Source organism: Schistocerca serialis, chromosome 8, assembly GCF_023864345.2.
Source record: "Schistocerca serialis cubense isolate TAMUIC-IGC-003099 chromosome 8, iqSchSeri2.2, whole genome shotgun sequence".
In the NCBI taxonomy this organism is placed as follows: Eukaryota; Metazoa; Arthropoda; class Insecta; order Orthoptera; family Acrididae; genus Schistocerca; species Schistocerca serialis.
This window is the reverse complement of record NC_064645.1, coordinates 281,771,077-281,915,255: the sequence shown is the minus strand read 5'-3', so window position 1 is coordinate 281,915,255 and position 144,179 is coordinate 281,771,077. Positions and strand designations below refer to the sequence as shown.

The window sequence follows — 144,179 nt, the reverse complement described above, 5'->3', positions numbered from 1 at the left end:
ACTTGTTGTCCAACAAATCATGATTCAGTTTTCATCTCATCATATCCCATATGTTCTTGATTGAAGATTAGTCCAAGAGACTGTGCTGGCCACGGTAGTTGTTGCATGACTTGCAGAGAAAGTGGAGCCTCATCAGCAGTGTGTTGGTGAGCATTATCCTGTTGGAACAACACATCACCTTCCTGTTGCAAAAATCGGTTGAACAACATTCTGCACATACCGAGTGCTTTTTAACATCCCCTCCAGAAACACCAAAAGTGAACGAGAGTTGTAGCTTATCGCACCCCAGATCATAAGGCCTGGATTGCAGCCAGTGTGTCTTGGATGAATGCACTCTATGAGACAGTGCTCACCAGGTCTACATTGTATGTGCAAATGACCATCACTTGCATGAAGGTAGAATTCACTTGCATCACTGAAGACCACAGCAATTCATTCCATCTTTCAAGTGATCCTCTGATGGCACCAATTGACCGATGTACATTGATGCTGTGGCACGAGTGGAAGACAGGCTAGAGGTGCGCGTGCCCATAGTCTCACTGCTAATAAATGGTTCTCAACAGTTCATGTTGACATATTTGGTGTCACAAGCCCTCTTATCTGTGCTGTGGTAGCTGCATGATCAGCCACTGCTGCCCTTACAATATGATGATCCTGGTGATCTGTGCTGTGTGGACATCCAGAACCTTGTCTACAGGTGTGATAATGTTCAATGACCACTGATACCAACATCATTGCACAACTGACACAGCATGTCCAACTTCTGTGATAATTCTCTGAAAGGACAATCCAGCCACCCAGAAGACAACAGTCTGAGTCCTTTCAAACTTGCTCACTTGGCTGTATTAAGCATGGGCACCTTGATGTCATGGCTGCCTGCTTGCTTTATACATTTGCATCCACACAGCCTTCTTACTGTAGGCATTCCCTATTAAATTGTAGACAGATGGCGCTCTTGTGGCTGTGCCACTATGCTATCTATTGGTGGACAATGTTAAAACCATTATCAGTGCATCTACTATCCCCCATGTGGCATATGTGTCATCAAATCAAAATCGACATCTTCTTTCCAGATGTACTATTTTTTTTTCTCCCCCAACAGTATATTTGTTGTTCCAATCTTCTTCTCTCTGGCAATTGACTGATTTGACTCTCTTCTTATACCATTACTTATACTTACCCAAATTTTACTTTTTAAGCAATGGAGAGAAAAATCATAGCCCCTCTGTCCAGTTGTCCCCTGTTGCTCCTTAGCCGTTCTCCATCTTTTAACTTTTCTGCCTCTTCTCAGTGCTGTTAAGCATATCTTGGATGACACAGACTGATCTATATATACCTTTGACCGAGCACTGACATCCTATCATAAGTAGCGAATAGTGTATTTTGTAGCATAGTAATTTCTCAGATATTATGTGATTTAACTCTTTCAGACCCCCTGGCTGTAATTGTGTATATTAAATTTTATTGTTTTTTAGCTGTAACAGAAATATTTTTTGCAGTGAAAATCTCATATACACATTTGTGAATGTTCCATAATTTAATTGTGGACAACTGCTGCCAACTGTTGGGTTTCTCAATAGAAATATTAACAAGTCAGTGTAGCAGAGCGCAGCAGCTTGTGGCTGCCAGAATACATATAAGTGGTCAGTTAGCTATATTCCACTGTATAGATCAACATTATTTTAATTGTTATATTTATGGTGGTTATTGAATGATCAGTTTATTTATTACAACAGTGAATATTTCAAAATTAGTTATCGTAGTCCATAAAAAAGAAGCCAAGTGTACAAAGTATATTTTGAAAACAGGTACACTCTTTGTATAAATCTTGCATCTAAACTGATTAAAAAATCACATAAGAGCAATGCAGCATAAAGAAAAGTTTTCTTCATCCAGAAAAAAATTCAAGTCTGAGCGGGTTAAGCCTAACACTTTATCACTCAGGCTTTTGAGGGTCACTGCAGGAGTATAATGGATTTTCACTTAGTAACATGTACTCAGACATGTACTTCATTTATCGTGTTATCTGATCTCAGTTATAGACACTGTCACAATTTCTGAGCAAGCACTTGTTTACCCGGTCAACTTTGACCATACACACATGATTAATTGAAAGTATAAGGCAAGTGTGTCCTCCACTCATGCAGGTAGAAAATTTGTAATGTCATAAATTAAAAGCTGTGTCAATGCCTATAAAGTTGCATTTCTCACACTGTGAGAATTAGTGTGCTTGTTCCACAATACTTACGTCAACTTAGACTTTCTCTTCCCACTGCAAAGTTAATTGTTCTCTAGGTAGTGGGGAGCAGGTGTGGTAATTACAATGATAAATGATCACTCACACCCCCATTAGTAAATATGAATACTTTTATTCTCAAAGTGTATACACAATGTGTCTAGCATAGAGCACATACTACAGGGAATTGATCTGGCAATGATACAGTTGCTCTTGCTGCGGTAGGGCAGTGATATTACTGGGCGGTAGAGCCAGTGGCTCTACATCCCCACAGTTCTATTGTGACACATTTATATGAAAAAGTCACAGTTCACTTAGCCCTGTCCAATAGTAATTTATTAAAAAGAATCACACTTCAGTAGTTCATGTAATTCAGTCCATAATGAGCATCACTACATCCAACAATCACTAGTTCCAATGACAATAACAGTACATATTCTTGCTAATGAAAACCTAGTTCATTTAAAATGTTTCTTAGTTTGAAGTACTGTAATCACTCAAAAGTCTTGAAAAATTAATGTTAATGAGTGTCTTACTTATAGGTGCAAGTACTTTCAGGTTCAAAATGTGCATGACGTGATATGAGCCAACTCCGAGATTTCACACAACATAAATCTTACAGGCTGTCTACCCCTGAACTGTCAGTTTCGGGTGGTGTCTAGATGCTTGTAGATGGGCTTAAGAATGAACTGTTATGTTGTAAACTATATTATGCCATGAAAATTGGCTAGGCTGGATTTCTCTATTTTGAATGAATTGCATGAACTAATGTGATATAGCTTGTAGAAAATGTTTCGGGTTAAGAATTTAGATAAATAAATGGACACTATTATTGTTATGTGACAGCTCCTTGTTTACTTGTATAACTACAATATTGCAAATTATAGTAAATCAGAGGGAACTATGAATTTGTTGGTTAATTAATTAGTGCTGTACATCACTCTGTACAGGAAAAATTAAAGTAAAGTATATAAACAAAAGTCATACTCTCATAGTGGCTCTGATGAAATCTGCAGTCGTAAATAGGACTGCTTATGAAGTTGAATACTAATTACCTCTTCATTTAATTAGTTTCTGAGAATTCAACAGTGTGGTGATTCTTCTGGAAAACCTGGAATTCTCAGGTAGTTACATCTCATCTCAGGCAATTTCAGGAATTTCATGGAATATGCAGAAATTCTGCATTTTTAATTTAAAATACATAATATTTCAAACTGTGTTTATTATATTAACATTATTACATGTAAATTATCAGTGTTTAAAAACTGCACTTAAACTACAGCTTATGGCTTGTATATAGCTCACCTGAGAGGAAAGAAAAGTCATTATTGTCATATGCCCCCTGTCCCACCCACACTCACCAGTAATTTAGCAGGGGCTTCTTGACACAATATTCATCCTTGCATCTGGAATTTTCAGAGATTTTTTTTTTCTCCAAGTTTGAATAGCACCCCTGTTTAAAGTATTTTACTGGAGAGTGGGACTGTAGAGCTTCTGTTGGTGTGGGTCACTCTTCTCAAATATATTGATTAGCTAATAGCATTTTGCATTTACAAACTGTAATTGTATTTTCTTAATTATAAGAGCCCTAATGAAAACTAATTACACCAGTGTAAACAGAACAACCAAAATAATAATCTGAACAATAAATTCGAGTGAAATCAAGTCTAAATAAAATCTTGAGATTTTTATGTAAGTGTCACCTGCCAATAGATAAATGCATTGAAAATAATATAAAAATTAGCAGAGAAAATTTGGTTAATTTTTGGAGCAGAAAAAATATAACAGATGGGAAGGTTCAACCATGCGGTGTCACAAGGTGTTGAAATATTATCGGTACAGTTTGCAACTCAAAGTGTATCTGGTGACACTGACAATGTATGCTTGGTACAGTAACCACAGTTTATATATGATCCCCATGTTCTATCTCCAACTGTTGTCAGTAGCTCTACATATTCACAGCGATGTGGTAATGACATTGTTTCATACTGCCTAGAGTCTAGACCTTGCCGGTGGTGAGGAGGCTTGCGTGCCTCAGCGATACAGATAGCCGTACCGCAGGTGCAACCACAACAGAGGGGTATCTGTTGAGAGGCCAGAAAAACGTGTGGTTCCTGAAGAGGGGCAGCAGCCTTTTCAGTAGTTGCGGGGGCAACAGTCTGGATGATTGACTGATCTGGCCTTGTAACATTAACCAAAACAGCCTTGCTGAGCTGGTACTGCGAACGGCTGAAAGCAAGGGGAAACTACGGCCGTAATTTTTCCCGAGGGCATGCAGCTTTACTGTATGGATAAATGATGATGGCGTCCTCTTGGGTAAAATATTCCGGAGGTAAAATAGTCCCCCATTCGGATCTCCGGGCGGGGACTACTCAGGAGGATGTCGTTATCAGGAGAAAGAAAACTGGCGTTCTATAGATTGGAGCGTGGAATGTCAGATCCCTTAATCGGGCAGGTAGATTAGAAAATTTAAAAAAGGAAATGGACAGGTTAAAGTTAGATATAGTGGGAATTAGTGAAGTTCGATGGCAGGAGGAACAAGACTTTTGGTCAGGTGAATACAGGGTTATAAATACAAAATCAAATAGGGGTAATGCAGGAGTAGGTTTAATAATGAATAAAAGAATAGGAGTTTGGATAAGCTACTACAAACAACATAGTGCATGTATTATTGTGGCCAAGATACACATGAAGCCCACACCTACCACAGTAGTACAAGTCTATATGCCAACTAGCTCTGCAGATGACGAAGATATTGAAGAAATGTATGATGAGATAAAAGAAATTATTCAGATAGTGAAGGGAGACAAAAATTTAATAGTCATGGGTGACTGGAATTCGATAGCAGGAAAAGGGAGAGAAGGAAACGTAGTAGGTGAATATGGATTGGGGGTAAGAAATGAAAGAGGAAGCCACCTGGTAGAATTTTGCACAGAGCATAACTTAATCATAGCTAACACTTAGTTCAAGAATCATAAAAGAAGGTTGTATACATGAAAGAAGCCTGGAGATACTGACAGGTTTCAGATAGATTATATAATGGTAAGACAGAGATTTAGGAACCAGGTTTTAAATTATAGGACACTTCCAGGGGCAGATGTGGACTCTGACCACAATCTGTTGGTTACAAACTGTAGATTAAAACTAAAGAAACTGCAAAAAGGTAGTAATTTAAGGAAATGGGACCTGGATAAACTGACTAAACCAGAGGTTATACAGGTTTCAGGGGGAGCATAAGGGAACAATTGACAGAAATGGGGGAAGGAAATACAGTGGAGAAGAATGGGTAGCTTTGAGGGATGAAATAGTGATGGCAGCAGAGGATCAAATAAGTAAAAAGACGAGGGATAGTAGAAATCCTTAGGTAACAGAAGAAATATTGAATTTAATTGATGAAAGAAGAAAATACAAAAATGGAGTAAATGAAGCAGGCAAAAAGGAATACAAATGTCTCAAAAATGAGATTGACAGGAAGTGCAAAATGGCTAAGCAGGCATGGCTAGAGGACAAATGTAAGGATGTAGAGGCTTATCTCACTAGGGGTAAGATAGATACTGCCTACAGGAAAATTAAAGAGACCTTTGTAGAAAAGAGAACCACTTGTATGAATATCAAGAGCTCAGATGGAAACCCAGTTCTAAGCAAAGAAGGGAAAACAGAAAGGTGGAAGGCGTATATAGAGGGACTATACAAGGGCGATGTACTTGAGGGCAATGTTATAGAAAGGGAAGAGAATGTAGATGAAGATGAAATGGGAGAATATGATAGTGCATGAAGAGTTTGACAGAGCACTGAAAGACCTGAGTCGAAACAAGGCCCCAGGAGTAGACAACATTCCATTAGAACTACTGACGGCCTTGGGAGAGCCAGTCCTAACAAAACTCTACCATCTGGTGAGCAAAATGTATGAGACAGGTGAAATACCCTCAGACTTCAAGAAGAATATAATAATTCCAATCCCAAAGAAAGCAGGTGTTGACAGGTGTGAAAATTACCAAACTATCAGTTTAATAAGTCACGGCTGCAAAATACTAACGTGAATTCTTTACAGATGAATGGAAAAACTGGTAGAAGCTGACCTCGGGGACGATCAGTTTGGATTCCGTAGAAATATGGGAACACGTGAGGCAATACTGACCCTACGACTTATCATAGAAGCTAGACTAAGAAAAGGCAAACCTACGTTTCTAGCATTTGTAGACTTGGAGAAAGCATTTGACAATGTTGACTGGAATACTCTCTTTCAAATTCTGAAGGTGGCAGGGGTGAAACACAGGGAGCGAATTTCTATTTACAATTTGTACAGAAATCAGATGGCAGTTATAAGAGTGGTTGGGAAGGGAGTGAGACAGGGTTGTAGCCTCTCCCCGATGTTATTCAATCTGTATATTGAGCAAGCAGTAAAGGAAACAAAAGAAAAATTCGGAGTAGGTATTAAAATCCATGGAGAAGAAATAAAAACTTTAAGGTTCGCCGATGACATTGTAATTCTGTCAGAGACACCAAAGGACTTGGAAGAGCAGTTGAATGGAATGGACAGTGTCTTGAAGGGAGGATATAAGATGAACATCAACAAAAGCAAAATGAGGATAATGGAATGTAGTCAAATTAAGTCGGGTGATGCTTAGGGAATTATTAGATTAGGAAATGAGACACTTAAAGTAGTAAAGGAGTTTTGCTATTTGGGGAGCAAAGTTACTGATGATGGTCAAAGTAGAGAGGATATAAAATGTAGACTGGCAATGGCAAGGAAAGCATTTCTGAAGAAGAGAAATTTGTTAACATAGAGTATAGATTTAAGTGTCAGGAAGTCATTTCTGAAAGTATTCGTATGGAGTGTAGCCATGTATGGAAGTGAAACATGGACAATAAACAGTTTGGACAAGAAGAGAATAGAAGCTTTTGAAATGTGGTGCTACAGAAGAATGCTGAAGATTAGATGGGTAGATCACGTAACTAATGAGGAGGTATTGAATAGGATAGGGGAGAAGAGGAGTTTGTGGTACAACTTGACTAGAAGTAGGGATCAGTTGGTAGGACACGTTCTGTGGCATCAAGGGATCCTCAATTTAGTATTGGAGGGCAGCATGCTGGGTAAAAATCGTAGAGGGAGACCAAGAGATGAATACACTAAGCAGTTCAGAAGGATGCAGGCTGCAGTATGTACTGGGAGATGAAGAAGCTTGCACAGGATAGAGTATCATGTAGAGCTGCATCAAACCAGTCTCAGGACTGAAGACCACAACAACAACAGACATTGACACCCTGCAACGGTTCTGGAGCACAGAGTCCTATTGGTAATGTGGTGTTGTGTAATAGGCATAACAGGTTACGTACTGTTGGAATTGAATAGGTCCTTATCCTCCTTCAACAACCTTGTCATCTCCTGTCCCCATAATTGCTAAAAGCGATAGTTTTCTCACAATGCAGTAGTGTCAGAAGTTTTCCCATTGTGGGGGCTCTAGTCCCCTCAGAGGCAGATTCTATTTTATCAGAGACAGGGACACCTGTCAAAGCAGTCATGTTATATGCCTTCTCTGCTGTAATTTCTACATACCATTCTCAGTGGGCACGATCACAAGTCAGCTGTCAAACAAAAGGAACAGCCACCACCAACCTGTTGCCAAGAGCAGAGTTGCCCACCCAATGGCATAACACACTGCTGAGCACTACATGCTTGATTTCAATGGCTGATTCACAATCCATTCCATCTGGATACTTCCTACCAGCTGCAGTTCCTCTAAATTACATGGATGGGGGTTGTTCATGCAACACATCCTTTGTTCCCCTTAGTCCACATGGCTACAATCTCAACTAGCCGCTACCTAGATTCAACTCCACCTATGCCCAATGGCCCTAACCTCACTCACCCTGCAATTATAACCTTCTTTCCACAGTCTCTGTCTTCCTCTGTTCTATCTCCGCCTTTCAACCCACCCCTCTACATCATTATGTGCTGCACTCAGTTCACACCTGCCTATGGCTGGACAAAGCTTACATTGCCTCACAACTGTCCTATGCATCTGATGCCTCTCCCACCCAGCCATTAGCTATCCTTTCGCAACCCTCTCTTTTGCTCCCCATCTCCTTTCTCCCCTCACCCCCTGTACTCAACACAAGCCCTCACCCCCAGCTGAGCTGCAGTGCCAGTACAACATAGTCAATTCAGACAGTGTAGCTTTACAGCTATATATGAGTGTTTATGTACTCTGTAGCTCTGAAGGAAATTCATCTGAAAGTTATCAAAGTGTTTTGTTTTGTTTGGATGACAACCAACCATTTGGCAAGTTGTTACCCTTGTTCCTGAAACTGCTTATAATGCCAGCACAGATATTTAATACTGTAGTAGTTGCATTAGGATGTCACAATTACATACCAGTATGTGGTGTGCAATAGTAGAACACAGCCATTATCACCATTAATACTGAAGAAATAAAGTCCTTTGTCTATACATATCATTGTGTGTGAGGGCATGCTAGGACGTAATACCTCTGGATTTCTTACATGAAAACTCTTGAAGCATTTTAAATAAAACAAATGTTATTAACATTCTACATCTCTTTTCTTCATGTCTACATATTTATTTCTCAACATAGTGATCATGGCAGTGAACACATTTCTCTCAACTAGAGACCATTTTGTTGAAACCATCACTGTAGAATGTTTGTTGACAGAGCCACAACCTCACATCTCCTTGCACTGCTTCATCACTATCAAAGTGTCATTCTTGAAGGAGTTCTTTAAGTTTTGGAACGGACGAGAATTGAATGGGGCCATGTCAGGACTGTATGGTGGATGATCGATGACAGTGAACCCAAGGCATCGGATTGTTGAAGATGTTGCAATGCTCATGTGCAGTCTGGCATTGTCATGCTGAAGAAGAGGGTGCTCTCCATGTGTGGATGAACTCTTCGAATTCGAAACTCGATTATAGAGTGCTGCCTCTCATGCAGTGCCTTGTTACACGCTACTACTCAGTCTCCTCTAATAGCAGGGGTGGCAAAAATGTAGACATGAAGAATAAAGATGAGAAATGTCAATAATGTTTGTTTCATTTAAAAAGTTTTAAGAGTTTCACATAAAAAATTAAGATGCCTTATTATTCAACATGCGCTCATAATTTTTTTTTTTTTTTTTTTTTTTTTTTTTTTTTTTTTTTTTTAGGAAACTTTTTTCTTAGATATTTTTTATGTGGCTATTCACTGGCAAGGCATTTACAACCACAGCTTAGCTGTCAGACTTGCATTCTCCATCAGCCCATATGCACATACTTATGAGTATGCACACCCACATACATATATGTATTCATTCTGTCTCTCTCTCTCTCTCTCTCTCTCTCTCTCTCTCTCTCTCTCTCTCTTCTCTTCCTCCCTCCCTCCCTCCCCCCATTCAGTTACTTTTCTTTTTTTCTTCCCTGCCACTATTTGTTTGTTCTACCTATTTTCACTGTTTCATTTAAAATATGTATCTGTAATGTCTCCTGAGCTTTGTCAGTTATATTTTTACTTGTGTGGCAGAGAAATTTTCAGTTTTGTTTTTCTGATTTGTAAGTGAAGTCAGTTTGAACAATGACTACTCATCAAATGCTTCATGTTATGTGCAGTAACAACAAAAAACATCATTTTTGTTTTTGTTCTCATTACAAAGAATGTGTTGTGAGATTATATTTAGTGTACAGGTAGTAGAGCTGGCTGAAATTTGTGACTTTTATTGAAGTTGTTGACAATAGCTGATTAAACAGTATATCCAACTGAAACTGAGCAAAGTTTATACCATGTCATGTTATTTTACTCGTCCGCCACACTGCAGAATTATGTAGTCATTGTTGAAATGTTGGTCAGTCTTCATATTTTACCTTCTCCATTAACAGATATAATGGGAAATGAATATTGCACCACACTAATTTGATGGTTACTCTATCTGTTTGGCACATAAGATTACCCTTCAATCATTTTGTTAACTCTATGTACACTCTATGACTCCCACAAATAAACTAATTGTCATAAAGTCTAATAATACTGTGAATTTACATGAGTGACAGGGTCTGTTTGGATCCCTAGAGAAAAACAGGCCTGGAAAAGCTGCTTTAATCCACTAAGAGCAAAATTTTATAGGAAAAATTTTGCATGCTTTGTGCACACAGTATCAGTTGTTTTGATTAAAGTTGTGTGTGAGAAGCCTGCAATTTCTGTATCACTGCATGGAAAACAAAATCAATAATTACAGACTAATATCAAGTGAAATTTTTGCTAGAAGCTAGAGTCCTGTGTCCTGCTACCACAACATGTTATTGACAAATCATTTTGCCATACTCAGCTATTCTGCTGAGCTAAAAAGCTAGCTTAAGTACAGCAACACTAAGGGCAGTGGTCCCTCTGTGCAATAATCATGCTGCCATACTCAGCTATTCTGCTGAGATAAAAAGCTAGTTTAAGTATGTCAGCACTGAGGGCAGTGTCCCTGGACTGCAGGGTAAATTGGTATTTGTCAGCAAAACTCAACTCATACACATCCCCCTGTGTTGTGATGCCAGAAGACTCAATAATTATTTAGCTTTGTAGAGACAAAAATTAATTACTAGTATCAGCATTTCGTAAAATGAATCTACTTGGGGAAAAATGATGTATTTTGGTAATATTTCATACTACTGAACCAGTATTAATTTTAGAGTTTACAGAATCACTCACCACCATAAAAATGAAGCCATATCGTAAACTGTAACTTCTTTTTCCCATTAAGATGATGCAGATGGTGAAGGTTCAGCATCAGTATCTTCACTGGTGACCTTTGACAGGGAGCAAGAAAAAGAATATCGTATTCCAGTTCTGATCACTGATTCTGGACAGCCTTCTTTAACAGGAACAGGAACTGTTGTTGTTGTCATTGGTGATGTCAATGATAATAAAATGAAACCAGGAATGAAAAATATTCTTGTATATAGTTACCAGGTAAGTTCTGTGTATTTCCTGCTTAGAGAATGCTAAATGGTTACAAATTACAAAATAATCCCTCTGCACACCTGTTTCTTCAAACACAAATTGAGTTTACATTCTTTTTATGTGGTTTAAAAATTGGAACTTTTCCATCTTCTAACAACTTCTTCATGACTCATGCCATAAGCATGCCCCTTGTCCTCTTCACCCAAAACCAGATCTTCTAAACTGGAATGTCTGTCCAATATGTTCTTTATCCCTTAAAACCACCTGACCTAACTTATTTAGTTTTTGTCTTCTTAACAGTGGCCTCTTTCCATTGGCTTGTCACTAAACCTCAGCCTTCCTCTTTTATTCATGTTGTATTTATTCCTCTTGTTATGCATATACAGTAAGGTATTACAATTTACTTTTTAGAAGTGTAATTCTTTCGCCTATGTATGATGAAAGCATTATCTGTATATTAAGTTTTACTAACTTTTCTCTAGTGATTTTGTTCTACTAGCACATCTAATGCCCCTTTATAGCTTTATTAGTACAGCACACAACTTGGATAACGTCAGAAATTTGTGCTTGGTTCTCTCCATCCACCTGGCTTCAACTTACACTAACCATTCCTCCAGTTGTCTATAACTTTTCTTTTACTTCACCATCTCCCTTCATCTCATCCTGAATAGCCATCAGGGAACACTGAATTTTAAACTAGAAAATTAAAAACAATATTATGTATATTGCAGTACTGTCAGACAGAATCACATGACTAGTTTTAAAACTAAACAAATAGTATTCCATGAGAATCATCATAGCTATATATAAATGTAGTCACACTCTGACAAGGAGAGGATGCCTTTGAAGATATCCCACAACAAGATAATTATTAAGAAAAGTTAATGAAAAAGTAGGACAAAAACTAAGCAACAGTTCTTCAGGGGAGACCTTTTAATATGATACAAGAAATGACAAATTTCTTACATTTATAATAATGAATTTTGACATCTTACATTGGTAGAATTTGATGATAAGTCCAATTGGTCTGTGCTTATGATGTTCTTCCAGAAGAAAAGAAATAGTATATGGAGTTGACAATAGTCAAATGGAACTAAAAGTGAAACAATGTACATTTTACCAAACAAGAAAGTAATTTTTAGAATATAGTGGTCCTAAATCATTTTTGAAGTGCATGTTATAACAGGCTTATAAGATGCAGAGCAAACAAAAAAGATACAAAGCTAGAAAGAGAGGAACTCGTCAAACAGAAAGTCATGAATGTGGAGAACAAGAATTTATTAAAAGTAGGGAGGTGTTCCAGATTCAGCTAAGCAACAAGTTCAGCATCTTGGTAAATGAAGGTTATTCAGACATTTATGAAAGGGGATATTATTTTATAATGCTATGGTGAACATCCAAAAACAGAAAAAAAAAGTTACAGATATGAAAGAAACAAAGGAAAAGAAAATTTCAAATGGAATGACACAGTTACTAAGGAGGAAGCAAAGTCTTCAAACAAACAGTAATAGGAATATGATAGCGTAATTTGAAAATAAAGTAACTATTGGTAAATGTCTCTGAGAGGAGGCAAGAAGATCCAGTGAAATCTGATATGGGAAACATTTGATAGCAATAATAATATGAAGAAAACAAAACTGAAACAGATGTTGGATATACACTATATTTCATCACTTAAAGTGGCAGAGCTAACAGTAGAGAGAAAAGTGTCCAAGCATTTTAAGATTTCTTTACATGTTTGTATAGTTCAAAGAATGAATCAGAAATAAATAGTTAATGACAAAAATAATGGCATTCAAGAAGTAATGCACAATGAGGTGGATAAAGCCATTCCAGATATGGATAACTCAATAGGGTTTTTAAAGCAGCTTCAGGTTTTTCTGAAAAGGAAAGTTTACAGTATGTGTGTTCCCTATAGATCTGAGACATTGACTTTTGTTTCAAAAACTATTAAAAACCTGATGATTGTTCAGTGAGTGATGGAAATGAATGGATATTGGGAATAGCCAGGAGAGTCAGTTAAACAATCTAGTGGATCTGCTAAAGTACGAAGAATGATTATAAAACATAATTGTGTGAAACCACCTAGAAAGGCATGGCTTGCTAAAGGGATAAAAATATCTTGTAAGCAGAAAATGAAAATGTAACTTATAGCTAAAAGGAGTAATGATCCAGAGACAGTCAAACATTACAAAAACTACTGGACTGTTAGGAAATGTTATTAGAAAGTCCAGCAGTGTCTACATTGTGTCTGAGATTAGCACTTCTGATAATAGAATTAAAACAATTTGTAATATTATCAAAAGGGAAACAGGGCAACCAAGAGCACAAGAAGACTGTATTTCTATCAAACTCAATGAAAAATTTGCTAACAAAATGTTAGAGGTAAAAAATAGTTTAATAATCATTTTTAAGTGTTGTAGAGAAAATAGGATCCAGCTATTCATTAGAAAATGCAAGGCTGAATATGGAAGAGGCAATACCTATACAATTTGATAAAACTGAAATTCGACCCATCTCTCCTACTGAAATTAGGAAAATAATGAAGTCACTCAATCAAAAGTAAAAGCTTCCATGTAATTGATGGGATTGCCACCAGAGTACTAAAAGCTTTTTCCCATCAGACAAGTAGCATTCTCAGCCACATACATAATACACACATCAAAAAAAGGTTTTGTGTCACCCCGGTTCCCACAACTCCTGAAGGTATACTTTGACTGTGGACATTGTTTCACAGACACAGTCCCTTTGACCATTCAGAGATGTCACTGAACCCACCCAAAGATGTAGACAACCATGCATGAGCAGCACCTATTAGACGGAGGGGGTCTGACAGCCGATCAGTTCGAGTCATTCCACCAGGAAGGAGGTACACGGCTCATGTTGTCAGTAGTTCAACCATGCCTAGACCGTCAATACCATGGTTCAATCACGTCCACATTGTTACTTTGTGCCAGGAAGGGCTCTCAACAAGCAAAGTGTCCAGGGGTCTCAGAGTGAACCAGAGCTATGACGTTCGGCCATGGAGGAGATACAGGGAGGCAGGAACTGTAGATGACATGCCTCACTCAGGCCACCCAAAGGCTACTACTGTAGTGAATGACCACTACCTATAGATTATGGCTCAGAGGAACCCTGACAGCAACACCACCATGTTGAATAATGCTTTTCATGCAGTCACAGGATGTTGTGTTACGACTCGAACTGTGCGCAGTAGGCTGCATGACGCAAAATTTCCCTCCCGACGACCATGGCGAAGTTCATCTTGGCAACCACGATGCCTTGCAGCACAATACAGATGGGCCCAACAACATGCCGAAAGGACCGCTCAGAACTGGCATCATGTTCTCTTCAATGATGAGTGTTGCATATGCCTTCACCCAGACAATCGTCGGAGATGTGTTTGGAGGCAACCCAGTCAGGCTCAATGCCATAGACACACTGTTCAGTGACTGCAGCAAGGTGGAGGTTCCCTGCTGTTTTTGTGTGGCATTATGTAGGGCTGACGTACGCTGCTGGTGGTCATGGAAGGCACCATAACAGCTGTACAATACGTGAATGCCATCCTCCCACTAATAGTGCAACCATATCAGCATCATATTGGTGAGGTATTCGTCTTATTTTGGGCCCCCATCATGCACATCTAGCCAATGACTTCCTTCAGGATAATGACATTGCTCGACAAGAGTGGCCAGCAAGTTCTCCTGACATGAACCCTATTGGCCATGCCTGGGATGGATTGAAAAGGGCTGTTTATGGATGACGTGACCCACCACCACACGAGGGATCTATGCCGAATCACCATTGAGGAGTGGGACAATCTCGACCAAAAGTGCCTTGATAAACTTGTGGATAGTATGACACGATGAATACAAGCAAGCATCAATGCAAGAAGACATGCTGCTGCGTATTAGAGGTACCGGTGTGTACAGCAATCTGGACCACCACCTCTGAAGATCTCGCTGTATGGTGGTACAACATCAGCATGTGGTTTTCATGAGCAATAAAAAGGGCAGAAATGGTGTTTATGTTGATCTCTATTCCAATTTTCTGTACAGGTTCCGGAACTCTCAGAACCGAGTTGATGCAAAACATTTTTTGATGTGTGTAGTTAACTGAAACAGGGCATTTTTTCAGATAGACTGAAATATGCAATTGTTAAACCATTGTATAAAAATGGGGATAGGTCTGATGCTGTCAGCTACTGCCCAAATCTCACTTCTGACACATTTATCCAAAATTCTTGAAAAAGTAATTTATACAAGAGTAGCTTCACATATTTGTAAAAATGAAGTACTATAAAAATGTCAGTTTAATTTTCAGAAAGGCTTTTCAGCAGAAAATGCTATATTTGATTCCACTGATCAAATATTAAATGCTCTGAAGAACTGAACATCACCCATTGGGATATTTTGTGATTTCTCAAAGGTTTTTGGCTGCATAAATTATGAAATTCTTCTGTATAAGCTTAATTATTGTGTTATGAGTGAGACAGTGCACAAATGGTTTAATTCATATTTAATGGATAGAATGCAGAAGGTTGAAATTAACAGTACAAATAGTCAGCAAAAATCAGCAGAGTCCTCTAACAGGAAAGGTATCAAGAATGGTGCCCCACAGGATTCAGTCTTGAGTCCCTTATTGTTATTAATATACACTGAAGAGCCAAAGAAACTAGTACATCTGCCTAATATCATGTAGGACCCCTGTAAGCATGCAGAAGTGCTGCAACACGACATGGCATGGACTTGACTACTGTCTAAAGTAGTGCTGGATGGAACTGACATCATGAATCATGTAGGGCTGTCCATAAATCCATAAGTGTACGGGGGGATGGAGATCTCTTCTGAACACCACGTTGCAAGGCATCCCAGATATGCTTGATACTGTTTGTGACTGGGGAGTTTGATATCCAGTGGAAGTGTTTAAACTCAGAAGAGTGGTCCTGGAGCCACTCTGTAGCAATTCTGGACATGTGGGAGTGTCACATTGTCTTGCTGGAATTCCCCAAGTCCATCAGAATGCACAATGGACATGAATGGATGCAGGTGATCAGACAGGATGTTTACATATGTGTCACCTGTCAGAGTCATATCTAGATGCATCAAGGGTCCCGTATCACTCTAACTGCACACACTCAACACCATTACAGGGCATCCACCAGCTTGAACAGTCCCCTGCTGACATGCAGGCTCCATGGATTCATGAGGTTGTCTCCATACCCATACATGTCCATCCACTCTATACAGTTTGAAACGAGACTCGTCCAACCAGGCAGCATGTTTCCAGTCATCAACAGTCCAATGCCTGTGTTGACAGGCCCAGGCAAGGCTCAAAGCTTTGTGTTGTGCAGTCATCAAGGGTGCCAACAGCCTTGCAGCAGTGGTACCACTGGTTCCCATCAGATCACCAAAGTTAAGCACTTGGATGGGTGACCATCAGGTCTGCCGAGCACTGTTGGCAAGCGGGGTGCACTCAGCCCTTGTGAGGCAAACTGAAGAGCTACTTGATTGAGAAGTAGCAGCCCTGGTCTTGTAAACTGACATACAGCTGGGAGAGCGGTGTACTGACCACATGCCCCTCCACATCTGCATCCAGTGATGGCTGTGAGCTGAGGATGACATGATGGCCGGCCAGTACTATTGGGCCTTGCAAGGCCTGTTCGGATGGAGTTTAGTTTTTAGTTTTAGTCATTAATGATGTTTCGTTAAATGGTTCACACTCTGACACTTGTTGATGGCCCATCACTGAAATCTGCAGCAATTTGTGGGAGGGTTGCACTTCTGTTGTCATTAGTCCCATTTGTACAGGATCTTTTTCTGGCCACAACAATGTCTGAGATTTGATGTTGTATTGAATTCCTGATATTCACAGTACACTAATCAAATTGTCATATGGGAAAATCCCTACCTCATTGCTATCACTGTACCCATTACTGATGCACTGACTATAACACCACATTCAAACTCACTTAAATCTTGATAACCTGCCATTATAGCTGCAGTAACTGATATAACAACTGTGCCAGACAGTCGCTGTCTTATATGGCATTGCCAACAGCAATGCCGTATTCTGCCTGTTTACATATATCTGTATTTAAATACCCATACCTATTCCTGTTTCTTTGGCACTTCCATTAGGTTTAGTGACTTATCTCACTATATTCATGAAGATGCATAGCTAAGTCTTCTTGCTGATGATGGAAGTATAGTAATCACACCCAACAAACAAGAATTAGCTGAGGAACTTGTAAATAAAGTCTTTCAGAAAATTATTAACTGGTCCTCTGCAAATGGAAAACACAGTATATACTGTTCTATACAGCAAATGGCATAACACCATTTATAAATATAGACTGTGGACAGAAGTCTGTTGCTAAGGCACAATATACAAAATTTCTGGGTGTATGCATCGGTGATAAATGGAATTGGAAGAAACACATTGATGATCACCAAGATGGCGCCACCGCATATAGACATATTAATCAATAGATCCGTGGATAATTATGAGTTTTTAAATCCTGTGTGTGTAAAATGTAGTATGAAGGTGAGAAATGGTGTTAAATTATGCCCATGGTTGCAAAAATGGATCCATCAACAACGTTTAAATACTTTAGAAGAAAGAAACATGACTTGTGACTGTGGAAATGTGCACTGTAGTTATCGTGATATATTGTGTTTACAAAAGGAATATTGAGAAGACTGTGTGACTGCTTCATTAAAATACGATCTTATGTTAGCCATACTGTATGTACAGAAACTTGAAAAGTGATAGAAGTCAATTCAGAGTGTAGTGAAACTGTTGTAAATGAGCAAAACAATAACTGCATATGACCTAAAAAGTTCCATCGTGTTAACCGTAATGAGAACAACTCCAGTCTCCCAGTAAAAAAATAATTTTGAACTTTTAACCTGTGATGAGTCTAAAAGATGTGAAAATAGTGAAAGAAATGAAGTACTTTCACCAACTGCAGAGATTAAAAACCAGTCAAGTATGAAGTCTTGTAATAACAAGCAAGGAAATTACGGTACTATAATATGCAGGGAACATTCAAATCATGAGAACATGACAACCACAAGTAAAATGAACAAAGAAGATATTTATGTTCTCTCAGACAGTCATGGAAAGGGCTTAGCTGGTATCATGTGAAACATGTAAACTATGTTTAAGGTTAGTGGAATAACAAAACCAGGCAACTGTGAACATTTTTTGGAGCCTGGAAGAAACTGTTTAATAATCGGGGGTGCTAATGACATTTATAGGAATGAGGGTAAACTCCCCACAGGAGTGCTAAGAAGCACACTACAGAAAATTACAAATGTGAACTTCTATATTGCAAGTATACCACATAGACATGATCTGATGGAAAAATCTTGTGTCAACAAAGAAATCGCTGTTACTAATAGAAAATTTGAAAAAATATGCCGAAGCGTCCCAAATGCTACATATGTGAATGTACCATCTTCAGAAAGAAGTCATTTTGCCAGGCATGGGCTACACAGAAATAAACTTGGAAAAGCATTCATTAGTCAAGAAATACTTAATGCAGTGTTAGCAGTTGAAGACAAGAATTGCTATACCATACCACTTCCACCACCCATCACAGCAACTGAAATTCTCCAACATAAAAATGAAACTGATTAACTGGCAACAGATCCAGCAGTAGAATCTTCACTTGCCACAAAAGTAGCTGAAGCCTCCACAACAGCTTCAACAGTATCAGAAGCAGCTACAGACTATACAGCAGCATCATTAGCAAGAAATGTGCTTATGGGCAGTGAATCATCAAATACAATAGGAATTCCAGCATCAAAAGTTGTAGCACATCCAGAGGAAATAAAGGCAAGATGCAGGAAACCTATGCCCCTAAAGGATTTTTGGTACCCAGCCTCAACACGAAGAAACTGTTGACACCAGACAATATAAGTAAGAGTTCCTCTCAACCGAGTTGCAACAGCTTAAAATTACTTAGCCTTAATCTGCAGTGTCTCAAAAATAAAATTCTAGTCTTGAGATTGAGGCCAGTGAATATTGTGTTGATTGTATTTGTATTCAAGAACATTGGTGCAAAAATTATGAATTAGAAAACATTAATATTTCCCCATATACCTTAATTGGTCATTTTTATAGAAAGGAAGCCAAGAATGGGGGTATCTGCATTTATGTAAAATCAGATATTAAAGTGAAAAACAGGCCTGAAGCTGAACTCCTGAGCATAGAAAAACATCTTGAGGCAAGAACAGTGCAAATGAATGTAAAAAAAAAAAAAAAAAATAGAAAATGACAGTCATGTCAGTGTATAGATCACCATGTGGTGACTCAGAATTTTTTTAAAAATGAGATTGAAGAACGGCTGAGCATCTTACATGATGAGAAGTTGTCAACAATTGTAAATGGGAACTTTAATGTCAATATGTTGGTAGATGGTTTATTTAAAATTAAATTCCTCAATATTCTACACAGTTTCAACCTATATTCTAATATAAACAGTCCTACAAGGGTAACAAACACTTCAAAAAGTCTTATAGATAATATATTTTCAAATATAGAAAGCCCAGATACAGAAGCTTTGAATATTGACCTAGGAATATCTGATCATAATGTACTTATTATTAATGTACTTATTATTAATACATATTATTAATACTTATTATTAATACTTATTATTACTTATTACTTATTACTTACTTATTACTTATTACTTACTTATTATTAATACTTATTATTAATACATACAAAAACAGTGCATCATATGTGTAAGAAAATTTTCTGTCCCAAAAACTGCAACCAGTTTGGTATCACACTGACTAACCAATATTGGGCAGAAGTATTGTCACAAACTGATACAGATGCTGCATACAATGTTTTCTACTCTCTTTTAATGACAAATTTTGAAATGTGCTTTCCAAAAAGGTTAGTTAAAATCAATTCATCTAGCCATAGACACACAAATTCTTGGATCACATCTGGCATTAAAAACTCTTCCAAGACTATGGAAAGACTAGACTCTGAGATGAAAATTAATACTGACCCTAATTTTTAAAACAATATGTTAGGAACTACAAAAAGGTATATAGAAGGGTAATTAATCTAGCAAAAGTACTAATTAATGATAGGCAAATAAGGAAGTCGGACAATAAATCAAGGACCACATGGGAAATTGTTAAAAGAGAAATAGGAAAAAGCTCTGAAGACCAGGATATTGTACTTAAATCTAGTGATAACACTGAAATAAAGAAGGAAGTCTTGCCCAATTACATTAACAACTACTTTCTAAGTGTACCTGATAAATTAGGCAAGAGCTTTACCAAAGAAGAGAAAGCAACAGCACCAAAAGTAGCCAATAGCATGATAATAAGTCCCACTAATAAATAAGAAATATTGAAAGTAATTAACAGTATGAAACCCAAAATGTCTGCAGGACTGGATGAAGTGCCAGTGACAATAATAAAAAGTCGCCTCACAAATCTTCGAACCACTGGTACATATTTCCAATTTATCATGTGGTGTGTTCCTCCAAAGGCTGAAAATTTCTAAGGTTAAACCATTATTCAAAAATGGGGATATACATAAGGTAGAAAACTATGGACCTATATCCCTCTTATATCTTTATCAAAAATTTTTGAAAAACTGATGGAAATTAGACTCATAAGCTACCTTGACACCTTCAATCTTATTATTCCTAATCTATATCAATGACATTGAAAGGCCCAACATATCATCAAAAATTATGTTCTTTGCTGATAATACAAGCATAATTATAAGTGATGACAGCAAATCCTTATTCACTACAGCTGAAAAAGTTCTGAAGAGTGTGCAACAGTGGTTTTATGCTAATAAGTGAAATGAAACAAATTACATACAGTACGGTAAATTAAATGAGAAGGATGATCACCATTTATCATTGAGTGACCATGAAATAGAGAAAGCCTGGTCTACAAAATTTTTGGCCATATACATTGATCAGCACTTGAGCTTGAAAGACCATGCCACATACATATCCAAAAAACTCAATTCAGCATGTTTTGCACTGAGAATAATTTCTAGAGTTTGCAGTGCAGAGTGTACAAGATTAGTGTATATGGCTTATTTCGATTCTATTATATCCTATGGAATAACATTCTGGGGTGCAACTAAATGTCGCTTGTGAGAGGTTTATAGATTGCAGAAAAGGGCCATTAGAATTATTACACACAGCTCTCCAGAAACACACAGCAAGCCCTTGCTCCTGCAGCTAAACATACTTACAGTACCATCTTTGTACATATTAAAAAAGCATACTGCACACAGGAACACACTTGAGTAGTTCGTGTGTAAATTCAGATCTCCATGACTACAATACAAGTATCTGTAAGAATCTGCATGTAGAAAGAACAAGAAAAACAAAAAGCTAAAAATGTGTGTGTCACTATGGAATAAAGCTTTATAATGCTCTGCCATTCTGCATCAGGGGAACAGAAGATGAAGGAAAATTTAAGTCATAATTAAAAAATTATCTGATAAATAAATGTTCTTATAGCATAGAGGAATATTTTGAATCCTTAAATCACTAACTGATAGCTGTATTGTCAACATCATGTTGTTCTTATTGTCAGTTCCATGTCTCGTTTATACTCTTTTAACACTAAATTATGTGTAATATGTGTTTTCCAAATATACTAAAGACATATAAATTCATCACAAATGGTACATGTTAAAAGAACAACCCATTAATTTAATGTTTTAATTTTCAATAGATTATATAATGTTAATTTTATATGTTTGATAGAAATTTGTAATATTTTGCCCTGTGCATATTCTGGACAGTATTATGACAATTCCTATATCATGTTAATGATGCAAAGGATAATGATAAATGAAATGAAATGATCTGTGGAAACAGTTAGGTTCAGCCACTTATGCTATTCGGGTTATTGCAAATTTTGGTGATAAACATATCTGTAAATTAGCCTATTATGTCTATTTTTCATTCAGTGCTTTCATATATCATCATACTTTGAGATAGTTCACCATTAACAGAAAAAGTATTAATTGCACTAAAGCATGTAATCAGAATAATAGCTGGAGCCCATCAAAGATCACCTTGCAGACATTTATTTAAGGAACTCAGGATATTCACAGTGCCTTCGCAATACATATATTTACTTATGAAATTTGTTATTAATAATCCATCCCAGTTCAAAAATAATAACAAAGTGCATAGTTACAACACTAGTAAAAAGGGTGATCTTCGCTATTCTGGATTAAATTTGACTTTGGCGCCACAAAAATCTTTGGCCATGTGCCAAATTGCATTAAAAGTCTGATAATGTCCTATTCGTGATCTGTGGAGCAAGTATTAATGTAATGTAATGAGAATGAAATGGAGGTGAGTGAGACGAGCACCCAGGTGATGGATGCTGTGTGGACCAAGAAAGTCCTTTACCAGAATTCAAGAGATAAGTAAAGAATCAGGTGATGATCTTATGGATGGTGGATAGATAATGACAGAATATGCAGGAGAAATATGGATGTGTGTTAGTGAAGACCATAATGTATGGAAATGTCTAATGGAAGCATTTTCTCAGCTGTGGTTACTGAATAAATGACAACAATGGTGGCAAAATCAGTGATTCCCTCACCAGCAGTTCAAAAGTCTTCTGAGTGCAGTAGATGAGCTCTTGCTGTCTTCAGAGAATTCACATCTTAAATTCAACTAACTTTGCATCATGTTTAGTTGATGTTTACTACAGTACTGGTTAAATAAATCCCCATTTCAAACCTACACACTTTTCAGTTGTAAAAGGTATTTGGGATATTTGGTGTTCAAAATAGACTTTCGTGGACCAATGTAAGAGCAGTGCCACAGGTGTGAGGCTAACCATAAAGAAAAATGTGGACATGCTTAAATAGCTTTATACAATAATCTCAAATCTTCTTCCAGGCCCATTGATTGATTGATTGATTGATTTTGGCAGGGAAGCTAAAACAGCTTTGGTCTAATCCACCACTGCCCTCACTGAAACCGAGTTTATTGTGGAACATCGCTCCCTGTATATCTAGTACAGTCAACCAATGCCCTTAAATAGTGCAAGGAGTCCTTTTACAGGTTTTTTATTAGACACAATTTCTAAAGGTCTAGTTGTCCCGAAAATTCTGTATCTCCGAAGATTAGGTGTGATGCAGTTACTTCACTCTTATAACAGATCCTACATTTAGGATCTTCTTCCATTATAGTCACTGTATGTAGGTGTTTTTTGAAATTCCCAGGGTTGGTAATCAGTCCAGTCATGAGTTTAATCTCTTTCCTGTTCAATCCCAGGATTACAAAACTTCCTTTAAAACATGGCTTAGGCATCATTACCTTACCATGTTTTTCTTTATAAACCTTGGTCCAGAATTTTATGTGCTGTTTTCTAAGCCATTTACATAGTTCAGTTTGATCATAGCCTTGGTGATTGTCAGGACAGGTTCCGGTCCAATGAATGGAGTTTTTGCCCCCATCCTGGACAGTCTGTCTGCTTGTTAATTGCTACTGATCCCTGAGTGGCCGGGGACCCACATTAGGTTTACCCTATTGCTTCCTCCTAGCTCCACCAGAGACCTGTGTCATTCTGTCATTCTGCAACAATCTTAGATTGTGTTGCAGGAGCTGCTAATGATTTCAGGGCTGCCTGGCTGTAGATGCTACGGTCCTTGTAGCACCTATGCATATTCTCCTCCACATATGCCCTGATTGCAGTAATTTCAGCTTGGAATACCAAGGCCAGTTTTCCTAGAGAGATGATGCCCTCCAGTGTTTGCTGAATCCCGTACACCCTGGCCCCAGCACCTTGGTCTAATTTCGACCCATCAGTGAGCCAGACAATGTCCCCCATACAGAGTCGAACTGTTTTTTTCCCACTGCTCCCTGCTTCCAATTATTATATTGTAAGGCTTGTTGAAGCAGTTGAGAGTTATTATATAGTCAGTTGGCATTTCCCCAGCCATTCCTTATTTACCTCACTCACTGTTTTTTTGTGTGTCTGTATGCACCAGCTGCTGCCTCCATCTTGACCCAAAGGTGTGTGGTGGCATGTCCAGCATGGCTTCCATCCCATGGTTGGTGTGCTGCTAATTCTGCCTGTTATGGCTAAGCAGGCCAGTCTCTGCATCTTAGCAAGTTCCTTAGCTGCAACCTGCTGTTCTACATTCTTCCACCACACTATGGCCCCATAGGAAATCCTAGGTCTAACCACCATGGTGTATATCCAGTACATACCTCTGGGGCTTAGGCCCCAGTTTTTGCCACAAGCCCTTCTGGTACTCACTAGAGTACCTTTCGCCTTGGAGCAGATGCTCTTAATGTGAGGGGCCCATGTTAGTTTCTCATCCAAGGTTACTCCTAGATATTTCGCTATCCCCTTAACAGGTAGAATTTCATTGAAGAGCTTTAGATTCCAACTTGAGTGGTGGATATGCTTCTTTGTAAATGGTGCCACAATAGTCTTCTTAGGATTAACTCATAGATCCTGTTTAATGCACCAGTCTTGAACAATGTCCAATGCACCTTGTGCCATATTTCTAACGTAGTAAATTTGCCTAGTATTACTATGACAAGGTCATCTGCGTATCCTTGGCAAAAGCATTGTCTGGAATTTAGTTTCTCAATGGGTTCATTCACCCCTAGATTCCGCAATAAAGGGGACAAAACTCCTCCTTGTGGACAACCACTTGTGGTGTTAATTACCATCTTTTTATACATCATGGTTGCCTCTACCTTTATCCACTAAGCATAGCCCTAGTCCACTTACATATAGTGGTCCATAGGTCATGCACCTCTGCTGCTCTAACCATGGAATTGAAGGTTGTGTTACTAAAGCCCCCCCTCGATGTCCAGGAAGATGCAGAGGGATATTTCTTGAAACTGAAGTGCTTTTTCCACCCTCCCAATGAGTTGATGGAGAGCTGTCTCATGTGATTTACCTGGTTAATATGCATGTTGGTTTGAATGTAGGTGGGGCCCTAGTTAGCCTCCTCTCCCCAACATATACATTAACCAGTTTTACCAATGTTTTAAGAATGGAGGAGCACAGACTGGTTGGTCTCATATCCTTGGCCATGGTATGATCAATTCTCCCTGGCTCTGGAATGGAAACAACCTTCACTGCCCTCCACGCATTGGGTATGGTTCCTGCTGCTATGCTAGCCCTGAATAACCTGCATAGGACTCTTATGAGATTTTCTCCTGCAACAGGCAGGAGAGCTGAAAAGATTTCATCTGGGCCAGGTGACTTGAACGGTTGGGATGTTCCCACCACCCATTGGATTTTATTGAAGTCGACACACTCCTTAGCCGATTCCCAGTCCTCTCTTTGAGTGCCTGAGAACCATTGCCTCTCAGAGATCACATTCTGGTCCGTGTTATCCGCCAGAGCATATTGAGGAAAATGAGTTTTGAGGGGCAGTTCCAGTGTCTCATGTGCTGTCTTTGTATATTCCCCATCTTCCTTCCTCAACATACCTCCTGGATTAGTTGATACTATAGTGAGGATTCTGTGGCTTGAGCAGCCGTGCTCTCCACTTCCTCACAGAACTCCTTCCAGGATGCCTCCTTTGCTTGTCTAATTGCATGGTTGTAGTTGACGAGGGCCTCATGACATTTTGCCCATTGTCCTTTATGTCTCACAAGGCTAAACAGTCTTTGTACCTGTTTTCATTGCATTTCCAAGTTATTTTTCCACCAAAGCACACTCCTATTTGTGCACTTCTTGGTGATTGTGCAGTTGACCTGGTATGAGGTCACTATGGCAGAGATAACAGCCTCTACTACTTCCTCAAATTCTACTGGATTCCTTATTGAGGTTTTAATTTCCTATATGTGTCTCAGTCTGTTTTTCTGGGATGCCTATAGGTCATGGTCTGTCTGATTTCCATTTCAACCTTGAATTTAATACACATGTGGTATAATGAGGATGGCTCTAATGCCACATACCACTGTTTGACACAGAAGCCCATCATCATGGAACCAAAGGTTATGTCAATTACTTCTTCCATTCTGCTATTCATGAATGTAGATTCATTGCCCCTATTCAGGACCCCCAAGTTGTTAGACAAGAGAAATTCAAGAGGGTACTCACCTCTACTGTTGGTGTCCTTGCTGCCCCACACTAGGTTGTGGGCATTGGGATCACATCCAACCAGCAGTTGGTCACCTTGCCAAAGGCAGGCTTCTGTCTGTCTCCTCACCTCCAAAGGAGGAGGAGAACTGTCTTTGTAAAGAAGGTATGCTGAAGCCAAAACAGTTTCCATTGCGATACCTTCCTCATGTTGCTGCATTCTGATGGTCACTAGGTCTCTGGAGCAAAAATCCATCATTGGCATGAAAGGAATTCCATTTCTCACACAGGTGCATGTTCTGAAGTTTCTTAGATTTCTAGCGTAAATCAGCTTACCTCCAGTGCCACTGAGGCCCGATACACCCCCTTTATACAAGTAGGGTTCTTGTATCAGGGCCACGTCCATTTCTTGTCTCCCCAGGGAATGGCTCCGGGCAGCAGTGGCCCCTTTATTGAGCTGCAGATTAATCTGCAGCACCTCCAGTATCCATCTTGCCGCCATCATTGCCTTTGAGGCCTTTGATTACTCTGACAGTGACCTGCGAGAACCCTAAAAACAATTTCAGGTCTTGCTCTTGCATCGCCTTCAGGGACTTCTCTCCGACTTCCACCACTGGGGCTCATCCTTCCGGTACAGTCTACTGGTTGATTACTTTCCAGTCCTGTGTTGAGACTTTTGTGTCGCCTGTTTTCTCGAACAGAGTCTTTGGTGAGACATCCTTAAGGATCTTTGGTACCCATATTAATACCTTCATGGTCTTCAGAAGTTCAGCTGCAGTCTTGACCAGCAGCTTCAAATCCTCCCACGGGGATATCATGGGCATGATGTCCTTCAGCCATTCCACCATATGAACCTCCTCACAGACAAAAATTAGGGCACCACAATCTAGATATACCCTCCTGAAGTTCGGTCCTGGACCCCTGGACCAGTGTCCTCCCTCCCTCCCCCCCCCCCCCCCCCGCCTCCCCCTCCCCACCCCCAATCTATTAAAAAATGGACATCTGTACGAGTTCCTCCTGCTGCAAGATGATGGCTATCAGTGGATAGCCTTCCTGGATAACTACCATCTTAATATCTGAGACTGCAGTACTATAGGTCTGTTTCCCTATTTCTTGCCTCAGCTTTTTCTGGGCTCACTTATCCTGGGAGGAGGGAGTCTTAGATTCCTCCCTTATCCTCTTGTTACCTGTCTTCAACATTGTGGGGGGCAGGGGGGTCTGCATATCCCCTTCAAGCTGCGACAGTTTTTTCTTGAGGGTCTTGGGCTCAAGACCTTTTAATTCCCTCCACTTATATTTGGGAAGCCATTCTTTTCCTTCCTTTTGTCTCTCTTTCCTGAGAAGTTTCCTCCTCTGGGCCCCAGACAAGGCTTTAATCTTGATCTGGTCCCACTTCTCAGTTACAGTTTCCATTTCTTGCTCAGGTCTAGACACTTATTCTATAGTGGGAGTGCATTCCATCAGTCTTGGCCTCAATTTTTGTGTGTCTGAGGTCTCAGTTTGCCCCTCATTTTGTTTTAATTTATTTCCATTTGTCACATCCATCTTGGTCCCACAAGATCTGGCGATTTACATGGTCCACACGATGATAACCCCGCGTGGTGTAAGGCTGCTTACTCGGGGAGTTCACCCAGTATACCTGAGGCTCCATTTGCAACACATATTCCCATGTGACATGCACCCCTCGGCATGGATCGCATCACACCTTGGGTTGGGAAGGGAATTGGGTAACGATTTGGAGTGGATAAGGAAGACAGGATGTTGTGGGACACTCTTAGTCTGATCCATCAGCTAAGCCCTTCCCAGCAGTAGGTCCTCTACCTTCAGTATAGCCCTCAGCTTCACGTGGATATGCAAGCCTCTCCACCCACACGGACAGTGTTTTGTCAAGGTGGTGTCCCCCGGAGAGGTCCAGGGCCATTAATTGAGGTGCTGTACACTGAGACTGTGATGTACAAGTTGTTCATCAGTGTATATGATACAGCATTATGAAGCCATACCGCACTTTCAACATTATGCTCATGACTGTTTACTGATTTTGTTATGACAATGAACAGGAAGATGAAGTCTTGTTTCTCTGTCAGAATATTAACCTGATCTAAGGTGCACGATTATTTTTTATGGAATAATACAAGACAAACTTGAAAGTAGGGAACAATTCTTTCCAGGGATTATTCTGTCCTGTGTACATGTCTGAATGATACCAAAATCATTAGAAAAATATTACAGAAGCACTGCTAGGATCTCATGCTAACATTGACTCTGGAAGGATAGTGGTTTTATTCTGATTTGGAATAGTTGCTGTAAATTTCAGTATTGTGTTCTATTAGCTTCCCAAAATGTGATGTCATCTCCTCTGCATGTCAGCAACCATTCTACCTTATAACTTGCAAAAGGAGCTTTTCTGGATTGAGTTTCCTTACCAGATTTTGAGACTTTGTTGCTACAACTTCATCCTTTCTGATAACAAAATTTCCTTTATAATGAAACTTGACACCTATTACATCCAGATCATCTTAAATACATCAGTCTTAACATACTGAAAAAGGTTATGTCAGTTCTTCTCCATGTGCATTCTGTAAAAACAAATAGGTTTATTAGTTGGTTGTTAATTATATGTAAAACTAACGACCTGCTCTGGCTTTGCATGGGTAATCTACAGCCATGCAACTTTTCTGGTGCAATGGTAATAAATTACTTATACAAACTTCCCTAATGAAATAGTTTGTCTATTAGTGAAAACTGTTTCATAAACCCTACAGCAGTTCCTAAGATTAAGCCTTCACATGTATACAGAAAATCAGCGATGACCTTTAATTAAGTAATATATATAGATATTCCTCTTTCTTAACTGATGGTAGGCTTGAATGAAGTTTCATGCATGGAGCACTGTCTACCAACTCTTTAGGAAATTACTGTAGTTTTGGCTTGGTTCTGTAGTCATTTGCCAGTTGGTCAGAGCAGATCACAGTGGCTGGAACAGTTGTAGAGTACACCAGTTGTGAAGTGCATCATGTGATTAGATTTTTGCTGGCAAAACGATCTTCAGCTGCTGAAATCCAGCATAAGTTATGCCCACTGTATGGACCTGTAATAATGAGTGACAAGCAAATTTGAAAATGGTGCCAAGAGTTTCAAAAGGGCCACACAATTGTTCACAATGAACAGCAAAATGGCAGGCACAGTATTTGGACCAAGGACATCATTGATCATGTGATCTGAAAACATCAAAGTGATCAGCAGTTGATGATTTTTAGTTCAGCAAATGAATTCCAAAATGTTGCTCAAACCTCAGTTTACAGGATAGTCATCAAACAACTTGGATATCACAAACTGTGTGTGAGATGGGTTCAAAAAACCTCACTGATCAGCAAAAAGAACAAAGAATGTGTAGTGCATGACAGGTTTTGGAATGCTATAGACAAGATGGAGATGATTTGTTTTCCCACATTGTTACTGGTGACAATATGTGGATATCGTACACTGACGCAGAATTGAAACAACAGTCAACGCAGTGGCACCATTCCAGTTCACCCAAACCAAAATAGTTTAAGCAATCTCCAGTCTTTAATCCAGAAATGATGGCTAGCTTTTTTTGGGATGAAAAGGGCATCCTTTTAGTTGATTTCATGGCCCATGGGTCAACAATTACAACTGATGTTTACTGTAAAATGCCAACCTAATTGAGAGATGCTATCAAAAATTGACATCACAAGAGAATGTTGTCCGACATAATATTCCTTCACAATGATCCATGCCCTCATACTGCTCCCAAAACCAAGGAAAAGATTCAAGATTTTTGTTGGGAATTTTTTTGATCACCCTCTGTCCAGTTTCAACCTTGCACCAAGTGACTGTTTCCTCTTCTTGCATTAGAAAAAATGGCTAGGTGAACAACAAGTTCAACATGTCATTGAACTCAAGATAGAAATTACCAACTGATTCAACTCCTAGGTGGCAGACTTCCACACAGTGGGGTGAAAGAAGCTGGTGCAGTGTTACAGAAAGTGTGGGAAGTGAATGGCAATTATGTGGAAACATAAAATAAATATGTTGTAAAACATTACAGTCAATAAAATCCTTTTCTTATGAGCTTATTTTTTTATGGCCAAATAGACCTTAATTTTGGGATACACCTTCTATGTTTCTGCTTTGTAATGCAACCTTAGAATATATTAGATTAGGCTGTTCCAGTGCTGGGGCACTGGGGAATGCCCATCAGTTTGCTCGAGGCAGGTGCAGCTAGTATAGGCTACCCACCAGGCAGCCATATTGCACGCGTTCTGTACATGCACAAACCACTTGGCTATCCCTGCCCATTAGCACAAGGCCAGGGCAGTATGATTGTGTATTATACAGTCTGGCTGCCTGACTGCCCACCAGTCAGCTGTTTGCTTATAGTGGCCTGCAGGCGCATGGCTGCCCTTTAGTGCACACTCAAGCAGGAACAGCCTACATTACATAAATATTAATAAGTTATTGTCATTTCTTTCATACTCATTGTATTTCTGTTCCTTGTTTCTTGATCTATAACTGTCAGTATTTGTTAATTTATATACTTGATATACTGGTGGACTAATGCGTAGTAAATTAAAGAACTGTTGAGCTATTATGAAGAAATCCCTGTAGTATCAAAGTAATATTTATCTATTCTTTTGCATAGCTAACAGTTAATTAAAATGTAGCCTAATAAATTGACAAGGTTTTGGTGCTTAAATACATTGTGAACATTTAATATATAGTTAGTGCAAAACATACATTTTAATTTGACACTGACATTAAGGGTCAAACTCCAGACACAGATATTGGGAGGATATATGTTGAAGATCCAGATGATTGGGATCTGCCTGACAAAACATTTTACTGGGAAGGAAATGTACACCCAGGTTTTATAATCAACGAGAGGACAGGAATGATCAGGATACAACACAGTGCACCAGAAGGAGTGTAAGTATAAAACTGCAACTATAACTTTCACTGATATCTTCATTATTACTTTATTATAAATTTCATATAAAGAAGTGGGCTTTGTCATTAGCACCACAAAGAATTTGATGGCAGATCCATGCTTGCAGATACAATCTGAAGTTCAAAGTATATGACAAAAAACATCTGCAGACTACACCAGCATACGTCACTGTTACTGTGAAGAAAATTTCTCATGATAGTATCATTAATTCTGGGTCAATAAGAATTGCTGATTTATCAGACGAAGAATTCATAAAATGGAACTTCACTGTAAGTATTTAAAATAACTATTCCAGTTAATTTTTCCTCTCAGAACTGCGCACACATTTTTTTATAATGTGAGTGATACTGATTTATTTCCCCAGGGAACAAAGAGAAAGAAAAGTATAGCTGAACTTTTAGTGGCAAAACTAGCAAAGCTATTTAGTGTCAAAGATGAAAATGTAAATATATTCAGCATCAGTCTCCATAAAGAGTATCCACCTACTCTAAATGTCTTTTTCTCTATCCATGACACACAATATTATAAACCAGTTGAAATAAATGGTATTGTGCAAGTTCACAAAGAACAGGTGAGGTTACTTTCTTTATTCTTACTATATTCATATATCTTGTTATATCTTTTATTACTATAATTAGTTTCAAAGTAGTATACCAAGTGTAGATAACAGTGAGCCAATGTGTTTATTATGAAGAAATAAAAATTTTATTGAAATATATTTTCTGTGTTCATTTGCAACATTTCATGCAACACACAATCATGTGATATCTTATTGTTTCAAGATTATTTAATTATGCAGATAGATCCTTAATGAGAGATCAGCTACAATATTTGACTTGATAAAATGGTTGCAGAAAATATGCCTAAATATCCATATGGGTCCTAGAAAATATAATGCATTAAGCAAATGGTTAATAATCAATAATTTGAAGTATGGCTGATGTGTTGGTGCACAAATCTGTTTGGGCTCACATTTTCAAGGTGTTTTGGTAGTAAAAACAACCATATGAAAGTAAAAAGTGTCAGATTATGGAGAGCTATGTGTGAGTGCCTCTTACAGATTTTTCATGAGGTCGTATACTAGTGAATAAATAATAATTGTGACTGACTAATGATGTTCAGTTCATCAGCTCTTGCATGCTTCAGTCATTCCATTACTGTGGATATTATTACTGCCACTGAACCTAGAACTGTGTTTTCCTGCAGCTCAATTGTACATTGTCAAAGGAACCTGAGGATATATGGATGAGTTAGTGAATACTCTTGATGCTGCCACCTTGGCCAGTGGGTGGAACATGCACTTGACATCATATTTCCAAGTATTCTTCCAAATTTTGATGACGTGTTTCTGATGTATGGTACAACTGCCATCAAAATAGGTTTCTCTTCATCCTCAGCAGGCAGTGGCCTAGCTTCTTTGTTCTTATGGCACACTGCAACTGATGGCGGTTGTAACATTTTGTATGGGTGCACAGCCTCTACAGTTCAGTTGCTACACTGTCTTGGTTTGAGATTTTGCATGTTCTGTGCACTAGTGTGCTCAGAACTCAGCTGAAGGCATGTAAGTACAAATCTGTATACATTGGTTTACCGTAGATGCTGTCTCTTAGTGTGCCACCTGGTCTTTGCTTGATGGGCACAGCAAGAAATGGAAGTTAATTATTTTCTTCTATCTCCATTGTGGATTTGATATTTTGGTACAGTGAGTTTAGGTGTTGCTGGAAGTCTTGTAGGTGCCATCATCTAAGGAGCCAGATTCCTGATGCTTTTTGCAATATTTAAATGATAATGTTCATAATCGGGCTGCATGGATGACATCACCTACAGGATTTCATGGAACACCTGAATTTGCTGCACCAAAACATCAAATAAAACATCAAATTTACAATGGAGATGGGAGAAAATAATCAACTTCCATTTGTGGACTGCTCATCAAGCATATTTAGACACAGTGTCTTCTGTAAATCAGTGCATACAAATTTGTATTTGCATGCCTCCAACTGTCATGCCCCTTTATAACAAGAATATATCCTAATCAGACTAGTCCATAGAGCATGTGAAATCTCTGACCATGATAGTCTAGCAGCAGAATTGCAGCATCTACAGGCTGTACGAAGAAGTATAGCAACCAACTTCTACATCTACATCTACATCTACATGATTAATCTACAATTCACATTTAAGTGCTGGGCAGAGGGTTCATCGAATCATAATCATACTATCTCCCTACCTCTCAACTCCTGAACAGCACGCGGGAAAAACGAACACCTAAACCTTTCTGTTCGAGCTCTGATTTCTCTTATTTTATTTTGATGATCATTCCTACCTATGTAGGTTGGGCTCAACAAAATATTTTCGCATTCGGAAGAGAAAGTTGGTGAAATTTTATAAATAGATCTCGCCGCGACAAAAAACGTCTTTGCTTTAATGACTTCCATCCCAACTCGCGTATCATATCTGCCACACTCTCTCCCCTATTATGTGATAATACAAAACAAGCTGCCCTTTTTTGCACCCTTTCGATGTCCTCCATCAATCCCACCTGGTAAGGATCCCACACCGCGCAGCAATATTCTAACAGAGGACGAACGAGTGTAGTGTAAGCTGTGTCTTTAGTGGACTTGTTGCATCTTCTAAGTGTCCTGCCAATGAAATGCAACCTTTGGCTCTCCTTCCCCACAATATTGTCTATGTGGTCTTTCCAACTGAAGTTGTTCGTAATTTTTACACCCAGGTACTTAGTTGAATTGACAGCCTTGAGAATTGTACTATTTATCGAGTAATCGAATTCCAACAGATTTCTTTTGGAACTCATTTGGATCACCTCACACTTTTCATTATTTAGTGTCAACTGCCACCTGCCACACCATACAGCAATCTTTTCTAAATCGCTTTGCAACTGATACTGGTCTTCAGATGACTTTAATAGACGATAAATTACAGCATCATCTGCGAACAACCTGCTCAGATTGTCACCCAGGTCATTTATATAGATCAGGAACAGCAGAGGTCCCAGGATGCTTCCCTGGGGAACACCTGATATCACTTCAGTTTTACTCGATGATTTGCCGTCTATTACTACGAACTGCGACCTTTCTGACAGGAAATCACGAATCGAGTCGCACAACTGAGACGATACCCCATAGGCCCGCAGCTTGATTAGAAGTCGCTTGTGAGGAACGGTGTCAAAAGCATTCCGGAAATCTAGAAATACGGAATAAACTTGAGATCCCCTGTCTATAGCAGCCATTACTTCGTGTGAATAAAGAGCTAGCTGCGTTGCACAAGAACGATGATTTCTGAAACCATGCTGATTACGTATCAATAGATCGTTCCCTTCGAGGTGATTCATAATGTTTGAATACAGTATATGCTCCAAAACCCTACTGCAAACTGACATCAATGATATAGGTCTATAGTTCAATGGATTACTCCTACTACCCTTCTTAAACACTGGTGCGACCTGCGCAATTTTCCAATCTGCAGGTACAGATCTTTCGGTGAGCGAGCGGTTGTATATGATTGCTAAGTAGGAAGCTATTGTATCTGTGTAATCTGAAAGGAACCTAATCAGTATACAATCTGGACCTGAAGACTTGCCCGTATCAAGCGATTTGAGTTGCTTCGCAACCCCTAAGGTATCTACTTCTAAGAAACTCATGGTAGCAGCTGTTCATGTTTCAAATTCTGGAATATTCCATTCATCTTCCCTGGTGAAGAAATTTCAGAAAACTGCGTTCAATAACTCCGCTTTAGCAGCACAGTCATCGGTAACAGTACCATCGGCACTGTGCAGCGAAGGTATTGACTGCGTCTTGCTGCTTGTGTACTTTACATACGACCAGAATTTCTTCAGATTTTCTACCATAAGACTGAAGAAAACAAAGCTACAGCTTGCTGAGGATGAAGAGAAACATGTTGTAACTGTGATTATCCCATTTGTCGGGAACACATCAGTCAAAATTGGAAGAATATTCCAGAAATAATGTCAAGTGTGTGTTCCGCCCACCAGCCAAGATGAAAGCCATATCAGGATCAGTCAAAGATGACCTATGACTCTGGAAGCCAGAAGCCTACTGCATCCCTTGCCAGTGCAAGAAAATGCATGTGGGCCAGGTTATATGTGTTGTAAAGAAGAGATGGACAGGCACTGAATAGCCAACAAAGTTCCCTGTGGCAGGGAACTGCATCTCCTATGCATGTGTCATGAATTGCAATGGCATCACGTTACTGCAACAGTCCAACACCTTCCAGGTTGAAGCCTATTCTAAAAGAGGCTGTAGAGATCTGACTACATGACAATGTGATAAATAAAGACAGAGGTTTTCAGTTACACAAGGCCTGGGACCCATCCTTGAACATAACCAAAGCACAGTGACAGTCGGTGTGGAAATCCACTGCTGTCACAGCAACTTAAGAGGACAAGGACATTTGTTGAAGTGTGGGCAAAATGCACCTGGCACTGGTGGCAGCAGGACTGAGGATATCGGATCATGCCCTGGCAACAAGATCTCGTCATGACTGTGCCAGGTCACACCCAGAGATGGATGGCTGGAGGCCATGGGAGTGGAGGCGGGGGAGGGGGTTGTAAAGGTGCTGCCCAGCACAAGCCAGTCATCAGGAACACTAAAAATGACAATAAGTCAGATTGCCAAAATATCACGCCCCCTGGGTTACACCATCCAGCTGATACCCAAGAAATATTTAAAATCCAAGAAAGTAGTTTGTGTAAATAATGAAAGTAAACTCTGGGAAAAATTTACAGCTTTCTCAAAGATAATTTTGTTTCGCATTTAACAATTTCTAAACTGTGTTAATATGTGACAAATATTGACAGTAGCGACTGCTGTTGAAGTGGAAACTAAATGGACCACAAAACAGTTATAATGTAAACAAAATAAAATAGAATTTGATAATGCAAGGTTTTAAAGTGGAAGAAGGATAAAAACTGAAGAACAATACTTCAGTGCGAAACTTTGATAATTATATTGGAAAAGACTGAGGTCATGCAATATTAGAATTTCCTGGGAAAAACAATTTGTTTGTCATTGATAGATACTTCAGAAGAAAATAAATATGAAATAAAATTGGGAATGATAAAACTGCTCTGAAAATGAAAGTGGCTGCATTTTAAAGTTAAGTGGCAGAGTTGCTGGCAGTGCTTACCTTTAGCAAATGAAATTCTTAATAGTGCTGACAGACCCACATGAAAGAACAAGAAAGCCTCCTTACTAAATAATTTTCTTGGGGAGGGATGAAGAACAGCATGGCAAAGGTTAAAAAGGAAAGGCAGGTCACTCACACCCCAGAGCGAGGGAGACCCATCATCTATTACCAGCAATTCTGTGTCATAGTTTTATAGTTTTCTCAAGTAAACTTACCTTTTAATAAAATGATTACATTTTATAAAATAATAAAGAAAAATTTTCAGGTTACAGCAGTCCAAAATAATTATAGGATTGCATGTGACCATAAACTTGTAAAGAGCTGAGTAAAAGTAGATGGAAAGAAAGAAACAAAGAAACAGACTCACTGGTAGAAGATCAGCATTGTACATTTTTAGAATTTATCTATGAATAGAAGTATTCAACAGAATAACTGAAGCAAAAAGCTCAGTATCATACACAAAGAAGCCATACAAAAACAAACCAAAGTCTCCGTTATTTTACACAAGTACTTACACAAACTGCAAAAGATGTTGTTGATATGAAGAAGGCAAATGTAAAGAAAATATAAAATGGAATAGGCATCTCTTAAAGAAGAAGTGAGAGTTTCAAACAAATATTGATAACAATATTACAGAATATGCTGCCTTCAATAAAACTATTCAAAAAATGTCTTTGAGAAGGTGCAATGAAAATTAAATATGAGACCTATTTGATACCAGTAAGAATATGAGGCTGGCAAGACAGAAACTTGTGTAGACCCAAATTTCATCAGTTGAGATGGAATACGGCACAGTAAATGACAACAGAGAGGAACTTGTGCATGCCCTTAAGGATTTCTTTAAATGTTGTATAGCTCAGGAGATGGATCACAAATACAAATTGTTAATAATGAAGATAGCAACGTTCTAGGAGTGATTCAAGATGAGGTTTGCAAAGCCATTCGAGATATGAAAGCAAGCAGAGGGGTTTCAGTGTGATAGAGTTTCAGTAGAAATGATGATATTTAATGTTAAGAAAATATGTAGGAAAAGACAGATTGCTACTTACCATAAAGAAGACTCATCAAGTTTCAGACAGGCACAGTTAAAAGACATTTACATAAAGCTTTTGGCCACAGCCTTCATCAGTAAAAGAAAGACACATACCATTCACACACACACACAAGCAAGCACCCCTCATGCACTCATGACCACCATCTCCAACATCTTGGGCCCGAGATGCTGGAGTTGTTGGTCGTGTGTGCATTAGGTGTGCTTACTTTGTGTGTGTGTGTGTGTGTGTGTGTGTGTGTGTGTGTGTGTGTTTTTTTTTTTTTTTACTGATGAAGGCTGTGGCCAAAAGCTTTGTGTATGTGTCTTTTAATTGTGCCTGTCTGCAAATAGATGTGTCTTTTTTATGGTAAGTAGCAATCTGTCTTTTCCTACATTGCTGATATTCCTACCTGGAGTTTCCATTGCTTGATTTTTTATATTATTTATGGAATGACTGTGTAGGTCAAACAATTCCCTTGAAACCAGACCAATTCTGTAATTATTCTCCTTTACCAGAAAGGATACAGACAAAACTTAAAAACTATAGATATATCAGCCTCCTCTCCACAATGTAAAAGAAATTAACTCAATTATCACCAGCTATAAAGAAAAAACATTAGCTTTTAATCAGCCAAAGGAACAAGCTGGCCTTAAAGTGGATACAGTACAATGTTCTATTTCAAATGATGATGAAAATTAGAATGGAACAATGCATATGAGGTATGTGACTTGCAGAGATTTTGGGAAAGCTTTAGATTTAGCTTCTCCAAAAATTTGTACTATCTGCTCTTAACAAACATGGCCATGATTCAACATATGTTATTCTGCTGAAGAATGTACCTGAAAGTGTTACAGTTTACATTAGACTTAATGAGGATAGTGAGAAATTCAGAATTGAAAGGGAAATTAGACAAGGAGATGCCATATCACAAAACTATTCTCAGCAGTCCTACAGAAAGTTAAAGTTTGAAAGTACCCCTTACAATCAAAGATATTAAGACTAAACCAATGTACAATGAAAATTGAAAACTGAAAGTACCCCTTCAATCAAAGATATCAAGACTAAACTGATGTACAATGAAAATTGAAAAGAGAATTCTACAAGTCAGCAACATTCAATGTTTTGTAAACACTGATACAGTTTGTGTTAGTGAAAACCATTATATAGTATTGACAATGTGAAAACTATAAAAGTTGCAGATGATGAACTATACCAAAATTTAAGTTTTACTGTAGGTGGCAGACATCTACATGAACAATAGTATGTGCTATTAAGAAAAATAAAGGAAACCTGCCAATATTGTGAATCTTCAGTGAAACACATATGGGTGGAATAAGGAAAAAGTTGTTTTTGCTCAAGGCAGAATCCTTTCAAAAAATATTTAATTATTGAAGCAAATATGGACAAAAAATTGAGCTATAAGCTCATGATGAATATGAAGAAAATCATCAATTTTGATATACAATATTTAAGATTTCTGTGTTCTGCAGTAAAACGATTTATTTTCTGTTGCATCATAATTTGAAGAACGTGGCCTACTTTTCTCCAGCTACATTTACATTTTTACTTTGAAATAACAGATTAATTAATCTCCTTCATCAAAATATGCTGAAACTCACTGATGCTAAACTATTTAAATGTTAACTCACTAGACAATTTTCCCTTAAAAATTTATTAGGAAAAATTAATATAGCTATTCTGTTGAAAACTGACTTTCTGGGTCAGTGGATGTGTACAAGATATAGGTTGATTCTTGCAGAGAAGACGACAGCAACCAACCACTTTTTGTAATGCTATTTATTTATTTAAATAACACCATTACTGGTTTCGAACCAACAGGTTCATTGTCAGATGGCTTGTTCACATTCAGATACATTACTATATCCAAATCTGAAAAAGGCATATGATGAATAATCTGCAAGCTCTAATCTGGTAATGATGTTATTTATGTAAATAAGTAACATTACTAAAAGTGGCTGGCTGCTGTCATCTTCTCTATAAGAGTCAACCTGTAATTAATATTGTCCAAAGCCAGTCTCTCTCCCCCCCCCCCCCTTCTCTCTCTCTCTCTCTCTCTCTCTCTCTCTCTCTCTCTCTCTCTCTCTCTCTCTCCCTCTCCCCCTCCCTCCTTCCCTCTCTCTCTCCCCCTCTCCCTCTCTCCATCTCTCCCTCTCCCTCCTGCCTTCCCTTTCTCTTGTGTGTGTTTTCAAATGTCACTGTTCCTTTGTTCCTTGAAACAGTTTCAAAGTGAGCTGAAAACACGATGCCCATGCAAGTCGGAGTCTTGATTCAAGTCCTATATGGCCTGAAATTTTAGTCTATGCCTAATTTTCAACCCATTATGATGAAGCAAGCTGGGGTAATTTTAATTCCCCTCTTGTTTTGCCATCTGCCTCCTTAAATTCATTTTGTTACTTTTAACTAATTACCATTAATATACGTGAATATAATCTGCATTTCCATAAAAGAGAAAGACTGGCCCTCAATCTTAAAGTAAATAACACCAGATCTAATTTTGTGTTTAGTTTTATGTATGTAATTGATTTTCTAATTTATTTGGACTATTCCCGTTTAGTATCTTTCAGTATAGGGTGAAATCGGTGATTGTTTTATAATTTAAATTCTATTGTTGGTATATAAACAAATATAAATCCTATACTAATTATAAACATTTGGAAAATGAACTAATAGTATTCTTAAAGTATGTATTTGGATCCATTTGAAAACATATTAGCAGAACCAGCCCTTCATTAATTCCAAAGTAATTTACAGTTTTGTCAAAAGTATTGTTTACATAACTGTGTTTGTTAATGTCATGCTTTAAATAAATAATGTGGCATAACCCTCATAGTAGAAGAAACTGCTAAAAAAGAACCAATTTTTTGATATATTCAGTTAATTTAATGAATTAAGTTATAATTGTAATTTCTGTAAATTAAAAAAAGTAGTACCGATTATTGTGATGATTTATAAGGGCCCGATTTTTGGTCATGAGACAGTCAGTCCACAGCCGAGTTTCAGTCAAGAAACCTGTGTTGGTTAGAACAACAACAGTGCTTCAAATTAACTGTGGAACAAGTGTTAAACATTTAGGCCATGTGTAAAAACCAATGACAGTGACTGCTCCATACATACCTGATTATTCTTCAAGAACTGCGGACTTCGTGGTTAGGTTTTACTGCTCATAGATGTTCGACAAGAAACTACTGTAGCGGTATGTTGAGATGCACCTGCTAACTATTAATAAGGCTTATCGCAGGTTAAACAATAGTCCACTAGCCATATAACTGTGTAATATTGGGGGTTGTGCAAAGTGAAAATTAAAGTACTATAAAACGTAACTGTGTATCTTTCGGCTACATCATTTGAAGTAGTCAGTGTCAGAATACACAACTCATTTTTCAGCCAGTGTAGCAATGCAGTATGAAGACAATGAGGACAACAAACAATCAACAAGTAAAGAAAATAAAAAGCAGGCAGAACTGCCACACAATCTAGAACAAGTTAGCCAGAAGAATACTGTCTTTTAAAACAGAGAGTGCAGCCTATTATGAATCTAAAACAGTACATTAGAGGCAAGAGACTTCAATAACTAATTCAAGAATAGGTACTAGACTCATTTTGTCTTTCTCAATGTACTTCTTCTCTTGAGATCGTATAAACCCAATTCCAAATAAACAGACAGCAATATTTTATGTTTGCCATCATCAATATGGTAACATTTGACCAGAAACCATTCCACATTGCGAAAGTATCTTGGCTGGCTGGAGTGGCCATGCGGTTCTAGGTGCTACAGTCTGGAACCGAGTGATCGCTACGGTCGCAGGTTTGAATCCTGCCTTGGGCATGGATGTGTGTGATGTCATTAGGTTAGTTAGGTTCAATTAGTTGTAAGTTCTAGGCAACTGATGACCTCAGAAGTTAAGTCGCATAGTGCTCAGAGCCATTTGAACCATTTGAAAGTATCTTGAGCTGTATTTTAGATGCCCATACAAGTTATTACTGCAGTAAACAGATTATTACTGCCTCATCTCAAGAATTGTATTTTTTGTTCTAAAAACGATATCTTTACCTGAAACTTGTCAATATCATTGCCAATTTGTATAATTTTTAGTTGTTCAGACGTTGTTTAACTCAGTAATAGCTCTTATTTTTCCCTGATTAAATTTTTTCCTGTTTTATGGATACTAATATCTGTCAACGTCATTTTGTACCTTTGTGTCACTGTAGGATTTCTTAAAGATGTTTATCCTCTCATCACACTCACATGCATGAAGGGAAAAATAGAAATTTAACAGAAGCAACAACTAAGAAGTAGACATTTCTTTTTACTCTGTGGTGCAGTTGTCCACTGCAGTGGACAGCTAGTAATGTTGCTTCTTTGGCATTTTTAAACAGTCATGAGGCTGCAAATGCACACAGGGCACAGCAAGAGTAGGGAGTACCCACTGGAGTGTACTGTTTGCATTTGCAGCCTCAGGATTGATTAAAAAGCCAAAGAAGCAGCATTAACAGCTGTCCACTCCAGTGAACAATTGGGGTCTGTGTGCATTTGCAGCTTCAGGACTGATTAAAAAACCAAAAAAGCAGCATTAACAGCTGTTTACTCCAGTGAACAATTGCAACACAGGGTTAAATTAATTAATCATGATATGCTATTGTTCTTTCAATTTTCTAGTTACATATGCATTTACAAATTTGATTACTTGTCTTTGGTTACCACTAATCTAATTTTTTTCTTTATTAACTGTTAAAGTTTTCCATTATATTATTTCATTGTCAGGTATCAAAGGAAGTTGGCATCAACATCATAATGGTTGGAATTGATGACTGTCTTCAGGAGGAATCAGTCTGTCAAGGTCCATGCTCTAGTGCAATGGAGATAGGAAAGCACTCTCTTTTAGTGGATGCAAACATGACATCTTTTGTCAGTGTTTCAGTTACCATGAAAGCTGAATGCACATGCAAGACACAGAAGCACAGAATGCAGAATCCAGTCAGATGTTATAAGGATTATTGCTACAATGGTGGTCACTGTTTGCAGAAGGGTAACGGAATAAGGTAGCTTCTTCATTCAAGCCCACCTTTTTATTAACAGAATACATAATCTGTAGCATGTAACTGACATTATACTGAATTAGTAAATGACAAAGGTCAAAGCAGTTTAAAAAGATGTAGTATAACGTTTAAACGTACAGTGCAGGCTTTCACAGGCAGCGTTTGCATTTTATTTTATGGGTATTATGCTGTGGTCCAATACCTAACATTTTGTCTTCCAAAGCTGGAGACATCATCAGAAGCTATAACAACTCAGAAAGCTGCTACAATCTCAAACAAGCAATTTTTGTCTGGGCAACATGATAAATTAGCAGTGGCAGATCATGCACTGGGAACAGGGAACCATCAAATTCATTTCTCTGATTTTACGGTTTTATTAATATCTAACCATTATTGTGATAGGATTATAGTGAGGCCATAGAAATTCATAAGCACAAAGAACAACTTCAACAAAAAGTAAGAAAGATTGAAATTAGACAAGATGTGGGTCTTAGTGCTAAATAAAACAAGGAGTGGCAACTGTTCCCCACTACAAGCTCTGTAACACATGTCAGAGTGACTCCATTATCCTAGGAAGTGGTCTGATGTCACGAATCAACCATTTGTAGATGTGTATAAAAATTTTGGCTTGCTGAGCTTAATCGAGATTGTGACTCCTTTCTGCTCTAATGATGTCTCCAGCATTGGAAGATGGAACATAAGGCAAAGAAATGTGCCTTGGATAACTACGTAATACCCATAAAATAAAAATCACTAAAACATCAATTCATTTGAAAAGCTTTTTTGCTAATAATTACAACAATATGAAAGTAGATAGTGCTAGTCATCACATAGAAGAGGCACTTTTAAATGTGCCTTTCTGCCACTCAGTGCCTCCTGTGTGGAGAGCAGCAATCTGTCATATTTCATATTGTTGTTATTCCATCTCTGGATTTTCCATTCTTTGATTGTACTAGTATTAGTGTTTCTGTATTGAAGAAGTGATAAGAGCATTTATTGAAGAATTTATAGTACTCAAAGTGTTTAGTATACACCAGAAATTTTTTAGGTATATTTCAAACCAGTGAACTCAGTAGCAACATGGAGGGATGACTCAAATGTTGTGTCTTTGCATAGAAAACAGTGATGGTTTTGGCAGATGTGCCTTACTGGTGAGGGGCATTATTAGTATTGCTTGTGCTTGCAACTTTCAAACAGTTTTTTCATTGAACTGCAAACTAAACCTAGACAGCACAATGTAGCATCAGTAAACAGTAATTTCATTTCCTCTGCCCAGTAGAATGTTTTGATAGTTTGCCCCAACCTGCCTTGGTGGCTGCGACATAATTCATCACATCTTGGATTCATCATAGAGTAGTCTCTCCAGCAAGCTCACCAATGCCATATTCTGCCTCTGTGCACTTATTACCTTTCCCTTATAGCCATCAGCCAACCTTCCCTCAAACCATCCTTCCCCCTCTTGGCTACCTTTGTTGTCTCTCTATTATCAATGTCATTGTCTGAAACAGTTAGCTCAAGACTATAGTATTGAGAAGGGAAAGGTAATAAGTACACAGTGGTAGAATATGTCATTGGTGAGCTTGCTCCAGCTGCTTCATAACCTGTTCTGTCTAGTTTCTCCCTCCCCCTCCAACATCTGCTTCTCTTAATTACATGTAGAGGGGAATTGTCCTAAATCCTTATAAGATACCTGCAGATCCCACAATCCTCCTGGTCTTAATCTCTGTTAGCTCCTACCCCACATTCATCTCCACCCATTTAAATTCAGTCCCCTCTTCACTCCTTCTCCCCTAACACACTCCTCTCCCATTACTTCAGCTCTCTCACATCATCCCAGCTGACTGCTCCTCATCATTCTATAGCATTCCCCAGAGTGAGTTCATTGTTGCCACATTCCTGTACTGTACGCTTGCTACCCCTCCCTTCCAGCTGTATACTACCCTCTCCTTCAATCCTCCCTCATCCTTCCACGCTCCTCTCTCTTTGCACTCTCCACATGAAATAATCTCTTACCCCAGTTGAGCTGCAGTGCCAGTACAATGATGTTGACTAACACAAGCAACCATGCAGGTGTATGTTGGTGTGAATAGGTATTTTATACTAATCATCTCTGAAGAACAACAGCCTTCAAAAGTTTTGCAATGTTTGCAATCTTGTTTGAGTGCTCATTTACTGTTTTTTGCCTAACTATGTGGTGGGTTGTTTACCTTTACTCCTTTCATTATTCATACTCCACAAAAGTTTCCATTCTCATAGTTACAGTATCTATCATGACAGTTTAATGAGAACTTAAAGGGCTTGAGCATCTTCATCAGTCAGCAATATCTTCATTTATAATCTGCATATTGTCTTACAAAACATCCACCACCATTATTTTTAGATCGTCCCTTGTAGTAATAGTGTATTATCAATTATTCTTGTCCCTTTTCACCTTTCCTCACAAATAAATAGGTAAAATCTCACAATGTTGTTATGAAAATACAAGCCTGATTATTTCTGGATGCAAGTGATGTGGATTTAACACTCACTCACTTACAATGCCTGACAAAATTAAAACAGACTGCCCATATTACCAAGCATCCATTTGTGTTGGCAAAGTAGGAAGTAGGAAGTAGGGTGTAACTGCTCAGTGGCAGTGGGCAAGTAGTTTACAGCGCGTGTGCGCGCGCGCGCCCACACACACACACACACACACACACACACACACACACACACACACACACACACAGAGAGAGAGAGAGAGAGAGAGAGAGAGAGAGAGAGAGAGAGAGAGAAGAAAAATAAGACACATGCGGCAATTCCTTCTCCTATTGCGTAGAGCATTTCTCCATGTTGTTTTCTATTCAGCCGTGCAGGAGCTCCACATTTTCTGTCTTCTGTAATAGTGCAAGAATACATCTTCAATAAAAGTGGCATTAAACTGCTCACAAAACATACATACAAAATATTGTTTCCATCCTCATGTCACCCCTGCTCATAACCCCCATGACACACTGGTTGTACCCATGTAGAAGGTTCAAGTATAGAATCCATGTGAAAAAGTCAAGGGTAGGACACATCTCAAATGCTCATGCAACATTTCGTATTACAGTCTTCTCACAGATATCCTATTGCATTAAAGGCAGATCCTCTGTGAAAGCAACTATCACTTTCACTACAACCAATGTTCTGCATGGATCCTATCTGTGTATGACTACTAACCAGCTGTATGCTCATATAAATAGCCACCATAAAACTATAACTAAGGTCCTTATTGACAATTCATTGCAGAGCACACTTCTCAGAACTATTTGGTGTATTTAAATTGCTGCTTCACATCCAGAAATGTGTAGTTCCTTGCTCCCATCCAGAACCAGCTATTCTTAATTGGGTAAGTGGAACTCTGTCAGGTGTACATCCTTCTGGACTCCTATGCTACTGTCCTTAATGTCCACTGAACCCTGCCTTCCACATATTCTTGCTTCCTTGCCCCTTGCTGCCCATGTTCCTACCTGCAGTTCCATCTCCACCTCTCCCTCTCCATCACACATTACAACTTCATACTTCACTCTGCTCCTCACTTTAGTTGTATTTATTAACTTGTATATACATCTAACTGTCCTCCCACACACTGAACTGTCCCCTTAACAGTCACTCTTCACCCTTCTCTCTTATTGTGCAAGGTAACGCAGTGGTTAGCACACTGGACTTGCATTCAGGAGTATGACAGTTTACACCACATCTGGCCATTCAGATTTATGTGTTCCTTGATTTCCCTAAATTGCTGCAGTCAGTGCCAGAGTGATTCATTTGGAAGAGCATTGTCATTTTCCTTCTGCATCGTTGAAACATTCTGAGCTTTGGCCCCATCTCTAATGACTCGATGTTGGTGGATGTTAAACCCTAATATTCCTTCCTTCTGCTCTCCTCTAAAGCCCTCCTCCTTCTCTGTGTGTACAAAACAGATTTGGATGCTTCTCCACACGCATCTGGTGAAAATCTCTCTGCCACACATTTTGTACTAGTCTCCTGAAACTCCCTTTCTTATCACCCATATTCCCCTGCCCCCTTTTTTCCATCTGAGACGAAAACTCATCCCTAATTTGAAAGCCAACCTATAGTGTTTGCTTATGCACCTATGCAGCATTGCTTATGTACTTAAGTTCTAGTCAGTGTTTCTTCTATTTAGTGATTCTTTGCCTCTTCCCATGCCTGAACGTGTAACACATGATACAATCTCTGATCTCTGAATGATCATTTACTGCAGGAGCTCAACTACATACACCCCCTGCTAATGTAAAAACAATGATACCATCCAATATGAAAGTAGAATGAAGTAACCCCAGAAAGAGCCAACTTAGTAGACAAAAGCATATTTGACGAAAGACATTAACAGAAAAATTGATTAGGGTGTGAATTTTGGTTCCCTTTGTTTAGCAAGAGTGAAATGTAACTTTTCCCATACATTTTAAAATAGTTCTGGTCGATGGAGACATAGTAGGGTAGGGAAAAAGTGGCATCAAGACATAAAATTTGACTATCTGGGAAGCTGTAAGTGGCAAAGGATGTGACAGAGGTGGACTGTAATTATAAATGTTTAGGCAGAAGTGCAGAAGTAGGCAAGAAAAAAAACATACAGGTAGTGAAAAGGAAAAAAAAGAAAAAATTAGGAACTGCTAACTGTAAGAGAGACAGAGAGGTAAAAGGATAATAGGTAATTAAATGTGATGGAAGGAGAGAAGATACGGATGACAACTCACATTCAAATGGCAGAAATAAGAAAGTCTGAGATTGGGGAGAAAGGAGGCTGTCACATGGATGTAGAAAAACAAGTATCTCTTTTTTCGTTGAAAACTAAGATGTGGAACCTCTTGCAAAAAGTTGTTTGATCTCTGAATGATCATTTACTGCAGGAGCTCAACTACATACACCCCCTGCTAAATAAAGTAAGTTTGTATACAGATAAACTTTCTGAGTCAGCTAATACACTTAAGTCCTGCTCTTGCTTCTTTTCCCTTTCTTTCCATAGATGAAAGAATCCATGATCTGCAGTCTTTAAACATCCTGTTTACTTTTCTAACAATGGAAAATCTAGGATGGAATGTAACAATATTATGAAAGTGATAGTTACTACTGACCATATAGCAGAGATGCTGAGTCATGCATAGGCACAACAAAAAGACTGTCAGAAAGTGAGCTCTCAGCCAACAAGGCATTCATGACACACACACACACACACTGAAACACTCCATTATTAAACCCACAATTATTGACTAGTGGATCATAGCCTAACAGTTTAGAATAGTTTGACCATGTGCAACTGTTAAAGGCTGATCGGTTAATATTTGCATGACAGTTGTTTCATATCAAATCTGACAAAGCTAATTAGGATGTCAGGTAGCAATAATCAGTACATACTTGTTGTTAATGTTTTTTATCTTTTGTCTAAACAGCATGAATGAGGCAGCTACTCCCTTCATCTGACAAACTGATAATGGTTAACTCATCACAGCTCACCTTTTAATGTCATCACATGCCAATATTCTTCATGTAGCACTGAATGCACAATTTTCACTGCAATCCAAATCATGGCTGCCAGGCGTGGTTGTCATGTAATCACGGTGCACAAATGAACACTTAATCAAATCAACAAATCACTCAATTAATGCCATCTAAGTATTTGCTGGAGATCATGCCCACGGCATTGGGTGACACACACAGATGTTAAACAATTATAAGTGTGTTCGGCAGTCCTGCCGAAATCTGCCCTGCTCACTTAGCAACCAACAACTTATTTGCTTGGAGTCTCAACACTGACTACTCTGGCACATTGGGTACTCGACTATCGAAAGTACCTACTGCGACCTGCATGAAGCAAAGGTATATTGTTCTCAATACATAAGGGGCTGTTGACCCCTTACAACACTCAAATGTAACTCACACGCACGTGACCACAGTTTCTGGCTGCTGAGGTCAGATTGTGAGCAGCAGCACTAGAGGGAAGAAGCAGCCAGGTGGTGGGGGTAAGGAGGAGGCTGGGGCATGGAGAGGAGGAATAGCAAGGTAGGGGGTGGGGGACAGTAAAGTGCTGCTTGTGGAAGCATACGGGAACAAGGTGGAGAGAGGGTAGGGCAACTAGGTGCAGTTGGGAGGTTAGACAGATGGTGTGGTGGGGTGGGGTGGAGGGGGGAGGGGGGGGGGGGAACAGAAAAGGAGAGAAGTAAAAACACTGTGGGTGCGTTGATGGAATAGAGGACTGTGTTGTGCTGGAATGGAAACAGAGAATGGGCTAGATGGGTAAGGAAAATGGTTAACAAGAGCTGAGGCCAGGAGGGTTACAGAAACATAGGATATATTGCAGGAAGAGTTCCCACTTGTGAAATTCAGAAAAGGTGGTGTTGATCAAAAGGATCCAGATAGTACAGACTGTGAAGCAGTCATTGAAATGAAGGTCATGTTGGGCAGTGTGCTCAGCCACAGAGTGGTCTAGCTGTTTTTTGGCCACGGTTTGTTAGTGGCCATTTATGTGGACAGACAGCTTGTTGGTTGTCATGCCCACATAGAATGCAGCACAGTGGTTGCAGCTTAGCTTGTAGACCATGTGACTGGTTTCACAGGTAGCCCTGGCTCTGATGGGATAGGTGATGGTTGTGATTGGACTGAAGTAGGTAATGGTGGGAGGATATATGGGACAGGTCTTGAAAGGCCACAGATTAACTGTGGCCAAGAAACAGCTGGACCACCCATTGTGGAGCACACTGCCCAACACGAGCTTCATTTCAATGACTCCTTTACAGTCTGTTCCATCTGGATCCCTCCCACCAACATCAGCTTTTCTGTACTGTGCAGGTGAGAATGCTCCCTGTAATATATCCAATGGTACCGTAACCCTCCTGGCCTCAACCTTCGTTAATCATTTTCCTTACCCACCTAGCCCCTTCCCTGTTCCCATTCCAGCACTACACAAACCTCTGTTCCACAAACACACTCACAATATTGTTACTTCTTTCCTTTGCTCATCCTCCCCCCCCCCTTACCCCCCTCTGCTCCCCACCCCGAGCACACCATCTAACCTCCTAATTACACATAGCTGCCATACCCTCTCTCCACCTTGTCCCTGAATGCTCCCACAAGCAGCCCTTTACTGTCCGACTCCCCTACCCTGCTACTGCTCTGCCTCCACACCCCAGCCTCCCCCTTACCCCCACCGCTGCTCGCAGTCAGTGCAGTCCTTTTGTTTTGTTGAAGACTATTTCTGATGAATGCCTTGTTGGTTGAGCGCTCACTTTTTGACAGTCCTTTCGTTGTGCCTATCTGTGACTCAGCATCTCCACTATTTGGTGAGTAGTAACTATCCTTTTCATAATACTGTTTATTTTTCTGATAGATATGTTACCTGTATTTTAATCATCATTGTGATTATGGTGGTTTTACTACTTGTGTTCAACACGATGTGATAGAGTAATCTCTGACAATTCAATTTGAATCTCTCTTAAATAGCTGCCTATGTCCATCTGGTTTTGATGGACCCAGATGTCAACAAACAACTTTAGATTTCAATGGTCATGGTTGGGCATGGTTTTCACCATTGCAGTCTTGCAGTGAAAATCATCTTAGTGTCGAATTCATAACAAGGAAAAGAAATGGCATAATTCTCTATAATGGTCCATTGTCAGTACCACAGCAAAACGACATATTTGCATCAGGTATATAGCATATTTTACTCTCTTAAGTATATGTAGAATTAATATGATAATAATATAACCCATAATATATATTATGAAACTGTTAATTACTATCATACTCTATTGCCATTCACAACATTATCTCAACCACAAAGAGAAAAATACAACAATATCTCTCACGATCAAACCATACATAAAAATATGCTGGAGTACAAAACTTACAGCAGGAAAGTATCTTTCTCACTACATGTCACTGCTAAATAACATAGCTTGATGAAACTTAGAACATACATAAAAAGAACTGCTACAGTATAGTGCAGAAGGTTACAAAGAAGTATGCTGTGGAATGAACAGAAATGCCACTTTTATTAAAAGACAATAATTGAACTGGAGTCACCACACATAATGGTCCCATGGACATTAAAAAAGCAGAATGTGATTCTTAATAGGGTGTGTGATTATAACAGATGGCAGTACATGCTCTGTGTTGTGCTCCTATGCTGACCACAAAGTTGGAATGGAGTTCTTGTGGTGTGGTGTTCAATTCTCCACCAGTGCAGTTGACAATTGCTGGATGGTTCGACAATGTCCTGGGTGCATTTCATGTTCCCACTTTTCATCACATGAGGGTACATCCATCATTTCTATTTGGCTCATTGCATATTTCTTTCAGTTACCTTCTGTACTATATTGTAGTGGTTCTTTCTATATATGTTTCTTTGAGTTACTGTATGTTACTTGGTAGTGACACAGCATGCAAAAGTTACTTTGCCCTTAAGTTTTCCACACCAGTATACATTAATATTCATTGTTATGTGTGTTATTTGTAAATACTAGTAAGCTAAATTAGCAATGAGTTAACTGGTAAATGATAAGTAATGCAGGTTATATATATGATGTAATGTATTTTTATATTTTCTCTCAGATTACATTTTATTGGAAGTAATAAATGGGCAACCTCAGTTTACTTTGGATCTTGGTTCTGGGGCAGTAGAATTGAGGCTAAGAATGACTAATAATGTGACTGATGGCCAGTGGCATCATATTGATCTCTTCTGGAATACTAAGGTAACTTGGTAGTTTATTTGCCTCATTATTAACTATGGCTTTACTTTCAATTTATATATGCATCTTTTTTTCATTTTTCAAATAGAATGCTCGTCTTGTGGTAGACTACTGCCAGTCTGCTGTAGTGGCTGAAGCAGAAGATGGAACAACATTCTTCAATGGGACAGCTTGCCAGATAGAAGCAAAATTACCACCATTCAGTGAGCATCTCAATTTAAATACCCCTCTGCAGATTGGTGGTATTTATAAGCATTCAGTTCATTCAAGCCATCACAAATGGCAAGGCAGAGGGAATCCAGAAGGTTTCGATGGCTGTATAAGAAACATTTTTCATAATGGAGAGGTAAGCTCCACACTTCTACAAATCTGTGTAGCACAGGTTGCTTCCCCGCCCACCCCTTCCCTTGAATCAAATGGAACTTTTTTTTTTGGTTGGGTCAGAACTTAACTGCTGCCACATAAATGCCAACATCTGGTATCTTTTTAACCTTATGTTCACTGTCTTTGAGGTATCATGACATTATGTTTCTAAACTCTCCAGGAGCTGTATTATTTAAGGATAGCCACTTTTTTTTTTTTTTTAGGTAAGCGATAGAAGTGTGTAGACTCTGTTGAAAATTATGGTTCTCAGTAATACAGTGAGGAATTTTTCATTTTTATTGGTCTTGTTGTGTGCCAGTTAATGACCCACAATCTTCTTGCATTTTTCTTCTTAACATTCTTGAGCACAAAAGTTGTCAACTGTTCAGAGTGTCTCATCTGTACAACTTATGGACAGCAAAAAAAGTCTTTCATTTACTGGTTGGATGTTTCAAACAAATATGAGAAAATTGCTGTTGACTGCAAATGCTGTGCCTAAAATGGGAGTGCTTCTCTTTACAGTCTTTTGTGTTCTGCTCTTGAAGACACAGTATTGATCTGATTCAAAAGTTTTTTTCCTTGTGAAATGGGGTTCTTGTAACACTATTACAGAGATCTTATTTTCATGAAGAATTTTGATCAGTTGTTTCCTCTTGCTACTTTGTATCAGAGAACTGATGTTGAAAGTTGCCAAAAAGACTTCAATTAGGTTTGCGTTTATGCTTTTTATGTTTGTGTTTATGATTTTCAAGACATTCTGAATCATCTTTAGCACAGGTTGCTTCCCCCCCCCCCCCCCCCCTCCCCCCTAGAATCAAATGGAACATGGAAACATGGATATAGTTTGTCAGTGATGGATTCTTTTAAAAACTTACCTGTTAGGTAATGTTTTGTTCTGTTATGGCATCATTCGTATGAAGTTTGAGTTTGCTGTGAGTAACAGCTCCCTCCAATTACAACATGCAATGGTTTTTATAAATGACTGAAGCAATTTAATATATGCACTATAGCTATATTAAATGACATATTGTCACAAAACTCATCACTCACTTAGAAGAACTCAAAAAGGTTTATATTTTTGCAGCTGCATGTCAGATTTCTGTAATGAGAGTGCAGCAGTGAGCAGTTAGGCAAGTTGACAACAGGGACCAAGAAAGCTTACGTTGCACTTGAAATGCATTTACACCTGTCCGCTGTAAAAGTGCAACAACTTTCCAGAACAAAGTTCAACAAAGCTCCACCAACTGCCAAGTCCGTTCAGCAATGGTATGTGCAGTTTATAACTTAAGGATGCCTCTGCAAGGGAAATTAGTGGGTCAGCCAGCAGTGAGTAAAGAAATGGTTTACCATGAGTGGGTGAGTTTTGTATGTAGCCAACAGAAGTCGACGAACAGAGCAGAGAGGGATCTGAGCATACTACAACTGACCATTTGAGCAATCTTAAGGTTCAAAAGGCTCTGAGCACTATGGGACTTGACGTCTGAGGTGGTCAGTCCCCTAGAACTTAGAACTACTTAAACCTAACTAACCTAAGGACATCACGCACATCCATGCCCGAGGCAGGATTCGTATCTGCGACCGTAGCAGGTGCGGTTCTGGACTGAGGTGCCTAGAACCGCTCGGCCACCATGGCCGCCTGATCTTAAGGAAAACAACTGAAGCTAAAGCCTTACCACCTACAATTGCTACAAGCCCTGACTCCTGGTAACAAAGTCAGATGCTGTGAATTTTCAGAACAGTTGCAGCAGAGTACGGAATGAAATGACCACAATGAAAGAATTTTGGGTGGGTAGAGAATTCCCATGCTATCATGTAGCACAATACAGACTCAACAAAAGTTAATGTGTTCTTAGTAGTATCAAGGTTTAAAGTTTACAGTCTCTTTTTCCTCTGAAAGAAGACCATTACAGGGTATGTGAATATGGAAAACTGACATGTTCCGAGAGTGTGGACATCTACCTTTACCTCTACCTCTACCTCTACATACATAATCCACAAGCCACTGTACGGTGCATGGCAGAGGGTATGTGGTACCAATACTAGTCATTTTCTTTCCTGTTCCACTCACAAATAGAGCAAGGGAAAACTGAATGCCTGTATGCCTCCATATGAGCCCTAACATCTCATATCTTATCTTTGTGGTCCTTATATGAAACGTATGTTGGCAGCAGTAGAATTGTTTTGTAGTCTGCTTCAAATGCCATTTCTCTAAACTTTATCAAGAGCATTCCTTGAAAAAAATGTCGCTTTCTCTTCAGGGAGTCCCTTTTGAGTTCCCAAAAATATCTAGCAGTCTGCCTCTAATTGCTATGGTGTCTTCCGTTAATTCAACCTGGTACATGTTCCAAACACTCAAGCAGTACTCAAGAACAGGTTGCAGTATTGTCCTATATGCAGTCCCATTTACAGATGATCCACACTTTCCCAAAATTCTACCAATAAACCAAAGTCGACTGTTCACCTTTCCTACCATAATCCTCAGATGCTCATTCCATTTCATAACGCTTTGCAACATTGCAAAATTACACCCAGATGTTCAAACAACATGACTGCGTCAAGAAAGACACCACTAATGCTGTATCTGAACATTATACATTTGTTTTTCCTGCTCATCGAGAGTAACTTAAATTATGCTATATTTAGAGCTAAGCACCATTCGGCACACCAACTAGAAATTTTGTCTAAATGAACTTGTATCCTGCTACACTCACTCAACTTTGACACCTTCCTGTTAAACACAGTATCATCACCAAATAACCGCATAATGCCACCCACTCTGTCTTCCAGATTATTTATATATATAGAAAGTAAAAGCAGTTCTACCACACTTCCCAGGGGAACTCCTGATGATACTTTTGTCTCTGATGATCACTCGCCATTGAGGACAACACACTGTGTTCTTTTGCTTATGAAGTCTTCAAGCCACTCAAATATCTGGGAATCTATTCCATATGATTGTATCTTTGTTGCAATGGGGGACTATGACAAATGCTTACCAGAAATCTAGAGATATTGAACCTGCCTGTTGCTTCTCATCCATAGTTCACAGTATATCATGTTAGAAAAGGGCAAATTGAGTTTTGTATGAGCGATGTTTCCTAAAACCATGCTGATTCATGGACATAAGCTTTTTGATCTCAAGAAAATTTATTATATTCAGACTGGCAATGTTCAAGGATTCTGCAGCACACTGATATCAGGGATATTGGTCTGTAATTTTATAAGTCTGTTCTTTTACCTTTCTTATATGCAAGAGTCAGCTACATATTATTCAGTCGCTTGGGACTTTGCACTGGCTGAAAGATTCACAGTAAATCCAAGCTAGGTAAGGGGTCAATGCTGTTGAGTACGCTTTGTAAAACTGAATCAGAATTCCAACTGGACCTGTTGACTTACTTGTTTTTGCCTCTTACAGTTGTTTCTCTACACCAGCGATTCTTATTATTATGTCATCCATATGGGGTCTGTCTAATGGTCAAACAATGGTATGTATGATTATTGTGTGTGAACAATTCCTTAAATGTAAAATTTAAAACTTTGGCTTTCATTTTGCTATCTTCAACTGTCACATCAGACTGATCAATGAGTCAATGGATGGAAGGCTTATATCCTTTTAACAGTTTTACTGAGGACCAGAATTTTCTCAGGTTTTCAGCCAGATCTTTTGCTAAGGTATGATGGTGGTAGATGTGTGCTTTGTGCATAGATATTTTCACAGAAGCACTAATCTCTACTAATCTTTGCCTGTCATCATTTGGTGTTCTCTTTTGAACAAAGAGTGTGACTGGCTTTGCTACCTCAGCATTTTCCCAATTTTGTTGTTAAATCATGATGGGTCTTTTTCGTCTTTAATCCACCTACTACGCAGTTAGGTCACTGGACTATCATTTACCTTCTGTTTAACATTTGCTTATAGTTCCTCCACATCCACCTTAATGGAACTAAGTGATGTCAATTGACTATCTGTGAGATGTCAACAACTGCTTATCTGTTCTTTCTGTCAGAAACACTTTCTTAGCCTTCTTGACTGATTTATTAACTTTTGTAATCATAGGTGCTATAATGACATCATAATCAATAATCTCTGTGTCTACACTAATGTTATCAATCAAGTCCAGCCCATTTGTGGCCACAAGGTCTAAGATATTTCCATTGCATGTGGGCTGCCAAATTAGCTGCTCAAGACTGTTTTCAGAAAAAGGTGTTCAAAAAGAGCTTCACAAGACTGTCTGTCTGTACCTCAGCAATATATGTGGCTAGATAACCTCACTGTCACACTCAATTTCAACGTCATTAGAGACCATATTTTTGTCAATCACAGTGAACACTCCCCCTAATATATAGCGTCTAATCCAACCTTCCGATATACATTCCATGACTCACTAAATATTCTACTAATAATATTCTACTTTGAATTTCAGCCAAAATAATTCGAGTGTGAGGACTTTCCAGAAGGACAGTAAACTCAAAACTTTGTTACAAGTACTTCAACAATTAACTGATAAAATTTTGACAGTCGAATTGTCTTTATTCTGAAAATGGTCTGATTTCCTTTTCTGCATATTGACTGGCAAGTGTAGTACCCCAGACTACTGTCTAGCCTAAAAAAAGCCATTTGCCCTCCACAAATACTGTGCTACCGGAATAGCTGCTTCCATTGTGTAGTGCACCCCTGACCTATCAGGGGGAGTCTCACCTGATAATATAGGTCTAGAAATCTGAAGTAAAGACTGTCACAGAGTCAACAATGCCTTTGGTTGAGTTCCTCCACTCGGCTCCAAACCAAAGGATCCTGATCAACTACAGGAAAAATGCTGCAAATTGCAAACTCTGCTTGTATCCTGGAAATGAGGCCAGCATTCTTCACCAACTCTTGTCAGCTGCCTATATGAACTGAAGCACAGGACAGGCATCATCAGTGCCAACATGAGCCATAACCTGCAGATGACTGCATCCTGCACTCTCGATAGCCACAGACAAGGCTGTCTCCACATCTCGGATGAGGCCAAAGGTGGTGGTGCTGAGCCTCATCCCACCCCACTTCCATGATGATGTTTGTGAATTCTTAAACAGAAAACTGAGAAACTGATGGATTGCTTGAGGTTGTTTGATGATCATTAATTCATATAATGGCCTCCACACTCTCCTAACCTAATTCCATGTGATTTTTGTGTGTGATTTTGAGGTGTTTACACCTCATCTGCCAACAAAAATACCAGGACTGTGAGCTCAGATCAACAGTTCTTTGCAGCAGATTATAGGGACATGCTGCACTGAACATTGAAAGAACTTGATATCTGCAGAGTCAGTAGGAGGGACACATGCAGAACTTACAATATCTCAAAAAAGAACTTCATGTAACAATGTGTCAAATAATGCAGCTACAGTAAATCTGTGAAATCGCTTCAGTCATTCACAATAACCTTGTATTGTTATTCCTGGAGGGCCCTGCCTTTGGCAGTTGGAATTTTACAGTTTCATAGTGCAAGTCCTCTAACTTTATCCATGTGTTGGAAAGCCAACAATACTACCTGTCTACTCAGTTCATGCAGTAGTGCCACAGGCAGAATTAACTGATGTCCATACTTTAAATTTCTTTCCATGTTTGAGTGAATCAAAGAGTTTCTACATTTCTCTCAAGACTTGAAATTGTTTTCCTTCTTTTGTATTTTAAAATAAACTAAAATGTTGTTTTTTTTTTTCAGCAGCTTCTAGATCTATCAGGGTCTAGGATGTCATCAGGAACAGGAGCAGGTTGTGTCAAGATTGAGAACATATGCAGAAATCTGGATTGTGGAAACAGAGGGTCCTGTGTTGCTGATTTGACTGGATCACTGCCCATCTGTTTATGTCAACCAGGATGGAGTGGAATAACATGTGTGAAGCCAACCCATCCATTCACCTTCCTGCCTCATAGCTATGTTAAGTTTGCACTTTCTTTTGAACCTAGTCACTTCAGTACTCTTGTGCAAATGAGATTTAGAACAAAAGAGACAAGTGGGGAGCTCATTCACATAGCTGATCACCATTCACAAGAGTATGCAATACTGGAGGTTTGAACCTTTTTCATATTCTATTTTTTAGTTTTTGTTGTTGTTGTTGTTGTTGTTGTGGTCTTCAGTCCTGAGACTGGTTTGATGCAGCTCTCCATGCTACTCTATCATGTGCAAGCTTCTTCATCTCCCAGTACCTACTGCAACCTACATCCTTCTGAATCTGCTTAGTATATTCATCTCTTGGTCTCCCTCTACGATTTTTACCCTCCACGGTGCCTTCCAATGCTAAATTTGTGATCCCTTGATGCCTCAAAACATGTCCTATCAACCGATCCCTTCTTCTAGTCAAGTTGTGCCACAAACTTCTCTCCTCCCCAATCCTATTCAATACCTCCTCATTAGTTACGTGATCTACCCACCTTATCTTCAGCATTCTTCTGTAGCACCACATTTCGAAAGCTTCTATTCTCTTCTTGTCCAAACTATTTATCATCCATGTTTCACTTCCATACATGGCTACACTCCATACGAATACTTTCAGAAATGACTTCCTGACACTTAAATCTATACTCGATGTTAACAAATTTCTCTTCTTGAGAAATGCTTTCCTTGCCATTGCCAGTCTACATTTTATATCGTCTCTACTTCGACCATCATCAGTTATTTTACTCCCTAAATAGCAAAACTCCTTTACTACTTTAAGTGTCTCATTTCCTAATCTAATTCCCTCAGCATCACCAGACTTAATTTGACTACATTCCATTATCCTTGTTTTGCTTTTGTTGATGTTCGTCTTATATCCTCCTTTCAAGACACTGTCCATTCCGTTCAACTGCTCTTCCAAGTCCTTTGCTGTCTCTGACAGAATTACAATGTCATCGGCGAACCTCAAAGTTTTTACTTCTTCTCCATGAATTTTAATACCTACTCCGAATTTTTCTTTTGTTTCCTTTACTGCTTGCTCAATATACAGATTGAATAACATTGGGGAGAGGCTACAACCCTGTCTCACTCCTTAGTTTTTATATTTCCATATTTGTGAAAATACTAGTCTATCAATAAATGCACTAGTATTTCTTGTCTGTATTTAAGAGGAGTCTGTGTGGCACTTCTGTTTATGGTGGTAGCATTTGAAGATACTAGACCATGATAAGGCAGTACTGTAGATTTTTGTGTTCCTCTGTCTAATATTGTTTCAGGAAATGTCAAAGGTAACATAAATAAAACAGAAGTAAATTTTGGAGAACCTGAATGTGTATGTTGGAATGACAGTTTTAAATTTCTGGAATATCTCCTCCATCCAGCTTTACTAATATCTATACCTGAAACATCAGATAATGTATTCTGAAGTTATGTGTAGTATCTGTTTTTGAGAAACAAGATTTTAGTATCTGTGATATCATACAGAACTAGTAAAAGGCAAGGGTAAATAGCTTTTGAATATTGTATTAAAATATTCAGGTGATGCTGTGCTCATTAGAGCTACTGGGAACAGACACTTTGGTAATTTCAATTATATACAAGCCACCAACAAGAATTTTCTTTATATTTCATGAGGCAGTTAAGAGAATTTTTGGTTAATTATTAGAAGATATTGTATGTGGGAATTCTAATGTTGATATTATATCAGATATAGCAAAACATCTATTTTTGATTAGTCCCCACAATAACATTCCCAACAAGAATAGCAACTGATAACTTCATGCAGTCCAGCTGAATGTAATGAACTGGATATTGAACTCACAATAAATATTTCATTAGGCTTAGGCAAGAAAAGAAAAGTTCAACAGAATCATACATAATGGCACAGCCAAATTGTCAAAAAGATAGTGAAAGCATTTTCAAACACAGCAGTGTGAGTCATTATTATGGTGATTATAACATTCATTTTCCAATAAATTTAAATATATTTTGTTCATGTAGATAATGACCCACTACAGCATTTGAATAATTCAGGTTGGTAGTTTTTGTGACATTTTTTTCTGAACTCTGCGATTTAGTCAATTTTCCTCAAACTGGATATATGTTTTAAAAAATTAGTATTTAAATATTTTTAAAACAATCAAGACAAAAATATCAATATGAGGACTGAAAGGGAAAAAAGAAACTAATTCAACTAACATGAACAATAGCGAATAGTCTCAATTTTATTTACTAATTAGCTGAAAAAGATTAACTTTGCTTGGTCCTTTTATCCTGTTTTTTTTCTGAATTGGAAAAAAACTGCAAATAAACATCTCATTTATGCAGCATCCAACATTTTTTTAAAAAAATAACAAACTATGTAGAGTCCAGGTTGGAATATCAACAATTATGGAAAGGATAGATTGCTACTCACTGTAAAGATGACACACTAAGTTGCAGACAGGCACAATGTAAAGACTGTTACACATTAATCTTTTGGCCAAAGCCTTTATCAGAAAAGAAAAACACACACTAATTCACACAAGCACACACACCTTACACACATGTAACTGCTCTCTCTGACTGCTGAAGCCAGGCAAACTGGAATGCGTCAAACGGGAGCAATAATCCGTAGTGGAGTGGGAAGGGGGAGGGTGTCCAACATGTGAAAGCACTATGTATCATTGCACAAGAAAGATGATTCTTTTAAATTGCCTTAACAACAATTGAATGTTTCTCCTTGTGCTTTACTGATACTACCATTGTGTGAGCAAGACACTCACACTCAGCATTATATTTGAGTTATTTGAAGTAATGTAGTTGAGTACTTTTCAGAATTTTTGTAACAGTATGGTAACAATATGGTAATTTTGGTAACAATATGCTAATTGAAGCAAATAGGTTAAGAACTTCTCGAGATTATTGGTAATAATGTTTCCCCTTTGTGTACTACGTACTTATTTATGTGTCATATACACTACTGGCCATTAAAATTGCTACACCACAAAGATCACGTGCTACAGATGTGAAATTTAACCAACAGGAAGAAGATGCTGTGATATGCAAATGATTAGCTTTTCAGAGCATTCACACAAGGTTGGCGCCAGTGGCGACACCTACAGCGTGCTGACATGAGGAAAGTTTCCAACCGATTTCTCATACACAAACAACAGTTGACCGGCGTTGCCTGGTGAAATGTTGTTGTGATGCCTCATGTAAGGAGGAGCAATGTGTACCATCACATTTCTGACTTTGATAAAGGTCAGATTGTAGCCTATCGCAATTGTGGTTTATCGTATCGTGACATTGCTTGATGCATTGGTTGAGATCCAATGACTGTTAGCAGAATATGGAATCGGTGGGTTCAGGAAGGTAATACGGAACACCATGGTGGATCCCAACGGCCTCGTATCACTAGGAGTCGAGATGACAGGCATCTTATCCACATGGCTGTAACAGATTGTGCAGCCATGTCTCGATCCCTGAGTCAACAGATGGGGTCGTTTGCAAGACAACAACCATCTGCATCAACAGTTCGACGACGTTTGCAGCAGCATGGACTATCAGCTCAGAGACCATGGCTGCGGTTACCCTTGACGCTGCATCACAGGCAGGAGCGCCTGCGATGGTGTACTCAACAACGAACCTGGGTGCATGAATGGCAAAACGCCATTTTTTCGGATGAATCCAGGTTCTGTTTACAGCATCATGATGGTCACATCCGTGTTTGGCGACATCGCGGTGAACACACATTGGAAGTGTGTATTCGTCATCGCCACACTGGCATATCACCCGGCATGATGGTTCAGGGTGCCATTGGTTACACATCTCGGTCACCTCTTTTCACATTGATGGCACTTTGAACAGTGGACGTTACATTTCAGATGTGTTAAGACCCGTGGCTCTACCCTTCATTCGATCCCTGCGAAACCCTACATTTCAGCAGGATAATGCATGACCGCATGTTTCAGGTCCTGTACGGGCCTTTCTGGATACAGAAAATGTTTGACTGCTGCCCTGGCCAGCACATTCTCCAGTTCTCTCACCAATTGAAAACGTCTGGTCAATGGTGGCCGAGCAACTGGCTCGTCACAATACGCATCACTACTATTGATGAACTGTGGTATCGTGTTGGAGCTGCATGGGCAGCTGTACCTGTATACGCCATCCAAGCTCTGTTTGACTCAATGCCCAGGTGTATCAAGGCTGTTATTACTGCCAGAGGTGGTTGCTCTGGGTACTGATTTCTCAGGATCTATGCACCCAAATTGCTTGAAAATGTAATCACATGTCAGTTCTAGTATAATATATTTGTCCAATGAATACCCGTTTATCATCTGCATTTCTTCTTCATGTAGCAATTTTAATGGCCAGTAGTGTACATTAAAAAGTCTGTAGTAGAGATGCCAAGGCACAGATAGACACAACAAAAAGACCGTCACAATATAATTTGGCCAACAAGGCCTTCATCAAAAACAGATATCTTTCTCTCTCTCTCTCTCTCTCTCTCTCTCTCTCTCTCTCACACACACACACACACACACACACACACACACACACACACACACACACACACACACACACACACACACACCATATGACACACTCCATTCCATAAATCATCTACCTTGCCATTGGTGGGGTGGCTTGCATGCCTCAATGATACCGAAAGACATACTGCAGGTGCAACCACAACCTGGGGGTATCTGTTGGGAGGCCAGGCAAACAGTGTGGTTCCTGAAGAGGGACAGCATCCTTTTCAGTAGTTTCTAGGGTAACAGTCTGGATGATTGACTGATCTGGCCTTGTAACATCAATCAAAACAGCCTTGCTATGCTGATACTATGAGCAGCTGAAAGAACGGAAACTAAGTGGTAATTTTTCCTAAGGGCATGCAGCTCTAGTGTATGGTTAAATGATGATGGTGTCGTCATTGGTAAAATATTCTGGAGTAAAATAGCCCCCTTTGGATCTTCAGCTAGAGTCTACTCAGGAGGATGTCATCATCAGGAGAAAGAGAACTGGCATTCTACAGATTGGAGTGTGGAATGTTAAATCCCTTAATTGCATAGGTAGATTAGAAAATTTAAAAAGGGAAATGGATAAGTTGAAGTTAGATGTAATGGGAACCAGGTGAATACAGGGTTATAATTGCAAATTCAAATAAATGGAATGCAAGAGTAGGTTTAATACTGAATAAGAAAATAAGAATACAGTTATGCTACTATGAACACCATAGCGAACACATTATCATAGTCAAGATTGATACTAAGCCTATACCTATCATGGTAATATCAGCTTATGTGCCAGCTAGCTCCACAGATGAAGAGATTGAAGAAAAGTCTGATAAAATAAAAGAAATTGTACAGATAGTTAAGGAGATGAAATTTTATTTGTTATGGTGGACTGGAATTCAATAGTAGGTAAAGGAGGAGCAGGAAAAATGGTAGGTGAATATGTACCGGGGAACAGGAATGAAAGGGGAACCCACATGCTAGAATTTTACAGAGCATAATTTAATAATTGCTAAATTTGGATTAAGAATCATGATAGGAGGTTGTATATGTGGAAGAGGCTTGGGGATAACAGAAGGTTCCAGACTGACTACACGAGGGTTGGAACTTACATAGTGGCAACTATTTATTCACAACTGATACAAAAGAGTTACGTGTTTGCACCTGCTACTGTCCTTCTAAGTGGTCACCAGTGATTTGGAAGGCATAGTATACTGTCAGCAGAGCCTGTTCTGTTGATGGTGCGAATGAAGTGGTCTACTGCCTGTCAAATCTCTGGAACAGTTCTGAAGTGAATATCACAAAGTGGTTCCTTCATCATCAGAATCAAATCAAAGTCACAAGGACTTAAGTCTGGGGATTATGTTGGATGGTACAATACTTCCCAGTCCCATCATCCAAACAGGGCAGCCACAGCTTGAGGTGTATGCGCCCATGCATTGTCATGCAAAATGATGGGTGCGTTGGGCAGAAAATGTCACCGCTTCTTTTGCAAAGCTGGTTGCAGGTGATGCTCCAAAAACAAACAATAATACTGTGTATTGATGGTTTGCTGTGGAGAAATGTAATGCATTAGGATAACACCATCGCAGGCGTATACTGTTACGTTAGACAACTCGCTCACAAGTGACTGTTTTTCCCTCAATTGTGCGCGTGCTGGTGATATGGGACGGGTGAGTCCATTTGCTCGGAGGGAAGGTAGGTATGTCAGTACCTTGTGCTATCAGCGACAATAGTAGCTTCCATTGCATAGTGTCTCCACAGCAGTGTTTCCACTATTTAAGTTCCAACCTACGAATAATGATTACACAGAGATTTTGGAACCCCATTTTAAATTGTAAGATATTTACAGAGCAGATAGGAACTCTGAACACAATTTACTGACTATAAACTGTATATTAAAACTAAACAAATTGTAAAAAAGGTATGAAATTAAGGAGATGAGACCTGGATAAACTGAAAGAACCAGAGGTTTTGATACTTTTTGAGGGAGCACTATGTAATGGTTGAGTAGAACAGCAGAAAGGAGCAGAGGATTAAATAGATGAAAAGACAATGCCTTGTAGAAATCCTTGGATAACACAGGAGACTGAATAAGATTGATTAAAGGAGAAAATATTGTCATGTAAAAGAAGGTGTAATTAGATGAATGACGAGCACCTCACTTAACAAAAGTTTATTCAGCACATGCACATACAAGAGCGTGGAGGGAACTGCCTCCGGCCAGAACACATACATTATATATACAGCTACAGAACATTCCAGTACAGTAATTCTTGACATTTGTGACTCTTATAGAATGTACTTGAACCAAATATAGAAATTAAAATTGTACAGTCCAGGTGACTTTTGAACTCACGACGCTCCATGCAACAATTTAGTATCATAACCACTACACCACAGTGCTACTCAGCTTCTTCTGTGACATTGCTCCCTCCTTAAGTGAACAGCATCTCAGTGTTACGTTCTCCTAGTCTGGGAATGAGTCATCGGTCCAGAATACTCCAACTCCCGATGACTGATGTTTGCCCTGGCGGTGATCTTCTTAGAACTTCTTTTGCCACTATACTCTTTGTCACTTTTCTGATTGTTGCCTGTTGCTGGAGCTTCGAATTTACCCTTTGTGGCAGGATCCTTGTAGAGCTTCATTCGAAGGATGTGGACCATATCTCTGATCTTTTGTTGTCTTGTGTCAGGGTCGAAATCTTCAACTTCATAAGTAACATCAGACAACTGTCTTACAACCTTATAAGGTCGAAAGTAGCGACTGAGGAGTTTCTCAGAGAGACCAACCTTCCAAACACGAGTGAAGTTCCAGGCGAGGTCACCAGGCTGGTAGACAACAGGGCGGTGGCTCGTGTCATACCTTCGGCGATCATTTTCTTGAGCCTGCAGTGTGCAGAGTCGAGCCAACTGCTGAGCTTCCTCAGCTCTGATGCAGTCGTTGTCCACGTCATCAGAATGTAATGGAGACACAGTGTCCATGGTTGTAGTTGCCTCATGCCCATCCACCAGAAAAAATGGCATAAATCCTGTGGTGTCTTGTTTGGTGGTGTTGTAGGCAAAAGTCACGAAAGGTAGTACCTCATCCCAGTTGTTCTGCTCAACATTGACGAACATTGATAGCTTGTCAGCCAAGGTCTTATTAAGGCATTCAGTAAGCTCATTAGTTTGCAGATGGTAGACAGTTGTCATGTGATGAGTAATCTTGCACCAACAGTTTATCTCTGTCACAAGATTCGATTGAAAAACTTTCCCTCAATCCGTAATTAACAACCTCGGGGTACCGTGTTTTAATACAAGGTCTTACACGGTGAATATGGCTACCTCAGAAGCTTTGGCTGTTTTCACAGCTTTTGTAATGGCATAACATATCAGATAATCAGTGCAAACAATAATCCATCTATTGCCACTAGCAGACGTTGGAAATTGTCCAAGGAGGTCAATCCCAACATGCTGGAAAGGTGTTTTGACTGGTGTAATTGGTATGAGTCAGCCAGGTGGCATCTGAGAACTGCCTTTCTCCTCTGGCACTCTCAACAGTGCGACACATAGTGATAGACACCCCTAAATAAACGTGGCCAGAAAAATCTCTAGCAGATCCTATTGTTGTTGTTGTTGTTGTTGTTGTGGTCTTCAGTCCTGAGACTGGTTTGATGCAGCTCTCCATGCTACTCTATCCTGTGCAAGCTTCTTCATCTCCCAGTACCTACTGCAACCTACATCCTTCTGAATCTGCTTAGTGTATTGATCTCTTGGTCTCCCTCTACGATTTTTACCCTCCACGCTGCCCTCCAATGCTAAATTTGTGATCCCTTGATGCCTCAAAACATGTCCTACCAACCGATCCCTTCTTCTAGTCAAGTTGTGCCACAAACTTCTCTTCTCCCCAATCCTATTCAATACCTCCTCATTAGTTACGTGATCTACCCACCTTATCTTCAGCATTCTTCTGTAGCACCACATTTCGAAAGCTTCTATTCTCTTCTTGTCCAAACTGGTTATCGTCCATGTTTCACTTCCATACATGGCTACACTCCATACAAATACTTTCAGAAACGACTTCCTGACACTTAAATCTATACTCGATGTTAACAAATTTCTCTTCTTCAGAAACGATTTCTGTGCCATTGCCAGTCTACATTTTATATCCTCTCTACTTCGACCATCATCAGTTATTTTACTCCCCAAATAGCAAAACTCCTTTACTACTTTAAGTGTCTCATTTCCTAATCTAATCCCCTCAGCATCACCCGACTTAATTTGACTACATTCCATTATCCTCGTTTTGCTTTTGTTGATGTTCATCTTATATCCTCCTTTCAAGACACTGTCCATTCCGTTCAACTGCTCTTCCAAGTCCTTTGCTGTCTCTGACAGAATTACAATGTCATCGGCGAACCTCAAAGTTTTTATTTCTTCTCCATGAATTTTAATACCTACTCCGAATTTTTCTTTTGTTTCCTTTACTGCTTGCTCAATATACAGATTGAATAACATCGGGGAGAGGCTACAACCCTGTCTCACTCCCTTCCCAACCACTGCTTCCCTTTCATGCCCCTCGACTCTTATAACTGCCATCTGGTTTCTGTACAAATTGTAAATATCCTTTCGCTCCCTGTATTTTACCCCTGCCACCTTCAGAATTTGAAAGAGAGTATTCCAGTTAACGTTGTCAAAAGCTTTCTCTAAGTCTACAAATGCTAGAAACGTAGGTTTGCCTTTTCTTAGTCTTTCTTCTAAGATAAGTCGTAAGGTTAGTATTGCCTCACGTGTTCCAACATTTCTACGGAATCCAAACTGATCTTCCCCGAGGTCCGCTTCTACCAGTTTTTCCATTCGTCTATAAAGAATTCGCGTTAGTATTTTGCAGCTGTGACTTATTAAACTGATAGTTCGGTAATTTTCACATCTGTCAACACCTGCTTTCTTTGGTATTGGAATTATTATATTCTTCTTGAAGTCTGTGGGTATTTCGCCTGTCTCATACATCTTGCTCACCAGATGGTAGAGTTTTGTCATGACTGGCTCTCCCAAGGCCATCAGTAGTTCTAATGGAATGTTGTCTACTCCCGGGGCCTTGTTTCGACTCAGGTCTTTCAGTGCTCTGTCAAACTCTTCACTCCGTATCTTATCTCCCATTTCATCTTCATCTACATCCTCTTCCATTTCCATAATATTGTCCTCAAGTACATCGCCCTTATATAAACCCTCTATATACTCCTTCCACCTTTCTGCCTTCCCTTCTTTGCTTAGAACTGGGTTACCATCTGAGCTCTTGATATTCATACAAGTGGTTCTCTTCTCTCCAAAGGTCTCTTTAATTTTCCTGTAGGCAGTATCTATCTTACCCCTAGTGAGACAAGCCTCTACATCCTTACATTTGTCCTCTAGCCATCCCTGCTTAGCCATTTTGCACTTTCTGTCGATCTCATTTTTGAGACGTTTGTATTCCCTTTTGCCTGCTTCATTTACTGCATTTTTATATTTTCTCCTTTCATCAATTAAATTCAATATTTCTTCTGTTACCCAAGGATTTCTATTAGCCCTCGTCTTTTTACCTACTTGATCCTCTGCTGCCTTCACTACTTCATCCATCAGAGCTATCCATTCTTCTTCTACTGTATTTCTTTCCCCCATTCCTGTCAATTGTTCCCTTATGCTCTCCCTGAAACTCTGTACAACCTCTGGTTCTTTCAGTTTATCCAGGTCCCATCTCCTTAAATTCCCACCTTTTTGCAGTTTCTTCAGTTTCAATCTGCAGTTCATAACCAATAGATTGTGGTCAGAATCCACATCTGCCCCTGGAAATGTCTTACAATTTAAAACCTGGTTCCTAAATCTCTGTCTTACCATTATATAATCTATCTGATACCTATTAGTATCTCCAGGATTCTTCCAGGTATACAACCTTCTTTTATGATTCTTGAACCAAGTGTTAGCTATGATTAAGTTATGCTCTGTGCAAAATTCTACAAGGCGGCTTCCTCTTTCATTTCTTCCCCCCAATCCATATTCACCTACTATGTTTCCTTCTCTTCCTTTTCCTACTGACGAATTCCAGTCACCCATGACTATTAAATTTTCGTCTCCCTTCACTACCTGAATAATTTCTTTTATCTCGTCATACATTTCATCAATTTCTTCATCATCTGCAGAGCTAGTTGGCATATAAACCTGTACTACTGTAGTAGGCATGGGCTTTGTGTCTATCTTGGCCACAATAATGCGTTCACTATGCTGATTGTAGTAGCTAACCCGCACTCCTATTTTTTTATTCATTATTAAACCTACTCCTGCATTACCCCTATTTGATTTTGTATTTATAACCCTGTAATCACCTGACCAAAAGTCTTGTTCCTCCTGCCACCGAACTTCACTAATTCCCACTATATCTAACTTTAACCTATATATTTCCCTTTTTAAATTTTCTAACCGACCTGCCCGATTAAGGGATCTGACATTCCACGCTCCGATCCGTAGAATGCCAGTTTTCTTTCTCCTGATAACGACGTCCTCTTGAGTAGTCCCCGCCCGGAGATCCGAATGGGGGACTATTTTACCTCCGGAATATTTTACCCAAGAGGACGCCATCATCATTTAATCATACAGTAAAGCTGCATGTCCTCGGGAAAAATTACAGCTGTAGTTTCCCCTTGCTTTCAGCCGTTCGCAGTACCAGCACAGCAAGGCCGTTTTGGTTAATGTTACAAGGCCAGATCAGTCAATCATCCAGACTGTTGCCCCTGCAACTACTGAAAAGGCTGCTGCCCCTCTTCAGGAACCACATGTTTGTCTGGCCTCTCAACAGATACCCCTCCGTTGTGGTTGCACCTACGGTACGGCCATCTGTATCGCTGAGGCACGCAAGCCTCCCCACCAACGGCAAGGTCCATGGTTCATGGGGGAAGGATCCTATTGTATGTCTTAATAAATCCTAAATGTCCGGCCTCAGGTGCGTCATGGAATTTCTGTAGAACATCTAAGCGTATGTGTTTAGGAATCACTGGTAGCAACCTCTTTCCAAATGGATCAAAGTTTTTCTTGCAAAATAATCCGTTAACTACCTTAGATTGTCCTTTCACATCCTTTAAACAATTTAAGGCAAGCATAATTTGAGATATCTTGACGTCCTTCTTCTGCTCAGCAGAGAGATCCTGGAGTGCAGCGAGACAGTCACTATCTTCACCAAAGTCTTGATGGTCTTGCACAGGGTTTCTTGAGAGAGAGTCAGCATATTGGTGTTTTCTTCCACGTTTGTACACTATGGTAATGTCATACTCTTGAAGACGTAGTGCCCATCTGGTGAGTCGTCCTGTTGGATCTTTAAGACCTGTCAACCAACAAAGTGAATGGTGGTCTGTAACAATTGTGAATGGCCTTCCATAGAGATACTGTCAAAATTTGCACATGTACCAGATCACAGCAAGACATTCTCTTTCTGTAGTCGAGTAGTTTCTCTCAGTTTTTGTAAGTGTCCTAGAAGCATAGGCTATAACCTACTCTTTTTCATCTGAAATTTGCACCAGAACAGCACCGATCCCATACCCACTGGCATCTGTGTGTAGTTCTGTAGGTGCTCTCTCATCATACAGACCAAGTACATGGTCAGTCATCAAAGCTTTTTGCAGCACATTGAAAGAATCTTGTTGAGCACCACCCCAGATAAATTTATCATCAGCTTTTAACAACTCTTGGAGTGGCCTGGTTTTGATACAAAAGTCTTTGATAAAATGATGGTAATAAGCTTTTCCCACCCCAAATACTTTTAGGGATAGGAAATTCTGTTATAGATCTCACCTTTTCTGGGTCTGGCCGCACACCTTCGTTTGACACAAGGTGTCAAAATAAATTGATTTCTTTATCTCCAAGGAGACACTTTCTTGGATTAAGTTTCAATCAGCCTTGTTGGAGACACTTCAGAAAGGCCCTAAGTCTTTTTATATATTCATCAAATGTCTCTGAGAGCACTATAATGTCATCTTAATAACAAAGACACATTGTCCACTTCAGGTGACTAAGAAGATTATCCATCATCCATACAAAAGTTTCTGGTGCATTACACAAACCAAATGGCATTACCTTAAAATCATACAGATCCTCAGGGGTGATGAATGCAGTTTTCTCACGATCAGCCTCATCTACTTCAATCTTCCTAGTATCCCAAGTACGTGTCCATGGTTGAGAAAACTGAGCCCCCCTTCAGACAATGTAGTGTATCCTCAATTTGTGGAAGACTGTAAATGCTCTTTATAGCTATCTTATTAAGCTTCCTGTAATCAACACGAAAGCGCCAACTGCCATCCTTCTTCCTGACGAGGACCACTGGTGATGACCATGGGCTCTGCAATGGCTGAATTATGTCATACTTCATCATTTTCTCTACCTCGTCACGAATTATTCGACGTTCTGTTGCTGACACACGGGATGCTCTCTGGCGTATTAGTTGGTGGTCTCCAGCGCTAATACGGTGCTTCACCATCAATTTGTCTAATTTGCCCTTCATCTGCGGAGTGAAGCATTCAGAGAACTCTTGAAGAATGGCAAGTAGCTTCTTCTGTTGTTCCTTAGAATTTGCTCTTCATCTGTGGAGTGAAGCATTCAGAGAACTATTCGAGAATGGCAAGTAGCTTCTTCTGTTGGCCCTTAGTGAGATCTGGTGATAGTCGAGCTAGAAGATCTTGTCTCGTAGTAGTAGGTTTCTATGACCCTCAGCTGTTCTTCAATTAATGACTCAGTGTTTGCTAGGCACATGTGTCTTGGAAGGATCTGCAGTTCTCAGCGACAGATAACTATCCATAATTCACCAAATCTGTTCTTAAACGAGACGACAGTGTCTGGGATGACCAAGTTCAGTGGTGTGCTTCTCTTACATTGCACTACAAGATCCATGGGTTGATGCACGGCATGACTCATGTCAGTTACCTTGCTAGTGCTGACTGCAGGAATGATCACTTCATACAGCACACATAGTCTCCACACACTCGGATGTGCATCTTCCTGTCCACAGTATCTCATCTCGTCTAGCATAACCTTTGAGCGACCACAATCTATAATTGCCTGAGGAGCTTCCAAAAAGTCCCATCCGAGAATGATGTCGTGATTACACTTTTGCAAGACAATGAATTCTAAGGGCTGTGTCTGCCCACTTATACCGACACGAATGGTACATCTTCCTGTAGATTTTACATATTTCCCATTAGCCACCTTCAGCAGAGATGTTTTGTTGTCGACGAATACAGTTTTCTGCAACTGGTGACGGTACTTCTCCTAAATGACTGAATATGATGCTCCAGAGTCCACAAGAACTTGGGTTGGTTGGCCATGCATGAGGATATTGATGTAGTTTCCTATGATTTTTGTAGTGATCGACAGTGGAGGATTTTTCTCTTTGGTGACCTCACCTCCAAGGAAGGTTGCACCCTTTTTCAGCTAGAGCTCCTAAACGGCAATGGAGACCTTGATCAGCATGTTGGGGAGCATCCTCTCCAGTGGCTAGCTTGCGGCAATGGTGACCTACATCGTCCTGCACCCACATCTTGTTCATCTTCGTCATCCCGGAGTTGGCATTGGCCAAGATCGATCTGCTGTCTTCTAGTGCGGGCATCATCAAATATTCACTGCCTTTCTCAATAATAGTGCACCACATGTCCTGGTCATCCACAGTGGAAACATACTGGTTGGTTTTGGTTATCCTGGGTCCTCCAGACGTCAGTCTTCCTTGGTGCCCAAACAGTTCCTCATGCGGCATTGTAGGAACATAACACTGTCTGGGTCTTGACTTTTTCACCATTTTAAAGGGAAATTAAGGACGAGAGATCGGGTTCAATGTCTGTTCCACTTCCTCCCTTATGACCTCTTGAAGTGTCTCGGTTTTTTGCTCGCCATGCAATCCAAGTGCTTTCTGAACTTCTTCTGTCACTATCTGATGAAGAACACTTGTGAAATCAGTTGCTTCCCCCATCACAGACATCGATATGATGTTTGGAAGCTGTTCAAACTTCTTGCATGTAATTCTTTTTTGATGCATTGTCTCGATATACTGGCACCATTTTATGAAGTTGTCTGCTGTCGAAACCTCCTTCAGGAGTAGGGCTTGATACATGTCCTCAGCAACACCCTTCATGAGATATGCAACTTTATCTTCATCCTTCATTCTAGGATCCACTATTTTATATAGTTCCAAGCCATCTTGAATGTAGGATGCTGTAGTTTCTCCTGGACGCTTTGCCCTGCTCTTTAATTTATCTTCAACCTTGTGCTTCTGTTGTTGTGTGTCACTGAAATACTTGTGCAGTTCCGCCTGGAATACTTCCCAACTTGTGAATTTCTCCTTGTTGTTCTCATACCATTGCTTGGAAGTGTGCCTTCCAAGTAGTAAAATACATTAGCCAAACACATGGTGTCATCCCATTTGTTAAATTTGGCTATATGCTCATATACCTTCAGCCACTTGTTTTTGATTTTGGCCATCATCACCAGAGAACCCAGAAGGATGTCTCATGTGGTGGGACACAGTTGCTGTTATTGTAACATCCTCTTCTCCTTCTGTGTCTGGTAGATTGTGATCTGTTGATTATGGCTCGAACTCGGGTTTCTTGCCACGTAAACGGCGGCTCTGTTGTGGCTTAATGGGAGCCACTGTGTCATTGATAATAAGTGCTATCACAAGTTCCAATAGCCAGTGCCTCCACCTGAATAATGTCATGTAGAAGGAGGTGTAATTAGATGAATGACAAACACTAACTTCACTTAACAAAGGTTTATTCAGCACTTGCACATACAAGAGCACAGAGTGAACTACCTCCGGCCAGAACTCATGCAGTATATATACAGCTACAGAACATACCTGTACAATGATTCTCGACATTTGTGAATACTTCTAAAATGTACTCAAACCAAATATAGAAATTAAAATTGTACAGTCCAGGTGAGTTTTGAACTCACGACCCTCCATGCAACAGTTTAGTATCATAACCATTACACCATGGTGCTACTCAGCTTCTTCTGTGACAATATAACAAATGCAGCAAATGAAGCATGCGAAAGGAAATACAAACATCTAAAAAATGAGATTGACAGAAAGTGTCAAATGGTTAAATAGGAATGGCTAGAGAACACATGTAAGGATTTAGAAGCATATTTAATTATGGGAAAGATAGATACTGCCTACAAGGAAATCAAAGAGACATTAGGAGAAAAGAGAAGCAGCTGTATGAATAGCAAGAGCTCAGATGAAAAACCTGCCCTGAGCGAGGAAGAGAAAACTCAAAGGTGGAAGGAGTTTATAGAGGGTCTATACAATGGAAGTGAACTTGAAGGCAATATTATTGAAATGGAAGAGAACATAGATGAGGATGAGATGGGAGATATGATATTGTGAGAAGAATTTGACAGGGCACTGAAAGACCTAAGTCATAAAAAGACACTGGAATAGATGACATTCCATCAAATCTACTGATAGCCTTGGGAGACCCATCCATGATAAACCTCTTCCATCTGATGTGCAAGATTTAAGAGACAGGTGAAATACTCTCAGACTACAAGAATAATGTAGTAATAACAATTCTTAAGAAAGTGCATGCTTACAAGAGCCTAGAACTGCTGGGCCACAGCGGCCGACTGTAGTCAAATGAAACCAGGTGTTGCTGAGGATTAGATTAGGGAATGAGACACTAAAAGTGGTAGATGAATTTTGTTATTTGGGCTACAAAATAACTGATGATGACCAAAGTAGAGAGCATATAAAATCTAGACTGCCACTGTCAAGAAAAGTATTTCTGAAGAAGAGAAATTTTTAATGTGAAATATAGATTTAATTGTAAAGAAGTCTTTTCTGAAAGTATTTATATGGAATGTAGCCATGTATGAAAGTGAAACATGGACAAGAAACAGTTTAGACAAGAAGTGAATAGAAGCTTTTGAAATGTGGTGCTATAGAAGAATGTTGAAGAGTAGTGGGTAGGTCGTGTATCTAATGAGGAGGTACCAAATAGAATTGGAGAGAAAAGAAATTTGTGGCACTAGCTGACTAGAAGAATGGTTAGGTTGGTAGTACACATTCTGAGACATCAAGAGATCACCAGTTTAATATTGGAGGGAAGTGTGGAGAGTAAAAATTGTAGAGGAAAACAAAGAGTTTAACACAGTAAGCAGATTCAGAAAGATGTAAGTTGCAGTAGTTATTCAGAGAGGAGGCTTGCTTGGGATAAAGTACCACGGAGACTGTATCAAGCCAGTCTTTGCAATGAAGACTACAACCGCAGCAGCAGCAGCAACAAAAGGAAGCATTAATACATTTATGAATGTAAATTAGTGTGTCTATGACCCTAGGTTTAAGCTAAAAAAAGGTAATTTTATTAACTCACACTAATCTTACCAATCTGCTAATATTGTAAGCAAATTCTCTCCTGTCTTACTTCAGAATTGTCACTGTCCAGATGTATTGTTGCTTTTGTTGTACATTTCTGTGTTATTTATTTTGTGAATTAATATGCATTGTTGCAGATACGAAACAGTGTTCTTGTATTTCGTTACAACTTGAACAGCTATTATTCTGAAGAGATAGCTATATGCTTGTGCTTTATCCCTGTAAATGATGGATATTGGCATACAGTGAAAGTGAGTATACTTCATAGTTACTAATGGGGTGGTGGTGTAGATTTCTCTCATCCACTATTGAATTTTCTTTTGTAGGCATCCCGTTATGGCTCAACAGCTTTTCTTCAGATTGATGATGGCGAAAATGCACAATACAATGGGACATTCTCCTTTAGAGGGCACCAACTGCTTGTAGCTGATAAAAGAGAAGGGATATATGCAGGTGGCAAAGCTGAATACACAGGAATGAAGACATTTGAAATACAGGCTGATTTTAAAAATGGTACACACTTTTTAAAGCTATATGCACATAATAAGTAACTGCCACAATTGCTTATTCTTCAGTGCTGAAACAGTGAGATCTGAGCATTAAAATTAACAGAATTTAGATTCCAGCATGATATTATGATCAGGATTTTCTAGTAATGTAGACTTGTAGTACTCTTGTTATATGACAACTGGGGGTGTAATCAAAAGGATATGATACTTCCCTTATTTTTTAGATAACTGATAATGATCAGGAACCCTGGTAGTAGTTAATAGGAATGACTAGTAACACATTTTCATATAAAAATAGAAAACAGACAGCTGAAAACATACATGAGCAAGAAGTAACAAAAATATCTGGCAGTCCAAAATTAACAGTCTCTTCTATTTAGTAAAAGTGAAAAATTACAACTTTTTGAAAATTGTACAGAGAAATCAGATGATACGATGAGATGCGTAGTGCAAAATGCAAATTATTGCTGAAGTGATCAGTAAAAGAAATGTGTAATGCACAAAAACTGAGAACATGGGCTGTTGAAGTAGAAAACACACACTTTCACATTCAATCATATTGTGATTGTATTTGTGTGACTGTATTTGTGTTTTACACTTCAGAAAAAGGACTTTTGTCTGAAAGCTCAACTATTTTAGCTACATATTAGCAAGCTTTTTCATTCTGCCTGCTGACAACTTCATGGCTCCTCTATGTAGTGTGGGTAGCAATCTATGCTTGCCATATTTTCAGCATTCATTGGCAGTTAATTGGTTGCATGTCATTAGTTTTTACTGTATTTTATTATTTTTTTATTTCATTGTGTAATTTCTATTATTGTAACATAAACAAGGCAATGATAGGCAGAGATGGATTCAAATCAAATTGGCAAATATTAAAGAAAGGACATGAGGTAGTAGTACATAACAAGAAGTGAGAAACCACAAAAGCAAATGAAAGGAAAAGAAATAAACAAGTAATGGATAGTGAAGTTAACAGCAGAAATCTGATACAGAAGCATAAAAGATTCCAGAAGAGGGCTGACATAAAGGGTGGAGACATGAATAAAATATGAATTGTAATGCTAGAGACTAGAATTAGAATTAAGAATGCAGAGCCTCATGGTGGTTAGCAATGAATAAAAACCTCTTGGATTTCCAGCTGCTTCAAATGATTAAAATTACACAAGCTTTCAGCCAAGCACTCCTTGGCCACTGGCAAGTGGTATGACTGCCAGTGGGCTGCTGGTATGCCATTACATACACTAGCTGCAACTTTGATGTCAAGCGTGCTCACAGCATCACTGTATATGGGCATATGTTGACTTGGCTATTGATGCCCTCGCTCCAACTGTGCAATCACTGGATTCCATGCCGAGCTGAGCTGTAAGTTGCTGTCTCTATTAATGGTGTTATTGGTGACCTTTATTTCAATGGCTTCTTTAATTACACAGTCCCAGAAGCTGTTAGTGTGGGCCACAACAATTGTTTCATGAAATCTGATATGGTGACCATTTTCCAAAGCACATTCAACTAAAGCATTTTCTCAGGGTAGTGTAGGCAATAAAACCTGTCATGCTCCTTCCCGTGTACTTTTACAGTGTGTACTGTTTGTTTGATGTAAGACTGGCAACGCTTGCAATGTATCCTTTAGACCATAGGTGTTCTGTGACCAGCAGTATCTGTAACTGATCTACATAATTACAGGATTTTTGTCAGAGGTCTGAAGATCGATTCGATCTTGTCTTTTCAGCAGACAGTTTATCTTGCCCATCATGGAGCCACAGAATAGCAAGAAAGCAAGTACCTTTTCCTGCTCCTTGTCGGTGGTCATATTGTGATTCTTGCTTGGAATCACATCATAAATAAATTTGCAAGTACAAAAGATCATAGCAAAGAGGTCGTATTGTATTCATTTGGACTTAGGGTGCAGGGAATGGAGAGGGGAGGCAGTCAATATTTTAGACTGCAACCACAATTATGGAATATCATTTACAATGTTGACCGTTAAAACTGCAACACTAGGAGCTACAAAAGTAATGAAATTTTCCTTATTGTGTATGAACATTGTAGCAGGAAGAAGACACAAGTAAATTTGTCAGTGATTTCAGAATACACAGGATGCAAAATTTAGTACACAGACATTCCACCTCTGGTAGTGAGAATGGCTCTAAGATGGCTCAAACATGGCTGGGCATCGAATCAAAGTGAGCACGGGTAATGTGCGTCTGTATTTCATGCTTCTTCAACTCCATTCCCGAGTTCATCAGTTGTTGTGGGGTGGTCACATGCCAGTGTCTCAGCAACATATGACCAGCTATTTTCAGTGGGTGAGAGATCTGGAAAATGTGCTCGCCAAGCCAGTTAAATGTCCTCTTCATTGATGTAGTTCGCTATAGCACAAACAGCATGATATCATGCATTATCTTGTTGAAAGACAATGTCACACAGTCTTCAGAGGAAAGTCACAGCCACCAGTTGCAATGTCGCATAATTTTAATGCCTGCTGTCCAAACATCCAACTATGTCAACCAGAGTTGATCATGTTGTGTACCCAATGGCATGTTATACCATCATGCCAGGTGTAGGGCCCATAAATTATGACAGTAACAATCTCGCAACATTTGTTCTACAGAGCCCCCAACACAAATTAATCCATCGTGATGCTGTATGTAGAGCCAGGAGTTACCTGAAAAATTGATGTGGTGCCACTTCTATGTCTGGTGCTATCATCAGGTAAAACACTGTCAGCCTGTCTATTTCTGATGCCATGTCAAGGGAAGTCCCAGCAGTGATCACCATGTTGATAGTCCTTGGTGGTCCAGATGTGATCACATTATCTGTGGGTACTCATCTTGCTGCCAACAAGCTCATTTCCTGGCAGTGCAGTCCTTCGTGGTGAACAAACAAGACACTTGCCCTCTTAGGTGCTAGTTGTGTGGGCCATTGAGCTTCTGTAGGGCATCAAGTATCTCCCTCTTGAATTCACTGATTCCATATGTGCCTGATCATAGTACCCTAACTAATATGAGCAATAATATTATGGGATGACAAAATGATCTAAATATGCCATGATCCTGCCACTGTTGAATTTTAGTACATTTTGGTAGATAATTCTCTTTCTTAAATACAATCTGCACTGAAACAACTAACATTCAAATGTGATTTCACAATGAGAAACTCACAGTGTAATCTTCCCTTATACACCAAATCTGGATGGCGCTCTTCCTACTGACTATGTGTGGTTGCACTGAAATGCTAATAATTAACATATCCAGGCATGCCAACTTGATGATTGTTGCGGCAGTGGCCGGTCTTCCTGAGAGGTCTGGACAAGCACAGAGGGTGGGATTGCTTGTCATTGGGAGCTCCAATGTTAGGCAGGTGATGGAGCCCCTTTGGGATATGGCAGCTACGGACAGGAAGAAAGCCACAGCACAGCCACAAGTGTGCATACTGGGGTGAGTCATCCAAGATGTGGAAAGGGTCCTTCCGGATGCCATGAAGGGTAAAGGGTGCAGCCAATTGCAGTTGGTGGCTCATGTCGACACTAATGATGTGTGTCGCTATGGACTGGAAGAGATTCTCTCAGGTTTCTGGCGGGTATCTGAGTTGGTGAAGACTGCCAGTCTTGCTAGCGAGATGAAGGCAGAGCTCACCATCTGCAGCATCATCGACAGGACCGATTCTGGACCTTTGGTACAGAGCCAAGTGGAGGGTCTGAATCAGAGGCTCAGATGGTTTTGCGACCATGTAGGCTGCAGATTCCTCAACTTGCACCATAGGGTGGTGGGTTTCAGGTTCTGCTAAATAGGTCAGGTGTCCACTACACAGAAGGCAGCTACACAGGTAGCAGAGGCTGTGAGACGTGGACTGGGCAGTTTTTTAGATTAGACAGTCTTGGGAAAGATCAAAAAGGGCTCCAGTCTCAAAGGGTACAAGGCAAAGAAATGACGACAATCGACCAAGCAACAGTCGGTATTGTAGTTGTAAATTGTCGTAGCTGTGTTGGAAAAGTACGAGAGCTTCAAGTGCTGATAGAAAGCTCTGAAGCTGAAATCGTTATAGGAACGGAAAGCTGGCTAAAATTGGAGATAAATTCTGCTGAAATTTTTAAAGAGGCACAAACCGTGTTCAGACAGGATAGATTAAATAAAGTTGGTGGCAGTGTGTTTGTGTCTGTAGGTAGTAGTTTATCTTCTAGTTAAGTTGAAATACATAGTTCCTGTGAATTACTAAGGGTAGAGGTTATACTCAACAGCCATGCCAAAACAATAATTGGCTCCTTCTATCAACCCCCGCCCCCCCCCCCCCCCTCCCCCGACTCAGATGATATAATAGCTGAACGCTTCAAAGAAAACTTGTATCTCATTACAAATAAGTACCCCACTCATACAGTTATAATTGGTGGAGACTTCAATTTACCCTCAATTTGTTGATGAAAATAAATGTTCAAAGCTGGTGGTAGACAGAAAACATCTTCTGAAATTGTACTAAATGCTTTCTCTGAGAATTACTTTGAACAATTAGTTCATGAGCCCACACGAACTGTAAATGGTTGCGAAAACACACTTGACCTCTTAGCCACAAATAATCCTGATCTAATAGAGAGCATCATGGTGGATACAGGGACACAAGGTCATTGTAGCAAGGCTCAAAACCACATCAACCCAAACCACTAAAAATAAACGCAAAATATATCTATTTAAAACAGCAGATAAAAATTTGCTTGATGCCTTCCTAAGAGAGAGTCTCCATTCCTTCCAAGCTAATTATGTAAGTGTTGACCAGATATGGCTCAAATTCAAAGATACAGTGTTGACAGCAATAGATAGATTCATACTGCTTAAGTTAATAAGAGACAGGACTGATCCACCATGGTACACAAAACATGTCAGAACACTGTTGCAGAAGCAACGAAAGAAGCATGCCAAATTGATAAGAATGCAAAATCCCCAAGACTGGCTAAGTTTCATGGAAGCTCAAAATTTAGTGCGAATGTTAATGCGAGATGCTTTTAATAGTTTCCACAATGAAATATTGTCTCAAAATATGTTAGATAACCCAAAGAGATTCTGGTCGTATGTAAAGTACACCAGTGGCAAAAACTAGTCAATACCGTCACTGCACGATAGCGATGGAAATGTTACCGATGATGGTGCCACTAAAGCGGAGTTACTAAATACAGTTTTCCATAATTCCTTCATGAAAGAAGAAGAAGTAAATATTCCAGAATTCAAAACCAGAACAGCTGTTAACATGTGTGACATAAAAGTAGATATCTTAGGTGTTACAAAACAACTCAAATCACCTAAGAAAGGCAAGTCTTCTGGTCCAGATGGTATACCAATCACGTTCCTTTCAGAGTATGCAGACACAACAGCGCCTTTCTTAGCAATCATATACAACCGCCCACTTGACGAAAGGTCTATTCCTAAAGACTGGAAAGTAGCACAGGGCACACCAATATTCAAGAAAGGCAACAGGAGTAACCCATTAAATTACAGACCCATATCAATGACCTCCCCCCCCTCCCCCCCCCCCCCCCCCCATGAACAATGGACCTTGCCGTTGGTGGGGAGGCTGGTGTGCCTCAGCGATACAGATAGTCGTACCGTAGGTGCAACAATGCAGGGGTATCTGTTGAGAGGCCAGACAAAAGTGAGGTTCCTGAAGAGGGGCAGCAGCCTTTTCAGTAGTTGCAGGGGCAACAGTCTGGATGATTTACTGATCTGGCCTTGTAACACTAACCAAAACGGCCTTGCTGTGCTAGTAGTGCGAACGGCTGAAAGCAAGGGGAAACTACAGCCATAATTTTTCCCGAGGGCTTGCAGCTTTACTATATGGTTAAATGGTGATGGCGTCCTCTTGCGTAAAATATTCCAGTGGTAAAATAGTCCCCCATTCGGATCTCCATATGGGGACTACTCAAGAGGATGTCGTCATCAGGAGAAAGAAAACTGGCGTTCTACGGATTGGAGCGTGGAATGTCAGATCCCTTAATCAGGCAGGTAGGTTAGAAAATTTAAAAAGGGAAATGGATAGGTTAAAGTTAGATATAGTGGGAATTAGTGAAGTTCAGTGGCAGGAAGAACAAAACTTTTGGTCAGGCAAATACAGGGTTATAAATACAAAATCAAATAGGGGTAATGCAGGAGTAGGTTTAACAATGAATAAAAAAATAGGAGTGCGGGTAAGCTACTACAAATGGCATAGTAAACGCATCACTGTGGCCAAGATAGACATGAAGCCCATGCCTACTACAGTAGTACAAGTTTATATGCCAACTAGCTCTGCAGATGATGAAGAAATTGAAGAAATGTATGATGAGATAAAAGAAATTATTCAGATAGTGAAGGGAGACGAAAATTTAATAGTCATGGGTGACTGCAATTCAGTAGTAACAAAAGGGAGAGAAGGAAACGTAGTAGGTGAATATGGATTGGGGGGAAGAAATGAAAGAGGAAGCCACCTGGTAGAATTTTGCACAGAGCACAACTTAATCATAGCTAACACTTGATTCAAGAATCATAAAAGAAGGTTGTATACATGGAAGAAGTCTGGAGATACTGACAGGTTTCATATAAATTATATAATGGTAAGACAGAGATTTAGGAACCAGGTTTTAAATTGTAAGACATTTCCAGGGCAGATCTGGACTCTGACCACAATCTATTGGTTATGAACTGTAGATTAAAACTAAAGAAACTGCAAAAAGGTGGGAATTTAAGGAGATGGGACCTGGATAAACTGACTAAACCAGAAGTTGTACAGAGTTTCAGGGAGAGCATGAGGGAACAACTGACACAAATGGGGGAAAGAAATACAGTAGAAGAAGAATGGGTAGCTTTGGGGGATGAAATAGTGAAGGCAGCAGAGGATAAAGTAGGTAAAAAGACAAGGGCTACTAGAAATCCTTGGGTAACAGAAGAAATATTGAACTTAATTGATGAAAGGAGAAAATATAAAAATGCAGTAAATGAAGTAGGCAAAAAGGAATACAAACGTCTCAAAAATGAGATTGACAGGAAGTGCAAAACGACTAAGCAGGGATGGCTAGAGGACAAATGTAAGGATGTAGAGGCTTATCTCACCAGGGGTAAAATAGATACTGCCTACAGAGAGATACTGCCTAAAGAGACCTTTGGAGAAAAGAGAACCACTTGTATGAATATCAGGAGCTCAGATGGAAACCCAGTTCTGAGCAAAGATGGGAAAACATAAAGGTGGAAGGAGTATATAGAGGGTCTATACAAGGGTGATATACTTGAGGAAAATGTTATGGAAATGGAAGAGGGTGTAGAGGAAGATGAAAGGGGAGATATGATACTGCGTGAAGAGTTTGACAGAGCACTGAAAGACCTGAGTCAAAACAAGGTCCCGGGAGTAGACAACATTCCATTAGAACTACTGACAGCCTTGGGAGAGCCAGTCCTGACAAAACTCTACCATCTGGCGAGCAAGATATATGAGACAGGCGAAATACCCTCAGACTTCAAGAAGTATATAATAATTCCAATCCCAAAGAAAGCAGGTTTTGATAGATGCGAAAATTACTGAACCATCAGTTTAATAAGTCACGGCTACAAAATACTAACGCAAAATCTTTACAGACGAATGGAAAAACTAGTAGAAGCCAACCTTGGGGAAGCCCAGTTTGGATACCATAGAAATATTGGAACACGTGAGGCAATACTGACCCTACGACTTATCTTAGAAGAGAGATTAAAGAAAGGCAAACCTATGTTTCTAGCATTTGCAGACTTAGAGATAGCTTTTGACAGTGTGGACTGGAATACTCTTTTTCAAATTCTGAAGGTGGCAGGGGCAAAATACAGGGAGCGAAAGGCTATTTTCAATTTGTAAAGAAACCGGATGGCAGTTATACGAGTCGAGGGACACGAAAGGGAAGCAGTGGTTGGGAAGGGAGTGAGACAGGGTTGTAGCCTCTCCCCAATGTTATTCAATCTGTATATTGAGCAAGCAGAAACAAAAGAAAAATTCAGAGTAGGTATTAAAATCCATGGAGAAGAAATAAAAACTTTGAGATTCTCCGATGACATTGAAATTCTGTCAGAGACAGCAAAGGACTTGAAAGAGCAGTTGAACGGAGTGGATAGTGTCTTGCAAGGAAGATATGAGATGAACTTAAACAAATGCTAAACGAGGATAATGGAATGTAGTCGAATTAAATCGGGTGATGCTGAGGGAATTAGATTAGGAAATGAGACACTTAAAGTAGTAAAGGAGTTTTGCTATTTGGGGAGCAAAATAACTGATGATGATCAAAGTAGAGAGGATATAAAATGTAGACTGGCAATGGCAAGCAAAGTGTTTCTGAAGAAGAGAAATTTGTTAACATCGAGTATAGATTTAAGTGTCAGGAAGTCGTTTCAGAAAGTATTTGTATGGAGTGTAGCCATTTATGGAAGTGAAACATGGACGATAAATTGTTTGGACAAGAAGAGAATAGAAGCTTTTGAAATGTGGTGCTACAGAAGAACGCTGAAGATTAGATGGGTAGATCACATAAATAATAAGGAGGTATTGAATAGAATTGGGGATAAGAGGAGTTTGTGGCATACCTTGACTAGAAGAAGGGATCGGTTCATAGGACATGTTCTGAGGCATATAGGGATCACCAATTTAGTATTGGAGGGGAGCGTGGAGGGTAAAAATCGTAGAGGGAGACCAAGAGATGAATACACTAAGCAGATTCACAAAGATGTAGGTTGCAGTAGTTACTGGGAGATGAAGAAGCTTGCACAGGATAGAGTAGCATGGAGAGCTGCATCAAACCAGTCTCAGGACTGAAGACCACAACAACATCACTGACCTGAATTTGCAGTAGGATTTTGGAGCATATACTGTTCTCGAACATTATGAATGACTTATTGACACATAACCAACATGGATTCAGAAAATATTATTCTTGTGCAATACAGCTAGCTCTTTATTCCCATGAAGTAATGAGTCCTGTCAACAAGGGATCTCAGATCGATTCCATATTCCTAGGTTTCCATACGGTTTTTGATACCGTTCCTCACAAGGGACTATTAATCAAATTGTGTGCATATGCAGTATCGTCTCAGTTGTGTGACTGGATTCAAGATTTCCTCTCAGAGAGGTCACAGTTTGTAGTGATAGACAGTAAATCATCGAGTAGAACAGAAGTGATATCTGGCATTCCACAAGGTAGTGTCATAGGCCCTCTGCTGTTCCTGATTTATAAAAATGATCTAGGTGATAATCTGAGCAGCCCCCTTAGATTGTTTGCGGATGACACTGTACTTTACTGTCTAGTAAAATCAATTCCAATTACAAAATGATCTAGAGAGAATTTTTGTATTGTGCAAAAAGTGGCAATTAGCACTAAACAAAGAAAAGTGCGAGGTCATCCACATGGGTACTAAAGGAAAGCCAATATATTTTGGGTATATGATAAATCGCACAAATCTAAGGGCTGTTCATTCGACTAAGTACCTAGGAATTATAATTACGAGCAACTTAAATTGGAAAGCCCACATAGATAATATTGTGAGAAAGGTGAAACAAAGACTGCGCTTTGTTGACAGAACACTTAGAAGATGTGGCAAACCCACTGAAGAGACAGCCTACATTACACTTGTCCGTCCTCTGCTGGAATATTGCTATGTGGTATGGGATCCTTACCAGGTAGGATAGACAGAGGACATCAAAGAAGTGCAAAGAAGGGCAGCTCGTTTCGTGTTATTGCACAATATGGGTGAGAGTGTCACTGATATGATACGTGAGTTGGTGTGGCAGTCACTGAAACAAAGGCAGTTTTCTTTGTGGCAAGATCTATTTACGAAATTTCAATCACCAACTTTCTCTTCCAAATGTGAAAATATTTTGTTGACACCCAGAGAAATTAGAGCTCAGATGGAAAGATTTAGGTGTTCCTTTTTCCCATGTGCCATTCGAGAGTGGAATGGTAGAGAAGTGGTATGAAAATGGTTCAATGTACCCTCTGACAGGCACTTAAGTGTGAATCGCAGAGTAACCATGTATATGTATGCCAACTTCATGATGTTACAGTTTTAAAGATGCAGCAGTGTACTTTGTGGCATATTGCTGGGTGTGTTCATCATACTAATGTGAAAGCTGTATCAGTTGAAAGTCCCTCAAGAAGCCAGTGTTAAAAACATGTGTGTTTTATGTAGTATATTGCACTCATTTCCATGATATGCTGTATAGTCTAATCTGATTGTTGCTGGTAACAGTCTACTTTTTCAAACCACTGTTAGGAGCATCCAGTCTTATTATTAAAATTACTGAACAATTCTGTTTCCACCAGAAGTTTCTATAATAAATGATCCTGAAGGACAGTAAATATAACTATTGTGAAAATAACTTGCAGCTTGGTCATCTCTGTGCAGTAATGAATGGTTTACCATGAGCATAAAATTTTAACAGTACTTTATGCCAATCATATTTAGATAATATAAAAAATTACAGCTTAGGATAATATCAAAGTACTCAGTCATTATGTTAAATATGACTGACTGAGAGGTATTTATGAAGCAAATAATTTAGTTCTTAAAATTAGTCCTTTAAACATAATCCCAGAGAATTTTAAGTCTCACTTTCTCATAAACTGTGTATCTAAGAGGGGGATGGAGGAGGGGGCTTAGATTTGGGACAAAATGAGAGAGGTCTTCACAATGCTGATAAATGGTTTAAATTTATCAGATACAAGAGATGACACAGAAATTTTCTTGATAGATTTTAGGAAATGATCAGTTAAATAGCAGATAGCAAATTGTGGAGTTATTCTGTTGTGATCTTGGATCACTGGGAAATAGATGTATTGAAGGAAAAATACTGTATAATCAATGCATCTGTGAAAAGTTCAAGTACTGACATACTAATAATTTTACTTGTATTAATAGAACTAGTTTTATTTGTAATTCTGTGAAAACCATACACCCTTTAATCAACATAAACTATTTCCGTAGATAATTACTGATTAGAATATCATTGCTACTGTTGTTAGAAATGAAATTTGCAAAATACAATACATTCTTAAAATTAGGATAAAAGATTGCAAAGGAATAAATATTAATGACCAGCTGAATATTAATTGTGCACTATCTGTAACAGGTTGTATGGATGACATCAGACTGTATGGAAAAAGTCTTCCATTACCTCCAGTGATCAATGCCACCCAGTGGGCTCAGGCAGTAGTAGCCCACAATGTAGTGTATGGTTGTACATTAAATGACTCTTGTGCCTTTGTTAACTGCCCAGAACCTCTCCGATGTGTTGAAATGTCAGATTCATATGAATGTGTGTAAGTATTCTAGCATTTTGATGATAATTCTCAAATGAATATAATAATAATTTTTTGTCAATTAGATGAGTAATTAACACTGAAAAATCTGTCTAATCATAATCTGAATTTTCCATTGTTCCATAATCCGGTTTTCTTATTACAGTAAACACAAAAAAATGTTGTAATGGTATTACAGTGGTTTGTATTCCTCTGTAATGGCAATATTATTCTAAAAAGTGATGCAACTCATTGATACATAAGATTAGGTAGAGAAATGAAGTACACCCATCTGTTCTGAGGACAAAAGGAGACAAAAGTGAAAACGGAAGTGGCACAGAGGAAAGGAGGTCAAAGTTAGTACGTTGGTATGCAATATTCCAGCATTAGTTCAGGGGGGGTGTGTCACACCAGAAAAACAGCCGGCTGTATTGACATTTTGGACCAGAAACTGCCATCATGTGACTAGCTGCTGTGCACAGTTGGCTGCAATGACAGATGAACTGCTGATGTGGAACTCTATGCCTGAGTGGATTATTGTATGTTTGTAACTATAAAATTCATATACTTTTCCTCATTTTGATCCCCAAGTTATCTACAAGCAGTAAACAAATTAGTGAGTATACTAAAATGGCTGACAGCAAGTAAAAAGAAAACTGTGGTGCTAATTACAATTCATTTGTGCTTAAGAACTTCGGTCTGGCAGAAAGAAAGTGTGTGGTTTCTATTTTTGTAACAGATGTGTGTGATCCTGTTGTAGAAGTAGACTCAAAATGAAACAGTAGTCAAATGTAACATACATGGAGAAGTTAATTATCATTGCACATTAAATTTTGAGAAATGTATTATGGTACTGAAGCTGTTCTCACAAAATTAATAGAATGAGACCATACCATACTCCAGGGGAACATTGGGGATTACTTTAAATACATTCATACAGATATTTTAAATATAATTATTACTCTGTGCCAATAAAATATTTTAATGTTGTATAGTTGTTTATCTAAACCAAGTTGAAATACCTCCAAATTTCATAAACACTTCTCTTTTAGCATTTGATATATGACACAAAACTTTCATATTTTTATGGGCATCTGTATCACGGGTAAAGGTGGCTCATGACGTCTTCCTCCCAGTGAAGTTAAAAATTATTAAGATTTATTCAGTCTAAAAGTGAAATCTAGATTACTACCAATATGAGGTCATATTCTGGGGTAATTTGGTAAGCAAATTTTCACAATACAAAAAAAGCCATTAGAAATCATAAAGGATGTAAACCTAGAAACTCCTGTAAGCCCCTGTTTAACAGTTTAGGTATTCATCCTTAACCACGTATTCAGATTATGGAGACTGATTTTTTCAAAACTAAAGTAATGAGTGTGGAATAGCAGACTACTTAAACAGTACAGTCATCACCATAACAATGTTGTTGTTGTTGTTGTTGTTGTTGTTGTTATGATCTTCAGTTAGAAGACTAGTTTGAAGCAGCTCTACAGAGTACTCTGTACTGTGCAAGTTTCTTCACTTCTGAATAACTACTGCAACCTACATCATTTTGAACCTTCTTACTGTATTCGTCTCTTCAATAACATAAACTATATAAAAAATAGTAGATTCCAGCAGCAACTAAAAAACAGAAAAAAATAAAACATAACAAAGTAAGCAAGCAAGCAAAATAAGAATAAGCAAGTGATATGAAAGTAGGCAAGTATAGCACACATATTAACAGCTACTTTCAGAATAATATAATAAGTGCAGCCATGTGCTCTCTGAAGCAAGGTGAGTATGACTACATGATGTCAATTTCTGGTCCAAAACATCAGTACAGCCAAGCATTTTACTGGTGCAAGACACTCCATAGCCCAGAGATGATAGAAGGAGAGAATCTCTGTATTGAAACCAGTACAGTGCTTGCCAGAATACTGTCTTTGATCTCATACTCTCTTTCTGACCCCCTCCCCTTCAAATTTCTACCTCATTGTCAACACAACAGACATGACAATTCAGTGCTGCATGTCTATCATCCTGCCATTCTTTTTCACCTCCCCTGGGGAACATGTCTTGAGTATTTTTGGGAATATATTCTGAATTTTCAGTAGCCTGTCATCTGAACAGTCCCCCATTGTTTTTTCATTCATTATTTCTTTCTTTGCTTCCCTTCTACTATCCTTCCTCTGCTTTGATGTTTGAGGTTCCTCTTTTCCTTCTTCTTCCCTGTGTGCTCATGAAGGCTAGTTCATGCATCTGATGCGTAACAGTTGCTGGGTAACACATAATTCCCAGCCCCGGGTTGACAGTTACTGTTCCTTCCCAAATTGTCAATTGGTCCCTCTGTCAGGTGTTTGGGAGGTATGATCTGAAGTGTGAACTATCACCTAAAGTGGTTTTGCCCCCCTTAGAGGGTGCCCCCAAGGTAGAAGGGGTGCACCATCAGAGACGCTGCAATCATGTGTGATTTTCTCACAATAAGCCACTCCTCTTCTTTTCAGTCTATGTCTACTAAGTGTAAATGGTATGTGGCTAACGATTCACTGTCTTTTGCTATGGTTAATCCATTTATTATTCAGAAAGGTGTTGATGCAACTGCCGGTCCTTGAAATCGTGCTCTTGTTTATACAGTGCACTTTACTTTTGGAGACTAAATATGATTCTCAAGCATAGCAAGTGCTTGTAGCTTTACTTCATTATGGCTATCTTGTTCATGTCGAGGCCCATCAAATGCTGAATTCTCCACACAGTGTTATTTACATTAGGCTGCTTGATGGTCTGATCAGGACATCACAGCAGTCCATCAGTAATGATATATGCATCCTTAGTGCCCACATAAACTCTTTTTCTCATGTTCGATAGAGTAGGACTTCCATCAAAAATCAAAGCAGGCTATGAAGTCATCACAGTCCAACCATAAATTCTGAACCTAATGTGCTGCTACCAGTGTTATCGTTACAACCACACTCAAATGTCCTGTCGACACCTGGCCAAATCTGTTACCTGTGGTAGGGATGTCCACCAGGGTGATTGCCCTCCCCCTCCTCCCTGCTGTATCAATTGCAATGGCAACCATGCAGCCTCCTCCTGAGAATGTCCCACGTATCTTGATGAGCAGGCCATCCAGGAGATCCAAGTGAAGTAAAAAGTGCCTTACCCTGACACATGCAAGTTGTTGGCTAGTTGGAAGCCCTGCATTTTACAATCCATCACTTACGGTATCATTCTTGCCACATCTAACTTGTGAAGGACATTGCCACACAGACTTGCAATCTCAAATTCAGCACTGTGGTTGTAAAATCACCCAGTTTCATGGTAGCATTCCCATCTCCTCCTCCTCAAACTGTGCAACAAGCCACCAAATTTTTGCCTCACCTGGCAAAATCACCTGCTACACAACGAGCAAGTCAGATGGGATGGAAAGAATACTCCCACAAAGATTTTTTTATATGCCTCCAGCCAACAAACTTCTGAAACTTCATCTGTCAACTGCAAAGGCTTGAAGAAATCAAACAAAGGCAAACGGTCTCCTCTTCCTCTGACTCAAAGATCCTCTTCAAGGCTGTCGCTGCATGATACCTTCACCTGGCCAACCTCTGTGTCTCTGGTGCTCACCACTAATCGATTTTCTGCTCTGGAATCCACAGACCAACTGAGGGAGAATTCTGATGCCTCTGTAGATCTCATAGAGCAGGATCCTCCAACCTCTGTGCCTTGCAGCAGAGTGTCTTCGAACACTGGCACTCAGCAGCCACCAAGGTGACACACCTTCATTTTTTTCCCTCCTCCCCTTTCCATGTCATGACTCTCCTCCAATAGAACATATGCGGCTTTAGTTCCAACAAGTAGGAATTATGGTTGCTCTTGGAATCACAATGTCTACTTGTTCTCTGCCTTCAAGAAGCAAAATTGCATCCACACAACCGCTTCAACCTCATGCATTTCTTTGCAGTCCACTTTGACCTTCCCCCTGAGGACGGCATTCCATTTCTTGGGGGTGTCGTGCTGCTCATCCAGAATGACATTCATAGTCAAACCATCTCACTGAACACCTAGCTGTGAGCCGTTGCAGTCCACATTTTCCTTCCTCGCTTCACCTTTGCGCTTTGTACCACCTACATCCCACCGTCATGTTGTGTCATCAGGGCAGACTCCCTCCAACTTATTGGGCAACTCTCTCATTCCTTTTTGGTGCTCAGTGACTTTAATGCATGCCATCCCCTTTGGGGCTCTCTCAGAGCCTGTCAGAGTGATGCCGTCTTGGCTGATCTTCTCAATTAACTCAACCTCATCTGCCTTTACACTGTAGGACCCACGTACCTTTCAGATTCCATGCACACCTATTCCCATTTGGACCCCTTGTTCTGCACTGCCCAGCTTGCCCATCACCTTGAGTGGTCCATTCTCTCTGACATGTACTCAAGCGACCATTTACCATGTGCTATCCATATGCTGGCTTCTACCCCACCTATTGCAAGCCCACAAGGCAACTTTATAAAGCCAACTGGAGGCTTTACTCCTCCCTGGCGATTTTTGATGAACAACATTTCCCCATGACCAGGTAGAACCCATTACAAATGTTATCCTTACCACCACATTCCATTCCTCACACTTCATCTTTACGATGCCATGTCCTCATTGCTTGGTGGATTGAGGTGTACCCTGATGCAATTTGCATACGAAGATGTGCTCTCCAGGTTTTTAACCATCATCCTACGATGATGATCTGCATTCATTATAAACAGTTGCGAGTGCAGTAATTGCATTCTTTGGGATAGCAAAACAGCAATCTGGATTTCCTTTACTAGTTCTTTTAACAGTTCCACTCCCTCTTCTGTTGTGCGAACCAGCTTGTGTCGGCCTACTGGGACCAAGGTCGATTCCCCAATTTCAGGCCTGACCATAGCAAATGGTGTCATACTGGACACTACTACTATCTCCAAAACCTCGAAATGCTATTTTGTGGAGATTTTGAGCCCCACCACTATCACCTGTCTTTCTCCATCAGAAACAAGTGGAGGAGGCTTGGGAAATACCCTTCTCTTCTCAGAATCATGAATACTACAAAGCCGCTTTTACTATGAGGGAGCTAGATGGTGCTCTCACTTCATCCCAATCCTCCACTCCAGTGCTGAACGATGTTCTCATTCAGATGTTGCAGCACTTTCTCATGTATGCAAGCACTTTTTCCTTCAAATGTACAGTTGCTTCTGGGCAGAGGGTATGTTTCCCAGACACTGGCATGAAGCCACTGTCATACCCACACCTAAGCCTGGTAAGGACAAACAGCTTCCTTCTAGCTACCACGCCATTTCTCTCACCAGCTGTGTTTGCAAGGTGAAGGAACATATGATTCATGCCTGGCTGATATGGTGGCTTGAGTCTCACAATTTGCTAACGAATGCACACTGTGGATTTTGAGAGTGCCATTCTGCAGTTGACCATCTTGTCACTTTTTCAAGCCATGTAATTAATGGTTTTCTATCGGAATACCATACTGTGACCACGTTTCTTGATTTGGAGAAAGCATATGGAAACTGCTGCAGGACTGGTATCCTCCACACTCTCTACACATGGGGCTTCTGAGGCCACCTGCCCCATTTCCTTCAGGAATTTTTCAAAGACCGACTTTTCATGTTACATGTGCATTCTGCCTTGTCAGATATCTTTATACCAGAAAAAAGCTGTGCCTCAGGGTTCCGTTCTGAGCATCACCCTCTTTGCTATAGCCATTAACCTTATTATAGCCTGTCTCCCACTGGGCATCTCAGGCTCTCTTTTTGTCGATAATTTTGCAATCTATTGCATTTCTCCATGGACTCATCTCCTCCGGTGACATTTACAGTGTTGTCTCAATAGTCTTTACTCATAGAACAGCAACAATGGCTTTCACTTTTCCACTGACAAAACTATTTGTATGAATATTTGGTGCCACAGTGGGTTTCTTCGACTGTCTTTACATCTAGTGCCTGTTGCTCTTCAGTTTACTGAAACTACAAAATCCCTGGGGCTCATGCTCGATAGGAAATGTTCTTGGTCCTCTCGTGAGCCTTACCTGGCAGCCCACTGTACCTGGTCCCTCAATGTCCTATGTGTCCTCAGTGGTATTTCCTGGTGAGCAGATTGGATCACCCTCCTCCATTTGTACCAATCTATTGTCAGTTAGAAACTAGACTACAGGTGTTTCATTTATGCATGTGCATGTCTGTCCATCTTATGCTGTCTCAATACAATCCACCATCATAGCATCCGTTCAGCCACAGGCGCCTTTTACACAAACCTAGTTGGGAGTCTGCATGCAGAAGCTGTCATATTGATGTGATGTTCCCTTCAATGGATATGCATGCCATTTGTCTGCCATTCCTGGCCACCCATCTATGCCTCCTTCAAAGACATCTGGCATCTTAACTTCACACTACCTGCCATTTTCTCAATGAGTGTGAACCCTTCATCACCTTGACTATGTTCACTTTGTACTTGATTCACTTCCTAAGGACACTACTCCAGACTTACTCTAGCACAGTAAGTTTCTTGACCTTCACACAGAACTTCATGATAGTGTACACAAAGGCACTGATAGCTCGCAGACTGACGTGATGTCAGATGTGCCTTTGTCATTGGCACCTTATGGAATACTGCTCTGTATTTACAGTGGAGGTCTTCCCCCTGTATCATGCTGCACAATACATCTGCCAACATAGGCTTTTCAGTTGTGTTATTTTCTCCAACTCTCTCATTGCCCTTCAGGGCCTCTCTGTGCTGTACACAGTCCATCCCTTAGTGCAGAGGGACCAGGAAAGCTTCCACTTGCTCACTCTTGATTGATCCACTGTGATGTTAATGTTTGTCCCTGGTCATGTCCATCTGACAGGAAACGAGGCCACTGACACTGCAGCCAAGGCTACAGCCCTCCTACCCCAGGTCGCTAATTCTTCCATTCCCTCCAATGATCTCTGTATTGCTGTCTTTCAGCAGGTGATGTCACTTCGGCATCATCAATGGTATTCCCTTCTGGGGGACAAGCTCCACAGAATTAAACCTCTCCGACCTCCTCTGGGTGCTCTCACTGTGAGGAGATCATTTTAGCTAGGTTGCATCTTGGGCACTATCATTTTAGCCATTGCCATTTTTTAAGTGGTGATCCCTCACACTTAGTGCTCATTGTTATCAACCTTTGAGGTTCACCATCTCCTGACCGAATGCCTTCTTTTTAATCTCTTATATTCTAATTTGTGTTTGCCATCTTGAGTTATTGGCCTTTTTAGCAAACAACACGCAGGCTGTTGACCACATTTTACTTTTTACCCATGATAGCAAGATGGTGAAGGACATTTGATCTTCAGTTCAGGACCTCCATTGTCTCTATGGCATATTTTATGGACCTTTCTTCATGAGTAAGTCCCTATTTTTAACTTTCTTTCCTTCCATCAGTTGAGCTTAACATGTAGTCACTTTTTCATCTTCGTGTTCTATGGTTCTGAGATGGACGTGTATGATTTTAGTTGTTTTTGCACTCTAAAACAAAACAAAACAAAACAAAACAAAACAACTTGGGGTGTGAGTGATTTGCCTTCCTTCCAAAACCTGTCCTTCTTTCTTCCGTGAGTTGTAAAGCTAAGAATTGGATGTCTCTCAGTATCACAGTACTCTAGGTGCACATTAACCTGAACATAGTATGCTGTTGGTTGTGAAGTTCCAGTTGAGTAGGATAAACTTGTAAAAGACAAATTGTGGAATACAAAGACTCACGTACTACATGCAATCAGTGAAAGACAACCACTCACCTATAGCAAGCAGATCAGTGTTTGGAGCACAAAAGCAAATAATAGGAAATAGCATTCACACTAGCTTTTGAGCACTCGATCTTTTTTTAGAAAAAGTAGACACAATCACACACACAACTCCACAGACATCCAAACACATGTGTAAATGTGGGTGTGTTGTGAATGTGTGTAATTTTGGCAAAAAAAGAGCAAGTGGTCAAAAGCTAGTGTCAATACTGTTCTTTTTTACATGTTTCTGCCCACCACCCATCAATTCAGTATAGGTGAGTGGTTCTCTTCCCCATATTTTACTTATTGATCCATTCAGGAATTTCTATTATTGTCATGAATTTCGTACACTGACACAAGTTTTAAAATTTAATTAATATATCAATTTCTCCCTTTAATAAACCCTCCATTTGATGTTCTCAAGATGACACATTTCTTCACTGATCCCAGTTTTTTTTTAAATTTACTCAAAACAAATTAAACAGTATGCAAAATAATTTATAGGACAACGTACGGTTTATGTTTTTTACTTATTTCAGGTGTGCAGAAGAAGTACTGAAATTTGGTAACAATGACTGCACAGATAACAATGGATGTTCACAACTGCCATGCTGGAATGGGGGCATGTGCATTTCTCAAGACATTCTGTCACAGTATAATTGTTCTTGTCCAGATGGGACATTAGGGCCAAACTGTGAATCTGTACTTGAAAGCCAAATTTTCCAACTTAGTCCCAGTGCCTTAGCAGCAATAATAACTTGCTTTATTTGCATATTTGGTAAGTATGTAATATCCTTTGCAATAACTATGAACTGGAAAATGTCATGATTAGCTGAGAAAACTTTGATTGTGAATATTGGCATATACCGTGTATGCAGTTTATTTAATAACATTCACAAAATGAAAATAAGCATTCACAAGATGACACATGCAAGTGAAAGGAAACATCCTTTGTTGAGTTAGGCTACACACACACACACACACACACACACACACACACACACACACACACACACACACACACACACACACCAAAACAGAGGCAAGTGCTCGCTACATGATTAGATTAGATTAATTATTCATTCCATAGATCCATAAAACAGGGAATCCTCCTGGGTGTGGAACATGTCACATAAACACATTACAAAAATGTAATTAGAAAAACTTGAGTTTCATTAATTTTAATGGTCCTCAGTCAATAAACAGTAAAATTATGTAGATGAATTAAATCTAAACTTCTAATATTTACAGGTTTAATACTTACGTCTGCTTTCATTAAATCCATCATTCAGACATTTACTAGTTTCTTGGCTATTACAACCAAGTATTGTCAAAAATTAAAGTAAATTATTCATTTCAGTGATCCTCAGTTAAGAACAGTCAGATTATGTACAAGATTTAAAATTAAAATTCCTCTATTTACTGTCTTAAGACTTACATCTGCTTTCCAGACATCCATCATTCACACAGTAGGTAGTTACTTGGCTGTTACAACCAAGTATTATCCTATGATACAAGCATACCGGAGTTGGTGGGGTGTTGCCCATGATGATGATGATGATGATGATGATGATGGCATGATGTTGTTGATTGAGGGGAGTGGGGGTGTGACAGGACAGAGAAAGAGAAAACTGTTGGGTAAAGGGTGTGGGGAGAGTGCGTTAAAGGAGTCTGAGGCCAGGAGTGTTATGGGCACAAAGGGTGTGTTGCAAGAGTAACTCCCATCTGTGTAGTTCAGAAAAGGTTGTGACGGAGGGAAGAATTCAGATGCCCTTGATTGTGAAGTAGCCACTGAACTTCAGTATGTTGTGCTCAGCTGCATTCTGTATCACTGCATGGTCAAGTCTGCTCTTGGCCAGGGTTTCTTGATGGCCATTCAGTCTGGTGGACAGCTGGCTGGTTGTAAAAAACTGTGTAGTGATTGCAGCAGTTAGTATATAATGTGGCTGCTTTCAGAGGTGTGCTGCCTCTGTTGGGATAGGATAAGCCTGTGAGAGGACTGTTGTAGGAAGTGCTTGGTGGATGGACTGGGCAGGTCTTGCATCTGGGCTTCCATAGGGGTATAACACCTGTGGCAATGGGTTGGGAATGGAAGTAGCATAGCGATGGACCAGAATGTTGCATAAGTTGGAGGGGAAATGGAATATACTTCATGAGAGATGGAAGGGATCTCGGTTAGGGTGTCCTAAAGTCTTATTCAGGCACTCACGCAACTTAAAAACAATATCCTGGTCCATCCCTATGTCACTCCTACCTCCAACCTCTTGCCACATGGGAAGACCCAGTTGCAAGGTCTACACAATCCACCCACCCAGTGCTTCCTATTCCAATCTTGTCACATGCTTATCATATGCCATAAGAGGCAGGGCCACCTGTGAAAGCAGCCATGTCATATACTAACCATGCTACAGTCACTGGGCAGCTTTTTATCTCAGTATGACCAACAGAATGAATGAGCACTGCAAAAATGTGGGCAAGAACAAAGTTGACCACCCAGGGGCACAACAAGCGTCTGAGCACAACATGCTCGAGTTCAATGGCTTCTTCACAACCTGGGCCCTCTGGGTCCTTCCCTTCACTACCTATTTTTCTGAACTACACAAATGGGAGTTTTCCTTGAAAACGATCCTTCACTGCTGTAACCCTCCTGGCCCCAGTCTCCTTTAACCCATTGTCCCCACACCTTCTACCCAATTTAGCTTATTTATGGTCCTCGTGTCATGTAATGCGTCTTCCTTGAAATATATTTGCTCAACTTGAAGTTACAACAATTGGTGATGAGGATGGGATTTTTCTTTTCCATCGTTGACCCACATGTTTCCATGTCTACTTTAGAGCAACTATTGCAAGGTCTAATAGAACAGCAAATGCTTCTCACAAATGCGATTTGTGATTTCATCACAGCATCAAATGCAGGGCATCTCTCATCATGGGAAGACCCAGTTGCAAGGTCTACACAATCCACCCACCCAGTGCTTCCTATTCCAATCTTGTCACATGCTTATCATATGCCATAAGAGGCAGGGCCACCTGTGAAAGCAGCCATGTCATATACTAACCATGCTACAGTCACTGGGCAGCTTTTTATCTCAGTATGACCAACAGAATGAATGAGCACTGCAAAAATGTGGGCAAGAACAAAGTTGACCACCCAGGGGCACAACAAGCGTCTGAGCACAACATGCTCGAGTTCAATGGCTTCTTCACAACCTGGGCCCTCTGGGTCCTTCCCTTCACTACCTATTTTTCTGAACTACACAAATGGGAGTTTTCCTTGAAAACGATCCTTCACTGCTGTAACCCTCCTGGCCCCAGTCTCCTTTAACCCATTGTCCCCACACCTTCTACCCAATTTAGCTTATTTATGGTCCTCGTGTTGATATCAAGGGCACCAGGGAAATGAAATACATGGACTGTACCAAAATTAGCACCTGCTCCCTTTCAATTTGGGAAATCGGTTACCAAAGGCTAAAGGAAGAAATAGAAGCTATTCAGATGTAATGCAACAGAAAAATGTTTAAGATTAGATGATCAGATAACTAATAAGGAGGTTCTAAATTGACTAAAAGAAGGAATTGGTTGATAGGAGCTACTTGTGATGGAAGGAATTGTTAGTTTGTTAATGGAAGATGTTCGGAGGGTAAGAATTGTAGAAGGATACTGAAGGATAAATGCAATAGGTGTTGTGACTCGCTGATCTTTCAAAGTGCCACTGCGCAGTTACGCGTGTCCTCTACATGCGACGCTGTCTGCCAGCCATGCAGCAGCAGCGCCACCTAAGCGGCCAGTGGCCAGCCAGCCAGCAGCTGCTAGACTCGAACTCAGTTATGATTTGACTGTTAAAGTGTACACACGCCTTACTCTGTTTACTTGATCTGTGACTTTCATGTAATGCGTCTTCCTTGAAATATATTTGCTCAACTTGAAGTTACAACAATTGGTGATGAGGATGGGATTTTTCTTTTCCATCGTTGACCCACATGTTTCCATGTCTACTTTAGAGCAACTATTGCAAGGTCTAATAGAACAGCAAATGCTTCTCACAAATGCGATTTGTGATTTCATCACAGCATCAAATGCAGGGCATCTCTCATCGTTGTCTCTACTTCCTTTTCCTCCTTACGGCGAGATGGCGGAAGACTGGTCTGATTACAAAAAAACGTCTTCAACAGCACTTCGTGGCATTTCATGTCGCGGATTAACAAACACGTAAGTCTCTGTTCCTTTCATGGATTTCACCTCAAATGTATCGATTCTTGTAGCAATTGGCTCCTTTGAAAGACCCTGCATCTTTGTCCTTTGCTGAAATGTGCTCACTTCAGTCTGTCTATTTTCAAAAGCAAACCCATTTGGTAGCCTCTCGTGTTGCCTTTTATCGTTGTCAAAAACAACCGAATCGATCCTATTGCGCTTGGGCTGCTGAACTTCACGGCCTCAGTGGAAAGTGTCATTTTGTTACTGAAGTTCACAAAGAATACTACGCTAATTCCATGGTACGGGATGCTATTATCCGATCGGCACCCAACAAAGATGTTAGGCAACGTGCCCTTCAGTTGGCAAATCCGACTCTAGATTAAGTCCTATCCATCGCCCAGTCTTTTGAAATTTCTCGCGCCACTGGAGTGCAAATAGAGGCATGGGGCAACGTCGGGGAAATACAACCTCTGTGCAATGTTGACAAAGCGTGTGGCATATCCCCATCAGCCGATGTGGCCGCAGTACTCTCCCAAGCGCAGCCTCGGCCTAACCATAAACAAACCTCTAAGAAACTGCAGCAAAACCCACAGCAACTTCCTTCATGCCCACAGTGTTTTACGAAACATTCACGAGAAGACTGTCTACAATGTTGCGCTGTGTGTCACAAATGCAAAAAAAAAGGGTCATGTGACATCCGTTTGCAAATCCGACCGCATACATGATGTTCATGAACATGACACTGATTCTGATTCTGTGTTGTCTGTCAATTGTACTTCTTCCCTTTCAGGGAAGTTATTCCTCACTGTCCAAATCCTTGGTCGAGATGTTCGCATGCAAGTGGATACTGGTTCTGCTGCCACTATCTTCAATTCTCAGACATATTTTCAGTTGGGTTCTCCAATCCTGTCGCCTCTCACTAGGTAATTACGGACTTACAGTAAATAGAAGATTTCTCTCTTTGGACAATTTGATGCTGAGGTATCCTACAAATCTGTCGTTTGCACTGTTCCCATATTTGTGGTTGACCATAGTAACGCAAAGAATCTTTTTGGTTTTGATGCCTTTCGCGTTTTTGGGTTTTCCATACATGACTCTGTCAATATCGGCTCTGATGCTATTCCTTATGCTCAATTCGATTCCTTGCCGACGACCTTTTCATCCCTTTTTTTTCTCCTGGGTTAGGCCGTGCAAACGACTTTGAAGCTCATATCACGCTCAAACCCACTGCTCGGCCTAAGTTTTTTCAGGCTTGGCCCATTCCTGTGGCCTTTTGTGATCAGGTCAAACAGGAGCTGGATCATCTCACTGCTTCAGGGGTCTTGCTTCCTGTCACTTCCAGTGAGTGGTCCTCTCCTGTCATTGTCGTTGCTAAGCCAAATGGTGATATTCACCTCTGTGGCGATTTCAAAGCCACTGTCAATGCTCAATGCCTTATCGACACTTACCCTATGCCTCAACCTGAAGAATTGTTCACTAAACTTGCTGGAGGCTAGTATTTTTCTGAACTTGACGTGTCAGAAGCTTATCATCAACTTCCTCTCGATGCTGCTTCCTGGCAGTTTCTGGTCCTTAACACGCCTTTCGGCCTCTATCAATACCAACGATTGCCATTTGGGGTTGCCAGCGCCCCTGCTCTCTTTCAGCGATTCTTGGAACAATTATTGCTCACTGTCCCTGGGTGTATAAATTACCAGGACGACATTATAAAATTATATACAGCTGACCAGTTGCAATGGATAAAGAAATTCTTTACCTAGGTGAGCTCTGCAAGATCCATGAGCTATTTTATATTTATGTGACAAACCCTAATTCTAGGGCTATATTTTATTGTTGACACACGGATCTATGCCGACAATTGTAAAAACGGTGATGGTACATTAGTCCTTACTAATGTAAAATTGCTACCTTCTGAAGAAGACAAATTTATATTTGTCAAAACCTAGGTAAAGAATTTCTTAATCCATTGCAGCCAGTTGGCTGTTTATAATTTTATTATGTGAAACCATTGCTGTTGTGCAACTATGTTTAAAATATTGCAGGATGACAATGTTGTCACTCGCTCCACCACTGACAAACATCTTCAAAATCTCTGCACTCTTTTTCATGTCTTACAGACTGCCAGTCTTAAGTGTAATCTTCAGAAATCAAAATTTTTTTCAGGCATCTATCACGTACTTGGGATTTCAACTCTCTCGGGATGGTATTCGTCCGCTTCAGCAAACCGATGCCCTTCCTTGCCCTATATCAGTTAAGGAACTGCAGGCCTTCTTGGGGAAAATAGCATACTATCAAAAGTTTTTACCGTCTGCTGCTTCAGTGGCTCAGCCGTTGCATAAAAACATGCCTTTTCACTGGTCCGCATCATACGATGCGGCTTTCCAGAAATTGAAGACTATGCTGAAACAGGCCCCGTCCCTGGCTACTTATCAACCTGGCCAACATCTTGTTCTTGTCATGGACACCTCTCAATATGGGGTTGGTGCAGTCCTTGCACCCCATTTTTCTGACGGTTCTGAACAACCCATTGCTTATGTCTCCAAAACGCTCACGGATGCCCAAACAAAAGTATTCTCAAATTGCAAAAGAAGCTTTGGCCATTATTTATGCTCTTCATAAGTTTGGTGTTTTTCTCAATGGATGAAATTTCATCTTGTTACGGATCACAAACCACTTGTTTCCTTGTTTCATCCATCAACGTCACTTCCCGATAAGGCTGCACACTGCCTCCAGTGTTGGGCTCTTTACTTGTCTCGTTTCAATTATGAGATTCATTTCTGGCCGACGGCTCAACATGCAAATGCTGATGCACTGTCTCGCCTTCCCATGGGTCCTGATCTGGCATTCAATAGGGATGATCTTTTGTGTTTCCACCTGGATGTTGCCGACCACCGGGTTGTGGATGGATTCCCCATCACTGGGGACTGGCTGGCGGTTGCTACGGGTTCTGACTCTACCCTCTCCCGGGTTTTATGCTGTATTCAAAAGGGTTGGCCGGATTGTCTGTCTGCTAAGACTTCCGATCCATTGCGGATCTACTACGCTTTGCATTACCACCTCACGGCTAGGGATGGTGTTATCCTCCTTTCCACCAAAAATGCTTCGCCGCGTGTTGTGGTACCTGCATCTTTGCGTGCTTTGGTCTTGTGCCTCCTTCACCAAGAGCACTGGGGTGTCTCTCACACACAATCTCTGGTGTGCCGTCATGTGTGATGGCCCGGCATCGACTCTGAAATCGCACACATGGTCGCTGCCTGCGGCCCTTGTGCGTCACAGGCTGCCGCCCCGAAGTCATCTTTGTCACCGTGGCCTTCGCCTGAGAAGTCCTGGGAGCATATTCATGCTGTCTTCGCACAACCTTTTGTAGGTACTTATTGGCTTCTCGTTATTGACGCCTACTCTAACTTTCCTTTCATAGTCCGTTGCACGTCGCCTACCACCGCGGCAACCACCAATGCTCTAGCTCGCATTTTTCTTTGGAAGGCCTTCCCTCTACTCTTGTTACTGATAATGGTCCACAATTTACCTCTTCCGATTTTGCGGATTTTTGTGCCCGTCACGGTGTCATGCATGTCATGGCCCCTCCATTCCATCCACAGTCAAACGGTGAGGCTGAACAACTGGTCTGCACATTTAAAGCTCAGATGAGGAAACTCCTGACTACTTCTGCTGCTGATGATGCGATTCTACAATTTCAGACTTCTTACCATTTCACCCTCATGGGCGACCACAGCCCGGCTGAGCTCTTACATGGCCGACAGCCCTGCACGCTACTTCACCTTCTGCGGCCTTCCACCTCACGGCCGTGGGTGCCTTCGCTTGGCCGGTTCACCGCATATGACCTTGTGTGGGTACGGGGATATGGCAGGCGGCCAAAATGGAGTCCAGGTCACATCTTATGACACTGTGGCCAACGCCTGTATGAAATCCAGACGGACACGGGTGTTTCGGTGCGCCATTCAGACCAGCATCGGCCTCGTGTGCCGGCAATACCTGTTCCTGATGCCGCTACACCACCTTCAGCTGTACCTGACACTTGGGATACTGGAATCTCTCATTACTCACAACGCAGTCCTCTCACCATCATGTCGGTGCCAGCACAAGAACTGGCGCCACCAGGAGACGTGCCCATGCAGGAACCAGATAACCATCATCTGTCGGAGCAACTCTACTCGCCTCCTTCTCCTACGGACGCTGACACGTCACCCATGTCTCCTGTTATAACAACAGGACTTGCCGCAGTGAGCAGATTGGTGCATGGGGCCCCAGCAGATTCGACCCCCACGTCTCCTGTCATCTCGACCCGTTATCATCGGGGACACTTACGTCTGTACGGGAAGCCTCCTCCTCGAGACTTTATGGCCAGTCAAACAATACCTATGGATGTTAGCAATCTACAGGCCACCTCCATCAAGACCTATGCAAAAACTTCAAAGGGGGGAAAAGTGCTGTGGCTCGCCGATCTTTCAAAGTGCCGCCGCACAGTTACGCACGTCCTCTACATGCAGTGCTGTCTGCCAGCCATGCAGCAGCAGCGCCAACTAAGCGACCAGCCAACCAGCGGCCACTAGACTCGGACTCAGTTATGATTTGACTGTTAAAGTGTACACACGTCTTACTCTGTTTACTTGATCTGTGACTTTCATGTATTGCGTCTTCCTTGAAATATATTTGTTCAACATACAGTAGGCTAAGCAGTTTCATATGGATGTAAGGTGCAGTAATTATTCAGAGATGAAGAGGCATGCACAGTATGGAATAGTGTGGAGAGCTGCATCAAACCAGTCTTTGGACTAAGGCCACAACAAATGAGGAAAATCTTCAACAAAAACTACCTGGTCCTCCATGTTGGGAATGATACAAGAGGACAACTACCTATTCATTGAAAAAAATCTTGACTTAAAAGGCTTCAAGGTAACAGAAGAATGGCTGTATAATAGGAGACAGGAAAAGTCTATGGAAATGAATTATCATAATTTGTGTTTGCAAAATACCACATTGGCAAAATAAAACAAAAGTGATTAAAGAATTGGAAATAGGAAACTAGTTATTATTCTTCTCCCAGAAACAAAGAAAAAGGGACATGTTATTGAAATCAAGGAAGCGAGTACACATTTTTATAGTGTAGCAGAAAAAAATCAAAGTATTTACCATGGAATATTGAAACCGATGAAACATAAATTCCGAAGAATGGTCAGAAACAGAACCCTGCTGATGAAAATTAAATTTAGCTTAATATATACAATTTTTTGAGCATTTGCTATCAGCGAAGAGTAACCATTATATTAAAAAATATGGATTCCTTAATAAATGAAACAATATTGGAAAACAAGAGAGATCTTCATTGCAGGAAATTTTAACTGTACAACAGGAAGTGAAAAATGGTTCAAATGGCTCTGAGCACTATGGGTCTTAACATCGGATGGCATCAGTCCCCTAGAACTTAGAACTACTTAAACCTAACTAACCGAAGGACATCACACACATCCATGCCCGAGGCAGGATTCGAACTTGTGACCGTAGCAGTTGCACGGTTCCAGATTGAAGAGCCTAGAGCCGCTCGGCCACTGCGTCCGGCAGGAAGTGAAAGGGGACATGAAATGATAGGACTGTTTGGAGAAAACAGTGTGAGTAATAATAGTAATAAACTCTTTATATTTGTGAGTAAAATTCACTGAAGAATTTAATGCCAAATACAGCAGTAACACTTAGTGCTACCTATCTTGTTAATTTCAAATTTCTGTTCCATTCAGAGTGATGGCGATTCAAGAAAACTAGTTTTGTGACACAGATAATCTACAACGAAAACTGCCAATCTCTAAACAAAATTTAAATACTCTTGAGAATGTAAGTTTTTATTCCGTAAGAGACCAGATACAAAATCAATGGAAACTACATTGATATTACAGGAAGTCAGTACTATTATATCATAAACAAATTACATGAATCAACCAAAGAAACATTAGAAGCGAAAAACATGCAAACCGTTCATTGTGTTATTGGGTTGAGGAAATTAAAAAGGAGGTAAAATTTTAAAGTAAGAAAACAATATCTTAAAATGCCTAAATACTAGAAGAGTTTAGAACAGGATAGAGCTTAACACACAAGCCAAAATCAGGAACAAATGTTGTAGAAGCAAAGGACAAAACTTGGGAACAATCATGTTGAAAATTATATTCTTTTATTGGAGGGAAAAGCAGTACAGACACATGGGGAATAATAGAGAGTTTAAAAAGAAATTCTAAAAAAATATGTGTTATGCACACTGTATATATTACTCATAATTCTGGGGGAAACTATTTTTAAAAACTGTTAATAGCATATTTGGAAAACTCACTCACTGAGTATACTGGACTAATAAATAATCATACAGATTACTACAGTCATCTGGAAATAGGATTGGAACAAGGGGCAATATAGTCTTTAAAGAATGGGGTGCAAATAAATTATGGTATACTCATTGCAATGTGTAGATGACCCACTGACTGTAGCCTTAGGTTAAGAGGATGTAGTCTGTATGGTCAGAAAATTAATACAAGAATATAAAAATTAGTTCTGAATGTAAAGGCAGTCTAATGAAATACATGGTAATTGGTGGAATAAATGAAGATATAGCACTGTTAAACGTAGAAGGGATGGGAACAATAGCAGTTACTTCTTTTTCTTGTACCTTTGTCCCAGTTTGGTGCAGGGTCAGCATGGTTGTAATCAGATATGGCATGGTTAGTTTAAGGAGTGGCTGGATGCCTTTCCTGTTGCCACCCCCTTACCACCCCCCCCCCCAAGGAGTGAATATGTTGTGTGTAAATGCCCCCCCCCCCCCCCCAACTGTCTGCATGTGGTGTTTATATAAGTAAAAGTGAGCAAAAGTTTTCTAAATGTTTCTGAATACCAACAATGTAGGTAAAGACAGATTGCTACTTACCGTAAAGAAGACACATCAAGTTGTTGCAGACAGGCACAATTAAAAGACACTCAGATTTTGGAGTTGGTGGTTGTTTGAACGTAGGGTGTGCTTTCTTGATAGAGAGAGAGATAGAAAGAGAAAGAGTGAGAGAGAGAGAGAGAGAGAGTGTTTGTTTGTTTGTTTGTGTGTGTGTGTGTGTGTGTGTGTGTGTGTGTGTGTGTGTGTGTGTGTGTGTGTTACTGATGAAAGCTGTGGCCAAAAGCTGTGCGTGAGTGTCTTTTAATTGTTCCTGTCTGCAACGTGACATGTCTTCTTTACGGTAAGTAGCAATCTGTCTTTTCCTACAATGTTGATGTTCCTACCTAAATGTTTGTGAATCATGTAAGTGAGGTGGGACTTAGGTAAGAGCCCTGTATTCATCTAGTGTCATACAGGAAACCAGCTAAAAATCCCTTCTAGGCTGGCTAACACACTGACCCTCATTGTTAATCTATTGGGCAGATTTGCTTTGGGGCCAGTGCACCTCCCAATCCCAGAACCAGGGCTTTCACTTTCACATGCACAGCAGCTGGGGGGGGGGGGGGGGAGGGGGGGGGGGTGGTAGGAACAGTAGCAGTCACTGAAGAATATAAACTCCTGGGGTTGAAAATTTCAGATGATGGGAAATGTGACAAAAAAATGAATTTGAATCTCATAATAACTTGTATCTTGTAATCACTATACTTTCATGGGGAATAAATTTTGATTCTCTTATGTTTGTGAGCCCAAATGTGTGTTGATAGCTTGCAAATTTTCGTCTCATTCATGTAACTCTGGTTGGGTAGAAAATTGGATATTGTAAAACAGGCACTGAAATGGAGGGCTTCAGAGCTTAAAATTTGAACTAAGGCAGTTAAATGTTTGAAGAGGAAGGGGGGGGGGGGGGGGGGGAATGGCAAGAGGGTGGAAAATTGTAGCAGGTAGAAGAGGAAAAACAGGGACATCTACAATGAAAAGCAAATGTGACCTTGTAATTTGTGGTCACAGAAAAAGTACATCAACTTTCTTTCTTCCTTTTTGGTCATCAGTCTTTTGACTAGTTTGATGCGGCCCGCCACGAATTCCTCTCCTGTGCTAACCTCCTCATTTCAGAGTAGCACTTGCAACCTACATCCTCGATTATTTGCTGGATGTATTCCTATCTCTGTCCTCTACAGTTTTTGCCCTCTACAGCTCCCTCTAGTACCATGGAAGTTATTTCCTCATGTCTTAACAAATGTCCTATCATCCTGTGCCTTCTCCTTATCAGTGTTTTCCACATATTCCATTCCTCTTGATTCGGCACAGAACCTCCTCATTCCTTACCTTATAGCCCACCTACTTCTCAACATTCGTCTGTAGCACCACATCTCAAATGCTTCGATTCTCTTCTGTTCCGGTTTTCCCACAGTCCATGTTTCACTACCATACAATGCTGTACTCTAGACGTACATTCTCAGAAATTTCTTCCTCAAATTAAGCCCTATGTTTGATATTAGTAGACTTCTCTTGGCCAGGAATGCCCTTTTTTCCAGTGCTAGTCTGCTTTTGGTGTCCTCCTTGCTCTGTCCGTCATTGGTTATTTTACTGCCTAGGTAGCAGAATTCCTTAACTTCACCTACTTTGTGACCATCAATCATGATGTTACATTTCTCACTGTTCTCATTTCTACTATTTCTGATTACCTCCAGATTTCTTCGATTTCCTCTCAACCCATACTCTGTACTCATGAGACTGTTCATTCCAGTCAGCAGATCATGTGATTCTTTATCACTTTCACTCATGATAGCAATGTCATCAGCGAATCATATCTTTACTATCCTTTCACCTTGAATTTTAACTCCACTCCTGAACCTTTCTTTTATTTGCATCACTGCTTCTTCAATGTACAGATTGAACAGTGAGGTCGAAAGACTACATCCCTGTCTTACACCATTTTTAATCCAAGCACTTTGTTCTTGGTCATTCACACTCTTGCTATTCCCTCTTGGCTCTTTTACATATTGTATACTACCCATCTCTCCCTATAGCTTACCCCTGTTTTTCTCAGAATTTCGAACATCTTGTGCCAGTTTACACTGCCAAACACTTTTTCCAGGTTGACAAATCCTATGAACATGTCTTGATTTTGCTTCAATCTTGCTTCCATTATTAACTGCAACATCAGAATTGCCTCTCTCATGCCTTTTCCTTTCCTAAAGCCAAACTGACTGTCATCAAGTGCATCCTCAATTTTCTTTTCCATTCTTCTGTATATTATTCTTGTCAGCTCTTGCCACCTTCAGAATTGTGTGGATGATGTTTTTCCAAAAGTATTTTGCCAGACCCATACATTCTACACACCAACGTGAATAGTCGTTTTGTTCCCACTTCACCCAATGATTTTAGAAATTCTGATGGAATGTTATCTATCCCTTCTGCCTTATTTGAGCTTAAGTCTTCCAAAGCTCTTTTAAATTCTAATTCTAAATCGATTCCCATTTCTTCTTGTCTCACATCAGACAAATCTTCCCCCTCATAGAGGCTTTCAACATGTTCTCTCCACCTATCCACTCTCTCCTCTGCATTTAACAGTGGAATTCCCATTGCACTCTTAATGTTATTACCCTTGCTTTTAATGTCACCCAAGTTTGTTTTGACTTTCCTGTATGCTGTTTCCGTCCTTCCGACAGTCATTTCTTTTTAGATGTCTTCACATTATTCCTGCAGCCATTTCTTCTTATCTTCCATGCATTTCCTATTTATTTCATTCCTCAGAGACTTGTATTTCTGTATTCCTGAGTTTTTCAGAACATTTTTGTACTTCCTCCTTTCACTGATCAGTTGTATTCTTCTGTTACCTATGGTTTCTTGACAGTTACCCTCTTTATACCTATGTTTTCTTTCCCAACTTCTGTGATGGCCCTTTTTAGAGATGTCCATTCCTCTTCAACTGCGTTGCCTACTGAGCTATTCCTTATTGCTGTATCTATAGCCTTAGAGAACTACAACCGCATCTTCAACACTGTACCACACTAGCGGCTTTTAGTGAAATTGCGTGGTTATGGAATATTGTCTCAGTTATGTGACTGGATTTGTGATTTCCTGTCAGAGAGGTCACAGTCACAAAAGTCATAGAGTAATACAGAAGTGATTTCTGGCATTCCCCAAGGTAGTGTTATAGACCCTTTGCTGTTCCTTATCTATATAAACGATTTGGGAGATGATCTGAGCAGCTGTCTTAGGTTGTTTGCAGATGGTGCTGTCGTTTAACAACTAATAAAGTCATCAGAATATCAAACCAAATTGCAAAATGATTTAGAAAAGATATCTGAATTGTGTGAAAATTGGCAGTTGACCCTAAGTAACGAAAAGTAGAGGTCATCCACATGAGTGCTAAAAGGAATTCATTTAACTTCAGTTACATGATATACCAGTCTAATCTAAAAGCCATAAATTCAACTAAATACCTAGGTATTACAGTTACGAACAACTTAAATTGGAAGGAACACACAGAAAATGTTGTGGGGAAGGCTAACGAAAGATTGGATTTTATTGGCAGGACAGTTAGAAAATGTAACAGATCTACTAAGGGGACTGCCTACATTACACTTGTCTGTCCTCTTCTAGAATACTGCTGTGCATTGTGGGATCCTTACCAGATAGGACTGACGGAGTACATTGAAAAAGTTCAAAGAAGGGCAGCATGTTTTGTACTGTCGCAAAATGTGGGAGAGAGTGTCACAGAACTGATACAGGATTGGGCTGGACATCACTAAAAGAAAGCTGTTTTTCGTTGCAACAGAATCTTCTCACAAAATTCCAATGACCAACTTTCTACTCTGAATGCAAAAATATTTTGTTGACACTGACCTACATAGGGAGAAATGATCATCATGATAAAATAAGGGAAATCAGAGCTCGTATGGAAAGATATAGTTGTTTGTTTTTTCCACGTGAAACAATCATCATGATAAAATAAGGGAAATCAGAGCTCGTATGGAAAGATATAGTTGTTTGTTTTTTCCACGTGAAACAATCATCATGATAAAATAAGGGAAATCAGAGCTCGTATGGAAAGATAGAGGTGTTTGTTTTTTCGGCATGCTATACGGGATTGGAATAATAGAGAATTGTGAAGGTGGTTTGATGAACCCTCTGCCAGGCACTTAATGCGATTCGCATAGTATCCATGTAGATGTAGATGTATATGTAGATGTCGCCATTCCTTAGAACCTCCATATCCCACTTTTTTGTGTATTGATTCTTCCTGACTAATGTCTTAAACTTCAGCATACTCTTCATCACTACTATATTTTGATCCAGTATCTGATTTCAGAATCTCTGTCTGACCATGATGTAATCTAACTGAAATCTACCCATATCACCAAGCCTTTTCCAAGTATACCTCCTCCTCTTGCGATTCTTGAACAGATTATTCACTATTACTAGCTGAAACTTGTTATAGAACTCAGTTAGTCTTTCTCCTCTCTCATTCCTTGTCCAAAGCCCATATTCTTCTGTAACCTTTTCTTCTACTCCTTCCCCTACAACTGCATTCCAGTACCCCATGACTATTAGATTTTCATCCCCCTCTGTATACTGTATTAGCCTTTCAATATCCTCATACACTTTCTCTATATCTTCATGTTCAGCTTGCGACATCGGCATGTATACCTGAACTATCATTGTCGGTATTGGTTTGCTGTTGATTCTGGTAAGGACAACACTGTCACTGAACTACACACAGTAACATACTCTCTGCCCTACCTTCCTATTCATAATGAAGCCTACTCCCGTTATATCATTTTCTGCTGCTGTTGATATTACCCTATACTCATCTGACAAGAAATCCTTGTCTTCTTTCCACTTCACTTCACTGACCCCTACTATATCTAGATTGAGCTTTTGCATTTCCCTTTTCAGATTTTCTAGTTTCCCTATAATGTTCAAGCTTCTGACATTCCATGCCCCAAATGATAGAACATTATTATTTCGTTAATTATTCAATCTTTTTCCAATGGTGAGATCATTGTGACACTTAAATTATAGGCAACATGTCCTGCAGATACACATTTTGTGTCTTTAATGCAGTGGTTTCTTTGCCTTCTGCATCCTCATGCTGTTGATCATTGCTGATTCTTCCGCCTTCAAGGGCAGTTTCCCACCCCTGGGACAAGAGTGTGCCCTGAACCTCTGTCCACTCCTCTGCCCTCTTTGACAAGGCCATTGGCAGAATGAGGGTGACTTCTTATGCCAGAAGTCTTCAGCTGCCAATGCTGATTATTAATCGAAATTTAAGCAGCCGCGGGATCCGAACCCGGGACCAAAGACATTTTGACTTTGAATCAAAGACACTACCCGTAGACTACAGGTATAAGTATATCAACTAGCTTTTGGCAAAAACAGGTTACAGCTGGCTGGTAGAAAGAACATTTTATCCATGGTGTGAGTAAAATGAAACTATAAAATTGAGGTCTCACTGTTAGACTGCGACAATGAGAGGGGTGTCGTCACTTATTCTCTATACTTCCTCATCATCAGCTTTTGATATAGGCATGTAAATTTGTGCACTGGTAGTTGATAATGGCCTCTGTTCAGTACAAGAAGAAAAATTTTGTCATTGTTTCCCCTTAGTAATTTGTCCTTCACATAATTATATCAGCACATGTTACAGCATTCACTGATACTGCTCCTATTGTCCTGTAATCACTCACTAGTAAGCTCTGATCTCTCTTCATTCCACTTCAGTAGATGCTACTAATTCCAACAAATTAACTATCCCACTGTTCTTTCCAGAATCCCCAGCTACTCTACAAGACTCGTAGAAAATTTGCCTAAGTGTTCCTCTCCCGAAAATCCTTATCCAGAGATTCCTCACTTGGAACAGGGGCCAGTTTATCAGTCATCCTTCCTTTTTTCTCCACAGTAGGTGGTTTTCATGGGAATATTTTAGAAGATTACTTATATATTGTTGAAATATATTTTATAATTTTAATGCATTTTTTCCCATAGTCTTTGAGATTTTCATGCCACTGCTGCTGTTGATTCCTCTTTGGGGGACACTGTGGGATTATATCCTGGGTTACCACAACTGTTAGCTCAGTCATCTTCTTGACTCAAAAAAGTGCTATAAGAGCAATGCACCATGCATGACAAACGGATTCCTACAGGACCCTCTTTCTAAAGATTTCAGTCCTCCCACTCCCCTGTATTTTTATTCTAGACACATATAAATATGTGAGAAAGAATTTGAAAAACACAAATAAAAACTTTAAAATACATGAAGATGACGCCAGGCAAAAACACAAACTTCATGTTCAGTCAGTAAGTACATCAGCCTTTAGAACCTCCACTGCAAATAGTGTTATACAAATTTCAAGTTGTCTGTCTCATAAAATAAAAGTTATTCCTTCATTTTCACTGTTTCATAAATCCCTAAGGGCATTCTATGCAACATGTATATATATGTGTGTGTGTGTGTGTGTGTGTGTGTGTGTGTGTGTGTGTGTGTGTGTGTGTGTGTGTGCGCGCGTTTTGTTCTAAACAATACAGGCAATGCTAAAGTTAACTGTCATGTCCTGCTGTTATTAGTGCATCATTGGTTACTACTACTATCGCTTTGATTTATTTCAGCCTTAGCTGTAGGCTTCCTTGTGTGGAGCCGTAGGACCAGAAGTCTTGGTAAAACAAAGCCAGAAAATTATGATGCTCGTAAAAATGGAGAAAGCTGCTGTGATAAACTAGACAGCGTAGAAAATACTGCTGCACTTGATATAAAATCCTTACATGGCGCTATTGAAAGAAAAGATAAAACTACTTGCATTGAACTACAACGTAAGTGAAAGTACTGCCACAGATATTCTTAACTTATACAGTAAATAAGAAAATTATTTGATATCAGTTCTCTACATTAATCATTTAAAACTTATAATTGTATCAAAACATGTCCTTGTTGAGATGGCAATACATTCAGACAATGATGACAAGTGTTTTGCATTTACAGCACACAACATCTGGATCCTTGTGCGTCAAGTGTATTTAAGAGGGTTAAAAGAACTGGACACAAATGCATTTCACACACATGACTGCAGTCTCAGGCAACTGAAACCACACAGTGTGATGATAACTGCTTCAGTTGGCCATCAGTTGACATTACACCAGAAAATACTAACAAAGTGAGAAATCTGATTCAGACCTATGCAACACTTTGGGAATAAATTGTGTCCATGTGAAAGTTTTCTATCAGGAGAACTGAAGATTAGAATAATTGCAGCAAAGTTTGTGGCACAACTACTTCAAGCACAAAGTTGTTGACTGAAATTTCCTGAAAAGATCTCGCCACTGAAAACATTCCTTTCCTTTAATGATTGCAACCCCAACTCACTTATCATACTTACGACACTGCCTCCCCTAGTTCATAACAATACAACTTAAGATTCCCTTCTTTCAACTTTTTATATGTCCTCCACCAGTCCTATCTCCGAGTACAATAAGAGACATGGTTGTGAGAAACCAAAACTATTTATTAGGTTACAGCATTACAGCATAAATATAAGAATATAAGTGGAACAATACAGTTTAGTGAAATGCACAAGACTGCCAGCCGAAACCAGTGCTCAGCAATATAAAGAGCATTTGTTCTCCAGGGGTTGGTGGCTGTTGGCTACAGGTGATAGAGGTGCCATCAATGGTCAGCAGCCTCTGGTGGGGTGGCCCGCAGCAGCCATGTGGCTTCATACTCAAATGTGTAACAGGTGCATCAGTAGTGGCAGTGGAAATATATAGTAATGTGCAGGTTGCTTCATTGCTCCTTCCTTGGAGGGAAGAGCAACAAGGTGTCAGCTCCTCCATGATTACCTAATGGTTGACACATCTGTAGTGCCTGAAGCATTTCACATCCATAGTGACTGAAGTGTTTGTCCATGGCATGGACAGCTACTAGCACATGCAGACCAGCAAGTAGGGAGGGGGGGGGGGGGGGGGAGGGAGAGTGACACAAGCACAGATGCAACCATCTTCTTCCCCATACAGCAGAGCAAGCAGATGACCCCAGCAGGGGTCATGTTGGGTTCAGACTCAGTGCTGGCGCCATGAGCTGGGGAACCACAGTGTCCAGAGGTAGCAAAGGTGGTGCTGGCAGGAGGGCAGCAGGCACCGATATCAATGGAAGAGGTGCTGGTACGGTGGTCTGCAGGGAGATGTCTGCACTCACCCAGTGGTGCAGCTGATTGTAGTGGCATGTCATAAGGTGCTCGCTGGTCCTCACCATGAACTCATGGCATCCTCACCAGCTGTGGATGCTGCAGGGAATCCAACTCAAGTGTCATCTGAATGTTCAGGCCCAGACTGGAGCTCTGGGTGCAAACCATGATGAAATTGGTGCTGGTGCAGGACACCTGTTCAACAGTAGGAGATGGAACAGCATCCATGGCTGTTGGCCATGTAAGAATTCAGCAGGTCTCTTGTCCCCAATTGGACATGTTCTGTAAGAACTGAGAAAGAACATAAGGGTCTCCTCCACTAGAAATCCCATGACTTATTTGCATTTTGAAAGTTTGCATGAGACAGTCTGCTTTACCATTGGATTGCAAATGAAACAGAGGTGCCATGACATGACAGATTCTATTACATGAGCAAAAGTCTCCAAAGGACTGAGCCCAAAATTGAGGACCATTGTTCAAAACCACTGTACAAGAGAGGCCATTGATAGGAAAACTGCTGACAGCACGTTGACCTTTGCATCTGCTGTGGTAGATGGAACAATGAACAACATAAGGGAACTTGGAAAAGGCATCAACAACCAACAGTCAAAAAGTGTCTAAAAAGTTCCAGCAAAGTCATTATGGATTGTTTCCCGAGATACAGTGGGCACTGGCCAGGTATAAAAAACAGAGCTTGATCACACCTGTTGATTGGAATGCTTCTGGCAGGCCATTACCAAGTGCTCCATCTCACAAACAATACCAGGTCAGAACACGTGCCAATGTGACACTTATTTAGTGCAAGAAGCTCCCTAATGACCTTGATGTAACAGGTTGAGAACCTGACTATGCAACATTGCAGGAATCACAACATGGGACGTACCCCCTCTTGTTAACAAGAGAATGACATCCCTTAACAGGGAAAGACAATAAAGACAAGCATAGAAGTTTTTGCAGCGGACTGAATGCCTTGCCCAGCAGATGGTCAGGCCAACTGTGTTGTATCAAGCACACAACTTGTTTAAGCAATGGGTCCTCACCTACTTTCAATGCTATCCTGGAGTTCATAATGAGGAAACCATCAATTACCTGTCTTTATTCTGTGTGAACCTACAGTTCTTCCTGATCAAAAAGTGTTCTGGAATGTAGGTTGGAAATGGAAATCATAATTACATCTCAACAAAAATAAGGTTCAAAATTAAGGTGATGATCAGCTTTGCCAAGTAAAGCAGCTGAGGGGTGAACAAGGAAACTAAAGGTTGTTGATCTGTGATTATGTAGAATTTTGTAGTGTATAAGAATACATGAAATTTATTTACAGCATAAACATCCGCAAGGGCATCTTTTGCAACTTTCAAACAGTGCTGCTGAGCTACATTGAACATTTTGGACACAAAAGTGATTGGTTCGGGACAGTTCTGGCCCATTGTCATTGATGGGTCTGAGCAACCTAACAGTGGGGTTCATCCATGGCCAAGATTAAATATTTACCAGTCTGGAAGGCTGCAAGGTCAGGCATGGAGCATAATTTGTTTTTAAGCTGCATAAATGTATGCTCACAAGCTGGCAACTAATTGAAATGAACATTTTTACACATTTTTATGAAACAACTGTTGGTACAGAGGGCGAGCCAGAGTGGCAGCACCTGGAAAAAACTTGTGATAATATGCTAATTTACCAACGAATGAGTGTAGTTCTTGCAGAGTGACCAGATGAGGCAAAGCTGTAATAGAAGCAGCATGCTATTCCAGGGGTCAAACATCTTGTCTGGAAAGTTCATGACTGAGATACACAATAGAGGGTTGGAAAAATGGTGTCTTAGTAAAATTACATTTAAGGCCCTCAGTTTGCAAAACAGTAAAGAGAGAACAGAGGTTACATTAATGTTGTTCTGACACAGTGCCCATTATTACAATATTGTCAAGATAGTCGATGCAGCAAGGAGCCTTCACCGTGAATTAGTCAAAAATGCATTGGAAAATAGCCAGGGTGCTAGTCACGCCAAGCATTAAATGTTGATATTAATAAAGACCAAAAGGCATGCTCATGACAAGCAACTGTTTTGATGTGTCACCTAATGAAACCTGCAGGTAGGTCTCAGCTTAGTCGAACTTGGAAAAGAATTGGCCCCTAGCCCATTGTGCAAGTAATTCATCAGTTTCAAGCACAGCATATGTGTCAGTTACAGATTGTACATTGACGGTGACCTTAAACTCTCCACAAAATTGTAGCTGACTCTACGGATTTTTGATAGTCCCTAGTGGCATAATCCACCCACTTGTTGAAATCAATTGTACAATACCTAGTGATGTCAACCGATCCAATTTGGACTTAACTTGTTCGCCTAAGGACATAATACAGGCCGCACATAGAGAAAACATGGCTGAGGTGAAGGTTTAAGCATGATACAGGCAGTGAAGTTGTTAGCACATTATAATCACTTAGAAAACAAATCTGAAAATTCAGGACACAATGAATTTAGGTCTTTATAAGGAACTTGATATGATGCAAGATGTACAGTGTCAATAATAGAAAATTCAAAAACATTGAAAGTGGTTAACCCAAATAAATTCTCAGTATGAGATCATTAACAATCAAGTAAGTGATAGGATTGACTACATATTTGTGAGCTTGGTGGCAGTAAATTGACCAAGAACAGGAATATGCTGTTTTTTGTAGCTTACCAGGCGGTGATTGACAGGAGCCAACAGCCAAGCCCAGCCATGTGTACATTTGAGAGGTGAATAGAGAAAGAGTCACTCCAGTATCCATTTGAGGCAACAATGATTTGTTCAACACAAAACACTTCAACAAAGAGCCTATTATGGCCTGCAGACAACAATTAAAGAGACTGAATATCAGTGTCCATTTGTTCTGAGGTTTGCTGAGAATGACAAAATGATGCATTCTTCTTGTGATATTTGCGGTATGACACCCACTGCCTGGGGCATGCTGCTGTCTCATGTTTCACAAAGCATGATGGAAATGCTCATTGTTGCCATTAAGGTTATGCATTGTGGCCAGGTTTTCTGGTCTGTGTGTCACTGACTTCCTCTTCACATGATGAGCATGATGCTCTGCACCAATATGATTCACTACTAACCATGGTGACGTCCCCCACACTTTGATTTGGTGGCCCACAGCATAGGAGGCTTCAAAGGCCTGAGCAATGTTTAAAACTACAGACAAGGATGGTCTCTCAGACAAATTTCTTTGCCGGTGTTAGGCAGGATTACATCCCTAACCATAGAGACTGCATAGGATTCCTTAGAAATCCTGCAGCTCCACTGCTCAAGCTCCATAAGATTGTTGTGGCTGCTTGCTGCGTGGGTAAACTTCTATGCACATGTTAAGCATATGGGTGCAATTGCAATGATAAGAAGACAACAAATTACACATTTCATCAATGGGGAGTGAGGCCAGTTCCTGCAGAGTGCCCAGTTGATGCAACAACTGGTTCACGAGAGAAGAAATCCACAACAGAAATGAAGCCTTACAAGTGTCCTGGTCAGCCACCCTAACGACAATGAAGTGCTGGCAGAGCCATATTTCATATGCTTCCCAATCTTCAGCAGAGTTGTCATCTGGCAGAAATGGCAGCAGGTGCATGTGAGACTGTGGGGCCAGAATAGTCAAAATAACCACGTGTTTTCCCAAGGCAGCTGTAGTAAGCCACTGCTGGTGGAGAAGCAATTAAAATACAACCTCCATGGAGAAGTTACAGAAAAAAAAACAGCCACTGAAGTTGAATAATCAAAAGTTCTACTCATTGCTACCTCTGTTCTAACTCTAAAAAAAATAAAAGGCATGGCCATGAGAAACCAACAACTATTTATTAGGTCACGGTGTGACAGCATAAACATAAGTAGAACAATACAGTTTAGTGACATGTACAAGACTGTAGACCGGAGCTGATGCACCACCATATAAAGAGCATCTGCCTGCCAGGGGCCACTGGCTATTGGCTGCAAGTGATTGAGGCACCGGAGTATAGATGTAGATGTAGATGTAGATGTAGATCCATGGTTAGCGGCCTCTGGAGGGGACCCTAAGCAGCTGATTGGTGCAATACTACACCATCGTAGTAGCAGCGGAGGTGTAGTAATGTATGGGCTACTAAAGTAAGGATCCCATACTGTGGGGGAATACTTCAGAGGACTATGGATAAGTGTAATGTAGACAGTCTCTTTAGAACATTTGTTGTTCTAAATATTACGCCAACAAAATACTGTCTTTGGGTTCATTTTCCCCACAACATTTTCTATGTGATGGTTCCAATTGAAACTGTTTGTAACTGTAACCTTCAGTATTTGGTTGAATCAACAACCATTAAATTTGTTTGAGTTATTGTGTAACCAGAATTTGATGGAATTTTTTTAGTACTCATGTAGAGGACATCACACTCTTCATTGCTTAAGAACAGTTGCCACTTTTCACACCATGCAGATAACTTGTCTAAATTATTTTGTAATTTGCTTCAAACTTCTGATAGCTTTACTAGATTGTAAGTGACACAACATCTGCAAACATTGTAAGAGTACTGCTCAAATAGTCTCCCAACTCATTTATATAGATGGAGAGGAGCAGAGTGCTTATAATGCTTCTTTGTGGAACCCTGGATATAACTAGTTAACTGCCCTTGAATTACTATGAACTTCAACATTTCTGACAGGAAATCTCAACTCTAATAGCACACCTGAGATGATACTCGATAAGTCAGCTATTTCTTTAGAGGCTACTCATTATGAATGATGTCAAAAGCCTTCTGGAAACACTAAAATATGAAATTAACTAGAGACTGTTGTCAACACCACACATTATTTAGCATGAGTGAAGAACCTGTTGTGTTTCACGAGTATGAGATTTTCTGAATCCATACTTGATATACGTCAGTAGATCATTTTCTTTGTGGTATTTTCTAATGTTGAAAAACAGTATATGTTCCAAAATCCTACTACAAATAGATGTTAATGATATGGGTGTATAATTTGGTGCATTACTTCTATTTCCTTTCTTGTGTATTGATGCGACCTGTGCAGCTTTCCAGGTACAAGTCTTTCATGAAGTGAGCAATTGTATACGATTGCAAAATATTGAGCAATTTTATCAGCATACTCTGAAAAGAACGTGATTTCTATACAGTTTGCACTGTAATACTTTCCTTTAGTATGTGACTTAAGCTGCTTTGCTACACTGAGGATGTTGATATCCAAATTACTCATGCTGGCAGCTATTTAAATTCTGTAATACTTGCTCCATCTTCCATGGTAAAAGAATTTCGCAAAACCATTTTTAGTAACTCTGCTTCAGCAGCATTGTCATAGTAACAGTACCATTGCTGTCAAGCAGTGAAGGTATTGATTGTGTCCTTGGTGATTTTTGTTTTGTGGTCATTAGACCTAATGCATATAAAAGAAATACTGGTCATGAAAGCAAGCATGGTATTGATTGTGTCTTGCCACTGGCAAACATTTCTTATGACCAGAACCTCTTTCAATTTTTCTGATAGATTTAGAGAAGGAGGTCTACTGTATTGTCAGAAACATTTTCTCTTCATGAGGCTCCTGAACTAATTCTTCTTCTTCTTCAGTAGCGCTATAGCCCTTGGCGAGTCTTGGTTTATTTAATGATCTTCCTCCACACTTCTTGGTTATTTTCTACTCTTTTCCAACCCTGGACTCCCATATTGGTGAGATCCATTATTATGACATTGACCCATCTTGTTCTAGGTCTCCCTTTTCACCTTTCATCATTTTCTTTGGAATTCTATCCTCTGACATTCTTTCCAAGAGTCCAAGCCATTGTCAAATTTTACTATGTCCCTACATTGTATTAACTCCTGTAATTCGGCATTGTAGCACATTCCCCAGCCTTCTTCCTCACTTATTGTCCCATAGATTGTGTGTAGTATTTTCTGCTCAAAGGTTCTTAGTGTATTTTTATCATGTTCTATCAATGTCCATACCTCTGACCCATAAGTGATAACTGGGTGGACTAGGGAATTATATATCAGCAGTTTTGTTTTTCTTGCAACAAGGCTATTTCTGAAAAGCTGCATATTTGGAAACTAAACTCTGTTTCCTGCTTCTATTCTTTCCCTTATAGCCTTTCCAATACTGTTATCATTTGTTATTAGGGCTCCCAAGTAGTTAAAAGAGGGCACTCCTTTGAAGCATTTCCCATTGATGTTTAGGTTTTTAGGGGTTCTTCTGGCCTTATGTTGTGACATTACCATATGTTTTGTTTTGTTTTCATTTACTATGAGGCCAATTTTTAAGGGTTCTGTTTCCATTGCCTGATATGTTTCTTGGAGTGTATTGATATTTCTTCCTACTATAGCAATGTCATCAGCTTATGCACATATCTGACTAGTTATGCACATATCTGGCATAAATATGGTGCCTCTTTTGTAGATTTTATTTACTACACTATGCAGGGCTATATTGAATAGGACAGTGGAGAGACTATCACCTTGCTTCATGCCTTTATTAAAGTCAAAGCTTTCACTTGTTCTCCTAAGGACCTTTACTTTAGCTCTTGTCTCTGTCATTGTCATTCTAATTAGTCTTAATAGTTTAGCACATATATCAACTTCTTCCAGTATACTATATAGTTCTTGCCACTTTATTCTGTGAAAGGCTTGTTTGAAGTCAATGAATAGGAAATGCAGATCTATATCATATTCATAGAACTTTTCTATCATTTGTCTTATCACAAATATTTGATCAGTTGTTCCTCGCTCTGGTTGAAAGCCACACATATATTCCCCTAGAATTCCTTCTGCACACTTCTGTATCCTTTCATTTAATATACTTGTGAAGATCTTTTAAGCTGTGCATAGGAATGTTATACCTCTATAGTTTTCACATGTTGTTCTGTCCCCTTTCTTATAAATGGGGATCATTATTCCAGTTTTCCAATTGTCTGGCATAGTTTTTGTTTCCCATATATCTGATATTAGTGTATGCAGTTCCTTTATTACAGCCTCACCACTACTTTTTGTAGTATTGGGTTTCTTGCCTCATTGGTATCATTGTCTACTTCCAGCTTCACTCTTTCCTGCAGTGCAGCTGTCTCTTCATCTTCTAATCTGGTGCTTAGTGTATCTTTGAAATACTCTGCCCATCTTCCCACTATCTGTTCTTCCTCCCTTATCATTTTCCCATCTTTACTGGATCAGTCCACTGTTTTTGGCAGGAATCTATTCTTCATTTTGCCTACAGCATGACAGAACTTTCTTATTTCACTCTGTTCCTTTAACTCTTCTAGTTCTTGAAGTTTCTTCTTAGTCCACTCTCTTTTCTTTCTCTTGCACAGCCTGTTAGCTTTTCTCTGTAATTCTCTATATTGTTCCACATTATTTCTGGTTTCTCTCTGTAGCACTTTTGTTCTTGCACTGTTCTTTCCCTCTATTGGTGACCTGCAATCCTCATCAAACCATTTCTGGGTTCTTCTGTTACTTCTTATTCCTATTACTTCCTCTACAGCATCTTTAATGGCTTTTTCAATCCTGTTCCACCTTTCGTTTACTCCCACTGCGGTCTCTTCATTGCTCAACTTTCTGCTTAGTGTTACTTGATATTTTTTTACTTCATCAGGGATTTTTAGTTTGTCTGTATTCCATTTCATCATCTTTCCTATTCTGTTGCCATTTGTTATTGACAGTTTCTCTATCAAGACTGATTTTATCACAAAGTGGTCTGAGTCACAGTTTGGTCCTCTGCAGCTCCATACATCCATAACTGACATGGAGTGGCATGCAATCACTAAAACATGGTCAATCTGATTGACTACTCCATTGACTGCAGACTTCCAAGTGCCTAGATGGATCCTTTTGTATTGGAAGCATGTACTTTTAATAACGATATTATTTCTTGCTATGAATTGGCATAGTTTAAGTCTCCATTCTCGTTGTTTTATTCATGTAATGAATATCTTCCAGAAACTCCATATGGATGTTCATTCCTCCCTATTTTTGCATTAAAATCTCCTATTACTAGCATCAGGTCATATTTAGGTACTGCGCATTATACTTTCTCCAAGTCTTAGTTATATCCCCTTTTTCCTCTGTTAGCACATGTGCATTCACTATTGATATTCCTAAATTTCCCTCTTAGTCTGAATCTGCCCTTCCTTTCATTTATGGGTTCAAATTCTAGTAGGCTTTTCCTAACTTTCCTAGTTATTATAAACCGTTTTTCAAGTTGGCCTGATCTTTCTTCTGCTCCACTACATACCATTGAGTACTCAGGTTTATCTATCTGCCCATTCCCTTGCCATCTTATTTCTTGTAACCCTACATCATCATATTTAAATCTTAAAATTTAATTTGCTATTTCTTTCATTTTTCCAGGCTGAAGCATTGTCCTCACATTCCATGATGCTACTGTCAGATCCTTTATCTGTTTCCTTTGCTGGAGTCATGATATATGTTTTCCATCCAGTTTCTGAGACTTCTGTCGAATTTCCATAATTTTTTTTTTCTTTTTTTTCCGTATGGGGTTTATTAGCCCCATGCCCAACTCCCAACCTGGGGGACCAGGATTTGTATTAGATTTACCCATCTAGTGAAGATGGCTTCACTACACCTCTAGTGCCCTATTCACTTTGTCTGGCTCCTCAGTCAAGACCATTCCGGCTTTAGGGTGACCCTGCCAGTAGCTATGCTGCCACCAGCATAGCTCTTGACTTCAAGGAAGTATGCAAACCCTCCCGCCCGGCACTGAAGGTGCCTACTACAAGGTGGTGTCCCTGGGAGGGCCCTGAAGTAATTGCTCAAAACAGTTTCTGAGAAAGCATATAGTACAATTTCAGTTGATGTTTTATGTTAACTATCAACTTTAAACATGTATCTTTGCCAGCATAATGAGAGTAAATTGAAGTCTCAGCCAACTGTAATCGTATGAGTTATGAATCTTTTCAAATTGAGACCTAAATTTTTAGTGGACCTTTCAGCAACAACATCATATGGAGTTGGTGAGTGAGGACAGTGGGAGAAGGTTGGAGGTAAAAGAAACCAATCATTAATTTGTTTAACTTCTACTCATATTAACTCACAGCAAGAAGTCTCTTAAATTTCACAACAAGGTAAACAATTTGTAAAGCAACAAACACACATCTTCAACTGAATTCAGTCAATCATTTATGTATACTGTGAAGTCCTGGTTAGAAACTTCAGTTGAAGTTATCACCAACTGTAGCCAGTTTTCATTACCTAAAATGATTTCTGCTTCAGTGTTTTCTAGGAGGGCTTGGAGAGCTGGTTCTTTCCCAACACAGCTACAACTTTACAACTATAATGCTGACATTTTCTGGGCCCACCCTCATCCTGGGTTTGACTCATTCCGTTTGCAGCTGTACCCCTGTTTGAACTTTTTCTAGACCATTTGACCTAAAAAAACCACACAGTCTGATCCACACACCCCCTGCAGTCAATGTAGCAATCTTCTGGTTTTAGTGAACCCATGATCCTGATATCATGGATCCCGATATCTCTCCTCCCTATGACAGAAGTCAAGGAACCTGCAGCCTGCACAGTAACAGCATCACCTGAGCCTCTGATTCAGGCCCTCCAATCAGCTCTGTACCAAGGATTTGCAATTGGCCCTATCTACAATACTGCAGATGGTGAGCTCCATCTTCATCTGGTTTTTTTTAACACTTCAGTTTCAGTCAGAAACCAGAGCGAACCTCTTCTGATCTGAAGCAACACACATCATTGATACTTGCATGAGCCACTACCTACCTGCAGCTGGCTGCACGCTGTGCTTTTTATAGTGTCTGGAAGGACCCATTCCACATGTAGGTTGACTCCCTGTAGTGTGCTCACAGAGTGCGCACTGGATTTGTTCCCTTCTTAGCAGTCATATCTGCAAGAGGCTCCACCACATGCCTTACAGTGAAGCTGCATCTGTGAAAGCTCAGACCTTTCAGACTGAGACACTTCCTCTGAAACAAGGCAAGCAATTGCAACTGGTTCGTGATTCTTATCAGCCACAGATAGTGCCCAAAACCTGTTTGTCAGACAAACCAAAGAGGTCTTTTGATTAGTCACCCGGCAAGTCTTTCACTTCCTACCACACTTTGAAATGACCTCCCACATGATCCTGGATGAGGGGTTAACCTAAATGTAGGCAGTAATTGGGCCAACCACAGCAATGGAACGATTAGGTGACATGTTGACCATGCTAGACACCCCTTGGATCCCCATGACTAGCTGCACACAGTGATGTTCATTCGCAATGGTCTCAAGCTGCATGGGCAAAGTCACCTCCCAGCACTGCCTGGAGCTGTGAGCAGAGGGACACCAACTCGGCTCACATTTGAACACAGCATTCATAGTCCCTGCTCACAATAAAAAACCAGTGCTGAAGGAGGCATAACTCTGAGCTACATGGTTAATATAAGCAAGTGTATGCCTTGCAAATAGGCAAACACATAAGAAATCAAATATTAAACTACATAAGCACACTGACAAAACTAAATAAGTGACACACTTCTATTTAGTAGCTCATAACATAATTAACAGACAAACATTGCTTGATGCTGTTTGAATAGAGACTGCGGTGCTAAAAAAAAAATACTTCCAGAATGAATTTTAAAATGTGGTAGAAACATTGATGTTGATGTATTTGCACCTGAGGAAACAATTTTGTGGTGGTAGAGCAGAGTAAGATTTAGGTAAGATGTAATAATTTTAATTAATATATTTCTGGAAGTTGCGGATACCACCTCATACTTCAACAAAATTGTCCTGGAATACAGTTTCAAACTACAACAGGGAGTGAAATCATACAAAATAAATTAGCACCCCATTTTTAAACTAAACACTATGAGAAATTCTGAACTGAGCTTCCTGATTAATTTATCATTATGAAGGACCCATTTTAGCTTGTTAGCCTGCTGGATCCCAAGGAATTTTACGATTAGTACTAGTCCTTCCTCTTCAACTGCTGGGCATGTGTGTCTGGGGATAATACAGTGCATCACAGTATGTTGTTTGCACTTATCATCATCGTTGACTGTTGTGACCTAGTGTTGCACAGAAGTCACCAAACAAGTTGCCCTGGATGTTTCGAGCTTTGTATGCTAAACAAATTTGCTGAATGGTCTGAATTACAGACACTTAGAGTAAATAAGAACATTTTTCAGTTAATCATCCCTCAACTGCACAGAACTGCATAGTCTGCAGAACTGCACAGAGCTGTAAATGAAGTACTGTGAATTTCTTTGAAAGAAAATTCCCATGAACATAGACCATGGAAAGTTGGGCAGCTGATAGTATTATATTGCTTAGGTTTAGTTCTTGAAGAATGTCTTACACTTAATATTTAAAAAGAATGGGATCCAAATACCCAGTCAACCATCATGGTGTGGGTTTCTTGTAATTTCCTCATATCAATGATTCCTTAAAAACAGCTAGTTCAATTGAGTTAGCAGTGATCTTAATCTTCACAGGATGTTGAACTGTAGTCTGCCTCCCTTTTGATGTAAAAAACATTACTAACTTCCAGTAAAACATGAATTGTGTTCTGTCATTCTGCAGTTTAGAACTGTATTCTTTGAATGGGCCATACTGGCATTAAAAGCTAAGACTAAAATATTAAAAAATGTATATATATTTTACTTATTTTGCCATATGAGAAATTGTGGCTCACTGCCATTCCATACAATTACTCAGCATTGTCTTTATTCCAAAAACTGCTGTCACCAAACTAATGGTCTCTGTGGACAGAGCAAGTGCTCATCACCTTCAGTCAATGAACCTATTTGGTGATGTAAGACCCCAACAGAGTTGTTAGGGGAAAACTCTCAGAACACTGTCATAAGCAGTCATCTTTTGCAATGGTATATGTATACCATTTGTAATCGGTTGGAAGATTCTGAAAATTCACATTGAGAGGGCCGGTAAATCTAAAGACACAGCATAATGTATTTCTTATGGTTTTGTTACATTTCCTACAGTCATTGTGTTTTTAGCATGACTAGCTCCTGATTTCACACCTTGCTGAAGTTGTGTCCAGTGACTTTGTTAGTTAAATTTTTTGTTGTGTGAATGCAAACTGCCTCTTTGATAAGACTGTCCCAAAAAGAGGAAACACTAGTGAGTAGCTTGCATGCTTGTGGTCCATCCAGTGTCCTGTAGTTTAACAGTTCTCAGCAGTCACTGATTTTTCTAACTGTCCTAACCACTTTCAGTACTGGTATTCTATCTATATGTGGTTTATTAGACAACAACAAAAACAATCAATTATTGATAAAAGTATTTAATTTGATAGATACCATATACCACTGAATGTACTTGCAAAATTATATCATTGAATAACATATAGTTCAGGAGATTTGAAGTCAAAAACATTTAGATGCATGAAAAACTAGTGCTTGACATGGGACACAGTAAGACTTCAACATCATGCATGATATTTTAGTTTATTACTTCTTTACTACAAACTGTAATGGTAACACACATTGTAGACAGTATCTACATATTCCACTGAATAGACCTGCAAAATTATATTGTTGCACGATACTCAGTTCAGGAGATAAGCATTGAGATGTGTGGAAAGCTAGCTTTTGCTCAAAATGGAGTTCAAATTACCCAGCTTATATTCATCCAGTATTTCGTAATGAGAGCATTTAATGACTTCCAACAAAATTTAAGCATAATTTTAATTTCTCACTTACTGCTTAAAAGCAAACTACACTCCTGGAAATGGAAAAAAGAACACATTGACACCGGTGTGTCAGACCCACCATACTTGCTCCGGACACTGCGAGAGGGCTGTACAAGCAATGATCACACGCACGGCACAGCGGACACACCAGGAACCGCGGTGTTGGCCGTCGAATGGCGCTAGCTGCGCAGCATTTGTGCACCGCTGCCGTCAGTGTCAGCCAGTTTGCCGTGGCATACGGAGCTCCATCGCAGTCTTTAACACTGGTAGCATGCCGCGACAGCGTGGACGTGAACCGTATGTGCAGTTGACGGACTTTGAGCGAGGGCGTATAGTGGGCAAGCGGGAGGCCGGGTGGACGTACCGCCGAATTGCTCAACACGTGGGGCGTGAGGTCTCCACAGTACATCGATGTTGTCGCCAGTGGTCGGCGGAAGGTGCACGTGCCCGTCGACCTGGGACCGGACCGCAGCGACGCACGGATGCACGCCAAGACCGTAGGATCCTACGCAGTGCCGTAGGGGACCGCACCGCCACTTCCCAGCAAATTAGGGACACTGTTGCTCCTGGGGTATTGGCGAGGACCATTCGCAACCGTCTCCATGAAGCTGGGCTACGGTCCCGCACACCGTTAGGCCGTCTTCCACTCACGCCCCAACATCGTGCAGCCCGCCTCCAGTGGTGTCGCGACAGGCGTGAATGGAGGGACGAATGGAGACGTGTCGTCTTCAGCGATGAGAGTCGCTTCTGCCTTGGTGCCAATGATGGTCGTATGCGTGTTTGGCGCCGTGCAGGTGAGCGCCACAGTCAGGACTGCATACGACTGAGGCACACAGGGCCAACACCCAGCGATCTCCTACACTGGGCGTACACCACTGGTGATCGTCGAGGGGACACTGAATAGTGCACGGTACATCCAAACCGTCATCGAACCCATCGTTCTACCATTCCTAGACTGGCAAGGGAACTTGCTGTTCCAACAGGACAATGCACGTCCACATGTATCCCGTGCCACCCAACGTGCTCTAGAAGGTGTACGTCAACTACCCTGGCCAGCAAGATCTCCGGATCTGTCCCCCATTTAGCATGTTTGGGACTGGATGAAGCGTCTTCTCACGCGGTCTGCACGTCCAGCACGAACGCTGGTCCAACTGAGGCGCCAGGTGGAAATGGCATGGCAAGCCGTTCCACAGGACTACATCCAGCACCTCTATGATCGTCTCCATGGGAGAATAGCAGCCTGCATTGCTGCGAAAGGTGGATATACACTGTACTAGTGCCGACATTGTGCATGCTCTGTTGCCTGTGTCTATGTGCCTGTGGTTCTGTCAGTGTGACCATGTGATGTATCTGACCCCAGGAATGTGTCAATAAAGTTTCCCCTTCCTGGGACAATGAATTCACGGTGTTCTTATTTCAATTTCCAGGAGTGTATGTTGCAAATAGATAGTGATGAAGTAATCAATTAAAATGTCACACCTGATGCGGTCTTTTTACTGCATGAACAGTGGAAATGTAGTAAACTTTGTTTTGAGAAGGTGTGAAATTATTTTTAAAGATTGTTAGAAGTTGCTAAGTACTCTAATTCTCAAATACTGGATGAATAAAATCCGGGAATCAGCATGCCATCAATTATGTTGCCTCGAGACTAACAGACAATTTCTAACTATAATTTTGTCTTAGTGTGTTAAAATTTTGACATAATATTATAACTCCTAATGGATGGATTATGGCAGAATTTTGAATATGGTCAATAATTACACAAAATAATTAAAATAAAATTGTTGTTGCCCTTGGAAGCTATTACATAATTAACCTGCAAATGTGACAGTGTGCTGTGCCCCAGGTTTCGGAACAGACATATAGTAATATAGATGCTTTGACTCTTCATGCAACCTTCTGTCCATAATTCAAGCTTGTAACAACCAGTGTGACCAATTAGGTACACAGAATTACCAAACAAGCATTTACTAATTCATATCACTGTGTTTTCCTTATTTGAATAAATAATCAGATTATTAAGCAACAAGTAGCATAGAGGTGGAATGAGACATAAAGGAGCATAAACTCCAACCCAGTGTTGCATTACAGAAGGAATTAAGATTTTGCAGAAACATAGCAGATTTATGTGACAGATGACAGTGGTACCATCCACTTATTGCCAAAAAATGGAAAGCTTCAAATCTGACAGCTGACATACTTTATACTCAGTACATTCCATAAAAGGAGTTAGTATTGCTGGCTTGCATAACTTCACTATCAGTTCATTTAAAATATTGGTTATTAGATGAGAAATGGGACTGTGTGTACTATTCAGTGTAAAGGAATAAAGCACAATGTATTTCATGCTTTGCTCTTACAACATATTTGAAAATCTCTATACATAGCCATTATTGAAAATTGTTGCTATATTGTACTGTAGTTGTTTACCATGAAAAAACCAAGTACAATGTTGCTACATAACCCTGTTAGCAATAGGTATCTGCTTATTGTGTAACTGTTGTTTTGGGTGGAGATGGTATGTGTGTGGCGACAACAGAAGAATCGACACTGTGAAAATAGAGAGAGAGAGAGAGAGAGAGAGAGAGAGAGAGAGAGAGAGAGAGAGAGAGGAGAGAGGGAGAGAGAGGGGGGGGGGGAGGGGGGGGCTGCACATGCGTTTTTCTATAGTCATATGCTGAGTAAATGGTTTCTCATTGGCAGGTTCAGAAGAAAGGAACATTTATTTATTTATTCATCCTTCAATCACTTTGGGTAATTGGATACATCAGGATACACATGTATGGTACACAATTTTTCAGGTGTAAGAGAGATTAAGAGTTTACATCATATAAAAAAATTAAACACATTCCTACACAAAGCAGTAACAGACACAGTTAAGAAAAATATACCCAATTGTGTTTACATACAGTAGCCAGCACATCATCTTAATTTTATTCATGTGGAATCTGCAGAAGAATCTTTTACCTAAGAATTTTGTACACTTGTATCTAAGAACTAATTTACACTGTTACATTTACATTTAAGAACTCCTTTACACTGTAACAACATGCTAAGACCAGGTGACCATTTTAATTTTTGTTTGAAAGCAGACAACGTTTTTAAGTTCCTTATATTGCTAGGAAGTTTGTTATAGAATATACATCTGGCTGTTTTAGATGCTTTGTCACTTAACTTGTTTCTGTCTGTATACATGTGGTACTTATCTTTACATCTAGTGCTGCAATTATGTATATTTCTGTTCATTAAAGCTGTGCAGTTTATTTGTAAGAGTGTAAATGCTTTATACATGAGGGAGAGTTTATAATACTATTGTTAATAAATCTTCATTCATTGCAGTATGTTCCATTTTACATTACATATACTTCTACCAGTATTCATTGTTTTAAATTGTACATGCATTTACAGATGTGCACCTTGAATCCATTATAATAGGAAGAGCATCTACATTAGAAAAATGCAAAAAAGAGGCTGATATAGATTTGATTGCACATACAGCAGAAGACTGTAAGGTGTATGCATACGAGGGGGAAGTATCTGCTGCACCGTCAATTTCATGCCCAGCATCAGGTTAGTGTACCATTTTTCTGTAGTTACATCTGTCACCATAGAACACTCATTGTAATCATTATGTTTTATGCAGTGGATCCTTGTGTTTAGATACCCATACAAAAATAAACCATATATCACAAACTTTTAAAAATAACGTCCTTTTTTTTTTTCAAAGGATAAGCCTGATATTATGAAAGGATAGATTACTACTCACCGTAAAGATGACATATTGAGTTGCAAACAGGCATGATGAAAAGATTGTTACAAATGAGCATTTGGCTAGAGACTTCTTCAGAAAAGAGAATGGTACACACATTCACATAAGCAAGCATGCCTCACACACACATAACTATTACCCCTGACTGCTCTGGCCAGACTGGAACAGAAACACATTGAACAGAAGCAGCAATCCAGAACAGTGTGGGGGAGGATAGTAGGATAGGGGTGGGAGGTGGGAGAAGGGGAATCAGCACTGCCTGGCAGACCATGCAGGGGCTGGAGGTGCCAGGACAGGGCTGACTGGCACAGCTTTGGGAGGCTGTGGGCAAGGGAGAGGTGAGGGAAAAACGAGGAGCAGAAAAGAGAGGAGCAACAAAGGGGAAAAGACCAGTGGATGCGCCAGCAGAGAGGAGCGCACAGTGAGAGTGAGTGGAGGTGAATTGTGACGAGATGACAAGACAGAGGGGGTGAAAGCAGTTGGGTGGAGCATATAGTGACAGTATGTTACCACAGGTTGCAACCTGGAATTTTCATTGTTTGGATTTGTCAAGATGTTAATTTTTATAATTTGAATTAAAATCCCTGCTTGTTTGAGGTAGTCTCTTTGTACAGACATTCAGTGTGGAAGTAACTCAAAATGTTAAGATGCAAGAGGTTACTTCACAATGCATCTGTTGTGTAACTGATGGATGTTCTAAATGAACTGCACACAACTGCTTGAAGTCAAATGTGAAATACTCTTTCCTAGAACTATCCATTACCTCTGCAGCCCACAATTTCAGCAATCAATGCAAAAACGTAAACCTACAAGCCAATATAAAGTTTTGTGTGTATATTTTACATTTTACCTTTCCATTCTAGTTTCTGTAAAACTGTCACAAACATTATATATTGTTATATAAATATTGCAAAATACTTATTTCACCTACCTACCTTTACAAGAGCAAAGAGGTAATTTCTTATCCTTCCAGGAAATATTTTATTTTTTTGGTCACAACTGGACTTATTTCTGATGTTGCCCCCTATTAGGTCAATTTGCTTTGTTCAGTGATTTTCCACTGAGTAATGATATTTCATTCATGAATTTCACTTCTGTAAAGTGTGCAAAAATACCCATCTTTGGCTGTCATAACTTCTACACTGCACTCAAAATGTGTTCCAACCAATTTCTTTAGATGTAGGAATCAGAGCGTGTAAAAACAGGTAACTTGGATTAATGATCAATTTTATTTTTTTGGTCACAACTGGACTTATTTTTGATGTTGCCCCCTATTAGGTCAGTTTGCTTTGTTCAGTGATTTTCCACTGAGTAATGATATTTCATTCATGAATTTCAATTATGTAAAGTCTGCAAAAATACCCATCTTTGGCTGTCATAACTTCTACACTGCACTCAAAATGTATTCCAACCAATTTCTTTAGATATGGGAATCAAAGCGTGTAAAAACAGGTGAATTAGATTAATTGTCCAGCAGTTTGTGCTTAAAATTCACCAGAATCACACTGGGAAAACTATTTTATGAGAAGTTGCATTGTTCTAATTAAAGACACTTTTTTCCTTTGCAATCCATACCTCTTCGCAAATATTCTCCATCCATTTGGTCCGAAAAACATGCATGGTATTTATTATTACTGTTTGAGCCCTTGCAATGTGATCTGTCGGAAAAATCCTTTTTACATCCAATATCAAACTGTCTGGCATATGAAATGAATTTCACAGGACCCTTCCACCCAGTGTTTCAATTACAGTTTCATTTTCTTGTGCTGTGATGGACCCATTTCATATACACTGAAAAAAAATTTTATTTTTTTCATCTGGATTATATTGTGGGATGTTCTTTCAGCTTCTTCAGCAGAGGAATGGCCAAGCTTGAATCAGCAACAAATTTTGAACTGTTGAATAGGAAGAAACAGAATCCACCAACTGTGGATGGCTATCATTGGCAATAAATAGCATTAAAATGATTATTTTACAATGGCAGTATGTACCAGTTGATTGATTTCAGCAAAACACACAGCAACAGACTATTTAAAAATTAATTCAAATAAAACTTTGCTTTGGACAGTTTTGATATCTGACTTACAACATTGTACAATTCCTATCAACATAAAAAGGAAATTTAACGAAACAATGGAAAATCCAGGATGGAATGTAACAATATTATGAGAAGGAAAGTTGCTACTCACCATATAGCAGAGATGCTGAGTCGCAGATAGGCACAACAAAAAGATTTTCACACTTAAAGCTTTCGGCCATTGGCCTTTATCAACAATAGACACACATACGCACACACGAGACTGCAGTCTCAGGCAACTGAAATCACACTGCGAGCTGCAGCACCAGTGCATGATGGGAGTGGCGACTGAGTGGGGGAAAGGATGAGGCTGGGGTGGAGAGGGGGAGGGATAGTATGGTGGGGATGGCGGGCAGTGAAGCACTGCAGATTGGGTGGCGGGCAGGAGAGAGGTGGTGGTGGTGGTGGTGGGGGGGGGGGGGGGAAGTAGCAGAAAAGAAGAGAAATAGAGAAATAAATAAAAAATTATATAATAAAATAAATAAAATAGACTGGGAGTGGTGGTGGAATGATGACTGTGTAATGCTGGAATGGAAGCAGGGAAGGGGCTGGATAGATGAGGACAGCGACTAATGAGGGTTGAGGCCAGGAGGGTTACGGGAATGTAGGATGTATTGCAGGAAAAGTTAGCACCTGTGCAATTCAGAAAAGCTGCTGTTGGTGGGAAGGATCCATATGGCACAGGCTGTGAAGCAGTCATTGAAATGAAGGATGGCATGTTTTGCACCGTGCTCAGCAACAGGGTGATCCGCTTGTTTCTTGGCCACAGTTTGTCGATGGCCATTCATGCAGCTTGTTGGTTGTCATGCCTACATAGAATGCAGCACAGTGTTTGCAGCTTAGTTTGTAGACCAGATGACTGGTTTTGCAGGTAGCCCTGCCTTTGATGGGATAGGAGATGTTAGTGACTGGATTGGAGTAGGTGGTAGTGAGAGGATGTATGGGACAGGTCTTGCATCTATGTCTATTACAGGGGTATGAGCCATGATGTAAGGGATTGGGAGCAGGGCTTGTATAAGAATGGAGTATATTGTGTAGGTTCGGTGGATGGCAGAATACCACAGCGGGAGGGGTGGGGAGGATAGTGGGCAGGACATATCTCATTTCAGGACACGACGAGAGGTAATCGAAACCCTGGTGGAGAATGTCATTCAGTTGCTAGAGTCCTGGGTGGTAGTGAATTATGAGGGGACTGCTCCTTTGTAGCTGGATGGTGGGGCTTTGGGAGGTGGTGGGAGACTGGAAAGTTAAGGCATGAGAGATTTGTTTTTAATTACGGTCAGTGAAGGCTTCAGTGAGACCCTCGGTATATTTTGAGAGTGGACTGCTCATCACTGCAGATGCGACGACCATGGATGGCTAGGTTGTACTGAAAGGGCTTCTTTGTATGAAATGGGTGGCCACTGTCGAAGTGGAGGTATTGCTGGTGGTTAGTAGGTTTGATATGGATATATGGAGGTCAACACCTCGGTCTGTTGGGCGATGGGAAAGCTAGTGTTCAATAGTGGTAAGGCCATTGGCATTAGGAATGTTAGTGTACAGGGAAGTGCCCCCACTGAGAGAATCTCTGCTCTCATAGACCAACATCTTCAACCTATTACCCAGAACCTAACCTCCTATATAAAATATACGAACCATTACCTCCACCGACTCTCCACAGTTCCTGTCCCTTTACCACATTGTGCTCTGCTCATCACTACTGATGCCACCTCTCTGTACACTAACATTCCTAATGCCCATGGACTTGCCACTATTGAACACTTCCTTTCCCAATGTCTGATGGATTCCAAACCAACAACCTCCTTCCTAGTCACTATGAACTATATCCTCATCCACAAGTACTTCTCCTTTGAAGGTATTACCTACAAACAAATCCGGGGTACGGCTATGGGCACTCGCATCGCAACATCCTATGCCAACCTATTCATGGGCCATATAGAGGAACCCTTCCTAAACACACACAATCCTAAACCCCTCACCTGGTGCAGATTCATTGATGACATCTTTGCTATCTGGATTGAATGAGAGGACACCCTATCCACATTCCTCCAGAACCTCAACAACTTCACCCCCATTTGTTTCACCTGGTCCTACTCACCAGCAATACCGCCACTTTGACACCTGCCACCCATTCCGTACCAGGAGGTCCCTTCCGTACAGCTTAGAGACCCATGGTCATCGCATCTGCAGTGACGACCAGTCCCTCTCAAAATATACCTAGTGTCTCACTGAAGCTTTCATTGACCGTAATTATCCTCCCAACCTTGTACAAAAACAAACCTCCCATGCATTATCTTTCCCGTCTCCCACCACCTCCCAAACCCCCGTCATCCGGCCACAGAGAAGCAGTCCCCTCATAACTCAGTACACCCAGGACTCTAGTAACTGAATTACATTCTCCACTAGGGTTTCGATTACCTCTTGTCATGCCCTGAAATGAGAAATGTCCTGCCCACTATCCTTCCCACCCCTCCCACAGTGGTATTCCGCCATCCACTGAACCGACACAATATACTTGTCCATCCTTACACAACCCCTGCTCCCAATCCCGTACCTCATGGCCCATACCCCGGTAATAGATGTAGGTGTAAGACCCCTCCCATACATCCTCCCATTCTATGTAGGCATGACAACAAACAAGCTGTCTGTCTGCATGAATGGTCACCGACAAACTGTAGCCAAGAAACAAGTGGACCACCCTGTTGCTGAAAATACTGCCAAACATGATATCCTTCATTTCAATGACTGCTTCACAGCCTGTGCCATATGGATCCTTCCCACCAACACCAGCTTTTCTGAATTACGCAGGTGGGAACTTCCCCTGCAATACATCCTACACTCCTGTAACCCTCCTGGCCTCAACCTTCATTAGTCGCTGTCCTCACCCATCTAGCCCCCTTCCCTGCTCCCATTCCAGCACTACACATCCGTCATTCCACCACCACAATCAGTCTTTTTTTATTTTTTTTTATTTGATTTTATTGTATTATTTTTTTTTTTATTTATTTCTCTCCTTTTCTGCTACTTTCGCACCACCTCTCCCCTGCTCGCTGCCCAACCCGCAGCACTTCACTATCCGCCATCCCCACCATACTATCCCTCTCCCTCCCCACCCCAGCCTTATTCCTTTCCCCTCCCAGTTACCACTCCCATCATTACAGATGCAGTGTGTTTTCAGGTTTCAGTTGCCTGAGACTGCAGTCGTGTGTGTGAGTTGCATTTGCGTCAATTGTTGACAAAGGCCATTGGCCAAAAGCTTTAAGTGTGAAAATCTTTTTGTTGTACCTATCTGTGACTCAGCATCTCTGCTGTATGGTGAGTACCAACTTTTCTTCTCATAATATTGATAAAAAAGGAATTTTTTTATATCATTGCCACAGAGATGTCAAACTGAAAAATTTATTTTCGTCCTAGTACAAACATTGTTGCATTACTACAATTTATGTCTCATCTCTGTAATCTCAGGTTTTCATATTTTGCTCCTTTAGATGTTTCTTGTTTCATCCTCCGTTGATGTAATAGCAAAATACCATTTGAGGTTTTACATATGATACAGACACTTAGTATTTGTAGCTTGTTTATTTTTACATCTATTGCTCACTTGGCTCTTTTAAGTTTACTCTTGATTGGCAATGCTCTTTGTATTCCTTCTACATGAATAATCCATTAATGAGAACAATTTTTATCTTTCCAGTTTCTTGTGCTGAAAGTCAGACTACTGGTGTGTGCGTAAACTGGGGTCCTCAGTTTGCCACTCGGATTGAATCAGAAGGACATACAGATGTTTGAAATGTTGTACCAGATATAAATAATTCCTTGTGGCTGTGAAACTAAACAGTTGTTTGTACTCTTATATGTACAGACACTTGACCTGTTCACCAGGTGCAGAAAAGTGATTCTATTTTTTACAATGTATTTTTATGAATCTGTTGGATGATTCATGGACATAGATTTTTCTAAAGAATTTGTACATATCTGAACATATTCTTTTTGTAACAATGTTATTTTTTATCTTTAATATTTGTTGTAATTGTTGCTCATAAAATGTATTTCTGGATATGTGGAACATAAAACAAAGAATAAGAGTGTTATGTGTAAAATCACTAGTGTTATAAATGAAATGCATTTATGACAGACTGATTTTTGCAAAACCATAAGTAAGTCTACAAAACACACATCATTGTTATAATTCTGCCATATATTAGGCTATGGTAAACCCGTTACACATGAATGTGTAGTAACATATTAATGGAAAATGTTGTTGAAGCTCCATGTATAAATTCATCAAAGAAAGATAAAGTATCACTGATCTCTTATTCCACTTTAAACCTCAGACTATTGGGTCAACTGCTCAGCAAATCAAAACATCCTCATTTGTCATTCACACTATGAGATCAAAGTCTCATGCAAATCAATAAAAACAAACTGAATGAAGCCTATAAGTGATCTCTCATTTTATAACATCAGGAAGACTTGAAAATTATAACACGTAAAAGGTGTGTCCTTCATCACCAACTAGGTTGAAATCATACATCATAATGTGTATGGGAAATGTAAATGATCAGATGGACATAGCAGCAGCTTCATCAAAACAGGAGGTTTGTTCTTATTACGTAAAAGCTATACAGCAAGCTGAAGAACTGACAGTTTTATCAATACTGGTGTCGTACTGCAGTGGACAATATCCAGACACACTTGAATAGGGCTGAAATAAACACATGCACAAAGTCAGATGTTTCATTTGTTGTTTAGTGCTATATATGAGCTATGGGTTAAAGATGTAACATAATTTGAGCTGCTGAGCAAATGTCACAAACATCAGTCACCGATCCTCGAGCTTTGGCGGAAACACAGTATTTTCTTCACAATAACTGTTGTGTTGAACTAAAATGTTGATCTTTGCTTAGAATGTACTTTTATATTAGTTTCACTGACCAGCATCCAAAGATTTTTGACCATAACTGGGGAAGTGAGCAAACCATAAAACTGCATATACTTTTCCTCAGTCACGTTTTAGTGTAGTGAGTTAAGTTGTTTTAATTGGTTTTTCAGTTTTACAAATTTTTGCAGGATTTTTATTTATGTCACTTGCAGGAGATGAAAGACTTGTAAAATAAATAAATCTATCACTTTGTAAAAAGTGTTTAGTAGTTCAAACGAAGTTAACTGTCACTTATTTCTAGAACAAATGTCTCAAATTATTCTTTCTGAATGATAAGCTTGAAATGGAAAAGGATATGGAGAGAAATTGGCAATAGCCTTTTCTAAGGAACCTGCCTCGCATTCACCTTAATGAATTTGGGGAAAAAGTGGTAAACTTAATATGAATGGATGGACAGAGTTTTAAACTCGGGAGTCCTGAAAATGAGTCTTCTGTCTTACATCGGCACCATCTCAAACTTCATTTGCAGGCTTCTGGTTTCCATGCATGACACACCCTGTTGTGTTGTATGACATATTTTTTAATTTTCATTTAATTTAGTAATCATTGTTTGTAGACTTGATCTAATCTCTGAACTGGAAATATTTAATTTCTTAACAGATCTCTCCTTCCACTGAAGAATATTCATGAAAATTTTCTACATCATTCAACAAAGATGTGTTCTCCTATCTAAAAGAAAGTGACTTCTGAATCAGTGTTTACTCATCATCTCATTTATGAACATCCCTATACACAAAAGCACACGAATTCAGCTATGATAAAATATTCTAGCATTAAAAGCATTTTGTAAGACAGTAGGAATAACATTCTTATGACTGTGAGAAGGAGGACAGATCATCATCTCATTCATCATTTACTTAGGAAGAGACATGTGCGAAATAACATAAAATGTTCAATCGTAAGTACATACCTTGGGGCTTGCAGGAGTTGGGTGAGGTGGGGGACAGGAGGGGACACCTTAAACTGAAAACTGAACCCAGTTAAGTTTGATGCTTGTAAATTTGCCATCAGTACGTAATTTGCATCAATGTCCAAGGTTCATTCAACACCATTATCCTTTATATCAGGAAGTCAAACTCTAGTCACACATTTGTGCATAATTAGAAGTATTTATTTAATATTAACTTCACTTGTGAACAAATAAATTACATGCAATCTTTAGTCAACAAACTCCTTCTTGAAACTTCCTGGCAGATCAGGCGCAGCACACAAGTTTAATTTTCCATAAAGTTTCAAGACAGTACACATTACCTGCAAGATGCAAAGAATTGCATCATTAATAGTTGCCTAAATAGCTCTTTAGTTCTTATGAATGTTCTGCAGAAGAATTAAATTTATTTAATGTAACGTGAAAGTAATCAGGGCTTATTACATCTGCTTCACTGCATAATAGACACCAAAATAATTTTCTTGGTATGAATTAACTTCAGTAGCTTCTTCGTCCTTAAAGATTTCTGCTTACCCAGGTTGTTCACAAAGCCTCTTCAAATCTTCTCTTTTCACTCACAGCCTGTTGTTCAACATTTCCTGCCACTGTAGTTCTCTTCAATACAGATCATACTTTGCCTCGTCCCACCATCTTATTCGTGGTCTTCCAATTGGTCTTCTTCCATATTTTATCCATTACAGAGCTCTTCTCCATAGTCTTTGTTTTTCTATTCTTTTAACGTGGCCCAAACCATTTCAGCTTGTTTCTTTGCATAGTTTCTTTTAGGTGACTGATCTGAAACATGTTTCATGTTGTTTTATTTCTTAACCTGTCCCTTTCCATCTCACCCAGGATCCTACATAAAGAGTGCATCTCTGTCACTTGTTTTCTACTTAGATCTTTCTCTGGCCAGGTCCAACATTCTGATCCTTAGGTTGAAACTATCAGATAACATTATTTACAGTGTAGCAAAAAATATATTGCTACTTACTGTGAAGATGACACATTAAGCTGCAGTCTTGTGTTAAAAGTTTAACCAGAATCCAAGATAAAAAATCATGAACCTTCCCAAGTTTTTCCACAATTTCGGCACTGCAGCACCAAGTGGCTCACATGTACAACATAAATACACTATCTCACATAAACTCAGCTCACACACACATGACTGCAGTCTAAGGCAGCTGCAGCTGTAACTGGAGTTTCTATTGTAAGGTAACATTATTTGTGTGTCATTATCTTTGCTTTGGGATATGTTTTCCAATTTTTAATTGTGTATGACATGAAATAATAAGATTTTCACCAATTTTTTACCCTCTCTGAAATTTTTCCATGATGTTTATTTCCCTGAATAGCTGACTTCCTAGATATTTGAAAGCATCTACTGCAGTCAGCCCTACCAAATAGTGAGGGAGAGGGTAAGGAGTCATTCCAATCCCGGGAGCCCCGGGATTGGAATGACTCCTTACCCTCTCCCTTAAAACCCACTTCCTTTCGTCTTCCCCTCTCCTTCCCTCTTTCCTGATGAGGCAACAGTTTGTTGCGAAAGCTTGAATTTTGTGTGTGTGTTTGTGTTTGTTTGTGTGTCTATCAACCTGCCAGCGCTTTTGTTCGGTAAGTCACCTCATCTTTGTTTTTATATATCATTAATTATTTAATACTAAAGACACTACAAGGAAACTCAATGGCATCATTCTGCTTAACAAATAACAACATTGATTAAGTGCAGAAACTTTAGTGTAAAAGGGTATTTGCAATGAGGCATAAGAAGGAACACCTGACCAATTAAACATATTTCAACCCTTTACTGTCTGCCTACTCCCACACTAAAGACGTGGATGGCTGGAAAAATCATATGTGCATCATCATCATCATCATCATCATTCATTTATTCATTCATTCATACATGGTGACCCACAAGTCTCATCATGGAGGAGAGCCTTCAGGAATGTGGAAATGAGTCAACTTATACTTTAGTAGACAGAAGGAACCACTGCTGGCAACTACCACAAAGTATACTAACATCAAATTATGGCTAGTGCTACTATATGCAACCTAACATTTATGGGAATTACTTATCAACTAATTTACATACACTGTTGTTGTGGTCTTCAGTCCAGAGACTGGTTTGATGCAGCTCTCCATGCTACTCTATCCTGTGCAAGCTTCTTCATCTCCCAGTACCTACTGCAACCTACATCCTTCTGAATCTGCTTAGTGTATTCATCTCTTGGTATCCCTCTGCGATTTTTACCCTCCACACTGCCCTCCTATACTAAATTGGTGATCCCTTGATGCCTCAGAATATGCCCTACCAACTGATCCCTTCTTCTTGTCAAGTTGTGCCACAAGCTCCTCTTCTCCCCAATCCTATTCAATACCTCCTCATTAGTTATGTGATCTACCCATCTAATCTTCAGCATTCTTCTGTAGCACCACATTTTGAAAGCTTCTATTCTCTTCTTGTCTAAACTATTTATTGTCCACATTTCACTTCCATACAAGGCTACACTCCATACAAATACTTTCAGAAACGGCTTCCTGACACTTAAATCTATACTCAATGTTAACAAATTTATCTTCTTCAGAAATGCTTTCCATGCCATTGCCAGTCTACATTTTATATCCTCTCTGCTTCGACCATCATTAATTATTTTGCTCCCCAATTATCAAAACTCATTTACTTCTCTAAGCGTCTCATTTCCTAATCTAATACCCTCAGCATCACCCGATTCAATTCGACTACATTACGTTACCCTCGTTTTGCTTTTGTTGATGTTCATCTTATATCCTCCTTTCAAGACACTGTCCATTCCGTTCAGCTGCTCTTCCAGGTCCTTTGCTGTCTTTGACACAATTACAATGTCATCGGCGAACCTCAAAGTTTTAATTTCTTCTCCATGGATTTTAATTCCTACTCCGAATTTTTCTTTTGTTTTCTTTACTGCTTGCTCAATATACAGATTGAATAACATCGGGGATAGGCTACAGCCCTGTCTCACTCCCCTCACAACCACTGCTTCCCTTTCATGCCCCTCGATTCTTTATAACTGCCATCTGGTTTCTGTACAAATTGTAAATGGCCTTTTGCTCCCTGTATTTCATCCCTGCCACCTTCAGAATTTGAAAGAGAGTATTCCAGTCAACATTGTCAAAAGCTTTCTCTAAGTCTACAAATGCTAGAAACGTAGGTTTGCCTTTCCTTAATCTTTCTTCTAAAATAAGTTGTAGGGTCAGTATTGCCTCACGAGTTCCAACATTTCTACGAAATCCAAACTGATCTTCCCCAAGGTCGGCTTCTATCAGTTTTTCCATTCGTCTGTAAAGAATTCGCGTTAGTACTATTGCAGCTGTGACTTATTAAACTGATAGTTCGGTAATTTTCACATCTGTCAACACCTGCTTTCTTTGGGATTGGAATTATTATATTCTTCTTGGAGTCTGAGGGTATTTCGCCTGTCTCATACATCTTGCTCACCAGATGGTAGAGTTTTGTCAGTACTGGCTCTCCCAAGGCTGTCAGTAGTTCTAATGGAATGTTGTCTACTCCGGGAGCCTCGTTTCGACTCAGGTCTTTCAGTGCTCTGTCAAACTCTTCACGCAGTATCATATCTCCCATTTCATCTTCATCTACATCCTCTTCCATTTCCATAATATTGTCCTCAAGTGCATAGCCCTTGTATAGACCCTCTATATACTCCTTCAACCTTTCTGCTTTCCCTTCTTTGCTTAGAACTGGGTTTCCATCTGAGCTTTTGATATTCATACAAGTCGTTCTCTTTTCTCCAAAGGTCCCTTTAATTTTCCTATACGCAGTATCTATCTTACCCGTAGTGAGATAAGCCTCTACATCCTTACATTTGTCCTCTAGCCATCCCTGCTTAGCCATTTTGCACTTCCTGTCGATCTCATTTTTGAGACGTTTGTATTCCTTTTTGCCTGCTTCATTTACTGCATTTTTATATTTTCTCCTTTCATCAATTAAATACAATATTTCTTCTGTTACCCAAGGGTTTCTACTAGCCCTTGTTTTTTTACTTATTTGATCCTCTGCTGCCTTCACTATTTTATCCCTCAAAGTTACCCATTCTTCTTCTACTGTATTTCTTTCCCCCATTCCTGTCAGCTGTTCCCTTATGCTCTCCCTGAAACTCTGTACAACCTCTGGTTTAGTCAGTTTATCCAGGTCCCATCTCCTTAAATTCCCACCTTTTTGCAGTTTCTTTAGTTTTAATCTACAGTTCATAACCAATAGATTGTGGTCAGAGTCCACATCTGCCCCTGGAAATGTCTTAGAATTTAAAACCTGGTTCCTAAATCTCTGTCTTACCATTATATAATCTATCTGACACCTGTCACTACCTCCAGGCTTCTCCCATGTATACATACACTAATAAGTCAAATTCATCATGAAGACTGCTCTCTGTGACACTGGACTCCACATGTTGGCATTAAGGGCAAATGACATGGTAACAGAAGCATCTAAGCAAAGCAGACAAGGACGGAGGTCACTCTTATGAAGATATGGACTGCAAATGGGGAAATCCATTCAGATAAGTGACTCTGACAAAGGGTAAATAATTATTATGCAGAGCCTGTGAATGAGTATCTTGAAAACGGCAAAGGTGGTCGAATGTTCACTTGCTACTGTCGTCAGCATCTACGGAAAGATGTAGGACAGAGAAACTACCACTAGGCACTAAATGGTTGAATGTACATGACTCTTCACAGAATAAGGGGTTCAGAGGTTTGTCAGCTCTGTGAAGTAGGCATCCCTGCCAAAAGAGCACAATGCTGGTGCACGCACAAGTGTTTCAGAGCACACTGTTCATCATACATTGTTCAACATGGAGCTCCACAACAGACCATCCCCATGTGTTGACAAGTTGACCCAATGACATTGTCAATTATGATTTCAGTGGGCAAAAGACCATTGGGATTGGACTGTTGATCAATGGAAATGTGTCAGCTCTTTGACTGAATCACATTTTTGTTGCACTAGGTCAATGGTTGTCTACACAAACACCGTCATCAAGGTGAAAGGTGGCTCGAAATGTGCAGCAAACCATGGACGCAGGAAGATGGGAGCAATATTAAGCTATGGGAGACATTCTTTTGCACTTACATGGGACCCGTGTCTGTAATCAAAGACACGCTGACTGCTGCAAAACCCCTGCACCCCTTCATGCTTGATCTCTTCCCTGATGGCATGTCATCTTTCAGCAGTATAATTGTTAATGTTTCAGAGCCAAAACCATGCTACAGGGATTTGAGGAGCTTTATAGTGGACTCTTCATGTCTCGGCAACCAAATTTGCCTGACGTAAATCCTATGGAACCCATCTGGGTTGCTATCATGTGCCATCACCATGTACGCAAATCAGTGGCCCATTATTTATGCAAATTATATGACCTGTGCATAGACATGTAATGCCACCTACCTCCACAAAACTACCAACAAACTATCAGATCAGTGACATATTTCATTCTCAAGCCAGAAAAATTAACCATTAAGCAGTGGTCATAATGTTTGGCTCATATGTTTGTATCTGCGTATATTAGGAGAAAAACAGTTAGTTTGAAAAAGGCTGTTACTCGTCTTGTATTATTCAGTTGCTGTTTTTATCAACTACTTCAAAGTATTTATGTACTGTAACGTTATACAGATCACTATCAAATGTCTATACACTATACACATCAATATATGTTTAATATTAATGCTGTTTTTTTTGTTGATTTTGTGTCCCTGCATTCGAATATTCTGATAAATTGTAGGAGTTTTGGCTAATGACTCACTGTAATTTTTTTAAATTTTTGAATATCTGAGATTTTCAGTTTCCTGCCAGATGTCTGCTGGTCATCTGTTACAGATCTTAGCACCAGAATATCAAAACTCTATTCTGGACCCTAGAGGGAGATGCATGCTATACATGGAAATTATTCCTACTGCTAGTACTGTGAATGTGAATTGCACTGTTCATTCTAAATTCACAGTTGTTAAAAACATTATCCATTAATATTTGTAGTTAACCAAAAATACTGTAAGGAAGTGTATCTACTAGATGTAAGTGTAAGATTGTCTAGACCCATGAAGAGTCATCTGCTATATGTTCAGCTATTAACTTTATACAGTATCCTTACTGCGCCCTGGTCTATATTAAATCCTCATTTCACTTTAACTGAATTGTCCCAGGAGACTGTGGCGTAGGGAAGTATTGAGTGAAAGTATGGTAGCAACCCTGCTGCCTTCAGGTTAATGAAATAAGAAAGATTCATAAGTTTAAAGTAGGCAAAACTGAGCTTTTTGATTAACTTTTGTGAATGCTGAAGCCACCTCAGTTAATTATACATCTGGATGCTTACCAACTTCAGGAAACAAGATATAAATCAACAAAGTGAGGGAAATGTTAGAAACTGCCTTAATAATTACCGGTAACTATCATTAAACTTAAATATTATTTGTCATGCAAAAATTACTGACTGCACTGGTCTTCCAGATACCACTGTTACAGATCATCTAAGGCATTACTGATTTTTGAATGTTTGACATTTGTTAACACATTTTTATAATATATTAAAAAACTTGTTTCTATTA

General features: G+C 39.8%; 1 protein-coding gene across 1 annotated transcript; it reads left to right on the top strand.

Moving 5' to 3' along the window:
• The first annotated feature begins 57,491 nt into the window (after positions 1 to 57,491).
• On the top strand, positions 57,492 to 135,598 carry LOC126416688 (putative neural-cadherin 2). The gene is made up of 8 exons (XM_050084493.1): positions 57,492 to 57,624; positions 74,493 to 74,606; positions 74,682 to 74,868; positions 85,968 to 86,157; positions 94,436 to 94,674; positions 111,631 to 111,831; positions 129,281 to 129,442; positions 135,413 to 135,598. Exons 1-8 carry the CDS (start codon positions 57,544 to 57,546, stop codon positions 135,505 to 135,507), a joined length of 1,269 nt encoding a protein of 422 aa, XP_049940450.1. The 5' UTR covers positions 57,492 to 57,543; the 3' UTR covers positions 135,508 to 135,598.
• The last annotated feature ends 8,581 nt before the right edge of the window (positions 135,599 to 144,179 follow it).

Excerpts from the sequence above, each read along its gene's own strand:
- LOC126416688 (XM_050084493.1), top strand. The coding sequence starts at position 57,544 with ATGAGATTTAGAACAAAAGAGACAAGTGGGGAGCTCATTCACATAGCT. Across the intron at positions 74,607-74,681 it reads GATATTGGCATACAGTGAAA|GCATCCCGTTATGGCTCAAC; the intron begins GTGAGTATACTT and ends TTTCTTTTGTAG. Across the intron at positions 74,869-85,967 it reads ACAGGCTGATTTTAAAAATG|GTTGTATGGATGACATCAGA; the intron begins GTACACACTTTT and ends TATCTGTAACAG.